The sequence below is a fragment of the Microtus oregoni genome, unplaced genomic scaffold (assembly GCF_018167655.1).
Source record: "Microtus oregoni isolate MIOR12 unplaced genomic scaffold, Mior012 000043F_ref0000047, whole genome shotgun sequence".
In the NCBI taxonomy this organism is placed as follows: Eukaryota; Metazoa; Chordata; class Mammalia; order Rodentia; family Cricetidae; genus Microtus; species Microtus oregoni.
In genome coordinates this window covers 9,183,266-9,301,027 of record NW_024543210.1, presented here as the reverse complement: position 1 = coordinate 9,301,027, position 117,762 = coordinate 9,183,266, and the positions used below count along the sequence as shown (strand labels likewise).

The 117,762-nt window shown below is 47.4% G+C and overlaps 5 protein-coding genes and 1 long non-coding RNA gene across 6 annotated transcripts; 4 read left to right on the top strand and 2 right to left on the bottom strand.

The window, feature by feature from the left end:
• Positions 1–5,500: 5,500 nt before the first annotated feature.
• Positions 5,501–22,488, bottom strand: Serpina12 (serpin family A member 12). Its single transcript, XM_041633494.1, has 5 exons — positions 22,381–22,488; positions 15,124–15,774; positions 12,551–12,821; positions 7,040–7,187; positions 5,501–5,692 (listed from the first exon to the last, which is right to left on the bottom strand). The coding sequence occupies exons 2-5, from the start codon at positions 15,755–15,757 to the stop codon at positions 5,501–5,503; spliced, it is 1,245 nt and encodes a 414-aa protein (XP_041489428.1). The 5' UTR covers positions 15,758–15,774; positions 22,381–22,488.
• A 23,196-nt stretch (positions 22,489–45,684) lies between these two features.
• On the bottom strand, positions 45,685–48,157 carry LOC121434487. The gene is made up of 3 exons (XR_005972432.1): positions 48,042–48,157; positions 46,735–47,028; positions 45,685–45,835 (listed from the first exon to the last, which is right to left on the bottom strand). It is a non-coding gene; the product is annotated as an uncharacterized LOC121434487 (long non-coding RNA).
• Positions 48,158–51,296: 3,139 nt separating this feature from the next.
• On the top strand, positions 51,297–59,084 carry Serpina4 (serpin family A member 4). Its single transcript, XM_041633332.1, has 5 exons — positions 51,297–51,431; positions 54,306–54,958; positions 56,033–56,309; positions 57,905–58,064; positions 58,674–59,084. Exons 2-5 carry the CDS (start codon positions 54,322–54,324, stop codon positions 58,869–58,871), a joined length of 1,272 nt encoding a protein of 423 aa, XP_041489266.1. The 5' UTR covers positions 51,297–51,431; positions 54,306–54,321; the 3' UTR covers positions 58,872–59,084.
• An 8,997-nt stretch (positions 59,085–68,081) lies between these two features.
• On the top strand, positions 68,082–72,208 carry Serpina5 (serpin family A member 5). Its single transcript, XM_041633417.1, has 5 exons — positions 68,082–68,106; positions 68,521–69,146; positions 70,094–70,364; positions 70,663–70,810; positions 71,908–72,208. The coding sequence occupies exons 2-5, from the start codon at positions 68,534–68,536 to the stop codon at positions 72,091–72,093; spliced, it is 1,218 nt and encodes a 405-aa protein (XP_041489351.1). The 5' UTR covers positions 68,082–68,106; positions 68,521–68,533; the 3' UTR covers positions 72,094–72,208.
• A 7,927-nt stretch (positions 72,209–80,135) lies between these two features.
• On the top strand, positions 80,136–93,190 carry LOC121434396 (serine protease inhibitor A3N-like). The gene is made up of 5 exons (XM_041633305.1): positions 80,136–80,219; positions 86,865–87,511; positions 89,886–90,159; positions 91,083–91,233; positions 92,091–93,190. The coding sequence occupies exons 2-5, from the start codon at positions 86,878–86,880 to the stop codon at positions 92,289–92,291; spliced, it is 1,260 nt and encodes a 419-aa protein (XP_041489239.1). The 5' UTR covers positions 80,136–80,219; positions 86,865–86,877; the 3' UTR covers positions 92,292–93,190.
• A 10,440-nt stretch (positions 93,191–103,630) lies between these two features.
• On the top strand, positions 103,631–111,926 carry LOC121434466 (serine protease inhibitor A3N-like). The gene is made up of 5 exons (XM_041633445.1): positions 103,631–103,732; positions 105,606–106,259; positions 108,801–109,074; positions 109,998–110,148; positions 111,008–111,926. Exons 2-5 carry the CDS (start codon positions 105,623–105,625, stop codon positions 111,206–111,208), a joined length of 1,263 nt encoding a protein of 420 aa, XP_041489379.1. The 5' UTR covers positions 103,631–103,732; positions 105,606–105,622; the 3' UTR covers positions 111,209–111,926.
• Positions 111,927–117,762: the final 5,836 nt, after the last annotated feature.

The window sequence follows — 117,762 nt, the reverse complement described above, 5'->3', positions numbered from 1 at the left end:
AGGGGTGGGGTACAGAGTATGTGGCCACCAATACCTGCTTGTGTAACTCTCTTCTCTATGAGAGAAATGCTGGCTGGGGGAATCTGTTAGCTAGAGACTGGAGGTCTCAGTGGAGTGCCGGTGGGCATCTGTGAGGGGGAGGGGCTGCTGCAGGGATTGAGACCTGAGCAGCAGCTGGACTCTAACATCACATTCTTACAGTCAGAGGACAACGTGTGAGAGTCCATTCTTCTTCTGCCCTGTGGATCTTGAGGATTGAACTTGGAGCCATCAGTTCTGATGCTAACTGCCTTTACCTGCTGAGTCATCTTGCCAGACCCAGTTTTATTTTTTAATATGAACAATTTTAAAGATAAAACTTATCCAAAAATACAGTTGGTTCAACTTAGGATGTTTTGAACTCTAAGAGGTGGCAAAAAAAAAATCTGTGAAATTCTGAACTTTGTTCTTTTTCTTAGACGCGTGGTCTGTGTCACGCCTCCCCATCACCTCTGCAATGAGAGGAAACAACCTCAAGCTACAGGGTGCTCTGACAATGAGATTTCATGTATTTTGAGCCTGGGATGGGTGGGCTCATTGGTATGGTACAAAGAATGCCTGGAACACAGAGGCAAGTTCAGCCATAAGTGTGCGTGTAGGTCAGAGTCGAATGAAAGCTGGGGAACCAGGTGTAAATGGAGCACACACGTCCTGGAGAACAAAAGTTGCCTTGGCTTTGCAACTTCTTGCAAAAGATGAGCGCCGGCGTGGTGACCAGCAAGGCAGGGAGCTCTCATTGGCCTGACTAGGACTTTAGGAGTTGCAGGGGATTAAGGCCAAGTGGTAATCTCCTCCCAGACTGTGCCTGGGCAGGCCCCCCACTTCTGGTTTCGCTGTGTCTGGTACCTTGCCATCTTGGTTGATAATAGATGCTCAGTTGGTGCCTGCTGATTCTGCGTATGCCTGGAAAAATGGCTGTTATAGCGACGGGGGCAGGGGGCAGTCTTCTGATGCCAGCCATGTGGCTGCACAAACAGAGAATGGGATCCAAGGCACAAGTCACATGGGGAGTGTCTGGAAAGAGCAGGGCAGAACACTGGAACTTCCCACTGGTGGCCCTCCCTGCCAACACATCAGCCTGCCATTCCTGGTGCATCCCATAAAAATGACCTCAGCCGGGGCAGGTGAAGTTATGGGCTGAGCTGGCACTGATAGGTAGCCAGAATCCTGGCCTGGTGCCTGCATTTGTGCCTGAAGAGATGCCCAAAACCGGTGCCAAGTCTTCATGCACCCCATGGAAGACATGCTGGATCACATCAAAGGGGACTCTCTCACTGGGATTCTGGTGTCAGGTGTGTGTGCAGGCATCACACCACTATGTGGGCAGCACCCAGGGTCAGCCATGAAACAGATGTTGCAACACGGGATCAGTTAGCTCTTTAGGTAATAGGCAACCTCTGCTGGATCAGGACCCCCTCTACCACCACCACACCATACACCACCAACACCTCCAGTCAGCTACGCTTGCCTGCTCAGTTAAATGTCTTCCTCATTGCATGCCTTGCTTATTTTCTGCCCCTCCAAATAGTTTAAAGCCTCCACAAGGGTGAAGATCTTTGCAGATTTTGTTAACTGGTATAACTCAGGTTCCTAGAAGAATACTTAATACAAGATGGACAGCTGGATGGTTGGGTCAGTGCAGAGATGATGACTAGGTAGATGACGGACAGACGGAGGAATGGATAAGTACGTGTATGGATGGATTGGTCAGTGGGCTGGGTGGGTGAATGGGCGGTTCAGTAGGATGGATAGGTTTGTGGGTGCAGGAATGGATAGGTGGATAGATGGGTCAAAAGATGGATAGATGGATGGATCAATGAGAAGAATAGGTAGATGGTTAGGTGGGTAGATGGATAAGTGAATGGATGGATGAATGGAAGATGGATAAATAGATGGCTCAGTAGTGTAGATAGGTGGATGGATGGGGATGGATGGATGGATGGATGGACAGATGGAAGGAAGGATGGATGGGTGGATGGATGGACGGACAGACGGATGGATGGGTGGGTGGATGGATGGGTGGGTGGGTGGATGGATGGATGGGTGGATAAATGGATGGATGGATGGATGGATGGATGGATGGATAGGTAGGTGGATAAATGGATGGATGGATGGGTGGATGGATGGATGGATGGACGGATGGGTCAGAGGATGAATGATTGGGTAGATGGGTAGATGTATGGTAAGAAAATGAGTGGATGGATGGATTGATGGACAAACGAAGAGAAAGGATGCTCACGAGACTTCCATTTTATCCTAACTTTGTGGTTTTCTAGCTGTGTGTTCTTGGGCAGCTTGTGTGGTTTTCTTAAGCTTGAGTTTCCTTATCAGCAACAACGGAATGGTTTTGCCATGGCGGTTGGTAAGTCTGAGGACCAATGAGCACACCCCTGTAGTGTAGGCTTCAAGAACTGACTAAGAGGTGTTGGTTCCATCAAAGTCAAACCCACGGATTCACTTGCTAGTTCTTTTACGAGGTCAGCCAGTGCACAACCAGGTGGGCTGGGAAACTCTTGAGAGGGAGGAGCTGGCTTTTCCTGGAAAGATGAGTCAGGCTCTGAAAGGCAGTGGAGCAAGCAGCACCCAGGCTGGGTGGGATGACTTGAGCAGGCACAGGAGGTACAGCTGCGGATGCTGCGCAGAAGCAGGAAGGCCACTTCAGAGAGGATGGACCTGCCATGCGTAGCGCAGGCCTTCCATCCCAGAGAACAGGGGAGACTGGGTGACCACCAGCTCTCTGCAAACGGGTGTCTGTGTGGCAGTCCCATCTCAACACCACGTACCGAGCACACACTGTGCAGCCTGTACTAGCCTGGCACTTAGATGCAGACATGTAGCCAGAGGGTCACCTTCAGGCACAAGTTTGATAGCATTGTTTCCCTCTCTGGAAACAAGGTCCCCATCTACTGGTTGCCTCTCATTGCCCAGCCCCCCCCGCCCCCCCCCTGCCTTACCTTGTTGCTCTAGCTACTTGGGTGTATTTTTCCTTCCTCACCCACGCAGGACCTTTGCACACGCTGCTCTGACACCCCAGTGGCTCCCTCTTCTCCCGCCCTCACTTCTTCCTTTTCAGAAAAAAAATTTAAACTCATGATTTTTATAGTGACGAGCAAACGAGGCTGTGAAGGCAAGAAATCATATTGAAAAATATTTACAATATTTAAGATAGGCAGTAATTACTTTTAAAAGTTAGACCTTATGTCCAGTTTCTGCTTGGAAGACTAACTGATATCTTGTCTCTTATTAACTATGCTGGAAAATTATTGTAGTTTAAATTTCTTTTCTTTGATTTTCAAAATGGTATTGGAGTACCCGGGGCCTCACACTTGCTGGGCAAGCACTAGCCCACTGAGCTACATACCAGCCCCATAATGGGAATTGGCAGCTATTGCTGTGGCGGTCTCCAAATGTCCTATCCCTGGGGAAGCCTTTCCGGGGTTCCCAAATAGGATCAGACTCTCCCGCCATGCTCTCTTCTGTACCCCAGTCAGCCTTTCTTACGGCTAGTGGGAACTGCCCACATGAACTGAAAATTAAGTGACAACATCTAGATATGAGTGTGGCTATTTTCCAAGACTGGACAGTAACGCTGTGTGGCCAGGAGCCAGGCCTATGTGCCTCAGCCATCAGCCCGCAGTGTGCAGCTCTGAGACACCTTAGGTAGCACTGATTGATTGCAGCTCACACGGAAGAAGGGGACACTCAGACCCACCAGGCCCTGCCGAGCGAGGAAGGGAGCGATTTCCTGGGAGAGAGGCTGTGTGGGTGGAACTGAGAAAGGGGACAAAAGCCCAGGAAGAGGAGATAATGAACTGGTCACTGTTGGGTGAGTAGGAGCTTTCGAGAATGAGAGGGACTCAAGAAAAAGGAGGAGGGCATTCCCACGGGGGTGTGGCGGTAGATATTGAGAGATCATCTCACCAGGAAACCTCTGGCCACTTCAGAGGCTGGAGGAGAAGACAGAAGACAGAAGATGGCAATCCCGGGTCTCACTGTAGAATTCCACAGGACTCTTCCGTCAACCTGGTCCCTGGAGGCACCTGTCATTTTTCCCCCCAGGACACGAACTGACCTTGGCTCCAGCCAGGCCACCCAAAGTCACAGGGGCTAAACTTCCAGGTCATTTTGTAGTGAAGTGCTCGTGGGGGCCTTAGCCTCTGGTCCGCTGGCTTCTCCCCACCCCTCACCCCCACCCAGAGGAGCTGCCGACTCTGTAACTTTCCGTTCATAGCCTTCAGTCTTCCTCAGATCTCTCCACAGGCCTGGCCTGTGAGGAGCCACAGGGTGCAGGGTGGAGGAGAGTGCTTGCTGGCCTCTCTTTGACTAGAGCAGAGATGTAAAAGAGCTGAGAACTTCCTACCACCAACTCCATGGCTTACGCTAGCACCACCTGAAGCTACCTCGCCTCTCCGAGCTTCATTTCCTCCACGGATTTGCTCTTTCTGGCTGCCTATTGGGCTTTAGTGACCAAAACAAGAAGGGCAAGTGTTCAGAAAATGGCTAGTCAAGAAGTGGCAATTGCTGCTTCATTGATTGTACCTAGCCAGTCTAAATGTCCCTCACCCAACACAGCAGTAGCAGACCATTATAGCCAGGAGAACAGGCTCTTTCTCTGTCCAACCTACCATTGGCTTAGCCCTTGGTGCCCCCTAGTGGCCACAAGCAGATCCCGCAGGGCAAGTTCAATAGTAGAATCTGCTTTTGGTCATAGCCCCAAGGAGCTCCAGACTCCTTCCTCTTGCACCTGAAAGATATCAGTCAACAAAGCTGGCGGTGATTCCCAGTTTCTCCCGAAGGCAATCTTCTCCTCATGCGGAACAAGGGGTGAGCTGCTTCCACTGTGCTCCCAGAGGCCTGTCTGGGTTGGCAACCCCACCTGGACACCCTGGGAGGAGGGTGATGTGGTACATATGCCAGAGTTCCAAGCCTGGGACTCGCAACAGAGAATGAACCTTGCTAGGGATTGGTACTGATTTTCTCAAAGTCTTACCAAGGAACAGTGCAATCCTCACTTCAAAAGGGTAAGTGAAGGCTCCCAGACATGTGGCTTCCCTAGTGACGCCTCTTTCTCAGGTGTGAGTCCAACATTCTCGCTCAGCTCAAACTCTATTTACTCTCTGTGGCCCCCACTTTCCAAAGAGTATCTACCTGACAGCTAGCGGATGTGTCTGGGGAGGTGGAGTTTATTAAATCACAGATGCTCCCTGTCTGCTGCGGTGACGGAGGTGGGGGTAGGGGTTAGCGTTTAGTCCAGCAATGTTGATGGCTAGGGAAGGGACTAAGGTGGACACAGAGTTCAAAGCCCTGAGAGCCAGAGAGGCTGCTGGTTCAGGTAGCAGTGGAACACTGTGATTCTGGAGGTTTGGGTTAGAATGCACTCATGGCCTCCTCCTGTCACACAGGTGAAATGTTTCCAACCCTAGGAGACGGGTGAGGTCTGAAGTCAACAGAGAATCCCCCTTTATTTTTCAGTAGGATCATTAATCCTTGCCAAGAAGATCATGGAAGGCAGGGACTTCTCATAAATCATCACCAGGAAGGGATGGTCAAGCTTGATCCTTTGTGGGGTCTCCATGGGCAGTGTCTGGGCTCCGGAGCCCGCAGCCCCTTCCATGCCCTTCTCGTCCATCTTCAGCTCAGCCTTGTGCACAGCCTGTGGAACCAAGAGATGGTCAGTAGCCGTCGAGCCTCTGGGGGCTATAGTGGGCAAACGTGGGAAGCCCAGAGAGGGAGCATAGTCAACTGGATGTTGTTGCCATGGAAGTGAGGGAAGGAGGGAGATGCAGTAGGGCTTGCTGCTTTCCTTGAATATCAGGAGCTCACCAACAGTGAGTGAGGAGGCAGAAATGGCTGTGAAATCATATCTCCACCTGTGTGATCCTACTCAGAGGGCAGGATTCTCCCACGATCCCCTGCCACAGCTCCCTCCTAGAATGACTTGCCCCCTCCCTTTACTACACTTAGCGTCCACCTATTCCGGGACCTGGACCTCCTACACTGGCCACACCCCTCCCTCAGATGGGCACTCCCCATAAGTAGAGATGTGGATGGGAAATATCCTCATAGGCTCATGTATTTGAACACTCGGTTCCCCAGTTGATGGCACTGCTTGGAGAAGTTCACCAAGTGTAACCTTGCTAGAGGAAGTAGGCCACTTGGGATGAATTTTGAGGGTTTAGAGTCTCACCCCACTTCCTGTTCTGATCCTGTACTTCCTGTATGTAGATGAAGTGTGGTGGACTAGCTTCTGCTCTGGCTGCCTGCTATCACACCTCCCCTCTTAAGGTCTGTTGCTCTGGAACCACAGACCATAATAAACTGCTCTGTTAGTTGCCTTTGGCCATGGGGCTTTATCACAGCAGCAGAAATGTTAGTAATACACCCCGTTTTCCTGTTTCTGACATCTTGCTCTTCTATGTCAATTTAAGCCCCAAAGTGGGTTGCTAATATATAAAATATCTAGTTAAATTTTCATTCATGACAAGCAATGGTTATGTTCAAGTATGAATATGCTACCATGCATTATTCTGGACATACTTATGCTACAAAACAGTTAAGCATCATCTCTGAAATTCAAATTTAACTGAGAGCCCTTATAGTGTGTCTGTTAAGTCTGAAGACCCCTTCTACATGGTAACCTTTTCCTGTCCTGGTAAGCAGATTGTGACCTTGCCGCAGACCATGGCCACTGCCTGTCTGTCTCAATGGTGCACTTTCCTTGATCTCAGAAGCCTGTGAAACCTTAGCGAGCAGGGCCAGGTCAGCCTCAAACTGGTTATGCGTCTAATAAATATCCCAGCACATGATCACTATGCAGAGCATTAAATCAACTTCCAGTATAGAATGCATGATTGCCTATTCTAGTTTTAGAGACTGGAATCAGAGACTGAGGGGTGGTTTGCCTGGGATCACAGGGCTGTCTTCCCTGAGGGTGGCTCTGGTCAAGGCTGCATGAAGACCCCTGTGTGGGAAGGGACAGTAGTGCAGCCAGGTGGCTTACCTCTCCCACTTTCAGGCTGCGATGAGATGAGATCCTTGTGAGGTCACCATGCTCCTCAAAGATTTTGCTGATGCCCAGGCGGGAGAGAACCTTCTTCATGTTGTATGTAGAAGAGATATGAAGCTTGGGCACCCACAAATCTACCACTCTGTGGGGTAGAGGAGGACAAGGGTGATCAGGAGGACTCTATGATCGTTCAGGGTAGGTTCCAGGAAAAGATGGTCAAGGAGACCTTTACCCTCTCAGCATTGAGGCTCACGGGTCTTTCTGTCCTTGGAATGAGAAAGGCTCCACTCTGGGACTGGACATCTCACACTCACTGACTACATCCTGCTTCCTGCCCAGCCTGCTCCTGCCCAAACACCCATCCACTGGAAAGATCCCCAGGCTCCTGCCCCATGCTCATGACCTCTCTGTAAGACACTTGCCAGCGCTGCAGCCTGAGTCAGTTTAGACCTCTACCTGTGGGTAGAGACAGCAAAGCCTAACATCTGGAGCCAGTCAGAGCTGAGTTCAAGTCCACTCTGCTTCTAGGGGCCCCATAACTGGGGCAAAAGATCTTGGTCTTCCGAGCCATGCACATGAGGAGGACTGCACCTGCCTTGGGCCCTTTCTCCACCTTTACTTCTGGTTTGTACAGAATCCCAGTGTCTGTAACCAGATACCGTTCATAGGCCTGATAATTCCCAAATCTGCCTTTCTGCTTACTTATTTGTTCAACAAATAGTGTTTAAGCACCTACTATATAAAGCCCTTGTCCTTGCCCTATGTTCCAGCAGGGAAGATGGAGAATGAAATCAACACTAAGGAAAGCATATTTTGGGCATTCACAAATACTGGTAGTGTGTAAAGAAGCAGTAAGTATGAAGGAAAAAGAAAACAGATCAACTTGTGGGAATCAAATAAGAGGGTTGGGTCAACCCTGAAATGGAATTGGGCCAGCTGAATTTTCTCCCTGAATCAGTAGGGAGCCATGGCAGAATTTGAGCAGAGTAGTCTTAAAATTTGAAAGGATGACTCTGCTGTTCTGCTTAGAATAAAACACTCTTGGTTTCTGATGCTGGGGACAGGCATGGTTGCCAGATAATAGACCAGAGCCTCAGAGATGGAGGGAAGAGGCCAAGTCTCAATGGGCTCCATCCAATGTGAGGCAATGGAGCTTCCTAAGGCATTCAGAAATAGTTGGGAGAAACTGGTCAAGCATCACCCAATGGGTCAAGTTTGAGTTAATGGAGGGTAGAGCTGCTTCAGAGACAGGTGGGCCTGAGCAGATGCAAGGAGGCTTTCTGAGGCTAAGATTCCCTGCAGATGTCCAGGGGCATTCAGGGTAAGTCATAAGGGAAAGGGCTCTGGCCATTGTGGGGAAGGGAATTGGGGCTGAGGATAAGAATCTTGTTCTGGTTGACAAAGTGTTAATGTGCCTGTGGCAGTCAGCAGGGGGTAAATCTAGATGGCAAAGAGCTTGAAGACTGAGCCCTGTGGCACTGTGCTCCTGCTCTAAAGTAGGGATGGGGGAGGGGGAGTCAGCCAAGGAGAGTGGCCAGCAGAGCTGTGTCACACCAGGGTGCCCTGGGAGGAGAGGGTATGGCTGGCTAGTGGGAAAAGAAACACCCAGGTGCTGACTCTGCAACATGTCCCCCCCTTAGTCACCCTGGTCCCTGAGGAGAGTGCAAAGGCTTGGTCAAGTGAGTCTGAGGAGGGGTAGGAGGCAGGGCATAGAGGTGAGTGCTTCAGGGCACTCATGGTAGAGGGAACTAAGGGCCTTGAGTAGTGAGCAGAGCCCCTGGGAAGGGTTAATAATATCAGGGGTTTCTCTCAGGCCAGCACAAGGGATAGGCCCACCAGCAAGTGGGTGAGGGGACAGATGACATATGCCTCACCTTTGCTGTGGAGAAGCCAAGACTGTGCGGTCAGTTAATCTAGCCCCCAGGAGGCTGACTGAATGGCAGGAAGTGTAATAGCATCCTTTTGGCCAATGATAATGAGGCCAAAGAAAGCACAGCTGGTGTCAGGAAGCAAAAGCAAAGCTATAGAATGATGTTCCTGAGTAGTGAAAGGACACAGCATCTGTGTACAGATACGGAGACTGTAAAACTATGGCAAGACTTCCGTGCTTGTCAGTGACAAGGCAGAAAACACAGGACAATCAATCCATGAACCAATAAAGAAACTGGGATATTTACATATGCACAGTGGAGGTATATATGCACAGTGGAGTCATATATGCACAGTGGGTGTATATATGCACAGTGGGGTCATATATGCACAGTGGAGGTATATATGCACAGTGGGTGTATATATGCACAGTGGGGTCATATATGCACAGTGGAGGTATATATGCACAGTGGGGTCATATATGCACAGTGGAGGCATATATGCACAGTGGAGGTATATATGCACAGTGGGGTTATATATGCACAGTGGGGTTATATATGCACAGTGGAGGTATATATGCACAGTGGGGTTATATATGCACAGTGGAGGTATATATGTACAGTGGACTATATTTGCACAGTGGGGTTATATATGCACAGTGGGGTTATATATGCACAGTGGGGTTACATATGCACAGTGGGGTTACATATGCACAGTGGGGTTATATATGCACAGTGGGGTTATATATGCACAGTGGGGTTACATATGCACAGTGGGGTTATATATGCACAGTGGAGGTATATATGCACAGTGGAGGTATATATGCACAGTGGAGGCATATATGCACAGTGGAGGTATATATGCACAGTGGGGTTATATATGCACAGTGGGGTTATATATGCACAGTGGAGGTATATATGCACAGTGGACTATATTTGCACAGTGGAGGTATATATGCACAGTGGACTATATATGCACAGTGGGGTTATATATGCACAGTGGAGGTATATATGCACAGTGGAGGTATATATGCACAGTGGAGGTATATATGCACAGTGGACTATATATGCACAGTGGAGGTATATATGCACAGTGGAGGTATATATGCACAGTGGAGGTATATATGCACAGTGGAGGTATATATGCACAGTGGACTATATATGCACAGTGGAGGTATATATGCACAGTGGACTATATATGCACAGTGGGGTTATATATGCACAGTGGAGGTATATATGCACAGTGGAGTCATATATGCACAGTGGAGGTATATATGCACAGTGGAGGTATATATGCACAGTGGACTATATATGCACAGTGGAGGTATATATGCACAGCTGCTATGCTGTGAGAATGAAAGCATCACATTTGCAAGAAAATGGTTGCGGCTGGACGTCATGTTAAGTGAAAGAAGCCAGACTCAGAAAGACCCATATCTAAACAAGTATGTGCTGCATGCCTGTCATCTCAGCACTCAGAAAGCAGAGGCAGAAGGAGTGGAAGTTCAAGGTCATCCTTGGATACATGGGCTAGCCTGGGTTACATGAGACCCTGCAGCAATGAACTAAAAAAGAAAAGGGAGGAAAAAATTCACATATTAAATGTTTGCTCTTGTATGTGGAATTTAGAGTTAAATATTATCATGTATATACATGTATGTGTATGCATATATTTGTGACATGGGAGAAGAAAACCAAAACGGACTGAGTTCAAGAGAACAGAAAAGGGAGTAAGAGAGAGTAGTAACAGGGGAAGGGAAAACAAAATATCAAGTTTTCTCTCAAATACAGAATCTAGACTTGCACACATATGCACACTCTTAATGCGTGTGTGACATGATACCAGAAAGGGTACTATTTGTGGAGAGAAGGAGGGGGCCAGTGCACACGTATGCATGTACACACAGATGCATGTATATATATGTATATATACACATAGATTTGTATGTATGTGTATATATACATATATATGTATATGCACACATATATGCATATATACACATATATATGAAAATACCATCATGAAACCCATTTTATTGCATTCAAAAATTAATTAAAAATTTTTACAATTAAAATATGGAGAAGCAATATTTTGGATCAAACTTAAAAAATAACTATCTCCAATATCATTCACTTTCTATATAGAATTTATGAATAAGAATTTTAAACTTGAAAAAAACATCGAACCTCAGGCTGCTGAAAATGGATGGTCTTAAATCCATTCATATAGTGAGGCAGGGAACTGAGGGCATGCACAGACTGTGAAGCTAAAGGATGGGAAGGGAGAGGACCCTTGACATTAACTGATGGGAAGGTGGCAAGCTCTTCACGCTAACTGATGGGAAGGTGGCAAGCTCTTCACGCTAACTGATGGGAAGGTAGTGGACCCTTGACGGTAACTGATAGAAAGGTAGTAGTGGACCCTACTAACTGGTAGGAAGGTAGTGGACCCTTGGCGCTAACTGATAGGAAGGTAGTGGACATTTGATGCTAACTGATAGGAAGGTAGTGGACCGTTAATGCTAACTGATGGGAAGGTAGTGGACCCTTGATGCTAACTGATGGGAAGGTAGTGGACCCTTGATGCTAACTGATGGGAAGGTAGTGGACCCTATGCTAACTGATGGACAGGTAGTGGACCTTTGGCTCTAACTGATGGGAAGGTAGCTATTTTAAAATCCCAGAAGCTTCTGCCTCTCAAAGAGGAAAACCTAAGCTTTTGCTCTGGAACTCTGGGCATCAGGCTTTAAACTATGTGAAGAATGACTCAGTGTGCAAGCCAGGCTGGAGGACTTGGTGCCTGAATTCCAAATATGTTCAACACTCTTTGAAATCAGGAGTGTTGGTGGGAGGGGTTAGGCATGCATGTGCTGAAGTGATCCTTTCTCTTAGAAAAGGGTGTAACCCTTCAGCCTCTTCTAGACCTTCCATGGTAGTAAGGAGCTTCAATGATCAGCCAGTCTCCTCCTCCTCCTCCTTTACCTTCTCCTCCATCTCCTCTTTATCCGCCTCCTTCTCCATTGCCCAATAAAGGAAGATGAAGATTTCTGGGTTTGACTCCCTGTCTGTACATCAAAATAACTTCATGACTACTTGCTAGTTCAAATGTGCTTGGAAAGTAGGGACGCTGGCTCATTGTGTGTGTCCTGGTGAAATAAAATGTTCCCTTTAGCAGATGTGGACAAGTCCACCACCCTGAAAAGAGATGGGAGTCTCTGATAGAAGAGACAGACATTACTGGTGGTGGCTACTCCAGGCCCCGAAGGGGCTGGGACATAGATGCATCTCTGCCGAGAGGGTCCCCTTGTCATCCCATGTGTCCATCCTTTGGGTAAGATCCCATCACTCCTCTTCCTGAGTTCAGCCTTGCAGCTGAACTTTAAACACCACGCCCTGTGTGAAAAGCTCCCTGACCGCCGCCCTCCAGCAAGACTCTTTCCCACACTCCCCCAGCTTCAGTGCATCAACCTCGAAGAGCCAGTGTCTCGCCAACTCCTGGATTTAGTCCCAGCCTCCTGCACATATTAAGAGAGCCCCAATGAGGGCCTGGCCATGCACTAAGGAAAGAAGAAACGAAGCGAGTGGGAGAGAAGAGTGGAAGAAGCAAGAATCTCTGTGGACCAGGCTCAGACTTTACCTTTTTGCAAGCAGGCTTTTCCATTTGGCAAAAATGTCTGCCTGCAAGCTCTTCTCTAGGATCTTCATTTTGCCATTGTCGGGAAGGACGAAAGTGGCCGTGATGTTTCCTCGGTAGGGTATTTCCAGGATGGTGCTGGAGAGCTGGCTGTCATAGGCTACATCGTACAAGCCCCTTCGGAACATCATGGGTACCTTCACAGTCTTGTCTTTGTCTACGAAGAACTCTTCCTTTTTGGTTTCTTTTGGATCGAATTCATACTGCCACCTGGCTTAGGATCGAGGACAGGCAAAATGGCACAAATGTACAGAAGGAAAGGAGAGGACCAGACCCAACTGATCCCTGGCCACCATCCCTGTGGGTTCAGAGGGAAGTGATGGGTTGTCAGGGACGGGTTCCTGAAGTCCTTCCACAAGCCTGGAAGACCTCTAGAGGATGGACACAGGCCAAGGGACCCAATTGAAAGAGCGTGGACTAAACTTACAGAGCTGTGAGGGGCACAGCACATTACTCTAAATCCAGGCACCCCTGAGGCTGAGACAGCCATAGTTTGTATCTCAACAGAGCCTGGATGGCAGTTCTGGGGTTATTTGGTTTCCTGAAAGTGAAAATGCTTAAGTCAGTGTTCTGAAGTTAGTCTTCTAGGGGTGTGGTGAGAAAGCCACCGGCCAGTGTGCTGTGGGGCTCTGCTGCAGATCTCTGCCTGCTCCCTTCCTCTGCATCTGTCTAGTTATGGTGTGTGCACGCACGTGTGTGTGCATGCGTGTGTTGGGGTGTATGTGTGCATGGGTGTGCATGTGCGTGTGCGTATGTGTGTGTGCATCCGTGTGTGTGTGAGTGCATGCGTGTGTGTGTGTGTGTGTGTGTGTGTGTATGTGTAGAGGTTTGAGGTTAAAGCTGTGCGTTCTCCTCTGTTGTTCTCTGAATTATTTTTCAGTCAAAACTTACTGATCCAGAAGTTCACTAATTGGCTAGACTGGCCAGAGAGCTCTTGTTTCTGTTTCCCTACTCCAGGGACTTAGGTTATAGATATGTAGCAACTTGCCTGGATTTTTTTATTATTTATTTATTGGTTTTTCAAAACAGGATTTCTCTGTAGCTTTGGAGCCTGTCCTGTGTTGTAACTAGCTCTTGTAGACCATGCTGGCCTTGAGCTCATAGAGATCCACCTGCCTCTGCCTCCCAAGTACTGGGATTAAAGGTGTGCGCTACCAATGCCTGGCCTGGATTTTAATATATATGCTGGGAACTGAACTCAGGCCCTCATACTTGCAAAACAGGGCGTTTCTGCACTGAAGTCATCTCCTCAAGATCCTTCTACTTTATCTAGCGTGCCATGACATTGCATATAAACTCACAGCTGTATCATTTCAAAACTGCTCTTCTCAGAGCTTGAGGGTCAGTTCCCTTGGTCCTAATCCAGGCTTCACAGTTCTGAAAGGATGACCTTGAACAGGTGCCTTGATCTCCCTAGACTTGAGTCCTTAGCAAGCAGAGCAAGGATATTGACAGGCAGGACAAAGGACTGCTTGGGGACTTGGCAGGACGAGGCAGCGGAGCTGCTGTGACACTGAGTGTTGGGTGGACACTCCTCCCCACGTTGCTGTTCCACTGCTGCCCCTAATGGTGACCTGGAGCTATCCCAAACTCTCCTTAGCCCTGTCTGGTTGGGGAAGACTGGCTTCAGGCGGCCATGGACGCTTCTCTTTCCCTCACTAGACATCCGTCTCCAGTGGAATGTGGGGGCCATATCTGGGACCAAGTTGCCGAGCCAAGCGATGGCCTTGCCTGGGCTGAGGAGTGTTAGCCTCTGATTTTCTTTTCTTTTGTCTTAATTTTTCTATGTTGTAAACCCTGTGTGTGTGTGTGTGTGTGTGTGTGTGTGTGTGTGTGTGTGTTATGTGAGCTCAGATATTGGAGAACATTCTTCCATCTTCTCTTCTCAGCCTTTCACTTACACTTAAGGAATCTCTGAAGATTGATAATGGGATGAGGGTATCAAACAAAATGGCCACAGCTACCACTGCCATCGCCACCACTGCCATCGCCACCACTGCCATCACTCTGTCCCTGCAGTGACTTCTCATTGTGGAGCAGAGTGAATAAATAGCTCTAGACCCTATAGAAGTGGGTTCCAGTTCTAAATGACTAGCTTTGGAACTTGGAGTAAATAATTTCTTTCTTTCTTTCTTTCTTTCTCTCTCTCTCTCTCTCTCTCTCTCTCTTTCTCTCTCTGTATCTGTCTGCCTCCAACTTTTACTTTTCTCTCTCATTTAAGAAGCAGAGACTTCAACTTATAAATCAAAACATGTGAGGACAACCAGTCACAATGAAAACATCACACACACACACACACACACACACACACGGAGTAATCTAGACAGCAAAGCTCGCTTCCCCATCATTTCCGCTCTGAATGGGTTATGTATGTTGGTGTTCACTTTAGGGTTAGAGCAGACAGAGTCCTGGCTTGTTACTGACACCGGGATGCAGACTCAGAGAGTGAGCAAAGAATGGGATCAAACTTCTAACCCGAGTCCCTCCACACACCCCTAATATCGGCCTGGCCTTACCTCGAAAGTAAATATAGTTTGCAAGAAGCATCACCGTGCCTGGGTCTATGCTTTTGACCAGGTTGTTGATGATGTTGTGGGTTTTCCTACTGATGTAGCTGTTGATTTCCCTCTGAGTAGAGTCCAAGTCCTGGAAGCTAGTGAGCACCATGTCTGCATCGTACACGGTCTTAGCCAGTCTCAGGAACCTCTTCTGGGGCTTCAGCTTCTGGTCCATAAACAGGGCATTGCCCAGGTCTATCTTTACGTCCTGTGTCTCTCTGTTGAGCTTGTAGAGGAGGTAGTGAAAACCCAAGTGCATGTCCTTTTCGGCCATCTCCTGTAAGTGGAAGCCCTCCCTGATTTCCTCCAGTGTGGAATTCTGGGCCCCTAGAGCCAGCATGGAGAAGGCAATAGACATGCTCAAGGGAGAGAAGAAGATGTTCTGTTGAGGGCTCTTGGCAGCCAGTTTCTGGAGTAGCTGGAAGCCAAATTCCATGTTGTGCGGACCAAGTTTTCGGGCATCTTTCTTGCCCCTCCACTCTTGGACCCTGACTGGAGACCCATAGGTATCTGGAGCATCTCTGTCCTGCAGGAGCCCTTTCACAGCAAGAAGACCTGCCAGAAACAGGCCCAGGCCCAGCATGAGGTTCATTGTCCTTGGAGATTATCCTGTTGGGCAATAGGGCTGAGGTTAACATGAGAAGACAACCCCATGGCTCCTGTCTTAGCCACCAGGAAGACCAGTGGGAGAAGACAGTGACTGTGGAGTGCTGAACACCATTGTGAGTGTTTTGAGAGTCTTGATATCTAATCTTTGTCATCTTCTCAGGGACTAGAAATTATTGTCCCCATGTCCTAAGTGAGAGACCTGATTATAGATCAGCATTCCCAATTAATTTTTTGTATTTATTTACTTATCGTTCTGAGTACACTTACACATATACACACATACACAGCTACACACATGGCACAACACATATTTGGCTATCAAAAGACAGTTTGCAGAAGCTGGTTCCCTCTTTCCATCATGCGGTCCTTGGGCTCAAAGCTAAGTTATCAGGCTTGATAAGCAGTGCTTTTACTGGCTAAGCCATCTTGCTAGCCCGCCACTCTTGCTTTTCAGCCCTTCTCTCTTATCTCTGTGTATGTGAATGTATACATGATGCACATGACCATGAACACAGGTGTGTATGTGTGTTTGTGTATGTGTGAGTGTGTGTGTGTGAGAGAGAGAGAGAGAGACAGAGACAGAGAGACAGAGAGGAGAGCAAGAGAGAGAATTCATGTGTCTGAGTGTAGGCACATGTATCCCATGGTAGATACGTGACAACCTTGGGTGTCAGTCCTTGCTCTCCATCAAGATCTCTTGTTGCTCACTGCTACCCAGGCTAAACTAGCTGGCCCAGGAGCTTCTGGGAATTCTCCCATCTCTGCCTGGCATTTTGCCATAGGAGCACTGAGATCAAAGATACTTGTTACTGTTTCTGTCTTTATGTGGGTGCTGAGGATTCAAATGCCAGTCCTCATGCTTGTATGGCAAGTGATTTGCCCATGAAGCCATCTTCCCAGCCCTTCCTTTATCTTAAGATAGCAATATCTCAGCATCCTTCAGGACACTCTACTCTCCACATGACAGTACCCTGGAGTGAAGACAACACTTCATCCTTTTGCTACAACTGGTTCGTGAGTAAGAATGGGAGTTGACTCAGGTCAGCCAGTGACTTTCCTAGGGGACACAGAGTCCCCTTAAAAGTGATTGGTTTAATGATATAGCCCAAATCCGAATCTGGCCATGCCTCCTACAGTTAGATGGAGAGAAGAGAGATAATGATGAAAAAGAAATAAGAGGCACATCTAATGACATCTTGAATCCCTGAATCAACCTTGTACGGATCTGCCTCCCCCCCCTTTTTTTTTTCAAACCAAGACAATAGGTTTCCATTTGGGGATTGGCTGGTTTGAGCTGGCTTTGGTTTTCTTGACTAACTCTCAGAAATCAAGCTCTCTGTAGATGACCCCAAGACCTGTAGGAAATGAGGGCCCTCTAAAGAAGAACCCAGGTTTTCAGCAAACCCTCCCTTTATCATTCCCAGGTAGGGTCAATGGGAACAAAAGCTAAGCCTGTCTGGCACTTGGGCTGCTTGTCATTTCAAGGCCCCTCAGCCCCTGCATCCCAGAGTGACGCTGTGAACTTTCAGGGACAATAACTCCACTCTCTGATTTACGTTCATCACTAATCCTATGGCTCTACTGAGCTGCCTCCATGGTGGTGTTCCAGAACATTTCTTTTCTCTGGTCAAGATTTCAATGATTTGGAGGCTATTCATATGTAAAGCAAAAGCAGGGCTCTGTGAATCTCTGACATGCCATGGTGTTTCTCCTTAATTCCTGATTTCCAGAGTGCAGGGCCGATGGGGAATGGGAAACCCATCAACAGTCAAGCCTATCCTGGTGGCGTGAGATGGGTCTCCAGACAGGAGCTGCAGGCAGGCCTCATCTGAGAGCTGTCTTAGAGAGAGCCTATGGGGAAGTGAGAGAACTGGGATAAGAGGAGGGGGCAGAAAAGGATGCCACCCAGCACTAGTCAGCCTTGGGCTGGTCCCAAAGCAGGATCTTAAAAGGTTCTGACCCTTTGGGTAGAATTAGGCAATGGGTGGCTGTGGTCTGTCCCCAGAATTTAGGATGTAGCTTACAACTTTCTGCCAAAATTGATTGGTTCCAGCAGAGATCTTTCTGGTGAGAAAGAGGAGTTGTGACCTTCACAGTGGCACTGGTCATCATCAGGGTTTGCTGCCACTAGGTCCTAGGACCTGGCACAGGTGTGGTCTTCCAAGTGACAGATGCTGCTGCATAGCACATGTACCCAGAGTTCCCCAGACCCCGGGTCTTCCTGTAGAGAAGGCATCAAGGATGTAGCCTTCATCATGGCAGAGAGGTTTGGGAGAGTTTGTGGCACAGTATTGGAAAATTCTAGAAAGCAATGCCTGATGTTTTGAATCTGGAATGTTCTCCTTGGGCTCATAATTTGAGTATCGTCCTCAGTTGGTGGTCCTGTTTGGGGAGGCTCTGTGTTTGGGGAGCTTTTGTAACCTTGAACTTGATGTTGCCACTAGTGGGTGAGTGGGTGAGCCTTCAAACCCAACTCTGCCCTATTATTCTCTTCTTTTTCTTCCTTCCTCCCTCCTTCCCTCCCTCCCTTCCTTGTTTTCTTTCTCTTCCTTCCTTTTTTCTTTCTCTCTCTCTCTCTCTCTCTCTCTCTCTCTCTCTCTTCTTTCTTTTTTGAGACAGGGTTTCTCTGTGTAGTCCTGACTGTCCTAGAACTCACTCTGTAGACCAAGCTGGCCTTGAACTCAGAGATCCACCTGCCCTCTGCCTCCCCAAGTGCTAAGATTAAAGGTGTGTGCCAACACACCCAGCTGCTCTCTGTTTTCTTATCCCACAAGATTGGAGGAACCTGAGGAACCTTCTCCTTGGGTTCCCGTGACCATGAACTCCCCTGTGCTTTCTCCTCCATGATGGACTGAAGCTGTGAACCAAAAATCAGTATTTTGTCATAGCAACAAAAAGCATCATAGCAACCAGAAACATGCGTCATAACAACAAGAAACATAACTGGTTCGTTATCCAACTACTCATTCTTGTCTTAGTTGCCTACTCCTCTCTGGAAGACTCCATGCACCCCAGGGACCAGGTTTTTGTCTGAGCCCTAAGGGAGTATCCGATGGAAGCAATCTCAACTCCCCTACTGTGATTGGCTTAGGAGATAGTAGACAGTCCCGAATCAATCAGGGCAAGTACAGAAAGGGTATCTGTACTGACCTGGGATCACAGTGGTCCACTGAGAGTGAATCTCAGAGCTGTTTGTTGCTATATTTTGGTGCTGTTCTGTTTTCTATGAGACCAAGTTTCTTCAAACACCTTGATCTCATAAGAATCCCATTTGGTAATGATTAAAAATAATTTGCTATTAGTGAGGGGCTGGGTAGAAATAGATTATGGGAGAGAAATTATAGAGTCCTTAAAGAGGCTTCAGAAATTTGAATTGAAATAAAAGAAAATAGGACTCATCCGGGTGGAGGTGCAAACACACCTTTAGTCCTAGCGCTCGGGAGACTAGATAGACTATCTCTGAGTTCAAGGTTAGTCTGGTCTATAGAACCAGAGTTCCAGGACTATAGAGTTCCAGGACAGCCAGGCCTACACAGAAAAACAAAAATAGAAAGAAAGAAAACAAAACAGAAAAAGGAGCTAGGACTGAGCTCAGGATTCATTCCATGGGCTGGGCTATTGACACGAGTGCCCAGGACAGCTACTCTCTGTCATTTCCCAGTGCTGAGAAATGGAAAAGTCAAGACATGTCACTCACACAGCCAACAGAAAGTTCTCAAGAGAGGTTCTGACAACCAACTTGGGAGCCAGGGCCACGGGCGAGCTGGCAGGAGCTGGGTGCGAGTCAGAGCAGGCAGGCCAGAGGCCTGAGCCAGCCCAAGAAGGCAGCAGCTGGCTACTTGTTCTGCCCCAGAAGCAACTCCCGCAGTTCCCGCTCTCAGTCAGGCTCTCTGTGGAGCTCCGCTGCCAAGCCCTGAAAGGCTCTCAACAGTGCCAGGTTCCAGCAGTGATGACAGGCAAGGGAATCCCACACCTGGATGAGGGGCCTCCCTCCCCTACCCATGAGACATCAGCGTCCTCCTGTGCTAAACAGTGCTGGTGTAGGGGCCATAATTTGGTCTCTTCCCCACTCGATGCTATTGCCCAACAGCAGCCCCACCCCTCAGGACACAACCACACACTGACCACACCTCCCACCTCTACAAGCCTGTGACACTGCCACTCTGATCCCCTTAGGCCTCCTGCCCTTCCCTGCCAAGCCTTGCCTTTGAAAAATAGCCCACACTAGTCCCAAGTTTGCCTTCTCTCTCCACAGGCTCTAAACTGACCCAAATTTGTCAGATGGGTGAGATGCCTAAGTAGGCTACTTTTTATTCTGGCAATTAAAATAGTAGGGCAACTGGTTATTTCCCAATAAATTCATGGGAACTCTTGAGTTGAGTAACAATTTGTTAGGTTGTAGGCTGGAATGTGTATGAGGTTCTCTCTGTGTCTGTGTTTATATGAATGGGTGTTTGTTACTCAAAATAAATCACAAATACAGAAATAAAAGCAAGAAAAAGAAGACAGACGCTGAAGCCTGTGGGACACACAGAGACAGGAAAAGCCAACTATGATATTTCGATTTGCTAATCATTCACATCCCACATTATTTGGGAAAACAGGTTTTTCTTCCTACTAATAAATTTACTTCCCACTGGTCCCCAGCCATGGAGGAAAAACCACTGGGACAAGTTATACCACTGGCTTCAAACCTGCATGTATCCCGTACTTGGTGGACGGTACTCAGGCTCGACCGTGGGCACCGTTTCTGCCTCCTCCCACACTGGCAAAGTCAAGAGGAAATGCAATGGCAGACATATTAATTTTTCCCTGATGATATACACCTTTAATCCTAACACTTGGAAAGCTGAGAGGCAAGGAATTATAAGTGTGAGGCCAGCCTGGGCTACGTTGGGAGACCTTATCAAGTGTGTGTGTTTACACATGTATGTGTATAAATGAATGTATAACCCCCCTTTTGGTATCCTGGTGGGCTCAGTTTCTGTGTCTAAAATGATATGGTGCTGCCTGCGACCTCCCCACATCCTCCTGCAGGCTTCACGTCATCTCACATTGCCGACAATTCCTACACAGTGCCTGCCCTCTGGGCATCGTTGTCACACCGGCTGGTTTCAGCAATGCAACAAGAGAGGAGGAAGGTTGCATATTCACTGCTGGAGTAAATACTGTCTGAGAACATTTGTTGTTCATGGTTGGTCAGATCTGCGGGCGTCGAGCCAACTGTGGTACTGATGGGTTTGCAAATGGCTCTCCTAGTTAACAGCCGATGGCTGGAGAAGCCGGTCAGGACCAGAACACATGGGCTACAGACTACCTACTCAGGGCAGGGTTTTGGAACAACTCACTTTGGAAGAGAGCCCCACACCCAGCCACCTCTCCTCTGACACTGTGTCATCCCTTTCCTGGAGGAAGCTAACTAGCGTGCTAGTCCTTCTCCAATCAGAGATACTAACTCATGTAACTACTTCTGGCAAGTTCTCACCCACGATATCTTGAGCTTTAAGCAACCACAGAGTTCCCTGCTTTGTGGAGACATTGCATGTTGGCTGCCTACACCAGTACCTCCTTTCCATGCCCAGAGGACCCTTTGAGGCCCCAGCTGTCCCTGAATCCTTCCTGGAATTTCTCAGTCTGCAGCACTTGGGTGTGTCCAGTGCCCTCCCCAGAGCTGAGAGACTCAAATGATCCTTCCCAAAGATGTACCGAAGTCCCCCAGAGAGGCCCAATAAAGCATCCTGGACACACTCTAGGGCCCACTGATACTGTTTTAAGATAAAATTGCCTGTAGGCATTAGTAATGAAATGATTATTTTTCAAAGCAAGTTTAGAGTTTAAATGGAAAGACTTTTTTCCAGCTGCCAGAGAGAAACCCCACAAGAGAACTCTCATGCCCACTGCAATGTGCTTAGTCCTTTCTGGAGAACAGAGCCTGGAATGATATCACTTATTAATTTGTCCTGTAGAATTTTGTTTTCACTCTTTTAAAGTGTAGTTGTTTTTGAGAACTGAATGTAACAATATCCAGTTGTAATTCCAACACTTAGGATGCCAAGGCAGGGGGTAGACAGTTCTAGGCTAGCCTGGGCTACATATTAAGACCGTGTGTGTGTGTGTGTGTGTGTGTGTGTGTGTGAGAGAGAGAGAGAGAGAGAGAGAGAGAGAGAGAGAGAGAGAGCGCTAAGCAAGGAGGAGTGTTTCATTTTCTCCAGGAACTTGGAGATTGATGGAAGCTCTTTCTGTCTCACTCAGCTGCCTTAGCTCCTTAGCTCAGGTCAAACAGAGCCACCAAGACTAACTGGAGCCAATCAGTGTAAGGAGGACTCTGGGTAGGAGGGCTGCCTTACCTCTGAAGATCTCACCCCACACTCCCACCCCGTTCTCTTCTAGAAAATTCACAGAAGTAGATAATCATGGAAATGAACCAGGTTTCCACTGCACCTGTCCAGCACTCCTCCAGGGCTGCTCTTACACACACTAGAAATCCTCTAGAACTTTCTTCTAATACACATGGGCTGGAGAGGACAATTCCCCTCAGCCTCTTACCCCTGGATCCTCATGAGGAGTAGACTATCTTTCCTATCTTTCCAGGAGTTGCATACTCACAGTGCATCCAAGCGTCATCCACAAGGCCAAAGGGACCTGCCTGATTTGCTTTATTGTTTATACCTCCAGGGCCCCCTGAAGAGGCAGAGTGTCACCAGTTGAAGGAGCTGGCCGAGGGTCAGTCGATGGGCTTCCAGGAGCAGTGGTCACACCACTTCCTCTGAAGGATCCTCCTCATCTCCTGAGCCTAGCCAGTGTGATATTGCAGACCACGCCCACTGGGCGGGAGCTACCTTAGCGCCGACCACTCATATCTTTTGCAACCTTTCAGTTTCTCAATCACTGTCTGGAGATTGGGAGAGTCAACAGGTAGATCCGCTTTTGCTATTGACATTGAAGAAATCAATCCCCAAATCACTGTAAAGGTTGAGAGCTATATGGTTAGGGGGTCATTCCTTGGCCTTTACTTTTTTATTTTTGCTATGTTTTATGTTAGTAGTCAGCTCTGATCCTTTGGAGGCATGGCCAGAGGATAGATGAACAGATAACCACATTCATTATCCCTACTGGGGTAACAGGAATCAAACACCTCAGTGACTGATCTTGACTGTCAACTTGATGGACCTTAGAATCACCGTGGAAATAAATCTGTGTAGGGTGTTTATATTAGATTAACTCAGGTGAGAAGATGCACCCTGAACGTGGGCAGTAGCCTTTAGTGAACTGGAGTCCTAGATTGGGTAAAAATGAAAATCGAGCTAAAACATTAGATTTTTTGCTCTTCTTTCTGCTTCTGTGTGCACAGCCACCTCCTGCTGCCATGACTTCACCATCATGGGCTGTACCCTAAAACTGTAAGGCAAAAGAAGCACTTCCTACCTAATGTTGCTTTTATTAGGCATCCTGCCACAGCCATGAGACACCTAAGATAAACACATGTGCCCACATCTGGAGTCACTCGAGAACATGGCTCCAGATGTTTCTTTGTCCCTCAGCACCAGAAAGATGCCCAAGCCACGCCTCCCCCAGAAAGCTAGGACTGCCTGGGAATACACATTGGAATCAGATGCAGCATGCAGCATTCAGTCTGGAAAGACTAAGGTCTCTGTTCACGCTGCAGATGTGTTGGATAGAGAACAGGCTTGGCCAGGGCTGGTGGTCCTGTCTTAGCAGGGGCTGCAGAGGTGGACACTGAGAGCTATTAAGGTGGCTGCTGACCCAGAATCTGCATCTATTTGTTGAAATTATGCCTGGGTTTTCTTCCCTCGTTTGCTTTTCTGCATTTCCCAGATCATATATTCCTTGGGAATTAAATTCTAAACGCTTAAGCAAAATGAAATTCTTCTGTTTTTCTCACTTCCACCAATTCATGTGGATGATGTCAGCACTTTCCCAAACAAACGGTCCTGGTTTGGAAAAGCAATGGGCCCAAGGGTTAATTTCTAGTTCTGCTAATGAGCTACCTGCCACATAGATCGGAATCATTCAGATTTTCCTTTCCCACAAAACTATGATTCAACTACTGTGACCCTGAAAGATGTGACTCTCGTCTTCAAGGTTCTGCTGAGCAGGTGGCAATCCAGGGAAGCATTCAGCTGTGAAATGGTGGGTTGTGACTCTCGTCATTGAGGCTGTGGGTACCAAGGACTGTGGGACTCTGCTCCCTCAGCACCAGAAAGATGCCCAAGCCACGCCTCCCCCAGAAAGCTAGGACTGCCCGGGAATATACGTTGGAATCAGATGCAGCATGCAGCATTCAGTCTGGAAAGACTAAGTCTCTGTTCATGCTGCAGATGTGTTGGATAGAGAACAGGCTTGGCCAGGGCTGGTGGTCCTGTCTTAGCAGGGGCTGCAGAGGTGGACACTGAGAGCTATTAAGGTGGCTGCTGACCCAGAATCTGCATCTATACTATGGCGTTGGGAGGAAAAACCCTGCCCACTAATGATAGGGTGAGGCCTGTGTGAGTCCCATGGCCACACCTGCCCACCTTCTCCAGACACTCTCTATGCTCCAGGCCAAACTCCCACAGGACACATGCAGGGAGAGTCTCAGGCGAGAAGGTCCACTGAGGTTACGGCTGTACTGAGGGTGACTAAAATCAGACAGTTCTCAGAGGCCTCAATAGATGAAAACCAACCTCTTCCATTAGGAGGATCCTCCACCATTAGAAGACCGTGGTCTGGACTCCAGGATGCCACCAACCACATATATAGTGTGGCTCAAGGGTTTGGACCCAATGCCAGTGTCCATAAGGCCTTAGAAAGATGCAAATGATTGTCCAGCTGGGGCATTACTGATGACTTAGACTCACAGGACTATCTTGTGCAGGGGTGAGGGGATTACAAAGAATTCTCAGTCTCTCCTCTCCTTCTTGGTTTTCCTAGGCAGACCCCCAAAGGATCGCAGAACATTTGACATTCTAGCCCTGAACTACAAATCTCTGATCTGATGAGAACATAGGAGAACACAGAAGCACAAAGCCGGCGTTGTAAGGACTGAGTAGAAGAAACTCTGAGAGGCTAAGGGGTAGAGCAGGCACCTGATCCCACTGGAGTGCTAAGCACTGCTTCAAAGATGGGGTGAATGGGGTGAGTGGAAGTTATCTGGGCAAAAACTTGGGGCCGGCAGAACTCATCAGAAATTTTGTACCCCTCAGCAAAGTAAGGGCAAGCTCTAATGATTACAAACATGAAACTACATCTTTGACCTTCTAGTTTCTTAGTTGCACACAGGGAGCACACTCTCTCTCTAAGAGCAAGCTCTACTTCTACCTCTGCAGCCCCCACCAGGGCGGAATTACCTGCTCTGATTGTAGCCCGACATATCTACAATACAGCCAGAGACGTCAGTCTTTTCTGGTCACATGCTACCCTTGGAGCTTTAGATGTGATTCTTCTCTTGACATACCACTGGAGATCTGGACTGAACAGCTTTGGGATGAAGCTGGGAATTCTCCCGAGGGCCATGATGCATATTTATGCAGGGTAGAGAATCTTTCCTCTCTGTAAGGAAGTTCTTCCTGGTGCCCCCAGAGCCATCTAGGGGGGGACATCATTAAAAACCCTGAGGCTGAGGAGATGGTAGAGTTGGTGAAGGGTTTGCTGTGTAAGCTTGGGGTCCTGAGTTTAAGCCCTAGAACTCATGGTTTGTTTGTTTGTTTTCTTAAGTTTGGGATAGCAGTGTGTGCTTTCAATCTAAAGTTGAGGACATAGAGATGGGCCAGTCACTGGAGCTTTCTGGGCTGGACAGCCTTGCCATTCAAGAGGTTCCATGCCAGTGAGAGACCCTGGCTCATAAAAACAAGGCATTTCAAGGAATGTGGTTTGGCTGGTGGATTTCTTGCCTGGCATATGTTAAGCCCTGGGTTCTGTCCTTGAGACTGGACAAGCTAAACATGCTGGTGGGCCTTATAATCTTAGCACATAGAAGTAGAGGTAGGAGGATCAGTCCTATGCCATCCTTGGATTCACAGGGAGTTGGAAGCCAACCTGGGCTACGTGAGACACTGTCCTTGAAACACAAAGTAGATGGCACAGCTGAGGCTGTCCTCTGACCTGCTTACATGTATGTGAACCTGAACACACACATACATACCCACCACACACACACACACACACACACACACACACACACACACTATTACAGCTGTAGATAGCTATAGAGCTGTTCAAGCCAAGACAGAAAAACACAGACATGACCACAAAAGGGGCTGGAGAACAGGAGACCAAACACAGGAGTCACCTGCTGCTCAGCTAAGTCACCATGTATCTTGGTGTGAGGAAGGATAGGTCTCTGGGAACTCAACATCCATGTGGACTAGAGTGATCATAGCCTTGGTCCACATATATACAGAAACCCAAGAAAGAATTTCCAGGCCTATCATTGGACCCTCACAAGACTGATGGCAACCAGTAGTGTCACCCAGCCCCCACAGTGTCAAGACACTCAAGTTTCTAGCAGAGAACATGGGGGACTGTACTTATGGTCTTGAGCTAAGCAAAGATTTCCAGATAGCACTAAATGAGTTCCTAAATGAAACTGTCTTACGTGAAGAATGTTGTTCAGGGATGGAGAAATGACTCCGTGAGAAGAGCTTGGTGTGTAAGTGTGAACATGTTCAGATTCCCAGCATCATGTGTGGGGCATGTGCCTATAATCCTGGTAATGAGATACAGGACAGGTGGGTCCTCAGAGTTCTGACCAGTCAGTCTAGTCAATCAGTGTGGATCCTCGGGGTTCTGGCCAGTCAGTCTAGCTAATCAGTGTGGACCACCAGTCAGTCTAGCCCATCAGTATGGATCCTCAGAGTTCTGGCCAGTCAGTCTAAACAAGCAGTGAGCTCCAGGTTTGATGAGATACCTGACACAAAACACACACAGACACAGACACAGACACACAGACACACAGACACACACATACACACACACACATACATTTGTGCACACACTTCACAAACACATACATGAACAACTCTGTTCAAAAACACCCTGAGAGAGATCAGAGGTGAGCCAGAGCAGAGAGAAGGCACTTACAATGCAGCCTATGATAAAGAACTCGTGCCTGATGTAAACAATAAGAAAAAGAACACTGGAAGCAGGCAAGGATTTGAATAACTACTGCAGAGTGGAAGCTAGACAATGACCAACAGGCAGCCAAGCCATTTATCAGAGAGATGCAAAATGAAACCACAGCGAAGTCCCATCACATGCAGAATGCAGAAGGATTGACCCAGCAGGGATGGGGCAAGGGAGACTCTCAGGTTGGGTGGCGACATCACTAGGGTTTGGAAAATTGCTCAGTAGAAGCCTTTCAAGCCAAGCTTTTGCTTCCCCTGTGACTTTTACACTGCACCCTAGGGCACAGGCTCAGTGCCAAGGTGGGTGAGGGTTTTATAGAAACACACAGCAGTCACCACAATTTCCACTTTCTTGGGTGACCCTCAGTCTTTGTGGGACACAGCACCACCCCCCCCCCAGTTGACACTTAAGATGAGCAGTCCTGGAGCCAGTGACCACTGTGACCCTGGGGTAGCTGGTTGGCACCAGAGATGGCAAACCACAGAAGAACAATTAAAACCAGCTGGGAACCATCAGGTCAGAGTCAACTTAGTGACAATGTCGCTTGATTCATGGATTTAGGATCCAACTGGGTAGGTGAGTCAGTTAATGACTTTAATCAAGTAATTAAAATGAATAAATGGTTTTGCAAAGAAAATTGAAATTTTAACAGAAACCTTCAGAGCTAGAGAGACGACTCAAGAATTAAGAGCATGCACTGCTCCTGCAGAGAACTCAAATGCAGTTTCCAACACCTATGTTGGTTAGCTCACAACCGCCCATCACTCCAGCTCTGGGGGTGGGGAGTGGGGTTCAGTGAGTCTTCTGGCCTTTGCAGGCACAGCCACTCGTGTGTGTGCACGTGACATGTGGACACACATACACACACACACAATTAAAAATAAATCTGTTTCAAAGAGCAATGTTCAATATCCTGAAGTTGTAGTAAAAATGTTGAAAATCTTTCTAAATAAGATGTTAGTAACTTAAAAAGGGGGCAAATATAACTTAAGTAGGAAGCAATCGGTATACAAGAACAAAATCTCATCAGGTCAGGGTTGTGGCTCAGAGGTAGAACAGTTCCTTAGAAGCTATGGGTGAGGAACGAGCCTATAGTTCAGTGGTGGTAGAGTACTTGCCAACATGTTGTGAGCCCCTGAGTCTGATCCCTAATTGTACCAAAAAAAAAAAAGTCACGTCTAGATGCATTTCAAAGAGATCTAGTTAAAAAGAGGAGGGGGATCTTTTTCTGATGTTAGAATGGCAACGAACCCCCCCAGGATGTGACCGCGGAGAAGGCAGGTGGACCATGCTTCTGTGATGTTTCCAGTGCATTGCAGTCAACATGCTTAACAGCGAGGAAGCAGCTGAAAGGGGGCTTGAGACAGAACGCTTGTGTTCTCAGCCACAGTCGGGCCTTGTGCATCAGCGAGAACCCCCAGAGTCCTTGCAGGCCGCTGGGAAGAGCAGCAAGCACTCTTGAAGGCTTGTGAGGGGCCACTCTGCACATTTTATGTCTTGCTCTCCCTTTGTCCTTCCCACTTCCATGGAACAAGGCAGTTTCCTGTGCTTTGTCAGGCATGCTTGCTGATGCGTGCATGCAGAACTCATGTTCTGGTTTCACCTTGAGTGTGGGTTCTGGGCAGTAGACCTGTTTTCCTATGAGAACACAGGTTTCCTGACTGAGTCTTCAGCAGACTCAGGACTGCTTCTGAAGCCCTTCTTGGCTCACAAACTCTGAAGGAGCATGAAGAGCAGCTGAGGCCACAGCATTTGGGGATCAGCTCTGACCTAGGTGACTCCTGCCCAGCCCGCAGGCATAGAGCTAGGCTTGGGCAGGGCACATGATCCATGACTCCATGATTGCCTAAGCCCTTGGTTCCCTCTCTTAAGGCAATCAGAGCAACCTACTGACAGACGGAGTGATAGATGACCACAATGACAGACCAACAGCCAGACAGACATGCATGTATGCACACACACATACATATACCTACCATGAGCCGCCCCCACCTCGCCGTTCTCCCTCTCCCTCAGTTCCTTTCTCAATTTCCCCACAGCCCACACTGTCCCCAGTTCTTAGCATTTTTCCTTCCTCTTCTTGGCCAGTGGCCTCTAGTTTCTAATAACTTCCTCAGAACTTGAAGCTTCTGCCCAACTTGCCGAGCATGCCCACGTTCCTCCCTCGCCTGGTCAGCCTGGCTGGGTGGCTCTATGGGTGTAACAAGGCTGAGAGTTCCTCAGTCTTCAGAGAAGTTCAGGCTAGCCTCCTCTCTTCCATCCACCAAGTAAGTGAATTCAGGTGTTCTGCAAAGCCGTTAAAGGGGCCTGGTATGCCGCGTCCAAGGGCTTGCTACTCTGAGCCTCACAGACAAAGGTGAGGATGTATTGTCCAGGAACCAACCCAGGTTCTGTGGTTCCATCCCTGTGATGTCTTTGAGCCAAATCATCCATCCTAGATTCCTTTCTGGGGACAGCAGTGGGTGTTTACACAGATGTTTGCTTCACCCTAGCCCCATGTCCCAGGGGCAGGCTGAGAGTCTGCAGCTTAGCCGGCCCCAGCCCCAAACTCTGGGATGTCATGAGCCTGAATTCTAGGACTCAGGCACTGAAGACCAGATGTGTCATGTGGCTGAGGAAGCTATCCATTGCTCTAGTTTGCCCATCTTTATAATGGGTAACAAGTAGCCCATGTCTTGGGAGACTTGATGTCAACCATTTTCACTTAGAATAATACAATCCAGTCCTGTGCTAACTGGCGCTCCAGTCAAGGTGAGATTCTAGGATAAGAGTATAAGAACAGAACTCTGTGGAAGAAAGGTTCAAACAGAAATTTAAAAAATTGCTACTTTAATGTTTCACTGTACTTAGAGAAAAGACCACCAGTTGAAGTTTGGCATTATGAATACACACATCTTTCACACACTTACACACACATCCTGGTGGCTGTGCAGCCTGGCAGAGGTTGCAGGCAGACACCACGTACCCTCTCTTCAGCAGGGGTCCATGATCCTATTTGGAGGCCCTTCCACTGTCTCCCTCTACTGACATCTCTTCCCCTTTCCTTCCACTGTGGCAGGATGAGAGCTGACATATGTACTGAAGATCAAATGTGCTGGTCCATTGGGTATGTGTAGGGCAGAGGGAAAGAACCCAAGGCCACCTCCTCTGGAATGCCACAGACTAAGGAAAGCACAGTCACTGTTGCTATGCCAGAGGTCCAGTCAGACCCCTCTGATATCCCAGGGAAGCGGTAACTTGGTAACTTAGGCCAGCAAAGAGGCCTTCTCAGAGGCTGCACCTGCCTGTATGAAGTATGATGCCTGCTGTACCCTGACTGCCTCAACAAGGCAACTGCTGAAGAAATGTCCTTGTTAGAGCCACAGAAAGTACAAGACTCCAGAGGCTTCAAGAAGCATTCCATGCATCTGCAAACTGGAATGAGAACAAGGCTGAGAGGAGCCAGCAGGAAGGAGAGCAGAGTCAGGCCCATGTCCCAGCAAAGAGAGTCTCAAGGTGCCCATGCCCTTTGGAAGTACAAGCAATGGGGTTAGGGCTTCTCCTCCCAGTCACTCAGGGGCCCTTCAGGATCCTCCTGTGACATGGAGGTGGCCAGCAGTCTCACAGTTGGAGCAGGTTGACTCCTATGTTGATCGTGCTGAGCCACCTCACCCAGGTACCACACCTCTCTAGTGTCTCATTGTGTCCATTTATTAAATGGGATATATGACTGAAGTGTCTTCCTTGTCCCCTCCAGCAAATAGTTAGCAATCCTGTCAAAGGCCATGGCCCATCTGAAGGACGCAAATTAAAAATAATTAGTAATAATCACAGTAATAGCAATAATAATTAATTGTGATAGTAATAACAAGATTGAGGGGGTGAGCTAGCTTTACTTACCCAAGTGACACACTTCGTCCTGTCCACATACTCCTGCAACTACTGTATGTGTGTCTGTTCAGTAGGCCTGGGAGGGACAACTGCATTCAAGCCAATCAATGGGATGCGTGCTGTGACTAGCAACAGCAAGAAGGCAAGCTGAGGTCTGTGTATAATGAGGTAGCACTGACTATCTTCTAGCTAGGTGACCCCGTCTGTCTTCTGGGCTACAGGGAAGGGGTGAAAGGAAAAGCTTGTCTCTGTGGACCTCTGACCATGGGAGGAAGCATCAGAGATACTCATCCTACAGGAATGTTCCATGAACTCCCTAAGGGACCATGAAACCAGCAACAGCACCTATCCATGGAGGAGGACTCTTGAGTAGGGTGTGGCGGCACACCCTGTAATCCCAGCCAGCACTCAGGGGGCAAAGGCAGGAAGATTGTGAATTCAAGGCTATCATGGGCTACAAAGAGAATGTGAGTCCAACATGGCAGACATATGTACATGCACACACACACACTTTATCAAAATATTCCACTACTCACCTTAAAAAAAAAAGGAAGAAAGAAAAGAACAAAAGAAGGAAAACCCTACACGCCATCATTCCATGGGTGGAGGAGGAAGACCTCATCCCTCCTCGTTTTCTCCTGCAGAGGCAACAGTGGCAGGCAGGAGCAAACCGAGCTGGCACTGAGAAGTAGGTCACCTCTGTCTGTGAAGCTGTGCCTGCAGATGTCCGTTTGCTGACTGCCTTGAGACTCTGAGAAAAAGTGGGGAAAGCTTTTGGAGAGACGCTATACTCCGTGAAAATTAACAATCAAATGACTTCCATCAGAAAAGAAACCAAAGATGGAAGGGATTTGAGGCATGGCAGAAAGACTTTGGTTTTAGGAAGAATACAGGAGAAAGGGAGGGGTGGAGCAGTGAGCTTTGTCTGGAGTGAGGAATGGCATAGCTCTGCCACTGCTCTGCCCCAGCTGCGTGTTCTTCTACTAGTGACTGCATCCCTCGGGACCTTGATTTCTTCTCCCAAGAAATGGGGGAAAGGCCACTATGAAGGTAGTGGCCATAAAAGGGATGGTGTGACCCACAACCACTTACCCACAGGCCACTCTGCTACTTGAGAACTTCACAGGGGTCTGAAAGACCGGGCAGCCACTTGTGTTTATTCCCATTAAGGATGAATTTTGATATTTTTTAATATTTGTTTTTTTTTTGGTTTTTTTTTTTTTTTTTTTTGGTTTTTTTGAGAGAGGGTTTCTCTGTGGTTTTGGAGCCTGTCCTGGAACTAGCTCTTGTAGACCAGGCTGGTTTCGAACTCACAGAGATCTGCCTGCCTCTGCCTCCCGAGTGCTGGGATTAAAGGCGTGCGCCACCACCGCCCGGCCCTTAATATCTGTTTTATTTTAATTTATGTATATGTCTGCCTGTCTGCATTGTGCAGGTGCCCTTGAAAGTCAGAAGCGGGGCAGGGGGGGAGCTGATACCCTGGAGCAGGAGTTACAGGTAGTTATGAGCTGCCCACTGAGGGTGCTAGGGACTGAACCCAGGTCTATTCCTCGGGAAAGAGTTCTTAACCACTGAGCCATCTCTCCAGCCCAGGATGAGCTTTTTATTGTTTTTTCGAGACAGGGTTTCTCTGTGGTTTTGGAGCCTGTCCTGGAACTAGCTCTTGTCTCTGCCTCCCAAGTGCTGGGATTAAAGGCGTGCGCCACCACCCGGCAGCTTTTTTAAAGAGAAAAGCAGCTGGATGTGGGATGCAAGAGTTTTTAATCCCAGCTTCAAGGACTCTGCTCCTAGCCTGATCTACATAGTGAATTCAAGGCCAGCCAGGGCTACTTAGTGAGACCCTGTCTCAAAAAACAAACAAACAAACAAACAAACAAAGGCAAAGAAGTACAAGTGGAGTCCAGGAAATAATAAGTGCTTATTGTTGAGTCAGTGAAATTCTTAGGTGCACAGGGTAGAGTTCATGTGGTACTAAGTGCTCAGTACGGAGAGCATAAAGGACTAGGTGTACCAGATGATTAGTGTGAAATGCCAAGTATACCAGGTACTTAGTGTGGAATGCCAGGTGTACCGGGTGCTTAGTGTGGAATGCCAGGTGTACCAGGTGCTTAGTGTAGAATGCCAGGTGTACCGGGTGCTTAGTGTAGAATGCCAGGTGTACCGGGTGCTTAGTGTGGAATGCCAGGTGTACTGGGGGCTCCATGTAGAGTCCACGAAGGACTATGTGCTCAGTGTGGACTCTGCGACACTGTGATTAAAGCCAGCATCTCCGGGCTGACAGAAGCGTTGGAAACTTGGGCCCAGAAAGGAGAAGTAAGAGCAGGTCCAAGTTCATGAGCAAGACGTGGAGACTTTTAACTGCAGCTTCAGCTCCCATGGAAGGAGGCGGCACTGATGGAGAGGGACCAGGCTGCTCTCAGACACAGATAGAAAGGGGAGTGTGTTGGCTTGCTGGGGCTAACTTTGGGAGTTCTCATTTTCTTCGAACAAGGTTTAACATGTTTTCTTGCACAGTGTTTAGGCTTTGAGGCAGCTGTGGATTCAACCCAGGCACTGTGGCTTGTGTCACAGAGTCACATAAGTGCCCCTGTCTGTGTGCTCTGGGACCAACGGAGAGGCAGAGAGACTATGGGTGCCTTAGCTGCTTAGAAAGAACAAGGGTGATGGAAAAACACAGGATAGCCCCAGCAGACAATGGGCCAAGTTCCCTCTCCTGCAAAAACACTTTAAACAACCAGCATGAGTGCATGAAGAACCAAGTCCATTCAGACAGCAAAGGGGCAGGCAACAGGAAGACGGAAGCCAATTTTTACACCTCATTTTTGCAACCCACCTGTAGTTATCCGAAGACTCCCGTGAAAGCGTGCCATTTCAGCTAGCATGACATCCAAGTCCCTGCAGAATAACCTAGGCCACTGTTGTACCCTCACATGAGAGGCGTCTCCACAACAACAATGCTACACGGTGACGGAAGGAAACTAGTCATGTTCTGCCCAGCTGTTGTGGAGGCAGGGTCTCAGCTAGCCCACCTTAGCTTAGTAACGACCAGGATGACCTCAACCTCTGAAGCCTAGAGTGCTGGAACTAGAGAATGCTGGGATTAGGGGCCTGGACTGAAGCACTTCACGGCCACTGAGTTGACTGCTTGTGTTTTTGTCGTGATCATTGCCACGTAGAATTTTAATGACCATTTCAGGACGATTCTGATGATGGAATCACTTGTTTGGGGCCGGCAACTCCAAAAGGCTGAAGTCCAAAAAGCTGTGTGTCTCCACACACGTGGCCATATCACCGCCCCACACCCTCCTCACCTCCCAGTCACGGCTACCCCCGCCCAGCACACTGTGCCAGTGCCTTCAGCATGCCGGACCTGGGAGGGAGCTACCACAGTCACATGGTTCGAGTTGGATGCCAGAGCAGGAGGTGGGTAGCCTTAGCCAGGCCCTGGCAACGGTGACTCACTCACATGCCAGTGACGGCTGAAAGGGAGGGAGAGGGGTGTTCGGAATCCCGGGGGAAAGAACAGACTGGCAAGGCTGGGTGGGCTTGGGTTTTTGGAAGTTAGCCCTAAAGGGCTTGATCTGGAAACTGGGGGCTGGGTGGGGTCCCTGATAGCTGAGTCTACACTGGTGTCTAGGTCTGGCGTCTCTAGGTAGGGCCGGATGGTCTCAGAGCCAGCCAGGATCTGCTCCCAGGATATAGGTATCCGGTGGTTGGTGAATAGTACAGGGTTGAGGAAGTCCTGAGTGTGGGGTGACAGCTGGTACCACAGAAAGACCAGTGGTTATGATATGAGGGTCTCTGTGATGGAGGGGTGTCCGGGGAAGGAATCCAGTCTGATAGGACACCAGGATACAGTGAGAAAGGTAGATGCTAGGTCCCATGACTGAGGAATCAGGCGGCCAGTGAATGGAAGTACCTACTGCTGGGGTCTAGCCTGCAACCATGTCACCACCCGTGTGAAAGTCAATTCTCCTCCATGGAGCACAGGCTGGGAACAGCAGTGTCCAGGGAGCCTCGGCTGTCGGAGAGGGCTGGGGAGGCTTCCCAGAGAAATCAGACAAGCAAAACCCTGTGGCGAGGGCTGAGCTTCCACATGGCCTTCCTTCAGACAGGTCTGCTAGAAGCGCCCACACATTCTCACCTGTACCCCTGAAGTTAATCTGCTCAGAGATCCCACTGACTCCATATTGCAGGTGGAGTGAGTTCAACCAAGGTGTCATGTGATCTCAGCCGCTCTAGAAATGGAAAAGAAGTCTCCATTTCTCTGTCGTTCTGCATCTATACCTGTGTTGCCGGCTCAGGTCCTTCCAAGGAGCTCAGCAGCTCAGCTCCCCAGGAAGCCATGCTCATTTCAAGGGTTCTCCCTGCTTCCCCATGGCAGAAATATCCCCTCCCTCCTTTCCAAGGCTGTTGCAGCCCATGTTCTGTATTGGGTTTGTGTCTGGTAATTTTGCATTTCTTGCCTCTTCCTTCCTAAACACCATGGGCAAGGCTCTATGTGCAACAGGGTGGGTCTTGTCTCCACTGCTCTCCCCTACAAAGCCCTTGTGCTCACTTTGGGGCTGCTGGGTGTTTGTTCTTTGTCTACTGTCACCTCAGAGGGGCTCAAATTTAGAAGGGACCAGTCCTCCTCAGTTTGACCTTTGCCCTCCTCATTTCTGAAGTGTTAGCTGTTTCGGCACTAGGGAATTTTTGTCCTTGGTCATGGACTGACGCCCTTCCATGGGCTCTGTGCCAGGGAAATGCCATGACATTTCAGACCAGGTCTGGAAAACAGCTCTGTTCTCAGCCAGCCAGCACAGCCCTCCCTGGAAAGTTACTACCTCCTAGGCCTCTGTCCCCAGTCTCTGAGATGCTGACGAACTTTCAACCAGAGCTGGGATTTGAAAATGAAAAGAGGTCAACTCAGTTAGAGGCAGTGGTGAGTCTGCAAATTACATGTGGAAATGGGAGGCTTCAGACAGGCCTCAAGTGGATGATACTTCTAGAATCTTCCATCTGCCCCAGCTAGCCAGTGGTCTTTGCCTGGGAAAACTGGCTTCCTGTACTTCCCCTCTCCCCAGCCTTCCGCCAGGGCAGGAAAGCCACAGTGTGACCCAAGGACAGTTCCAACAGGGTGAGAAAAGCCTCAGGGTGGGGGCTTGTGAGGATGTGAAAGGCTACAAACCCTGGCTGGGGTTCAGAGAGGCACACTGACAGTCGGCGGGCCCGGGCAGTACTGAGCTGGCATCTTCCTCCATCCTGGTGATTCAGAAACCTTTGGAAGGTTCCAAAGCTCTTCCACTGGCCCAGGGTGTGGAAAATCCCACAGGAGCCACGGGAAGCGCAGAGGTGCTCGGTTGGCTGGCAGGGACACTGCCTCACAGCAACCCGGTGTTGCCAACAGGCAAGGCAGGACACCCCACACCCGACCTCAGGGCAACCTCCACCTTCAAACCCAACCCAGGCTTCTCTGGGGGCCTGGACATGCCTAACGAAGGATTCCAGAGAGCAGGATCCCCGCTTGGCTACATGACCCACACCTGGAGGGGTCGCCTCCCCCCACCACCTCCCAAGGGACACATCCTACAGCACATTTAAATAGCCGGCTTGTAGTTTTATTGCGGGCCTCTTTTCCTCTGTTGCCTGCAGAGAATTAACTCCTCCTGCCTTACTGGCCGCCTCCACCAGCTTTGGTCCCCTCCCACACAGTCAATATCAGGCAGGAGGATGGCAAGGACTGTTTGATGAAGCTCTCAGGACTTCCCTGACTACCCAGAGAGCTTCCCAGGGGCCCTCCAGAGTCAGGCCAGGCTGAAAGGCTGCCTGGAGATGTGGGGATGGAGCCCTACAAGGGCATGTGAGGCTACTGTGGCTTCTGACAGGAAAAGCCCGGGCCCACCTGAATTCAGCTTGCTTCTAGGAAGTCTGTGGTGTTCTCAGCAGAGACAAGAGAATGCTGGTGAGAAATAGCTCTGCCATGGCATTTAATCAGGGAGGAAGAGAGGCTGAAAGCCTTGACCCGGAGTCAGTACATCTAGTTAGATGTTCCCCATCCACCTGGTACCCATGCCTGAAAATTCAGCCCTGTGCTTTTATCTCAGACAGCTCTGCAAAGTGACGATCAATGTTAGAAGTTAGGAGCTGGAAAGATGGTTTAGTGGGTAAAGAGCCTGCTGCATGGGTGTAAGAACCAGAGTTCAGATCCCAGCAAAAACTGGGTGTGGTGGCCACATCTTTAAGTCTGGCACTTGGATGGGGGCAGAGACATGAGAATTCCTGGAGCTACCAAGTAGCCAGTTGATGAACGTTCAGTGCAGGAAGAAATCCTGCATCAAAAGACCAGGTGGAGTCTGGGAGTGGAAGACACCAGCACCAAACTCCAGCTTCCTCACATATGTACAACCATCTACATTCATACTCTCATACACATGTGCACACACATACAACACACATGTACGTATATACTATACATATACATATACATACAGAGATAGAGAGAGAGAGAGCTTGGAAGTTATTCTTGTTTTTACTGATAATAGCAAAATGATACTTGCTTGTAACCTACGATTTTTGTGAGGATTTGTGGGAGTTTTGTTGTTGCTGTTGTCTTGTTTTTGTTTTTGCTTTTTGGTCTGTGTCCCTTGAATCTTACACAGAGAGGAACTTAAATAAATTTAAAAAACCCTGTTAGATAAATGAATGAGTGATTGTTATTGCCTTCAGGAAACTGTCCTGTTAGCCTATGAAAGAAAATCCAAATTTGTCCAAGAGCAAAAGTAATAAACATTGAAGTGGCCACGTCATCAGTAATGATTCTGTTTCTTTTGGCCACTCACTGACTCAGCCTCTTTTGTCTTTCTGCCCTGGAAGGTAGAATCCACGTTCTTCATCTCCAACATGCTCTGGAGGTTTGTAATATTTCTTTTCTACCAGGGAAATTATTTTCAGCCTCCTCTAGGGGGCAGTAAGAATGATAGAGGTGATGGTGGTGACTGCAATAGTAGAACTGGTTGGCGATGGTTATGACAGTGGCGATGGTAGTGATGGAGGAGATGGTGGTGGTAACGGATCATGACGATGATGGTGATGAAGGCAACAATGACGATGATAATGATAACTGACACATTGATAGTTATGGTAGTGAAAATGACAGTGAATGAGATGGCAATAGTGATAATGGCAGTGGTGGCAACCGTGGTATTTTAGATGGTGATTGTTATGGTGGTGATAACTGTAGTGATCAAGATACTAATGGTGATGGTAATGGCAACGATTGTAATGATGGTGATGGAGATGATTATAGTGATGGTGGTGATGATGAAGAGGGTGGTGATGATAGGGGTGATCGTGGCCATGATCGTGATTGTTAGAGTCATGATAGCAATTATGATGGAGGTGATGATGCTAATGGTGATAGTGATAATGGCAGTCAGAGTAGCTGTGGCTGTGCTGATAGGTGCTAGTAGTAATGATGATAACGACGATGATAGTGATATCAATAATGACGACAACCATGGTCTGATGGCTGTAGGAGAGACAATGACTGTGGGTTTGTGAAGGTGATAGTGGCGGTGACAATGTGAGGATGATGGTACTGATGGTGGAAACGATGACGGTGGCCATGCTAGCTGTGATGGTGAGGATGCTGGGGTAATGATATCAATCCTGATCATGGCATAGCAACCATGACGGTGGACACAGTGCCAACGCTTGTGATGATGGTGTTGATGTTCTCGACTAAAATATTTTCACCCAAATAATAATTTTATCTTAATATCACATGGTAGAAAGATCAAGAACTACATTATATACTCTCTCCACATTCTAAATTTTGAATGCTTTTTAATCTTTAGAGACTATCTTGACCTGTTCTTGGTCATCTATCCCTGAGTCATGACAAATGGCTGGTGTGTGTGCTGATGGTTGAGAGGGAGGCAGCCATGTGGGAACTCTTGCCTAGCTGCCACATAGCTCACCAAAGGTTCCAAGTCCCAAGTAGCCCTAGGTGACTTTCCCAGCTCCCATTTTTTTTAATAATTATTTTTATTGAGCTATATATTTTTCTCTGGTCCTCCCTTTCTCTCCCCTCTCCTTCTATTCTCTCCCATGGTCCCCATGCTCCCAATTTACTCAGGAGATCTTGTCTTTTTCTACTTCCCATGTAGATTAGATCCATGTATGTCTCTCTGAGGGTCCTCCTTGTTGTCTAGGTTCTCTGGGACTGTGGGTGGTAGGCCCAGCTTCCGTTTCTCATGGGCCACTCTTTGCCTGTGTTTGTGATCTCAGTGATGCCACCACTGTCCATTAGCCACTCCACCCAGATCCTTGACAGCCACCCTAATGCTCCCAGAACGGCCTAATGCCATCAACTTTCTGGGGCTGCCACACCTCCAAAGCCATTTCTGGGTGTTATTTTGACAAGGCCCTCACCAGGTCACTAATTACTGCAACACTTACCTAATGAGTAGTCCTTGCCCAGATCCAGCGTCTCTCCTATCTAAGCCATCTGTCAATGCCAAGCTCACCTGCCTCCCAAACTCCTCTCACCTGTCATGTGAGGCTGCAGGACCTCTGGAAAAAACACTGTGACTGGGGCTGTGGTAAATCCTCAACATCTCATCATTCTGGCAGGCAGAAGTGACCATCAGGTTGTTGCCAGACTGCGCTCCCTCTAAGTCTCTGGGGAGGCTCCTTGTCTTTGCCCAGCTGCTGCCAGTGGTTGGTTATTCCTCATCACTCTGACCCTGCCTTTGCCATCCTCTAGCTGGCTTCTTGGAGTTCAAGGTCTCCTTTCAGGAAGGACACCAGCCACGCTAGATTAGGGCCCACCTCACACTTCACGTTAATTTCCCTCTGCAAAGATCCTAATTCCAAATACGATGCCATCCTAAGATCCTGGGGTGTTGAGACTTCAATATCTCTTGTGGGAGGGGAACACATCTTGTCCCTAAGAGCTGCCCTGCCCTTCCCTTTTGCCTTAATCACATTCTAGTATCTATTCTTCCCAAGGAGTCGTCTCCTCTCCATCCCTATCTGTTGTGTAATCACTTAGAAAGGAAACATTCCCTGCTGGAGCGAGGAGGGGGCTCATAAGACTCAGGCAGTTAAAGAAGTAAGAGTCATGAGGTCCTTAGCCAAGGCAATGAAGGCAATAAATAATTGCTGGGTAGGGTAACTCTTTAGTGGAGCTACCTACAAGCTGTGCAGGAAGCTCCCAGGATGTGTCTTTCCTAAGCAATCACCTACGCTGGGGTGAACTTTGCAGTGATACAGTTGCCTTTGTGTTCCTCCAAACGATCCAGTTACCAAGCTAGACTTGAGTGTGGTGCAGGAGAATTGTCTGTATTCTGTCAATTACGTTTTAAGTAAATGCTGATTGGCTGGTAGCCAGGCAGGAAGTATAGGTGGGAAAAGCAGACAGGAAGCAGAGGTGGGGCAATGAGAACAGGAGTATTCTGGGAAGAAGGAAGCCCATTCCTCCCCAGTCCTGCCCAGACCACGGAAGAAGTCCCCACTGAGAAAGGTACTGAGCCATGTGGCTAGCATAGATAAGAATAATGCGTTAATGTAAGCTACAAGAGCTAATTCAAAGCCTGAACTAACGGGCCAATCAGTTTATATCTAATGTAGACTCTCTGTGTGATTTTCTCTTGGACTTGCCGGCTGTGGGAACTGGGCAGGACAGAAACCCCAACAAGCCAGCCCTCATGTTACATGGGTGGGATCATTTCTTTGGTCTGTTGCTAGTGCTGTGTCTGAGGTGAATGCCCATTTGTTCATATTTGCCCAGGAAAAGTCACACGACACTCTTCGACATCCTGATTGCTGGTGCTCAGCCTTCTTTGGTCTTACAGCATAGCCTAAGTCTACATGGAGCCCCAACAAAGCAATACAGAGCTGTTTATGGTTGAAAGGACATGCGGTGGTGGCGGGCGGGGAATGGAACCCATATGCATATACCAGCTATGGCTCATTCACTAACTGTTCTCTAAGGGAGTCAGGGTGTCAGACCCACTGTGGAGAAACACTGCCCCACAAACCCTTGACCAGCTACCAACTGAGATTCTCAGGCTCCCACCTCTGCTTCTCCAGGCTTCAACCCAAATGCCAGGGACTTTTCATGGTGACCTTGCAATAAACACTGATCCCTTCTGCAACCCTGTCCTGCTAGGTACTATCTTAGCGCTTGTTGCCTAGTAGCTGTTTGCTCTCTGTCTCCTGCACACACTAGCATCACCTCTTCAAGGACAGGTTTCTTATCTTCTGGGCCCTAAAATGGTACCGTGCAGGAGTGGATGCTCAATAAATATTTGTTGGAGAGATGGCTAGACATATCTTGCATTTAATAGGGGTACTGAGACATGATTGTGCAGTTCAGGGAGTAAGCTTGGATGACTGTTCTTTGGGTTTTGAGTAAATGAGTTTGCTGAGCACACAGCAAGTAGAAGTAAGATTGGGTGGGTGGTGGTCAGTAGGCTTTGACAGAGCCGGGACATAGAGGGAGCTATTCCTTGCTTCCAGGATTGGTCCCTGCCCCCAACACACACACACACACACACACACACACACAGAGAGAGAGAGAGAGAGAGAGAGAGAGAGAGAGAGAGAGAGATATGCTAGGAGAGAGCAGTGAAGAAGGAGTGGGGAGGGAAGATCTGGAAACTTTAAAAGTGAATTCCCAGGTCTGGAGCCCCACCCATAACCCCCAATGGGAGCAAATCTCCAAATTAAGTTGATTGTTTTATACTTTTTCTATCAGTGACCATTGCTTTAACAGGTTTCTGCTTCTCTCTCCCTCCATCTCTCTCTCCCTCTTTCCTTTTCTCCCTTCCTCTGTTTTTCTCCTGCCAGCTCCTAGGCAGGGTCTCCCAGACACTCTTCCACCTCACTTTCTTTCTCTTGTCTCCACTTCCATTCTTCTTTCCAAACTGTAAAACCACATGACCCCCATAAACTGGATAATATGAAACAGGTAGTAGGGAGAGAGAAGCAGCAGACAGGGAAACACAGATCAGTTGTTTATTTAAGGGGTGTGGCTCTCTGGAGTATATGGGAAGTACTGAGAGCCTTCCATCAGAGATGTGTGGAAATTCCCCAGGTAGGCCCATGATGACCCAACATGGGAACTTGTGCTGGCTCTGGTCAGACCTGGAGGTCCTGGAGGAGTACTAACTCAGCCAGAGAAAAATATGGGAGAACCATTTTCCCTAGGGTCTGGGGCTAGGAATCTTATCTAGGAATGAAGTAGTATTTTGTTCCTATTGTTCTTTGAGCCAGGGTTTTTGTTGTACCCAGGCTGGCCTAGAACCCTGTATTCTCCTGCCTTGGCTTCCAAGGGGTGAGGCTGGCCGTATGTGCTCCCATGGCCAGGTCTCATTATTGCTAAGGACTGTTGAAAATGTTAATTTTGTGTTCTTTGTACATTAAAAACACTCTTTTGATGTTTTAAATGAGCAAATTGACAAAAGTAAGTCAGGCTGTCATTTGATTGACAGCTGACAGACCCTTCCCATCCTGCAGCTGCTCTCATTGTGGATGGGTGGGGGGAGCTTCGCTTCTCCTCCCCGGTTTCTTAACAAAAAGTCTGTGATTGGCAGAAATGAGAAGCTTGGGGTTGGCACCACACATAAGTCAGGCTATGGTTGCTGAACTGGAAGCCATGCAGGAGTGATCTGCACCATTTTTCTGGCTATGTACACGGGCTGGTTTTCAACAGTGTAGGGTCAATCTGAGAGGCTCCTCGTCTGTGTACTAGTCCCCAGTGTTGCATAGCAGCACTGGGTCCCAGCAAAGGCTTCTCTACACACCTACTATCGTTGGATCGCAGTCTTCTTCACAGTTGGAAAAGACTGGGCTGCCACACGAAGAGCAAGGTCTTCTGAGGGATTTTAGCAACAGTGGGAAGACAGTTGGAGAGTCCACGAGAGCGGTGGAGGGCAGAAACTGTGCAGCTGATACCAAGAAACTATAACACTGTGTGGTGGTTTGAAAGAAGATGCCCCCCAAAGGGAATGGCACTCTTAGGAGGTGTAGCCTTGTTGGAGTAGATTTGGCTTTGCTGGAGGAAGTGTGTCACTGTGGAGGTGAGCTTTGAGACTCTTTTGCTCAAGTTTTGCTCAGTGTGACAGACTATTTCCTGCTGCCTACAAGATGAAGGACTCTCAGTTACCTCTTCAGCATGTCTGCCTGCATGCCGCCATGCTCCCCACCATAATGATAATGGACTGAACCTCTGGACTCTAAGCGGGCCACCCAAATTAAGTGTTTTCCCTTATAAGAGTTGCCATGGTCATGGTGTCTCATCACAGCAATAGAAGCCCAAACTAACACAAAAGGTGAAGTTGTAAGAGCCACCACGGGTTAGTTAAGGGCACAGAATTCTGACAGGCAAAACTCAGGGACCACAGGACTAGCTGACTGGGGAGGGGCTGCTAACACCCAAAGCCCAGAGAGCTAAGTCTCTGCCATGAGCGCCTCTTCTGTCTGAACACATAAGCAGCAAGTATGCGCCTGCAAATCCACAGCAACTCTTGTTGCCACATTTATCTCTAGAAAAGTTAAACCCAACGTCCATCTTTATCAGTGAAAAATGTAAGAGAGACAGTGACAGAGGGTGCCCGTAGCGTAGGCTGGCAATCCCTAAGGTTTCTCAATCAAAGAGAGCCAGGAAGCAAATCAAACCTCAGTGACGCTGGCCTTCAGTGACCAGCCGAGAGAAGCCTCCACCCTGACTCCCAGTTCTGCCACTACCATCCCAGCTAGCAGCCACAGAAGAGGTCTCAACATCAGTTCGAACTCCTGAACTCTGAAGTGGCTGGGCTTAGGAACCCTGGATGTGAGAGGAACCAGGCTTTCCTGTTCATTCCAGTGAGCAGCCAGAGTCCAAAGTAGCATTGGACCAGGTCTATGGGCTACTGAGAACACGATCGGGTTTGAGTTTGCTTTTGCTTTTCAGTCTCAGGTCTGCCAACAGCTCCCTCCCTCTCCTGATTGGTCCTATTTTATGTATAATTTGCATGTAATCATGTACACACACACACACACACACACACACACACACACACACACACACGAGTCAGTCCACCTGGGCCCCGCTGGCTCCATATAACAGGGTGTGCATATGGTTTTCTCTAGTCTGGCTCCTTCTAGACCGAGGCTGGGGTCCAACCATCTAGCCAACTGCTAGGGCTCTTCAGAAGAGGGAGACTGAAGATGCAGGGCCAGAGTCATCACATCTCTTTGCCCCCTGGAGGAGAAAACGAAGGGAGATTGCTCCAGCCCTCCAGACCCCACCAATATAGCAAGAGCTGCCGGGGATGGGAGGTCCATTGTCCCTGCTACTCTCACCAGTGACCCATTCTGTATGGAACTGCTCTGTCAGAGACTGCTCTCAGCAGGTATTCAGAAGACCAATCAAGAGTTTCAGAGTGAAAACATTTGCCCACAAGTATTTTGTTTTTGTTGGTTTGTTTGTTTTTGGCTGACATGCTTGCACACCCTGTTGCCACCCAGGGCTTCAGTTTCCACTTGTCCATTACAATTTCCACTCTCCTATTTACAGTGTTTCTGAGTTATAGATCAGAAGTTCCCTGCTGTGCTGAGTTGTCTCGGGCATCTGAACATGCTTTCCAGTAGGTGGCGCTGTTTAGTGAGAGTTGGTGGGATAGCCTTGCACAAAGTTCATACTGAGGGCTGAGAGAACAAAAATTGCAGAGATCCCATTCCAGTTCTCTCTCTTTGCTTCATGCTGTGGTTGAAGATGTGACCTATTAGTTTCCTGTTTCCGTTGCCACACCTGCTATCCCACCTCCCTGGGATGATGAACTACTAACTCTCTGGATCTCTAAGCCAACATCAACCCCTTCTTCTGTAAGTTTTCTTGGTCATGGTGCTTTCTCAGAACAACAGAAAATTAACAGATACACTATCGTTGGTTTTTCCTCCATTATCTGTCCACTGCATTCTTAGAGGTGGGGGCAGAATAACACCCAAAATTTAGAACTGACCATACGCCAGGGACTGTGATATGGTCACAAAATTCTGGTTCACACTTTATGGTTCACAAGTGAATCCTGGTTATTTAAAATTTAGGACTCCCCCCCCCCGACACACACACACACACACATATGCATGCACACATGCATGTCTCTTTCCTCAGGAAATACCTCCCACGGTGCTGCATACAGACATTAGCACCCTCTCCTCAAAGCTGAGCAACCCACAGCCTGGAGAGGATGCTGGGATACAGCCAAGCAGAGTGTGGCAGAAACTCAAGTCAGAATACAGCAGTGTAGCTTCAGAGGACACAGACCGGGAAGTGCTTCCTCCACAGGGTTCTTTCTTGTTAACACTATAACATGTGCCAGAGGATTAAACTGGCACACTGTAGTCAGACAGTCCAGGACAGGAAAGAGATGAGGTAGGGGTATATTGTGAAGTTACAAAAATAGGACCCCAGAAAAGGGGCAACCTGGTTTAGACCCTTGGCTAGGTGTGGGGTAAAGTGGGGTAGTCACAGAGTCTGGGGCAAATATATTTCTGTCGACTCTTTCACCATCTCTGGGAGTGAAGATGGTGGAATTGATGACCCTGGGCAGTACTGGGGAGGTGAATGTGTTACTGTCACCCAAGCAGTAACTTGAGCAGCAGTCCATGCTACCCCATTCCTTCCTTGGGAAAGTGGGGCTGGGATTCAGAGCCCAGGCTCTGGGGTGGGAAGCAGCTCACACTCCTCCAGGGTCACCACCTGTCAGCTGAGTGTCCCCACCACCCTCCTTCATCTCTTCCTTTGTCTATAAGAAGCAATCCCTGGTCCCAGCCTTTGAGGTCCATTATTTGATTTTGACAAGACTAGAAACTGTGCCAAAGAGAATGGGAGGGGGGGGCATTAGCTTGAGACATAGAACTAGCAATATCATTGATATATGTGCTTATTTATTTATTTATTTTAATTGTTTGCAGGTTTCATGGATTTACATAATGAATTGCAGTCTTTTTCACACCCCATTCCCTCTTCTTTCCTTTCTCTCTCTGGATAGACCTATTCTCAATGGGTCTCTCCTCCGTACTTCCATGTCTTTTTCTGTGTGGAGAGATTTGTGACATATTTAAGATTTTATAATATGACCAATTCTAAGAGTGCTGTCAGCTACATCTGAGCCCTTGATACGTGTGAGAACCTTTATGGATATAAAGCCCACAAAGATTGCATGCATCCTGGCACCTCAGGTGAGAGGCGAAGGGAGTGGAGAGAGAGGTCGCACACCTTTGGAACAGGCACGTGGACATTGGCCCTGCTTTGTTCTATCTGTCTGCTTTCAGATTCCTGTTTCTCTTTCAGCCCAGACCATCGCTCTGCCTTGCTTTTCTCAACCAACCCTGTGACCACCACACAGTAGGACTGCAGTGAGAGGCAGCCTGTGGCAGGAGGCTAAGCTGGGCTCCCCATCTGCAGTCACACTATGTGGCCATCACAGAAACAGCACACAGTAAAGCTGCCCTTTGTGTCCTCAGTTTGCCTACCTGTGTACAGAGATTTCCCAGCCCTAGCTAAGCCGACTTTTGAGCTGGATCATTTTTACCATAAGCGATAACTATCCTTTGTGTAACACGAAGGCCTGTTAGTTGGGGTTTTTGTCCCGTCTGGTTCCCCAGCCATTTAGTCCCAGAGAAAATCACACAGAGAGTCTGCATCAGCTTATAAATTGATTGGCCCATTATCTTAGGCTTTGTATTAGCTTTTATAACTTATATTAGCCCATTATTTTAGTATATGTTTTTTAACGGGGCAGATTACATTTTGCTTCTTCGGTGGTCTGGGCAGGACTGTGGGGGAATGGGCTTCCTCCTTTTTAGCATTTTTCTGTTCTTGTTGCCCCGCCTCTACTTTTTGTTTGGTTAACCCGCCTATACTTTCTGCCTGGCCAATCAGCGTTTATTTGAAACATGATTGACAAAATAAAGACAATTCTCCCATACTACCTCCATTCCAGGGTTTTCAACAGCTTCACCCGTGTCTCCTTATGAGATAGATGCCTGTTAGGTCTCTCCTCAGCTGTAGAAGCCAAAAAAGTCCCCAGGTGACAAAAGTCACCTTGAATGCTGCTTGCCTGTGGCTCTGAGGCCCCACTCAGCCCATGGCTGCTTCCTGAGATTTTGAGATTAAGTCAGGAAAGGCAGGGCTTCTGCAGAGACCCCAGAAGCGCACTGCTGCCATCTGCTGGACTCTGGTGGTCTGCAATCCCTCTCATGCAAATTGGTATCTGGAGGATGGCCCTGAAAATGGATTGAAATATAAGAATGTGAGGTTCGTGTGCACGCTCAGTACAAGAGTCAAGTCAGGGAAGAATGCAGGCTTGGGAGCTGGTGTGACCCTGCTTGGAGAGGTGTGGGTTTCCTTACTCATGGTGATCTCAGTGAAGAGAGGCAGGATGACTCTCAGGGACACGACATCCATTCCCACAGGAATAGTGAGAATGAGGGTTTTTTTTTTTTTAATTTAACTTTATTTTTTTTAATTTATTTATTTATTAAGGATTTCTGCCTCCTCCCCGCAACCGCCTCCCATTTCCCTCCCCCTCCCCCGATCAAGTTCCCCTCCCTCATCCGCTTGAAGAGCAATCAGGGTTCCCTGACCTGTGGGAAGCCCAAGGACCGCCCACCTCTATCCAGGTCTCACAAGGTGAGCATCCAAACTGCCCAGGCTCCTGAGACAATGGGGATGTTCTATCGGGAACTCACCAAGGCCAGCTGGCCTAGGTCTGAAAAAGCATGGGATAGATTCGGACTGGCTGAGCATAGCGGACAATGAGGAATACTGAGAACTCGAGAATGAGGGTTTTTACCACGGTCTCTGGGACAGACGCTCAGAAGCAACTGGCGCTGCTGTGCCTTGTAGCTTGCTGATGTGCCCTCTGTGTACTCAGCCCTCCCCTTCCCCACCCTGGGGTCTCCCATGTGGCTGTTGGATGTATCCCTGAGTGTGTCTTGAATTTAGATAGGGTAAGTCCAGCAGCTTTCTTCCCCCCTTTGTGAATAGCCGCTTTGATCCTCTCTGATTTTACCTGAATTCCCCCCATCCCTACAGAGTACAGATCTGAGAGAGAAGAACTTCATGTTCTCTTAGCCAAACCCATTCATACCGGTGCTGTCTTGAAATTTGGGGCCCGTGATTAGGAACTGGAATGGTTAAATTTTTAAAAATCTGAATTTCTGACTTCCTTTGAAGAACGGGGGTTGCTTCTGGAGTCATCTTTGGGTGATACACTACAGCGGAATATCATCCATACCTTCCAGCCAGAGTGGAGTCCCACGGCCAGGAGAACGTGGTTTCCAGGAGAGCAATGGAGCCTTTGTCTGCTCAGCATGCAGGGTCAGTAGCACCTGCTGTGTGCGGGTGACCGCTAAGAACTGATGTAAGAGCCTGGCCCCAGGCCTCCCCACCTCCTCTGACATCATTTGTCCACGTGTGCTGTTGAATGACGCTCATCTGCCAGGTGAACTTGCAGTGTGTTCTAAACAAATAAACAAGCAGCAAGGGACAGGCACACCGAAAGCTTTTCTGTCCAATCCAGCGGTATCATATCCATACTTCCCATAAAGATTTGTTGCCACTTGGCCTCCTGAGAACACAGCCTTGGCACTTGCCATATTCTGGGCAGTGACGACTTGAGATCAGACTCCCCAGGAAGCAGACAAGGAGGTTTTCTACAAGCTCCTGTGATCGCCTTATTGCCATTGTAACGACCTAGTTCTGTGATGTTCTGGGGACTCTTTCTTTGAGGAGATGTAAAGTAGCCATAGGCATGGACAGTTTCCCCACAGCTGCACAGATGGGATGCAGCCTTCAGCTGCCTTTCAATGGCTATGCACTCTAACACTGTGGGGACCAGGAAGCCCCATGCAGCAAGAGTAGACACCTATAACTGACTGGAAGTACAGATAGAGTGACTAGCATCTCAAGAGAGGCTCCGATGACCTTCCCACTGTTTCCTTCTAGGAGAGAATGTCATGTCAACAGGCCTGATCTTGAGGGTCTCTTTCCGGTTGTCGAAAGATGCTTTCAGGGAGGGACAGAGAGAAAGGGAGAGAGGGAGGGTGACAGAGATAGAGAGATGCATGGCAAATGTGCCTTTGAACCCCCCACCTCCTGACACCTTCCCATGAGTCTTCTGAGCCAGGCTCTCGGGTTTGGAGGCTGTGGAGCATCTACCTTTCCACTGCGAGGATTCCTATTCAAGTCTCTCTCTTCCAATGAGTCTTGCTGGAGAAGTCCACTCTCCAGGCTGCCTTGTGCTGGGACTGGTCTGACAAGATCTGTGAGGGTATCTGGTGACTCCATCCTGCTTGGCTGAGAATTTTTTTTTTTTTTTTGCCTTCCACAAAGGTTGTTGCAGTCCCTGCTGCTGCCCATGGAGCCAAAAAGCCTGCTGTATGAGCCACACTGCTGCAGTCCCTGCTGCCTTTTGAGCCACGCTGTCATTCTTTGGGTTGTTTGTTTGCCTTTTAAACCTAATGTGTTCAAAGCACCTTCAGGCACATCTGACCCTGCCACCTCTGGCACCCCATTATTCCAGATGACATGGAATGCCCAGCTTATCTGTTCCCTGACTTCCCACTCATAGACCCGTGGCAGGCTGGAAACCGGCGTTCTCCTGGCTCATCCTGGAATGTTTCTCTCCAGTGTTTCCTCCCTGCAGTGTGAGGAAGAGGGTCTACAGCTGTTTTGTTCCCAGAGGGTTTCCGTGACAACAGGAACTGTGGCTGAACTGTGGCTTCTAGTGGAACTGTGGCTGTGTCTTCTCTCATCTCTTTAGCCTCCCTCAGAAGTCTGATCTAGTTGCCTAGCTACTGAATTTCCGTGTGTCCCAGCTGCACTCTCCCTTCAGCGTGGAGCACCAGCTATGCTTGTCTATAGGGGAGAAGAGCCACATGAGGCCACTACTCCAAGACCGGAGCCACAGAACTCTCATTGCCATCCCATCCCTCTGCTCTTCTTGTGTTTGGCAGTTCATTCCTTTCTGGAATGTTCCACGCCCTTCCTCAGGACCTACTCCAGAGCCCGAGATCTGATTCCAGGGCCGTGTGCCTGCATAGCATGGGGCAGGGGTCGATTTCAGGACAGCGCTCGCTCAACTTGCTGTTGAGCAGAACTTCCCGCCCCTCGACACTGAGAATTTTCAGGTGCCAAAATGCAAGCTGTTGCACAGGGCTTCTCTTCTTTGACTCTGCAGGGAAGGCTTGGCTTGGAGAGGATGGGCCCTTTGTGGTGTGGCCAGGGCTCTCTCCTCTCTGTTTCCAGACTTGGCAACTTCTATTTCTGTCTGTGGGAAGAGGTGTCTGGTGAGATGTGGCTCTGGCATTGTCAGAAGAGCAAAGGGGCTCATGAGAGGGCTCAGTATGTAGAGGTGCTTGCTGTGCAAGCCTGGAGACCCTGAAGTTTGATCCCTGAAACCCTCATAAAGGTGGAGAGATAACTGACTCCATGGTGTTGTTCTCTGTCCCCCCCAACAAATAAATCAATCAATCAATCAATGAATCAATTTAAAACTAAGAAGGGCAGAGGGCCAGGTGAACTTCCCATACCTCAAATCTCCCTTTTCACTCCAAGTCCCAGGACAAGTTTTAGGTTCACCTGAGGTTGTAAGAGTCACCCCACAGCCAAGGTTGAGTTGAACTGATCCCCAAGTGTTTACTATGAGCTGATTGGCCAGTTATCAGACCCAGATTGGGAGCTCCTTCATGGCCCATTGCCCCTCCAAACCCCCATCTCTGTCCTAACATGCCAGGGGCAGGCGTCAGAAGCCAAAGGGCAGCCAGTGGATGCTCACAGTGGGGACATACTGTGTGTCCTACGAGAGAGAAGTGACAGGTGCCAGAAAAGACATGGCTACAATCTTGGAGCAAGTGGTGGGGCCTGACTGGTGTCTGGGTACCCCTGGTGTCTGAACAGAAAAGCCCTTCTTGGGGGAGTGGAGAGGTGAGCGATGGGAATACCCCAGTGGGACGCACTTCTTGCCTTGTCCTGGTGCTCACGTGCTCGACCCTAGCTGGTCCAGACCTGCAGTTGACCTATGACCTACCACCCCCTTTACTGCTAATCTCATCTCCATACTAGATGTGCTAGCCTTGGGGTCCCAAGTGTGACATCTCAGGGGTTCCAGTCTCAGAAATTACATTCTAGAGCTGAAACGCTGAGGCACTGGGCAGTCTCCCACCCTCATTTGACGGCATCTGGCCCGTGAGAACTAGCTCTCTCTGCAGCGACAGTGCCACCATTCCTCACAGTGACACTTGACTCCTGAGGACACCAGTGTTTGCTGCGCTTGTTCTAGTATGATCTTTATTTTGGGGCAGGAGTCAGCCAACTGAAGCCCAGAAAAGGTTAAGTTTACATTCACAAAGCACATTCTCTCTTGGTCTTTCCTAGGAAAACCCATGACACAAATACAAAGAAGCAAACCATCCGAGAGTGCCCTGGGAGGGTAGAAGGGTGTTGTCCTGGGGGAGGCTGGCTCACTTCCTGTGAGGAGTCTGTGTTGTACCCATGGTCCTCTTCGTTAATCATTAGCAGATCTGGAGACAGCAAGTGGGGAGCAGAAGGTTTTATTTTCCCAAGTGCCACAAGCCACTCTGCAGCTCAGAGAGCCACCCAGAGCCACTCCAGGACGGACTGTGTCGTGAGTAACCCAGGGATAAGGGGAACAATGTCAAAAGAGGGCAGCTTGACATCCTGGTTTGCCCAAGACCAGAAGCTCTTTCTAGGTCATGGGACCTCAGAGCTAAAGCCAGGGACGTCTGGGGCCAACTGGACAGCTGGTCACCTTCCCTACCTGTTAGAAATGCTGAGACTAGATACAAACCCTGGTGTACCTGTGTTCAGTGCCCCTGCTCCTCTGCTAGGCCACTGGCATTTGAGCCCCTAAAATTTCCACATAGCTACCCCAGGGCGACATCAGCCAAATCTTGTTCTTCCGAAACTCCCAGGGCAGGTGATGTTGACATACCAGAGGGCATTCTGGGTAATTCACTTAAAGCCACAGAACAGTACATGATTCTGGGGCTGGGCTTAAGAAACTTTGTAAGGAAGGGAGAGTCTAGGAAGCTAAATGTGTTGTTGGATCCTCCTTCCCACGACAAAAGCCAGGCAGGGAGAGCTAAGGCTGTGGTTGTGTCCAAGGTCAGCAAAGTACAGTTTCAAGATTCAAATGTGGCCCACTCTGCAAACAAAGAAACAAAGATGCAGAATGCCAATACGAAAACTCTAGTTTGGAAATAGAAGTTAAAAATAAATGTAAGAATTATCATTGAACCATGTCGTTGAATGTGGTGACTCAAGCCTGTATTCCCTGTTACTCAGGAGATTGAAACCGGACACCATCTTCAACGCCTTCTAGTGTTAGAGAGTGAGTTAGTTCAAGCCTACCCTGGGCATCTTAGTGAGATGCTCTCTCAAGGCAAAAAGCAGGAATCCGGGTGGGTCTTTCACTGTACCTGCCACCCCGTGTTCTCACACTGCACTAAAAAACTGTACCAAGGAGGGCGGGCTTGGGAGATGGCTCAGTCAAGAGCACTCACTGCTCTGGCCTAGGACCTGGGTTCCATTCCCAGCACGCACATCAGACAGTTTGCCTATAACTCTAGTTCTGGGTGATCCAGTCCCCTTTGGTCTCATATGTGCACATATGCTCACGTAGGCACACACACACACACACAAATAAAAATAAACAAATCTTTTCTTAAAGTTGAAAAAAAATGACTGGGGACACTAGAGTTAAAACTCAATGGTATGACATTTCCTAGGATGCACAAGGCCCAGAGACCAATTTCTAGTATTAGAAAAAAGAAGAAAAATAGATAATGTTTTGTGACACCCTAAGGTTAATTTGAATTCAAGACTACAGAGTCCGTGCATAGAGTGTTGTCAAAAGTGCTTGCCTTGCCCACAGTTGCTTCCCAGTGTCCAGGGAGGAGTGAATCATGGCCGAAGAGACTGGCTTGCAAGGCCATGGATGATACTATCTAGTTCTTTGTGGGAAGTTTCTCAACCCTAGTCTGAGGGAGAGACAGGAAGACAAGAGCAAGGATCCTTTTGTGTAGGGTATTGGGGTCCAAAGAGAAACTGAGGCTATGCCATGGGAAGTGGGGGGAGGGCATAGAAGGCCAGAGACATGAGCAGGGTGGTCATGGGTGGCCAAGAACCTAGCAGTAGCAGGACCATTGGATGGAACAAGGATAGATTCAGTGTGGGAAAACTGAATAGCCTGTCTTGGTCAGGTCAAGACCATTTTAAGAAGGGAATCGGTCTCACCATTGTAATGGTAGGCCAAGTCCTTCATTGACATCGCTTTTCTCTTCCAGATGGGGTAATGGGAGGGAGATAGCCCTTCCTGTTCCCACCTTGGAAAAACACAAGGAAGTTAAGGAGAGTGGTCTGCAGACCGGTCAGCACAGGGAGGGGGCAATGGTGGTGTTCACACCTTCTTCATCCTCATCCTTTCCCTGGATGACTCACAAAGGCACAGGGAAAGAACAGAAAGGAGGGAACAGTGCCTGGGAGAGGAAGTCCAGCTCTGCCTGGACCTATGCAAGTCAGGTTTGGACCCTTCCTTTCCTCCTGAATCTAGGCAAGCTCACAGTGGTGGCAAATAAAATGAGACAGGGGTATCGGCGTGTGCTTTGCAAATCTAAAGCTATGCAATCACACGCATTCGCGGAGGGTGCTGGCGTTCTCTGCCATCCTCTGACAGAGCTGAGCATGAGCCTCTATCCCGAGTGTGTGCAAAGTCAATAAACACAGAGAAATAGGCCAACAGAGGGGCTTTATTAGGAAATAGCAGGAGTAGTGGGGCTAACTCCAGAACACACTGGAGACATTTGGGCATCTTCTTATTGGAAAGACATGTCGTTACATGTAGAAGGGATCACATGTCGCATGTTCAAAGATGCCTCACAGGAGAATGTTTGGATTTATTTATTTATTTATTTATTTATTTATTTATTAAAGATTTCTGCCTCCTCCCCACCACTGCCTCCCATTTCCCTCCCCGTCCCCCAATCAAGTCCCCCTCCTTCATCAGCCCGAAGAGCAATCAGGGTTCCTTGCCCTGTGGGAAGTCCAAGGACCATCCACCTCCATCCAGGTCTAGTAAGGTGAGCCTCCAAACTGCCTAGGCTCCCACAAAGCCAGTATGTGCAGTAGGATCAAAACTCAGTGCCATTGTTCTTGACTTCTCAGCAGTCCTCATTCAGAATTTAGCTCTAGTGTGAGGTTAATTCTAGGTCAGTAGAAGAAGGGTTGGACAGCTCCAACTAGCTTGAACCAGTCCCTTGATGGTTTCCTAAGGGATCTCACTTGAAGTGATCAAACAAATACAGCAATTTAAATAGATATTTACATTTACATGACTGTCTCCCCACAACTAGCCTTGCAAACTCTCAACCTAGTGAATGAATCCCCCCACCCCTGGGGCCCTGCCTGCTGCTGTCAGCTCAGCAGGGGTCCTGTCTGTTGCTAGAATGTCCCTGGGGGTGGGGTGTCATTTTCTCTGCAGACCCAAGAGATCCAGTATGCATCGCACCCTCTGCCTGCTCCTTCTGGCTGGATACCTGCTGCTTTCTCATGGCCAGCCAGCCCAAGAGTCCAACAACACATCTAACCAGACCTATACAGAGTCCTCACAGTTGAACATCTCCAGCTCCCAGATCATTGCCCCTGGCAATGCCGACTTTGCCTTCCGTCTCTACCACCTGGTGGCTGCCCAAAACTCTGAGAAGAACATCTTCTTCTCCCCACTCAGCATCTCCATTGCCTTGGCCATGCTGTCCACAGGGGCTGGTGGGGACACCCAGACCCAGATCCTTGAAGGCCTGGGCTTCAACCTCACCGAGCTGTCACAGCCTGAAATCCATGAGGGCTTCAGGCTCATGCAGGGCATGATTAGTCGTCCATCTCCTGAGATGGACATCTCTGTAGGCAACGCGCTGATCCTTAGCCAGGACCTGCAGCCTCTTCCTGAGTTTGTCAGCACCACGGAAGCCTCCTATAACAGCAAAGTCTTACTTGGTAACTTCATAGACATGAAGGCTACAATCCAGCTCATCAACAACTATGTCAAGGAGAAAACCCGTGGAAAGATCAAGGATTTGATCAAAGACCTGAGCCCCAACGCAAGGATGGTTCTGGTGAATTATATCTTCTTCCGAGGTGAGCTCAACAAGGTGCCAGCCCACTGCTGAGCATATGCTCCTGAAGGGAGGTGGGCGAGGGTGGGTTGCAACCCCCAGGCAACTCTAGCTCTTTCCACGGCCTCTCTTCTTCTGAAGACCTCCAGAGCTCAATGGAGCTCAGTCTACTTTGCAAGCTCAGCATTTTTATGTTTATTCTCGAGGGACGAGTACATGCCACAGCACACATGTGGAGGTCAGAGGACAACTCTTGGGAGTTGGTTCTCTCCTTTCATCGTGTGTTTCCTGAAGGTCACACTCAGGTCATGAGACTTGGTGGAGGCACCGCTGTGTCAACCGTCATCTCCGGGGCTCCAAATCTCAGCGTGTAACTGGCTCTGACTCAGGATCCACAGGGAACAAAATGTAAACATTCCGAGACAATAAGCCAGGCAGATTAGTCTCCACACCTGTGGGTCACATGTGGCATGCTCACAGACCACTGACCACTCAAAAGTAGCGCTCTCTTAGAGATTCGTTTTGCTGGTTTTTTTTTTCTGTTGTTATTCTTTGTTTAGTTGTATGTCTGTGTGTGGGTAATGGGCGTGTAAGTATAGGAGTTGACCAAAGTCGGAGGTATCAGATCTCCTGGAGCCGGAGTTGCATCTGGCTGTGAGCCACCACGTAGGTGTTGGGAATCAAACCCCAGCCCTTCAGAAAAGCAACCGGTTCTCTTCACTGCTGTGCCATCTCCTTAGTCTAATGGTTCCTAATGCTGCGACCCTTTAATAAGGTTCCTCATGTGGTGACCCCCAAACCTAAAATTAGTTTTGCTGCTGCTTCATAACTGTAATTTTGGTACGCCTATGAATCACCAGGCAAATGTTTTTAGACATAGAGGTTTGTCAAGGGGTTCGTGGCTGAGGCTAAGAGCGACTCTTTGATTATTCTCAATTGAATCAAACTGAGGATTGACATCAATAATTCTTCCCAGATGGCTTGAATTGGGCACAGTAACAGCAAGGCAGGGTCTTCAGTGGCTATACCCTGGTTCTGAGCTCAGGTAGCGCTCCTTGAAGGAAGATTGGCTTCTCTGTCTCCCTTACGCCCTCAGGTCTGTGGAAGAAACCTTTCCCTTCCCATAAAGTCACTGTGAGTAACTTCTACGTGGATGAGAAGACGGTCGTTCGGGTCCCCATGATGCTGCAAGATGACAAGGAACACTGGTTTCTGGAAGACAGACGTGTGCCCTGCACGGTTCTGCGGATGGAATACCAAGGCGATGACGCCACAGCATTTTTCATCCTTCCTCAGAAGGGCAAGATGGAGGAGGTGGAGCACATGCTGTCCCCAGGCATGCTGGCAAGGTGGAACCACTTGCTTCAGAATAGGTAAACAGGATGTCACAGGCTGTTCAATCTACATGATACCTGCAAATGGTGAAACTCGGTGACCAGAAACTGCAGTGAGTGCTGCCCTGTGAAGGCATTGGCCCTGGCTGCGAGACTCCCCTTGAAGCTTCTTAGACAGTGACCTCTCCCATGGTGGCTAGTACAGGTTCCCAGTCTCAGTGGAGAAAACCACTCTAGAGTTAGGCGCCTTGAGTTCTTCTGTTGCACAGGCCTTGGGTAGATTGGCTTTCCCTTTGAGGGTCAATCCTTGTACAGTGACTATGGAAACTGCCTGGGCTGATGTAGAAGGGTTAAGAAAATTCTACCCACCCACCAGATTCCATGCACAAAGAGAATGAGCAAGAAGAGGGAGGAAGGAAGAGGAACTTCCCATGCCCCTTTCAGGGGCTTTTACAGAAAGGTTTCACTGCAGTTCCCCCAAACTCTGCATTTCAAACTCCTAGGCATTTGATGAGATTTTGCTAGACCTGGGTTTCCAGGGCCCATTCACCGGGCATGCTCACAGAGGTGCTTCTGGTGGCTAAACTTGGGTGAAACAAAGGTGATCCTTCTTCTGAGGAGGTCTCAGACCAGCTGGGCCCCCAGCTGCTTCAAGCAAGGCAGCTGCTCCTCACTGTGAAGCCCTGGGAAGAAGTGTTTCTAGTTGTACAGAAGAAAAGACTAGTCAGAAGCCTCATTCAGGCAGGGGTTTACATCAGCTGAGACAGGGAATCAACCAATAGAAATCAGCCAGTCCAGAGCAGAAGTGACCCACCTCTGAAGAGGCAAAGGCAGGCTGCCACAGTAAGGGGCTGGTATCTGTCTCTCAGGGTACCTGTACCCCGCTACAATACAGCCTCTAGGAAAGGTGACTCAGGAACGCTAAGAGGAATCAGTCTTCCCTGAGGAAAAGCCCCTTAATTGGTTGTCCAATACCAAGTGGTCAGCCCTGAAATCACATCCATATAAGAATCTCTAAGTGGAGGAACTAGAGAAAGGGGAAAGGAAGGATGAAATAGTGTAATTATATTTCAGCAAAAAATCCATTCCTCTAGATAGCTAAGTAGACATCTGTGGCCTGTAGCAGTATAGGCACCTAGCTAAGGTGTTGCCTGACTCACGGGTGCTTTTGAAAGCCAAACTCAAGTGGAGCAGGGTCATTTTCCTCTGAAGAAGGTTCACATCAACAAGGGCCCAGTTGCTTCAGGAATCTAATGTTTTGAACTGGAGAGGTGGCTCAGACAATGGAGAACCTGAGTCTGAATTGAAGAACTCATAGTTTTAAAAAAAAGGCCAGGCATGAGGGCAGGTGCCTGTCATCCAGGAGACAGGTGGGTTCCTGCGGTTTGCGCACTAGTCAGCCTACTTGTTCCAAGATGATGAAAACCCTGTTCCCAGTGACCTGAAGTTTGTCCTCTGCCACACATGTGCACCTGTACCACACACACACACACACACACACACACACACACACACACACGAGAGAGAGAGAGAGAGAGAGAGAGAGAGAGAGAGAAGATTGAGAGAGAGAGAGAGAGAGAGAGAGAGAGAGAGAGAGAGAGAATCTAATATGCCTCCTCTTCGTGCCCCTTCAGGAACTTTTACAGAAAGCTTACACTGCACTTCCCCAAATTCTCCATTGCAAATTCCTACTCATTAGAAGAGATTTTGCCCTACCTGGGTTTCCAGGACCTGTTCACCCAGCGCGCTGACTTCTCGCGTATCAACGAAAAGGAGAAATTGCAGCTATCCAAAGTAAGTAATAAAGCATCATCGTCCCTATAGACCTCTGTGGGGGACTTCTAACTCTGAGAAAGTGCTGGGCAATAGAAATCCTCCCTGCTACTCCATGGTCTCTGGGAGCCTGAGCATGCTTAGTCTTCCATAGGTATGAGCATTTACACAGACAGGGGCGCACCAGTTGCTGGTCACAGTCTCCGTGTGAAGATGAGATGACAATGGGCCAGCCCATGTCCTCAGATGCTGCTGGGTCAGGCCAGGGGTCTGGCAGTTGGGTGTGTCAGAGCAACAGAGAGTGAAAGATACACTATAGGAACAGCAAAAGGAGGAGGCTGAAGCCTGTAGCCATGTGTTTTTAAGGAAGAGCCAGCGATCCCTGATTAATGTGGGGGGGGGGTAGACATATTAATGGGTACACCCTAGGAGAGGAGTCTGAATTTCTGCCTTGCTCCTTACCTTGGGATGTTGCCTGACTGTTGATTTTATTATCCCTATCCCTAAAGTGATGCCACTGACCTCCTAGGAGGTGACATGCATACAAAGGCACAGCGAGGGGCTCGGGAGTGACATCTATTACTACTGTGCATTGAGAAGAGGCGGTGAAGCCTGTAATTTCTCTCTTAGGTTTTCCACAAGGCCACCCTGGATGTGAATGAAGTTGGCACGGAGGCTGCAGCAGCCACTGGTACCTCTGCCATGCTTTTCTCTGCCAAGCACAAGAAACATGTCCTTGTATTCAACCGGCCATTCTTCGCAGTGATATATTCCACCAGCACCAAGAATATCCTCTTCATGGGGAAGGTGTTCAACCCCACAGCATAGCTGTCCCAGGACTAGCTGGTCTGCCACCAGCAAGAGGATGTGGCTTGGGAGGGCTGGGGATGAACATCCATCCATAACTGAGGGCAGGGAAGGGTCCCGCCCCCCAAAGAGGAGCCAATGGTACAAGAAAGGGCAGGGCAAGATGAGCTAGAAAGAGAGAGAGGCCCTCCTGGGGGTGGGGCTCAGACTCATTAAACCAAATGACAGCCCTGAGACCCTGGTGTGTGTGTGTGGCACCTCACACGTCGCAGACACAGACATAGCCTTTGCCTGTCCCTCCAGGCCTTACCCTTAGCAAACCTGGCCCCAGACATGGAATAGGAGGTGCTTAAGTCGCATATGGCTGCCCAGGCATGTAGAGAAGAGAAGTAGCTGACTGGGTGCAGTTAGTGTTTCCTTTCCAGAAGAGGGACTGAGAACGTTTTGGTTGGGAGACTCCCAACAGAAGCAGCCTGAGCCGCTTAGACCCTGGCCTAGTGTTCTTGTTACCTTTGCTTCTTGGTGACAATGCCTCTCAGAAGCAGCTTGATTTAATCCTTGTAGAAAGGATTTAGATTGGTTTGCTGTTTCAGAGGGCTCTGTCCACAATGGTAGAGAAAGCCTGGCAACAACCTCAGTTCGTGGTGATGGTGGGGTGATGGAGGAGGTTGCTCATATCATGGTGGACCAGAAAACAGACAAAGTTCTGAGGCCAGAACCAAGGGTTGGAGCCAATTTTCAAAAGCCCACCCCCCGGAGATCCTCTTCAACAGACAAGTTGGATAAGTTAACCCCCAACTGTTAGACATCCCACAGCCTCATAAAACAGTGCCGCCAGCTGGGAAATGTGTTCAAAATCATAGCCCATGGAGACGCTTCCAATTCCTACCACAATATACAGTGAGGAAGGCTCAGAGGGGTATGCCGCCTGTGCCTGAGATATTGCTAGTGCCACTCCCAGCATAGACAGCTGTGGCCAGCAGCATGCTACGGGAACATGAAACCAGAGCCAGGAGAAGCATTGTTAATGTTTTGACCCTGCTGCTGATTTCAAGAGAATCCCTTCCCTCTTGGAGAGGTTCAGTTTCTCCGGGAGAGTAATGTATTATACCCCTCTGCCCTTGACCTAGCTCAGATCATTTCAGAAGTAGTGAAAGCTCTTCAAGAAGGGTCGCTTCTAGAATGTGGGTGAACAAACTACCCGTGGAGGAGACAGGCTGGCAGGAACTGGTTCTGTTTGCAGCAAACCTCTGATTTCCATCAGATGCCTTCTCTAGGCCACACCCTGGGGGCTCACAGGGACTAGGGTGACTAGCACCAGGCTGAGATCCAACATGGCCTCTCTGACGTCAACATGGATTCCCAGGACACTGAGAGCTGAGAACAGTGCAGCCAAGAGGGAGCCTCAGCCAAGAGGGGGCCTTACCCATTCTTCTCTAGATCCAGATCACTCCCTGCTTTTATGTCCAGGGTGAGAACTCCCATAATGCTTTGACTCCAGCTGCTTATATTTCATCTACAAGCTAGGTGGCTCATTTTACTCCCATTGCATGGTCAGTGTCACAAATTGTGGTTTTGGCTTTGCTTCTCTGGACCTCAGTACCCTCACTGATGAGATGGGACATGTTTAGGCAGCTGCCTCTGCCTCATGGAATCACACTTCCTATGTGTGGGAAACTTTAAATTGGGGCTATGCATCCACCAGCCCTGTTACTCTTTCCATGAGTCCCACATCCCAGATACCCAGTGCTGCTCCTGTCACCTCTGAGCTTCAGTTTGTCCCCACCCAGGTCAACTCCCCTTATACATCCCAGGTAAGTCTCTTTTGGACATACTTGCTATTCAGACATGAACACAGCGTCCCAGTACAGGGGTGGGTCTGAACCTGAGGACATTTTCTTGGCCCTTCTCTTCCTAATACCAATTCTTTTCCTGACTGCGCTTCCAGAAGGTTCTAGATACGCAGCTCCACACCTCTCCCCTTTCTCTCTGTAGGTCAAACTGAGGAAGAACCTCTCCTCACAGCTTGTTCAGGGTGGAAATTGGGGCTATGGCCAAATCAAGGCATTTTTCCAGACTTCAAGATTAGGAGGCCACTGACCACACCTACTCTGAGGGACTTCATGGTGTCCAGAGCACCTAGAGATGGCTCTGAAAATTTAGCCCATGGCTGGAGAACAGGACCCAGGGTCCCCGACCCTTGTCTGTAGCATACAAGAAGCACCGTACTACAAAGACAGAGTGGTCATTGGTGGCCCAGGAGAGCAAGTTGTAGAGCTCCTTCCAGCTAACACCCATTCAAAACTCAGGGTACACCAGGGATTGCAAAGCCACAAATCCAGTAATAGGCCGGCTTCCAGCAAACCAAGACAAAGAGCAAGGAATAACCCTTCAGCTCACAATATAAAATGTTGCTAAAGGAAGTGGCAAGGGCAGGACCAAGGTGGCTGTTTCCCACTCAGGCCTCCAAAGCACAGTTTCGGATAGGACCCAAGTCAGCCTCAGGAGAACACTGACGAAGAAGGGTCCCAAAGGGGGCCATTGCTGACAGTTCTGGGGCTCACTACCCCTCTTCCAGGTTACACCCGCAATCATATAAGTGCGTAGGACTCAAGAGGCCCTGCAGATCACAGAATTGCTCAGCTGAGCTCAGGACAAGTTGGCGTCTGGTTTTCAACAACCCTGTAGGAGCTAAAGTTAGACCTGGGCTGGCTGATGCCCCTTTTCACCCCATATACACAGGCGGGCGAATGAGTAGAAGAAGGCTAGCTCGGGGCAGTCTAGGTTTCCTTATGGCAGCAAGCCTGCCAGAGTGATGTGTGAATGTGTGAGATGCTGGTGTGATGAAGGGGAGAAGATGAAGGTGCCTCACCCTCAAGTCAAGGAGATTGGTTGCTGGTCCTGATCCTGATGCTGATGCTGGTCCCGATGCTGATGCTGGTCCTGATGCTGATGCTGTGCTCGTTTCTTTCTCACTCTAAAACAGTCAGTGGCTCCCTATTGGATATACGTTCAAAGTCCTCTGTTAACAGTCAAGGCTTCTCTGGTCTGAGGCTAGCTGCCTCTCCGGTACTGTGTGTCATGTGATTTTAACCACAGGTCGTTTTCATTCCCCACTTCTACGAGCTTCTCATCTCCAAACCTCTCTCTTAAGGCACTTATCTGAGAGCCCATACACTACCAAGGTTGTTCATAGCCCTCCTCAAGCCAGACTGGCCTCGTGTCATTGCTAGCCTGAGCATCACTTTTGTCCCTAACTTACTCTAGTGCCTACCAGGTGGGACATCTTTGAGACAGGACCTTGTTATTCCCAAATTTCCAAAGCTCCCCTGGCCTTAGGCAATCTGTATAGCACAAGCCCAGCCAGAAAAATGAATGAATGGATGAATGAATGGATGGATGGATGGATGGATGAAAAGGCAATGGCTGGAAGTTTACTGAGTTATGTTTGTATCACCTTTGGCCCAGGATCAGACAAATATCGAGTTCAGTTGCTCAGGTTTTCTTTGTTTTGAAACACTGAAAAAGAAAGTTAACTAAATAAAAAACTCTATGCAGGATATTCTAGCCAGCTACTGTATCTTGTTACATTCGGGAGGCCCAAAACCTGAGTTCTGGCTGTGGTGATGTATACTTATAATGGCAGCACTAGGAAGGCAGAGACAGGTGGATCACTGGGACTTGCTGATCAGCCAGCCTAGCTTACTTAGTGAGCTCCTAGCCAATGGGAGACCCTGTCTCAAAAAAGCAGAATAAATGGCTTCTGAACCATGTTCTCTGCCACACACACACACACACACACACACACACACACACACACGGAAGGGTGGAGGTAGCAGCCATGTTGTATTAGAGAATCTCCCTGGTCCAGCATGACCTTGTTTTAACTAACTACATCTTCAGCAAGGATCCTATTAGTATCCTTGAGGTTACTGATGCCCTTGGGGTTGATACATCAACATTTGACATAGAAGAGGGAAGAATTCAGTCTTGGAGTCATGGAGAGGGACAGGGAAGCATTCGGAAGGCACTCAGGGCCTTTCTGCACTGATATCTATGAGGATAATTTTCTCTTAGTCATACCATAATGACGTTTGGATCAACCAGCTCCACCAGCTCCACCTTGTTCAAGCAATGACAAGCCCCCTGCATAGGGACCTTGGAAATGTCGTAAGGCATGAGCCAGCACTCTGCACCATGTTGGAAACAGTCAGTGAGTAAACCCTGACCTTAAGAGGAAAAAAAAGACAATTCCACAAGGCCCCCAGAAGTCCTAGGTGCACCTTTGTTAGGAACCAAGAGGGACACTGAGGTCCTGATCTGATGCCTGACCTGGAATATTTTCTTCTACCTCCTGGGTCTCGGTTGGGTTCTTAGGATATACGAGATGGACACAATGACCCCTCTGTCTCTGACATTACCAGATGTTCTCATTGGAGCCATTATCAGACTTGTGGGTTTGTTATCTGGCAAGCACATAGGCCTGAGGGAAGTGGTTCAAAGACCTTTTCCCCCGAGTCCATGGGAAACTGGCTTCAGAAAAGGAAGGAGTTGAGCCTGGAAAAGGAACCCCCGGGGTTCTGCTATGTCCTGTTCCATGCCTCTGCAATGTCAGTCTCCATCAGCCTGGCACGCTTGCCTTCTGGAGGGCCCCCAAAGCCTGGCAATGGTGATGGAAATGGATTTGGAAAGCAGAGACAGGCAACCCAACGCGAACCTGCATCCTAAGCCGTATTGCCTGCAGCTGGCCTGTTATCTGGAAGCCTTCTAAGACAAGACAGTGCAGGCTGGGGCAGTGACTTGGACCAGCAGGTCGTTCTTCAGGGACAGGGTTCAGAAGACAGAAGACAGAGAAGATAAGGTAGTTTGGGATCAGGAGGTCTCACACAAGCTCTGTCCTATGCCAAACAAACTTCTTAAGAAGTACAGTATCTTAGCCGGGCAGTGGTGGCACAAGCCTTTAATCCCAGCACTTGGGAGGCAGAGGCAAGTGGATCTCTGTGAGTTTGAGGCCAGCCTGGTCTACAAGAACTAGTTCTAGGACAGGCATCAAAGCTACAGAGAAACCTTGTCTCAAAAAAAAAAAAAAAGAAAGAAAAAAAGAAAAGAAAAGAAAAAGAAAAAAGAAGCGCAGTATCTTACATGCTATTTCCAGCAGAAACTATCATAAGGTGGGGCTAAGTCAGAGGGGAGCTAATCAAACAGTGTTGCATAAGGGGAACACAGGATATCTCAAGAACATTAAGACTAAGCACACAGCAGTCTTGAAATTGATAACTCCAGTTTCTTCAGGAGAAAAAGCCAAGTCCCGGGAACTGAAACCTTAATTCTTTTGAGGCCCAGGCCTCAACCCCAGACTGGCCTTGACAAGTTCCCTGCTGAGCAAAAACACAGAACTAGATTTCTTTTGTCCTTTCACTGGGGCCTCTGAGCATCTTTATCTTGTCCATACACTTGAATCTTTAGGGCATGTGGTCCTGGTTGTTGATGTGAGGGAAGGAATCCCAAGACTCCTGGAAGGGGAAGAGAGAGAGAGAGAGAGAGAGAGAGAGAGAGAGAGAGAGAGAGAGAGGCAGAGAGAGAGACAGAGAGAGAATATTAGCATTACCATTGTTTGTAATCTGTACTGAAAGTCTCTTTGTGGAAAAGGCAGTAGACCCACACCTTTGAGTGACAGCAAAAGCCTGGGGACCCCAAAATGTTTCTGGGTAAAAAGCATTAACAGTTTTCCTCTGTCCAGAGGTCTGGCTCTACAGATCAGACAGAGATGCTTTCAACAACGAGAAGCACTTTTAAGTCTGTACTTATAAAACAACCAAGGGAAATTTAAATTTGATTAATGTTAAAACTGAACTTTTGAAGGCTTAAAGCATTTCCTTAGATCTTACAGCTTGCATGTGCACACCTTGCCACACATTCATAGACCTCACAACTTAAGTTTTCACATCCCAGACCTTTATACCTTGCATTTATGTGCCTGAAATTACCTCTTAGACTCCTACAACTTACAAACTTCAAACCTCTTCTTCCCATCCAGCCAGGAGACATAGGTGGTTGATTACCGAGAGCTGTTTTTACCAAGCAAGTTCCTTTAAGTAAGGGAAGAGTTAAACTTGCTTTGTGAGTTTATCATTGTTCTAGAGTGAATTCTGCAGGGAGGTAATTGTGTCTACCTTTCTCAGCAGGAGACCTAGCAGCTCTAGCAGGGGTAAAGAAAAGAAACAAGGCCAAATTTTAAGTATATTTGATTTTAAATAAACTTTACTTGCTTTTAATTACATATTTTAGCAATAACCATGAAGACATACACAGGAGGTTAAATAAACCTTGTTCCTGTAATGAATCATGTTTGTACTCAGCATGACTGTGAACACAGCTCTGAGCACACTAAAGAACTTGGTAATTTATAAGGTGTCTGAACATGAACTTATGTGTCTTGATTTTTTTTTTTTTGATTTTCGAGACACATTCACAGAAAGTTAGTAGCATTTATAAGATTGGGATTTTACAGCTTTGTCCATGTTAAGTTTGAGCTTTAAAGATTTGAGTTGAAGATTTTATTGAGGATTCTATAGCATCAAAATAAAATTTTAAGCCATAAATACAGTTCATTGAGGGACTGGGAACTTTATTTCTCTTTGTCCTTTCATAGTTCACCTTGAAGAACACCACAGCCTCTTGTATGACTCAGTTAATCCAAATTGCTAAAGCTTAACCAAACTGGCAAAGATAAAGAGAACACATCTCTTCAAGTCAGTGTACTAACCTGGGTAGACCTTAGGAATTTATAAACCTTATTTATCAGACATACCTTACTTATTAAGTATGTGTTGTTCCTTATCTAAAATTTTCTAGAAGCCTGGCGTTGAGCAATTAGCAAGGACATGCGTAGTTAGACATACATCTCTAAGTCAGTTTCTGTTAACCTGAGCACACCTTTATAACCTTAGGAATTTGTCATTATGCAAAACTCCATCCCTATCAAAAATAGTTTGTAGACCTGCTGCTGCTTCCTTAGTCTGAGAAGAAGATGCAGTGGTGAGCTGAGTACTCAAGAGGCCTAGGTTTCATGAGTGCTGACTTATTTGGTCTATACCATGCGGTCTTTTTAACCAAGATGATGGTTAAGTTACATGGCATGTACTCTATTTTTTTGAAGGGGGGGATAGGGTTTCTCTGTTTAGCTTTGGAGCCTGACCTGGAACTTGCTCTATAGACCAGGCTGGTTTCAAACTCACAGAGATCCACTGCCTCTGCCTCCCGAGTACTGGGATTAAAGGCGTGCGCCAATACCACCCTGGTGTACTCTTTTTTTAAAACCTTAGTAAAGATGGCTTCCAGCTACGTTGTTGCTTTCATCCTGATGACTTCATCAGCCAAGATGACCATGAACCACATGGTTGCTATTTAAAAACATCTGTTTTCCTAAGCAAGAATTGAGCCACGTAATATGCAGTAACAAATCAAGATGACCTATGTATAGATTTTTAAAGGATCAACCTTCAGTTACAGATTTCACAGATTTTTAACCATACTCAATAAACTTAAAAATTCTGAGATAAAATTTACATAATACTTTTAAGAGAATTTTTTTTTTTAGAGTAGAGAGCAAAGAAATCATAAAGATGAAATATTTTCAAGAGTGGAAAGCAGAAAAAGCTTAGAGATAGAAGACTTTGGAAAGGGTAGAGCAAAGAAAGCTTAGAAGAGATTTGGGATCCTTTGCTTATGCAGTAGCAGAAGCTGTCACCCAACGAGAGAGCTTGAACTCGAGTGCACCATTCTCCCATCAGTGAGCTTTTTGACCAGGGGTATGGAGTTAAAATTGTATCAATTTTACACTGTGAATCTAAGGAAATCTAATAAAAATTTACAGCACGGATCTGTCCATATGGAACTCAAGTGGCCCTTGTGAGCAATATTTTGTCTTTCAACTTTTACCTACATATTCCTGTGTCTTTAAACTTACAAAACCTTATTTTAAGGTCCCAAGGGCAGGTCTTTTTGAATGAAAGTAAAGATTTTTAAGAGCACTTTAGCATATTATAGGAACTAGAATACAGAAGCAAACAAAGCATTTAAAGGAAAAAAAATGTTTGTCTTCCTTAGCGTTTCAATCGCTGTGGAGACACCATGACCACAGCAACTCCTGCAAAGAAACATTTAATTGTGTGGCTTACAGTCTCAGAGCTTCAGTCTATCATTATCATGGCAGGACATGGCAGCATGCAGACAGACATGGTGCTGAAGAAGGAGCTGAGAGTTCTACATCTTGATCCTCAGGCAACAGGAACTGTAACACTTGAAGAAGCTTGAGCACAGAAGACCACATAGCCCACCCCCACAGTGACACCATTCCTCTAATAAGACCACATCTACTCTAATAAGACCACACCCACTCCAACAAGACCACACCCACTCCAACAAGGCCACACCAACTCCAACAAGGCCACAACTACTATAACAAGGCCACACCTTTTAATAATGCCACTTCCTTTGGGGGCTGTTTTCTTTCAAACCACCACAAGGATCTTAAGAATTTTGCTATCTCATCTTTTACTGTTGATGCTTTCTACTTTTTTCTTCAGGCAATCTCTCTGGCCTGGCTTTAAAAAAAATATCTATGTATTATGGCCATACTTACTCTTTTTCTCATATTCAGGTGTTCCTGTTTAGTCACTACTTTACCTGGACCAGCAGGTCATTCTTTGGTGACAGGGTCCTGAGAGAGAGGACCAGGAGATCAGAAGAAAGAGAATAGAAGATAAAGTTTATTATTAAAGGATCAAGAGGTCTTTCTGTCTATGTCCTCCATCAAGCAAACTTCTTATAAGGTACAGTATCTTTTAAACTATTTCCGGGAAAGAAATGGGACAGAGTCAGCAGAAACTGTTATAGGATAGGGCTAAGTCAGAGGGGAGGTAACCAAACAATGTTGTACAAGGGGAACACAAGGTATCTCAAGAACATTATAGACTGAGCACACAGCAACCTTGGGACTGATAACTCCAGTCTCTTCAGGGGAAAAAGCCAAGTCCCTGGGACAGACCAGCGCTGCCAAGTCTACTCCTTTTGTCCTTTTATCAGGATGTCTGAGAAAGCCTTAGATCAGCCCAGATCTCAATAGGGCGGAGTTGGGATGGGGTGGGGGCACGGCCTCTGTGGTCAGTGACAATTGCAGGCTGTGAGTTAGTCTGCCCTCTGTCCTCTCCTAAGCCAGGTGGACTGCCACCGTGACATTCAACCACATTAAAGAGTAAGTACAGCTGCTGCTCTGGGACCTGGTGGGCTTGGGGAGGTGGGCAGACCCTAGGCATGCCTGTCCAAGCTGTAGTCAAGGACTCCTATGGATGAGGCTTAATACAAACATCTGAAACTTACTTAAAACACTATGAGAAAATTTTTGGTGATTTTTTTCTTTTGTAACGCCATTGCACTATTGGTTTACAAGTCTGTCTTGAGCCATTGCCTGCATTGTTGTATTGTCCGACCTTTCTACAGCTCTGAGTACCACTACTTCTCTTTGCAGTCCCATGGCCTCAGCCTCCTAAGTTATCTCTTGGAGGACGTGGAGACATCCTTTAAGGATGTCAGCCTACTCAAGGAGTCTCTCCCACTTTGACCCATGACTTTTCCCTGCCTGAGAACATTTTCCTATTCTTCCATTCAGAACCACTGCCACAATGAGGATCTTCTCCTTTCTATGCTTGCTGCTCTTCAGCCTTGGGGTGACCTCCCGCTACCACTCCCGTTCCCTGGAGAAGAAGAAGGTCAAGGGGTCCTCTGTGAGTGCTAGGGTAACTCCCAGAAGCAAGGACTTTGCCTTCAGCCTCTACAGGGCCTTGGCTTCTGAAGCCCCTGATCAGAATGTCTTCTTCTCCCCCATGAGCGTGTCCATGAGCTTGGCCATGCTGTCTATGGGGACTGGATCCCACAGTAAGACACAGATCATGGAGGGCCTGGGCCTCAGCCTGCAGCAAAGCCAAGAGGCCGAGCTCCACAAGGGCTTCCAACATCTGCTGCAGAGGTTCAGTCAGCTTAGTGATGGCCTCCAGTTGAGCCTGGGCAGTGCTCTTTTTACAGATCCAGCAATACATATTCGGGACAACTTCTTGAATGCCATGAAGACCCTGTACATGGCGGATACTTTCTCTACCAACTTCGGGAACCCTGAAGTGGCTAAGAAGCAGATTAACAACTATGTGGCCAAGCAGACCAAGGGCAAGATTGTAGACTTGATCAAGGAACTCCATAGCACCCATGTCATGGTGCTGATAAATTACATCTTCTTCAAAGGTAAGCCTCAGGCTCAGACTTTCACTTCTTCTCTTTCCTGTTTTATCTCTCACGGTAGCATTCTGTCCCCCTCAAAAGAACAATTCATCCACATGCCAGCTGGATAGAAGGGAAGCAGCCACAGACAAGACAGACGGTGATTTACCAGATAGCGCCTGGCCCTTGTCATGTCATCATGATGAAACAATAACAATGCTGACACCAAACCCACTAGAACCAGGAATACAGATCTGATCAGGGTTAAAAGGGCAGGGAACGGGAAACCAGGGATTCTGAAGGCAAGTGCCTTAGTTACTTTTCTATTGCTATCATAAGACACTATGACCAAGACAACTTATAAAAGAAAATACTCAAGTGGGGCTTGCTTATACTTTCAGGGAGTGTGTCTATGATCCATTATGGCAAGGCATGGTAGCAGGCAGGCAGGCATGATTCTGGAGCAGTAGCTGAGAACTTACATGCCAACCACAAGACAAACCCGATGTACAAAGAGAAACCCTGAGCCTCGTGTGGGCTTTTAAAGCCTCAAAGCCCACACTCCATGTCGTACTTCCTCTAGTAAAACCACACATCCTAATCCCCAAGCAGTCCCACTAACATTTGAGCCTGTGGGAACCATTTTCCCCAACCCACATGTCAAGGGTTTGGCAATACAGGAGAGGAAGCCATGAGGATACTACAGCTCATTCATCTGTTGGTAGTTGGTAATTTGCTGAATAGATTAACTAACAAGGTGTTATGAATAATACTAATAAACAGGCGTGTGAAAGGTTCAGGCTGCCCCAGTCATGAGGGGATTTGGCTTTTGAGGCTCATAGATGTGGCTGCTGAGGCTCCTGAGGCTACTCTGCAGAGACACTCTTTGGACTGTCTCCACTGGTCAGGCACAGCCAAGGGTGTCTCATTTCTACCCAGTGCTTTTGCTCCTACCCCATGTTCACCTTTAGCCAAGTGGGAGACGGCCTTCAGCGACAAAAACACCTACAAGGAAGATTTCCATGTGACCCCCAAGCAGACCATACAAGTGCTCATGATGAACCGTGAAGACGAGTACCACTACCTCGTGGACCAGGATATTTCCTGCACCGTGGTGATGCTCCCTTACCAAGGCAATGCCACCGCTCTGTTCGTTCTCCCCAACGAAGGCAAGATGCAGCAGGTAGAGAACGGCCTGAATGAGGGAGCCCTGAAGAACTGGCTGAAGACAGCTACAAAGAGGTACTTTCTAAGTCACGCTGGGGTCACATCCCTCCACCCATGCCTGGGAAGACACATGACCCAGGACAACACAAGGATGGGAAGTGATGGTTGGGCATCTCAGGCAGGAAGCTGTCTCCAAACTGAAAGTCTTCCTGTGAAGTCCTCAGCCCAGGACCTGGCCCAGCTTGAGGGATAAAACTTGGAAAAGTGGGACACTCCAGCAGAGATGAAGGTTCCATTAGGTCTAGGGCCACAGAGGGAGGGTGCTAAGGACATCTCAGCATCTCATGCTAAGAATGCCCTTTACTCTCTCTAGGCGGTTAGGCCTTTACCTCCCCAAGTTCTCCATTGAGGGTACCTACCATCTGGAGAAAATCCTACCCAAGATGGGCATCAAGGATGTCTTCACCTCCCATGCTGATCTGTCTGGCATCACTGACCATGCCAAGGTCAACTTGTCTGAGGTGAGTCTGGACATTCCTGAACACCTGCTTTAGAAATTATCACACCATTCCACCTCGTTTCACCCGATGCCAACACACCCCAAATCCCATCCCACCCATCCCATTCTGTCCCACTGCACCTGTTCCCAACACACCCACCCTACCCCATTCCACCCTATCCCATCTCATCCCATCCCATCCCACCCCACCACATCCCATCCCATCCCATCCCACTCCGCCCCACTCCATCCATCCCCACCCCACTCCATCCCACCCCACCCACTCCACCACATCCCATCCCACTCCGCCCCACTCCATCCATCCCACCCCACCCCATCCCATCCAATCCCACTCAATCCCATTCCATCCAATTACCTTGTTCTGCCCCATTCTATCACTGATCCTCTTCGATGCCGTCCCACCCAATTCCATTCGGTCTCACCTCAACTCATTCCTTTCTATCCCATTATGATTCCTTCACACTAGAGATTCAAAGAATTTCCTTTGTGCCTTGTTCTTACAATGAAAGCCCATATTTGCCACATGGTCTTGGAGGAATATGTGTCTGTTTGAATGCTGTTTTGTCAATCTCTGTGTGTGTTTGCATGCATGTGTGTGCGCGCACACACACACGCATCCATCCCAGACAAAGCTGTCTTTATTGAACAGCACAGAAAGCATCATACGGGGAAGGAATGGGATACTTTACAGAAATCTTCTCAGAGTTGTATAAGGGATTAAGTCGCTGACTCCAATTGACCCAGACATCAAACAGAACTACAGACATCATTGTTTATAATTTTGTTTTAGAAGATTACTTTCAACTTCCGTATCTACTGTTTTCAGCAAATGACACACAGTATTGTCTAGATCGGGGACAATGGAAGAGTATGTAATTTAAGACTGCATGGGGAATCCAAGGCAAGTAAGGTTGTTTGTGGCACCATTCACTCAAAAGCAGGTTAAACCAACAGGCTGAGTACACAGTAGGATGGCAGGCTTCCGTGACCTCTGAATGTATTATTAACTCTGGCTGTGAGGTCCCAGTTCCTTAGAAATACAAGCAGTATTTTTATCACGATGCATCACCACAACCCAGCCCTACTGTCTGCCCGCAGATGATGCACAAATCCTTGGTGGAGGTAGACGAGTCAGGAACTGTAGCGGCTGCTGCCACAGGAGAGGTCTTCATGTTCAGATCTGCTCGGCCGAGGACTCTGCAGATGAAATTCAACAGACCTTTTCTGTTTGCCATCGTGGAAAACATGGATCTCTTGTTCCTTGGCAAAGTGGTCCGGCCCTGAGCTGGGACTCTTTCCGAAACCCACAGGCTGACCCAGAGGAAGCCATGAGGATACTACAGCCCATTCATCTGTTGGTAGTTGGTAATTTGCTCAATAGATTAACTAACAAGGTGTTATGAATAATACTAATAAACTAATGGCGGCTTCTCTGATCACACTTGTAAGGTATGGGTTCTTGCTCTCATTTTTCATCAGTGATTGGCACTGAGCCTAAAGAGGCCAGCTGCTTTCTCCACCACCATATTTGTGTCACAGTCATACCCAGTGCCTAGGCCATTTGTGCTCAGTCTATCACTATAAAGCTTTGTGAGAGACTGATCACTATAGGTGATGGTCACTAGAAAGCACATTTTTAAGCCTGGTCTCCCACCTGTCAGCCCCAATTATCAGTTCATTGTGCTTTAGGAATGGGAATGACGATGCCCCTCTCTGGACCTTTGTTTCTCTATGCATCCAATGAAGGATTAGAGCAAGAAGTCCATCCACTGACACGTAGAAATCATTCCACAGGCCAGTCAGGATTGATATAAGAACTCAGCTTAGCAGCAAACTTGAGTATGAGGGTAGAAGTGTCTCGCCACGGACAAAAGTATCAACTGGCAAACCTGACTGGGCTGGGATGACAGAGGCCTGTCGCAAACCGTAGAACATGGATTAGAGACCAACTTGCTGATTTTCACCTTGGCAATAGCAACAAAACATTTCGCAAAGACTGGGTCTCATTGTCCTTTTGGAGACAGCCCTGAGGAGAGCGACACTTGCTATGTGATGCCATTATTCTGGTTTGGCTGACAGAGAAAGGAAGGCTTGTTGAGGCCGAGGCGGCTTGCCCAGTCACACGGCTTGCACACGGTACAGCCGAGATGAATGAGAGACGGGTGAGTTTCTCATCGCCGAGACCACACAAGAAGCAGCTTAAGAGTCTCTTTAGGCCCTGGTTTGATGGGATAGTTCACCATGGCGAGGAAGGCATGGGGCAGGGGAGGGCTCAGCTGTGGCAGCAAGAGAGTGAGGCTGCTTTCTCGCGCCTGAGTGGATGTGCAGGTCTGAGACAGAAAGGAAGGCTGGGCTATAAACCCCACCGCCCATTCCTCAGCTAGCCACTGTTCCATCTACGTCCCATCTCCCAGAGTTTCCCACAACCCCCAAAACAGCATTGCCAGTGTTCAGATACACGAAGGGAACATTTTTCACCTAAACCGTAACAGATGGGGAGTGTAGCCCCACAGCTACCCTCAACCCTGTGTTCTGCTGAGGAGGGAGAATGGAGACAGGGTAACAGGTGTGTCTGAATCTCAGCACCCTGGGTTGACTCCTGTCCTCTGGCCAAAGAGGGAATTTGGCACATCAAAAAGCAAATGAGTAAATGAATGATTGAGCAAAATTGCCACCAAACCTCAAGCTGTCCCCAGGGCAGAGTACTTTGCCCACCCCAACGTGAATATTACTGTTATGGTTCCATGGGGCTGTGCTCACAGCTCCGATTCCTGGATTGTATTGAAGATGGGTGTCCACTGGAAATAACAAAGTGTGTTTTAGTCAGGGTTTCATAAAAGAACACAAATGAGTGTGTGTGTGTGTGTGTGTGTGTGAATGTGCATGCATACGTGTGTGTATGCATGTGTGTGTATGTGCACGCATGCGTGCATATGCTCACACATGTGTTTGTGCGCGTGGGTGCATGTGTGATTTATAAGAGGCTTACAGGATGCAGTTTAGGCAGTCCAACAATGGCTGTCTTACATTGGAGAGGCTGAGAACCTGACAGCCCATGCCGAGGCTGCCTGTCTCAGTGGTTCCATTTGAGAATTGCAGGCCCCCAGGACCGCTGGAGAGCAGCTGATCGGCAGTCTGCACTGGAATCCTCAAGAAGCTGGTTTTGATACGGGCAAAGGAACGCCATAGCTACAGGACAGATGCCTTTGCTGATGAGAGCAAGGGAAAGCAGGCAGAAAGCAAACTTTCCTTCTTCCTTGTCCTTTTATCTGGGTTGCCACTAGAAGGTGTGGCCTAGATTTAAGGTGGGTCTTCTTGCTTGAGACAATCTCATGGAGTCATTATAGTTGTGGACAGCAGTTGGGTTTTAGTTGATTCCAAATGCTGTCAAGTTGGCAACCAAGGTTAGCTATCACACAAGGTCAGCACCTTTAAAAAAATATTTATTTCACTTTTATTCATCTGTGTGTGTGTGTGTGTGTGTGTGTGTGTGTGTGTGTGTGTGTTTGCAGGTGCCGGTGAGATCCCTGGGAGTTGGTGTTTCAGAAAGGTGTGAGCCTCCCATTGTGATTTCTAGGAATTAGCCCCAGAGTTTGACTGCCCCCTAGAGTACTTACCAAGGACTGCTCTGTCAGTCTGCTGTGGGAACTTTTCATTTGCAATCGCTTTCCTTCCTCAGGACCCTACAACAAGGTCTGTCCCTGTCTCTGGTTTACCTTAAGAACTAGCTGGTGACAGCAAAGGCCTAGACTCTGACGCCTGGCACATAGTGGCTATGACCAGATCCAGACATCTCAGCAGTGACTATGCTAATGCAGTGACCGTCCACAATCAGGCCTTACTGTGGGGTCAACCCACCCCCTCATGCCTTTCCCTTGTATAATGTCTAGTGATTCGTGGCAAATTGTGTCTCTTCCTGTTTACCTAGTCCATCGGAGGTCAGAGAGGAGTCCTGTCTAAGGGTCATGTATGAGACCAAGGTCCAGTGCTTCCAAAAGTTTACTGAACAAGCAGACAGAAAGCAAACACTGCGTGTGCCGAGAAGTGGTGGAGCAGTGCCTGGAGCCTCTGTTGCACATCATACGTGACTGTTGTCTTAGAACTTACTGGAAGCTATTGGATTCAGCTGCCACGTGATTCAGGGATGTAGAGACTAACAGTTCAGGGAGTTCAAAGGTTTTGCCAGAGAACAGCATGGAGCTGGCCTTGATGTAGGAGTGGAGCTCCATAGACAGCAAATTTGGGACAGGTAGAGGACTTGCTGACAGAGGGACCAGCTGGAGGGAAGCATGAGACAGACAAGATGTGGTGAAAGAGAAAGTACCGACACAGGCCATGAAGGAAAACAGGGGGAAAGGAAGTCGCTGTCCTGGCTGTTCGGGAACAAGGGCCTTGGACACATGGCCGTGATTTTTCCTAATGTCTCTCAAAACTGACATTATATTGTGACAATCGTTCATACCACACCCTGAATGTCCCTCTTCCTGTCCTTCATTCCCACCCACACATAAACTGAGACCTCCACTTGATCCTTTCGGGGACACTCACACTTTCCTCTCTAAGGCTCCACCAGTGCCTCACCCACTGGAGAAGGGCTGTTGTGTGGGGCTTCTGGGCTTCTGCACACATAGCAGCTGTTCCCCCAAGACACTCATTCTTAGCCTCCTGGGACAACCATGACACCTACACATGCACCCACAGACACTTGGACATGTAGGCTCTCCCATCCACACACCTGCATGGACACAAATTCTAAATAAATAAATAAAAATATAAATACATTTTCCTGGCTCAAGACAAGGAATCGGGATGTTGATGGCAAGGCAATAAAGCTCTCCCTTGAGATTTGTACATACACATGGTATACACATCACACTTCAAAGGTAGAGCTATGTAGCATGGCTGAGGCTCTGAGGAAAGGTTAGGCCCATGTGGCAGCCCTTTCTTATAGTTTTCTCAGGAAGTAGAGTGGCAAAGAGATTTGAAAGTTTCCTTTTTTCATTTCATTCTAGGGTAAGCAAGGAGTAGTGAGTTAAAATAATAATGTTGGGGATAGATACACATCTCTTGTGGAAGACCATTATTGGGGATTGATAGTGTAGGAAAGGCCAGAATCTATAGAAATGAATTATTTTAGTTCTGGAAATCAAATGACATTAAATTCCAGAATAGTCACAGTTCAACCAAAATAGAGGAGTTTTAGGATGGTGTGGCCCAAGCTAACGATTTCCGGGGATAGAAAGTGGGAACTACCTGGAGTTTTGTATAGCATATACTCATGGAAAGATGGACAGAAGGCCCCTCTATCAAAAGTTCAGAACAAAACTCCAGTCGTAAGAGACCTCTGAAGCACACAAGAGCTGCAAGACCCAGGCAGTAAGTGGGCCATAATGACCATCACTGAGGTGGTAGCAGGCAAACCCTTCACGACTAATGTCAGAGCACTGCAGTGACTTCAAAGATTCACAACCGATACCCCCAGCACAGCAGGTGACTACCCTGGGCTGCCACAGAGCAGGGGTACAGCTCCAGGGCTGGAGTCAGGTGACCTCGACAGTTGGCTTTTCGGCTCTGAGGTCATTGTGTTGTTTCAGTCAGGCTGCGTATAGGTCAACAAGGACCAAAGTGTATTGGTGAAGAGATGGACACCATCCAGCTGGTCTGGTTCAGACCTGGTTTGGCTCAGGATCAACTGGCATGGGGCTTTGGGAACCTTCGCAGAAGACAGGCATCAGTGAGCCCACCTCTGAAGTTGCTGGTACGAAGACAATAGGGGTTTAGGCAGGAAGAACAGAGCAACCATGGTAGCCGATGAGTCCTGAAAGAAGGATAGAGAGGCAGCTACCACCTAGGGGGGAATCTGGTACCACACAGTGTGGAGTGAGCCTGCATGCTGTCTTCTGACCACTCTGCTCTTACTCTTTTCCTTGGCCCTAAGGACTAAGAGGGAGACTGGTTTCTTCTCACTCATCTGCTGATGCGGAATGAATTGTCCCCAAATGCACATCTGGAAACAATAAACATGGAATACCCCACAGTGTCAGGCATCCATGAGGAGCCAGGCTGGCTGGTTAGTCCTCAGGGTCTCTCGCGAGTCACACTGTTGCCTGAAGACTTCTCACGTGCTGGAGGTTCCATGTCTAAGGTCACTCTCATGACCATTTTCTTTTCCTGAATGCTGGGGACTGAACCCAAGGTCTTGTGCTTGCTGGGCAATCCCCTACCACTGAGCTAACCCCAGCCCTTTCAAGGTTTTGATGGGAAATCTCTCTGGGCTTACTCAAAGGGCTGAGCTGAGCCCCCACCAACACCACCAAGCTGGCTTGCCAAGAACTTCTAAGGAGGAAGAGAAAGAGAGGAAGGGAGAGAGGGAAAAAGAGAAGAGGAGGAGGAGGGAGAGAAGAGAGGACAGGAGATGAGGAGAAGAAAAAGGAAGATAGGTGAGACTTGGGAAAGATCTGGACAGCTGAGGCTGTCTACTCCCATAATCCCAGCACTAGAGAGGCTGAGTAGAGAGGCTGAGGCAGGGAAACCAGGAGAGTGTTCATAGGTGTGTGGATTAATATCAGGATCTTTGATTTGCTTCCATTGCTCCACCTGTCTGTTTTTATGACAATACCAAGCTGTTTTCATTACTGTAGCTCTGTAATAGACCTTAAACTCAGGGATGGTGGTGCCTCCAGAAGTTCCTTTTTTGTATAATATGGTTTTGGCTATCCTGAGTTTTTTGTTTTTTCCATACGAAGTTGAGCATTGTTCTTTCGAGATCTGTGAAGAATTATATCAGGATTTTGATGGGGACTGCATTGAATCTGTAGATTGCTGTTAGTAAGACTGTGATTTTTACTATGCTAATCCAAGAGCACGAGAGATCTTTCCATTTTCTAATAGCCTTCTTCAATTTCTTTCTTCGAAGACTTAAGATTTTAGTCATATAGATCTTTCACTTCTTAGAGTTACCCCAAGATAGTTGATGTTGTTTGTGGCTTTTGTAAAGGGTGATGTTTCTCTGAGTTCTTTGTCAGCCAGTTTATCATCTGTATATAGGAGGGCTACTGATTTCGTTGAGTTAATCTTGTAACTTCCCACATTATTGAAGGTGTTTATCAGCTGTAGGTGTTTCCTGGTGAAATTTTATGGGTCACTTATGTAAACTATCATATCATCTGCAAGTAGCAAGAGTTTGACTTCTTCCCTTCCAATTTGTATCCTTTTATCTCCTTTTGTTCTTACTGCTCTAACTAGAACTTTGAGTACTATACTGAACAGATATGAAGAAAGTGGGCAGCCTCTATTTCAGTCTTTAAGTCTTGAACCATTGCCTTTACCTGCTTGATTACTTTTTTTTTTGTTTTCTTTAAGGGATTTATTTGTTTCTTCCATTTTTTGTTTGTCTTTTCCTCCATTACATTAAGGGGGTTTTTCATTTTCTCTTTTAAGGACCTCAATCATCTTCATAGAGTTATATTTAAGGTTATTTTCTTCTGCTACATCTGCATTGGGGTGCTTAGTTCTTGCTGTTGTAGAGCCATTAGTTACTGGAGGTGCTGTCTTATTCTTTATGTTGTTGAGTGTTTCCTCACACGGTTGTCTACCCATCTCTTCCTCCAATCAATACAGGGGTAGCCAGTGCTTTAGGGGGTCTTTCTTTCTCCAGTTGGTGTAGTTGGGGGTATGTTTGGCTCCATTGATTGCTCCTTTATGTGCAGGTAGAGAAAAGCCTCCAGTGCTTGCTCTTCTAGGTGCAGGTGCTTCTGTGACTCGTAGGTCATTAATGTGACTGGGTATCACATGCAGAGAATAGTACCAGAAGCTGGCTGGGACACAGGTAATCTTTTCCAGAAGAACTTTTCACTATAGTTTCTGGAAATGGCTTCTGCCACTCACACTTCTACTCCTCCCCAGCAGGGCCTCCCAGTCACACCTCACTGCTCATGCCTCCACTAGAGGGGACACCAGGCCACACCGCTGCTGCTCCAGTGTTTTTCCCTGGTTTGAGCACAAAATAGAAGCAAGGAGACAGTAAAAGTAAAAATTATCAAATTAGACTGCTTCAGAAATAGAGAGATTTATTAGGGACCAAATGTTCAAGTCTTTCTCTTGGGGAGCAATGTGAAGAAGCAAAATATCAGAAAAGAAAGCAACTTTTATAGAACAGCAGGGTAGGAAACTTTGAGCTGATTCAGACTATCTGGATTGGGGGGAACTAGGTACCCATGCTGAGATAGCTGACATTTGTGGGAAGTTTAGGATGACCCCTGGGAAGCATAAATTTGCCATAGGTAATCTCTGATAAACAGAGACCTGCCTTTAGGACTCTGTTTGTCCAGGCAAAAACCTTCATGTTAGGACCAGCCCCTTCATTTGGGAAACTTCATCTTTGGATCTAACTCTGGTGCCTGAGTCTCTATCAACACTGTTGACCCATAACACACACTTGTCATCCTCAAGAGACTAAGACTAAGTTATAATCCTCAAGAAATAAATATCCTGAAGCCATTCTGAATGTGAATGACCTGAGAGCACAGACTTAGGCTACCCAAATTCCATGTCTCAGTGTGGAAGCAGACTCATGAAAACGTTATAGTGTAACTACACAAAGAAAGTGACAAGTCAAAGCAAGTTTGAGATGCGGGGGTGGGAACCTCAGAGAGGTGGCTGCATCAAGATGGGGAGCTTCTCTGCTGGCTGAAGATGTTATCTGCTGGCATTCTTAGTGTTTGTAAGATGTCTATATGTTAATAGAATCTATTGTCATGGGGTTGAGTTCTGATGTGGAGGGAGACAAACAGGCTGTTCCAGAGAGGCAGCACTCAGCCCATGAGAAGGTAACTAGCATCTGGTCCTGCAATGTTCCAATCTCTTCCCAGTACTAAAATTAATATCATCCAGCCAGGCTCTGCAGACACAGAATTCTTTCAGGGATTTCCTTTCACTTCAAGACAAGGCAGCTTTCCTTCAGATGTCTGATGTCAAAGAGGGCTGAGCGAGTGTCTCTTGAGAATACGTCCATTGTTGCCAGACAGGACGGTTACACAGATGGAACAGAGTCGGTCTTTTTTTTTTTTAACCTCTGTTTACTCCCCATCTCCACACTGAACTTTGAACCATTGCAGAAAAAGAAGCTGTGACCTTGAAATCCAGCTAGAGCTGCCTTATTGATTGACACACAGTGATAGATGTTTTCTGCTAGCAAGAGTTTCTAAATTCATGTTAACAGAAATCATCCTGCCTGCCAGCTTCCGGTCAGATCACAGAGCACACTTTGTACGTGCCAGCATTTCCTAAGAGGTGGGAGGTGTTCCTGGTGGGGATAAATAGACCTGAGTGTGCATCAGAGAACGGCACCCCAGGAGAGAAGCAACCCCAAACACTGGACTCCTCTGTCACAGACACTGGCAGCTCTGCAGGTAATACCCATAATTTCTTCTCTCTGGGGACAGTGGAAGGTGCTTTTACAGAACTGCAGTACTGGCAGTGACCCGGGGTCTTGTTTGGAAGAGGGGTGAGGAGTTTTCCTGGGGTACTGGGTTGGAGGCAGGGGACATTTCTTTTTTTTTTTTAATTTACTTATTTATTAAGGATTTCTGCCTCCTCCCCGCCACCGCCTCCCATTTCCCTCCCCCTCCCCCGATCAAGTCCCCCTCCCTCATCAGCTCAAAGAGCAATCAGGGTTCCCTGACCTGTGGGAAGTCCAAGGACCGCCCACCTCCATCCAGGTCTAGTAAGGTGAGCATCCAAACTGCCTAGGCTCCCCCAAAGCCAGTATGTGCAATAGGATCAAAAACCCATTGCCATTGTTCTTGAGTTCTCAGTAGTCCTCATTGTCTGCTATGTTCAGCAAGTCCGGTTTTATCCCATGCTTTTTCAGACCCAGGCCAGCTGGCCTTGGTGAGTTCCCGATAGAACATCCCCATTGTCTCAGTGTGTGGGTGCACCCCTCACAGTCCTGAGTTCCTTGCTCGTGCTCCCTCTCCTTCTGCTCCTGATTTGGACCTTGAGATTTCTGTCCAGTGCTCCAATGTGGGTCTCTGTCTCTGTCTCCTTTCATCGCCTGATGAAGGTTAATATTCAGGAGGATGCCTATATGTTTGTCTTTGGATTCACCTTCTTATTTAGCTTCTCTAGGATCACAAATTATAAGCTCAATTTCCTTTATTTATGGCTAGAAACCAAATATGAGTGAGTACATTCCATGTTCCTCTTTTTGGGTCTGGCTTACCTCACTCAGGATAGTGTTTTCTATTTCTATCCATTTGTATGCAAAATTCAAGAAGTCCTTGTTTTTTACTGCTGAGTAATACTCTAATATGTATATATTCCATGCTTTCTTCATCCATTATTCCATTGAAGGGCATCTAGGTTGTTTCCAGGTTCTGGCTATTACAAACAATGCTGCTATGAACATAGTTGAGCATATACTTTTGTTGTATGATAGGGCCTCTCTTGGGTATATTCCCAGGAGTGGTATTGCTGTGTCCAGGGGTAGGTTGATCCCGAATTTCCTGAGAAACCGCCACACTGCTTTCCAGAGTGGTAGCACAAGTTTGCATTCCCACCAGCAATGGATGAGTGTACCCCTTTCTCCACAACCTCTCCAGAAAAGGCTATCATTGGTGTTTTTTATTTTAGCCATTCTTACAGGTGTAAGATGGTATCTTAAAGTTGTCTTGATTTGCATTTCCCTGATTGCTAAGGAAGTTGAGCATGACCTTAAGTGTATTTTGGCCATTTGAAGTTCTTCTGTTGAGAATTCTCTGTTCAGCTCAGTGCCCCATTTTATAATTGGGTTGATTAGCCTTTTACGGTCTAGTTTCTTGAGTTCTTTTTTTTTTTAATTTATTTATTTATTAAGGATTTCTGCCTCGTCCCCACAACCGCTTCCCATTTCCCTCCCCCTCCCCCGATCAAGTCCCCCCCCCTCATCTGCTCGAAGAGCAATCAGGGTTCCCTGACCTGTGGGAAGCCCAAGGACTGCCCACCTCTATCCAGGTCTCGTAAGGTGAGCATTCAAACTGCCTAGGCTCCCACAAAGCCAGTACGTGCAGTAGGATCAAAAACCCACTGCAATTGTTCTTGAATTCTCAGTATTCCTCATTGTCCGCTATGTTCAGCTAGTCCGGATTTATTCCATGCTTTTTCAGACCTAGGCCAGCTGGCCTTGGTGAGATCCCAATAGAACATCCCCATTGTCTTAGTGTGTGGGTGCACCCCTCATGGTCCTGAATTCCTTGCTCGTGCTCCGTCTCCTTCTGCTCCTGATTTGGACCTTGAGATTTCTGTCCGGTGCTCCCGTGTGGGTCTCTGTCTCTGTCTCCTTTCATCGCCTGATGAAGGTTAATATTCCTGAGGATGCCTATGTGTTTGTCTTTGGATTCACCTTATTTAGCTTCTCTAGGAACATGAATTATAGGCTCAATGTCCTTTATTTATGGCTAGAAACCAAATATGAGTGAGTACATCCCATGTTCCTCTTTTTGGGTCTGGCTTACCTCACTCAGGATAGTGTTTTCTATTTCCATCCATTTGTATGCAAAATTCAAGAAGTCCTTGTTTTTTACTGCTGAGTAATACTCTAATATGTATATATTCCATACTTTCTTCATCCATTCTTCCGTTGAAGGGCATCTAGGTTGTTTCCAGGTTCTGGCTATTACAAACAATGCTGCCATGAACATAGTTGAGCATATACTTTTGTTGTATGATAGGGCCTCTCTTGGGTATATTCCCAAGAGTGGTATTGCTGGATCCAGGGGTAGGTTGATCCCGAATTTCCTGAGAAACCGCCACACTGCTTTCCAGAGTGGTAGCACAAGTTTGCATTCCCACCAGCAATGGATGAGTGTACCCCTTTCTCCACAACCTCTCCAGAAAAGGCTATCATTGGTGTTTTTTATTTTAGCCATTCTTACAGGTGTAAGATGGTATCTTAAAGTTGTCTTGATTTGCATTTCCCTGATTGCTAAGGAAGTTGAGCATGACCTTAAGTGTATTTTGGCCATTTGAAGTTCTTCTGTTGAGAATTCTCTGTTCAGCTCAGTGCCCCATTTTATAATTGGGTTGATTAGCCTTTTACGGTCTAGTTTCTTGAGTTCTTTATATATATTGGAGATCAGACCTTTGTCAGTTGCGGGGTTGGTGAAGATCTTCTCGCAGTAAGTGGGTTGCCTTTTTGTCTTAGTGATAGTGTCCTTTGCTTTACAGAAGCTTCTCAGTCTCAGGAGGTCCCATTTATTCAATGAGGCCCTTAATGTCAGTGCTTCTGGGGTTATACGTAGGAAGTGGTCACCTGTGCCCATGTGTTGTAGAGTACTTCCGACTTTCTCTTCTATCAGGTTCAGTGTGTTTGGACTGATATTGAGGTCTTTAATCCATTTGGTCTTAAGTTTTGTGCATGGTGACAGATATGGATCTATTTTCATTCTTCTACAGATTGACATCCAGTTTTGCCAGCACAATTTGTTGAAGATGCTCTCTTTTTTCCATTGTATACTTTTAGCTCCTTTATCGAAAATCAGGTGTTCATAGGTTTGTGGGTTAAAGTCAGGGTCTTCGATTCCATTGGTCGACTTCTCTGTTTTTATGCCAATACCAAGCTGTTTTCAATACTGTAGCTCTGTAATAGAGTTTGAAGTCAGGGACAACCCTTTATTGTATAAGATTGTTTTGGCTATCCTGGGTTTTTTGTTTTTCCATATAAAGTTGATTATTGTCTTCTCCAGATCTGTGAAGAATTTTGATGGGATTTTGATGGGGATTGCATTGAATCTATAGATTGCTTTTGGTAGAATTGCCATTTTTACTATGTTGATCCTCCCAATCCAAGAGCAAGGGAGGTCCTTCCATTTCCTGGTGTCCTCTTCAATTTCTTTCTTCAAAGACTTAAAGTTCTTGTCAAATAGATCTTTCACATCCTTGGTCAGAGTTACCCCAAGATATTTTATGCTATTTGTGGCTATCATGAAAGGTGATGCTTCTCTGATTTCCCTCTCTACTTCCTTATCCTTAGTGTATAGGAAGGCAACTGATTTTTTGGAGTTGATCTTGTATCCTGCCACATTACTAAAGGTGTTTATCAGCTGTAGGAGTTCTTTGGTAGAGTTTTTGGGGTTGCTTATGTATACTATCATATCATCTGCAAATAATGAAAGCTTAACTTCTTCCTTTTCAATACGAATCTCCTTGATTCCCTTATGTTGTCTTATTGCTATTGCTAGAACTTCAAGCACTATATTGAAGAGGTATGGAGAGAGTGGCCATCCTTGTCGTGTTCCTGATTTTAGTGGGATGGCTTTGAGTTTTTCTCCGTTTAATTTAATGTTAGCTGTCGGCTTGCTGTAAATAGCCTTTATTATATTTAGGTATGACCCTTGTATCCCTAATTTCTCCAAGATTTTTATCATAAAGGGGTGTTGAATTTTGTTGAATGCTTTTTCAGCATCTAATGAAATGATCATATGGTTTTTTTCTATCAGTTTATTTATATGGTAGATTACATTGATAGATTTGCATATGTTGAACCAGCCCTGCATCTCTGGGATGAAGCCTACTTGGTCATAATGGATAATTTTTCTAATGTGTTCTTGGATTCGGTTTGCCAGTATTTTATTGAGAATTTTTGCGTCGATATTCATGAGTGAGATAGACCTGTAATTCTCTTTCTTGGTTGGGTCTTTGTGTGGTTTTGGTATCAGGGTAACTGTAGCTTCATAAAAGGAATTTGGCAATGACTCTTCTGTTTCTATATTGTGAAATACATTAAGGAGTATATGTATTAGTTCTTCTTGGAAGTTCTGGTAGAATTCTGCATTGAAACCATCTGGTCCTGAGCTTTTTTTGGAAGGGAGATTTTTGATAACAGTTTCTAATTCTTCGTGAGTAACAGGTCTATTTAGATCATTCACCTGGTCTTGGTTTAGCTTTGGTATATGGTACTTATTTAAAAAAATGTCCATTTCTTTTGTATTTTCCAGTTTTGTGGCATATAGGCTTTTGTAGTAAGGTCTAATGATTCTCTGAATTTCCTCTGTGTCTGTGGTTATTTCCCCCTTTTCATTTCTGATCTTATTTATTTGCGTGTTCTCTCTCTATCCTTTAATTAGTTTGGATAGGGGTTTGTCGATCTTGCTGATTTTCTCCAAGAACCAACTTTTTGTTTCATTGATTTTTTGGACTGTTTTCTGTGTTTCTATTTTGTTGATTTCCACCCTCAGTTTTATTATTTCCAGTCTTCTACTTCTCCTGGGCGCGTCTGCTTCTTTTTTTTTTTCTAGAGCTTTCAGGTGTGTTGTTAAGTCGGCAGGGGACATTTCTCGGTGCACATAAATCTTATCGGTCTAAGTCTTCCTGTCTATGGAAGATGCGGGTGTCATGGGCTCTGCTCCTGGAGACTGAATGGAGCCTGTTCCTTCCCACCCTCCACAGGGAGAAAGTATTGAGACCTTATCTAGACTAGGTGCTGCTGTCATAGCTGTGAGGAGACAGGAATGCTGCAGAGTACCCCTGTGGGAGGTGACATCTCTGCTATGCTTGTAGCTGACAGGACACCTTGGTATCGGGAACCCCAATTCCCTAGAAGCACTCATGGCCAAGAAGAGGGGCTCCACCCTTTCATAGCCAGGAAAAGAAGACAACAGCTTAGCCACCCAGCCAAGTCTCCTGCACAAACAGACTAGCCTGTTTTCTGTGGAAATAATTTTGAGGTAAAATACATTTGAATGCTTTTTCAAAGAAATGGATGCATCAGTCTGACAGGAAACACAGGGTAGAGGCAGCTGAAGACCCTGACCCCTCTGCAATCATGTGACAGCTTTGGAGACATGTAGCTCAGCTCCAATACCTCCCTCCCCTGCTGTCTCCATTCTCCTCTTAGGTTCTTCTAGTCTTCTCTCCCCTCCACCTTCCCCTTGGCTCCCTCATCTGACCCCTCCCTCCTGCACCTCTTCTCCTTCCCCCTATTCACTCCACTTTCTCACTCCTGCTTCATTTCCCCATCTTGTCTTCTCTCCTTGCTATCCGTCTTCGCCATCATCCCTTTCCTCTCATGTCTCTAGTTCTCTTCTGAACTCACCTATAGACGGGACAGAGGCTAAATTTGGGCACCAATGTTTACCATGATCACAAGCTTTCAAATGTGGTCTTTTAGGATGCTAGCTGCTCCTACTCCACGGGTGTGTGGAGGAGATGGCCCTCAAAACATTCCCTACAAATGCTCCCAATTACCATAATAAGCCTGACACTTTCACTAATAGCAAGTCCTGGGCGACTCACCAGGCTGCCCAGAGATGTCCACCCATTTGTTTGGTAACACACAGCCATCTTGACAGTTGAAATGAAATATGGTCCAGGGGTCAGAGACTGGGAAGACATTCCTTTTTCTACCTTCTAGGAGGCCTTCCAAGCTGAGACACAAACCACCATGTGGAATTCTGGCAGGGCTGAAAGAACCAAATCCTATTAGTCCTAATGTCTGTTCTCAAGGGTGGCCAGGCATTAGCACTGCAACAGATATCTGCCTGACTTCCTCTCAATTAGCCCACCCCATGCCCTGAAACATGAATCAGATGTAGCCCAGGACAGTGAAACGTCACGACATATCATCTGGAGGTTGGGGTGTGCCATTTGCTAGTGATATAATTCAAGGATCCCTCACTAAGACCTGACTAGAAATTGGTGCTGTGGGATGGGGCACAAGTGCAGATTAAGAGTATTCATTGATTTCTTATGAGTCCTTATGAAAAGGAGAATCTAAGATTACACAAGGCTTTTGCCCATCCCCAGGTTCTTGTCTTCCTTCCTTTGTGACCCTGGCTTGTCCCTTTGTCTTTATGGATCCTGACTCTCTATGAGGAAATTGACTACTACAGCATTGCTTTATCCAGTGGTGACAGGGTGCATGGGATCTGGTGTTGCCATTTGAGTGGCCAGAGCATCTCATGTGGACAGCCCCAAAGGCAGAAAGAAGCAGCAGAACAGGGATATAATTCAGGCCAGGAAGGAGGAGTAGGAGATGATACCACCAGGACCTCCCAGACTCAAAAGATCATTCTTTTCAGCAGGAGAAGAGAGATGATGGCCATCATTGTAGCTCTTGTACTTTTGATTGCTGGGTTCTGCCCTGCTGTTCTCTGCCAACCAGATGGTACAATAGGAACCACAGTCCAAGAAGAAAAAAATAATGGGGCAAGAGTGGACAGTCTAGCACTGGCCTCAATCAATACTGACTTCGCCTTCAGCGTCTACAAGGAGCTGGCTTTGGAGAATCCAGATAAAAACATTGTCTTCTCCCCACTCAGCATCTCAGCTGCCTTGGCAGTCCTGTCCCTGGGAGCAAGCAACAACACTCTACAAGAGATTCTAGAAGGTCTCAAGTTCAATCTCACAGAGACCCCTGAGGCAGACATCCACCGGGGATTTGGGCAGCTCCTCCACATGCTCAGCCAGCCAAATGACCAGGTACAGATCAATATAGGCAGCACCATGTTTGTTGAAAAGCGCCTGCAGATCCTGGCAGAGTTCAAGGAGAAGGCAAGGGCGCTGTACCAGGCTGAGGCCTCAAGTGTCGACTTCCAGCAGCCTCATGAAGTCAAAAACCTCATCAATGACTATGTGAGGAAACAGACCCATGGGAAGATCAAGGACCTGATCTCAGGCCTGGATAAGAATGCATTAATGGTGCTGGTGAATTACATCTACTTTAAAGGTGAGGATGGGCCCTGTTTTATGGGGGTTGGAGAGGGTGTTGGCTGTGTACCTTGTGTTCATACACTGAGCACTGGAAATGAGAGGCTCATGGCCTTGGAGACCTGGGTGCCTAACTTCTGATTACTAACATGCATTACTTCCTATCTGACTGTGCAGAAGTCATGTCTTCTCTCTGTAGACTAGATATCTTGGTCAATATTCTATTGCTGTGAAGAGACACCATAACCACGGCTGCTCTTATAAAGGAAAACATTTAATGGGGTGGTGGGCTCACTTACAGGTCAGAGGTTCAGTCCATTATCATCATGATGGGGCATGTCAGTGTGCAGCAGACATGGTGCTGGAGTGGTACCTGAGAGGCCCTCATCTTGTAAACAACAGGAAGTGGTCAGAGACACTGGGTGGTATCTTGAGCATTTATGAGACCTCAGAGCCTACCTCCACAGTGACATGCTTCCTCCAACAAGACCAAACTTACTCTAACAAAGCCACAGCTCCTAATAATTCCACTCCCCCTGAGCTTATGGGAGCCAATTGCATTCAATCTACACAGGAGTCCCTCACTCAACCCACTCTGCCATGTCTAATACTCTCCTATACAGTCCATCTGCTAGGGAACCTCATCCCTAGGAGGATCCAGGTCCTTCCTGACCTAAGAAGCCTGGGAACACCAATCTTAAAGGGAAAGTAGTGTGGTTCACAATTGTTATGGGGAGTTTCTCTGCTGGGCCTCTCTCCTGAGCCTTTTCTGTAAGGCTGGACCTGGTCATGGGAAAGCAAGGACTGAGGAGAGCCATTAGTGAGAGCGAGGTGTCAGCCAGGGAGTGGTCTGTGTTTAGTGTCTGACTGCTTCTTGGAATTTTAGTTTGTAAAATTAGGAACCCAGGCAGCCTGCAGGGTCACAGTACTAAAGATACACTCCTGGGACAGGGGGATAAGAAAGTTGGGAGACTAGGCTGAAATTGCTGCAGGTAACGGTTGGTAGGGAGACACCCAGCGGCCAAATCTGCAAAACTCTGTGATAGACCAAGGAGTGGGGCAATGGTCCACACAATGATGCCAGGTAAAAAGCTCCATGAGACTAGAGCTGTGATAGATTTGGGACTCTGAACTTTGGATAGTCTAGGGCAGGTGGAGTGCTGCCTCTGGGACAATAGACAGAAAACCAATTGACCATGGACAGAGGAGGACAGGGGGACAGAGGACAAAGTCCAGGATGGCTCCAGAGCAGCTGTGCTCTGAAAAGAAGGGAAGCAGAGAGATGGCCTGAAGGATGGGACCGCAGGATGTGTCTCCCTCTGCTGGACACAGGACCCAAGCTCCAAGGCTGCTAGGCTGTGAGGTGAGGATGTATGTTTATGGGCTGGATCCTGATTCCAAGTGATTGTCAAAGTACCAAGGCCCCCTCTCCACCCAGGTTGTATTGCAGATAGTCACATGTACTTGGGATGTAGTGGAAGTGTGAATAGGATATTTTTGATTCATGGACAAGAACGTAGCCAACGTGGGAGAAGAGGACTCATTACCCATATCTTAGTCAACCAATTATGGGATCCTGGTCATCCAACTCAGGGAAGTTGCAAATCTCATGAGTTTCAATCTAAATCTACTGTTGACTTCGGGCATTGACTTCTATTAAAGTGGACCAATAATCATAAAAACCCAGAGACAGATTTTGGGGTTCAAGCTGAAGATCAGAAAAGAAAAGCAGCCAACTGCTAGAGAGTTCTTATCTCCATGACATTTTAGACTCAACGAGAGCAAGTTCCTATCTATTTCGCTTTATATCCCTTTCTAATGCTGGTATTAAAGGCAAGCACCCCCCGCCCCCCAGACTGTATTGCATTAGCCACACAAGTTATTGTGTGGCTGCTGGGATTAAAGATGTGTGCCACCACTGCCTGACCTATATGGCTAGCTTTGTACTCTGATCTTCAGGTAAGCTTTATTAATTAAAACACAAACATTGACAAACATCACAGAGTGAGAGAATAGAGTCTCTTTTGTCTTCTAGACATGGGTCCCCTGAGGAAGAAGGTTTCCCCAACTCTCCCAGGCCCCAGTCTCAGCACCTTCACTTTAAGTCTGGTACACACCCCAGCCTCAGATCCCCAGCTGTTTTTCAGCTCCCTCAAGTAGGGAAGCTTTGGTTTGAGTTCCCTTTCCAAGCCTGCGGATCACTTCTCACTCACAGTTCTGCATCTGCCAATGTTTTTTTTTTTTTTCTGACCTAGATTATGTAACCAGGAGGGAACTCGGTGTTGTGGGGGATGGATTGTGGAAGACTGTCAAGACTGGGGAATGGGGCGGAAACAGGGTGGAGGTGGGGTCTCTCTGCTGCTTTACAAGCTGATGACCTACTCCACATTTAGGGAAATGGAGGATGCCCTTTTACCCCCAGCGAACACGTGAGTCTAACTTCTATTTGGACAACAAGAGGACAGTGAAGGTGCCCATGATGCACGATGTGTTTCTGATCACACCCTACTTCCGGGATGAGGATCTGTCCTGCACTGTGGTGGAGCTGAAGTACACAGGCAATGCCAGCGCCCTGTTCATCCTCCCTGACCAAGGCAAGATGCAGCAGGTGGAAGCCAGCCTGCAGCCAGAGACCCTGAGAAAGTGGAGGGACTCTCTGAGGCCCAGGTGCGTGTCCTCTGCAACCAGAGCTGGCCTGGGTCCCTATCCTACTGTCAGCCTGAGGCCAGTGTCCCTGTACCTCAGAACCTCACTAGCACCCAGTGTAATGGGTTGAGAGTCCGCAGAGACCGGCAGATTGGGAGTGGCTTTACCTCTGCTTACTCTGTAGTGTGGGGACTGCGTTTTCTGTCATTTTTGTTGTTCACAAGATGACATCAGCTAGAGCAGGAACTGAGGATTCCTTTGTCTCCCAGGCTGTAATTACACGGAATCCTGCATGGGTGTGGGAGGGCAGAGGGAGTGAGGGTGAGAGGAGATCAGCTCTGAGAATCAGCTCTGCCCTGTGCAGCCATCGCATCCCCTCATCACTCATTCATTCACCAGTGTGCAATGATGACTTGAAGACCTACTATGTGCTGTGTTCTAATTAAATCCAGAGAGTATATCAGAGGCTAAAGCACAAAATTTCTTACCTTTGTGGGCTCATCGTGCCACTTAGGAAGAGAGATTAGGGAGACAGAAATGAAACCAATATTATTTGACTTGTTAAAAGATAATGAGTTGTGAGATTGAGAAGAGGAAGGTCTAAGGCTAAAAACCAGCTGAATTCAGGTGGGGTGTGCAGTTGCAAACAGGTGGATCATGAGATGGAGTCTGAGTCCACACAACAAGGGAAGGACTGCATTTGTGGGAGCAAAGCGTTTCTGGAAAGGACACACCTGGTACCATGCCTTGTTGCCCCTCCAGCACTGTTAGGTAATTAAGGCCTCAGGAAAAGCAAATGATGTGAAGGAGGCACTAATGGAAAGATTACATCTTCCCAGTGAGAGGGCGGGTGCAGATCTGCCCAGCTACAGTGTGCTTTGAAAGGTTTCAAAAGGTTGAAACATATAGTTACATGACTCTTACATTTCTCTTTCCATTCTCAGGGAAATCAATGAGCTCTCCCTGCCCAAGTTCTCCATCTCCACTGCCTACAGCCTGGAGAGATCCCTTCCTCAGCTGGGCATCAGGGAAGTCTTCTCCACACAGGCTGACCTGTCTGGAATCACAGGGGCCAAGGACCTCAGCGTCTCTCAGGTAAGCCAAGACACACTGGGTTGTTTTCACTGGTGAATGTGGGTGGTGAGGGCAGGTGTGTGGGAGATGGCAAAGTGTGAGAAAGCCTGCATTTCTGAGATTCCCTCATCCAGGGAGAGCTGGGTTACAGCCTAGATACATATACTCCTGCTGGATACCATGCAGCCAATTCTCCTCTATCCTGTGAACATAACCTCACCCAGGAGCCTTGGTGGGAAGGAGCCTGCACCTGGTCTTTGGCCCTCAATCACACTAACCAGCAATGTTTTGTGGATGCCTCCCACAATCCACTTCGCTCACAGCCACGCCAGCAGTTCTTGTCTAGCACACAGAACTGGAGCAGTAAAGGAAATAACAACTGATGTATGCAGTTGAGATGAAAAACTTAAGAATAGGAGAGGCGGTGCCTTAGGACCGCACGTTACATTCCCAGATGCACAGCATGGCAATGCCTGGTGTTCTGTGCAGTGCCCACTTAAGCCCGGGCTCTAATCTGTACCCGCAGATCATGGCAGTCTAGGAAAGAGAAGTCATGCCCTGTTCATTACTGTTGTATTCCCAAGGAGGCACACTGGCCGCTCCCGGTTGTTTTCCCGGAAGGGGCCTGTGGAGTATGGACTGTTTTTGGCTCCACCCATCCTCAGTGTGTAGTGAGTTTGAGATCAGCAGAGATTCTCAGAGACAGAGCAGACCTAGAGTGTGCCTTGTCTCACACCCTGAGCAGAGATTGGTTGACACCAGGGGCAGAGCTCATGATAGGCACAAGTTCACAAGCAGCTGAGGCCAGCAGTGGATGCTCCAGGAATCTCCTCTGCTGCCCTCCCTGGTCTCCAGTGAGTGATGTCTTTCTCCTACAGGTGGTCCACAAGGCTGTGCTGGACGTGACTGAGACAGGCACAGAAGCAGCGGCTGCCACGGGAATGATATTGATGGGATCGGCTCTAATTTTGGATCCTCTGGAAGTGCATTTTGACAGGCCGTTCCTGATGATTATCTCTGACACAAATACTCAGACTTCACTCTTTATGGCCAAAATTACAAATCCCAAGGGAAACTAGAACTTCCCAAGTGGTGAGGCTTCCTCTTGGGAGCCAGGGATTGAGCCTGTATGTGGGTCTCTCTGTGCATTTTGGCCACCATGCTCTGATTGGCTGTGGTGTGCCTGGACTGGACAGTGGCAGTGACTATCTGTATGACTCGACCGTGCACAGGGTCCTGTGGACAGACAGTGTCAGGTTCCCGTCCTCTTGGCAGCACTAGCTCTGCTCCTGAGCCTGAACTCTGTCTTTGTGGCCCCTCCCTCCTGCCTCTTCTCTATGTGCCTCTGCCCAAAGCTCGGTCCCTGGCAGGTAGACTCAGTTCATAACTAGGCTCCTGGTTATGTCTGCCTTCATGTTCCTCAGCCTTCATGGGACTATGCACACTTAGAGGTCAACCATGTTGACCTCACGCCCAGGATTTAGAAGGAAACCAACCACCCTGAGTCAATTTCCAACGTCTGCGACCACTTGGTGTTCAGTTCCTGCCTCTCCCTTTTCCTCTTTCAGGCTCTGCCAACCCCTGTCCCTTGCAGGGTGTCCTGGTCCTGCCCACATCCTGCATTGTGTTGGAGCACTTGCTCCTGCAGCTTCCTGAAGCTGGTTGGTCCGACCAGCTCCTTTTCTCCTAGTACAGCTGTTAGTATTTAGGCATCTGTACCAGCCTGACCTTGGGGTACACATCCTCAGCCACTAAGAGTGCCTCCTGTGTAGTCGTTTCCTTTTAAAATGGTCCTGCCCTCCTTCCCCTCCCGTGTGTGTGTGTGTGTGTGTGTGTGTGTTTCTTTCTCTCTGTGTGTGATTCTCTGCTCCTCTTTTCTATTCTACTGCTCCTGTCTCCAGAGGCTGGTCTTCCCCTCACCTGCCCCGTTTTTCCATCCCCAATCACTTCTCCCCCAATAAATCCCCCACACACCTGAGCTGTGCCACATGGTGCCTTTCTTTTGCACACTGCTTTTTAAAATTACAACATTTTAAAGTGGTATTGGCGCAAATGTCCAGAGCCTTACAGCAGTAACACAGCACATGATGTAGCGACATATGGCTGTAGGCTGGCTAGGCCCTTGCCTGAGACCTGACAGGTGCATCTTGCTGCGTGACATGAGGCAGGCTGGTTTAATGCCTGAACGTTAATAATCCCACATTTCGCTTATTACAAAAAAAAATGGGGAAATGAAAGGACTTCTCAAGACTACATCTAGCTGACCCAGGGCATGGGAATCTTAGGGGAACCTGAGAAAGTTGGGGAGCTCGCCACAACCTGGAGTAGCTGGCTGTGTCACAGCTCTCCATTCTCTGGGGAACCATCCAGTGTCTCTTGGACCTGACCAGACGCTGTTTGAGGTGGATCCAAATCGACTTCCGGGAACACCTGGGCATGTTTGAGAGACTCTGTGCCTCCAGCCCTGTGGCTAATGGTTGATGGTCCTGTAACAACACCTACACCTAACTGGTTTGATTAGAGAGAGGAAACTGATGAAGTACAGTGTGATTAGTAGAAACAGGAGAACACAAAGCAGCCTAGGGGAGGGAGAGGGGTCTACTGAAGTAGCTAAGGTTGTTCCCCTACCCCAACAATAGGGAGACAAGAAGGAGAGGTGGATCACCAAAAGTCCCTCAGGACTGATGGCATCCCGTGTCTAAGAAAAAGAAGATGGACCATCCTGATACTGTGATATCTACTCACGGGATTATATCTTTGTTGGCTTGTTTCCCATGAGTGAGGCAGAAAGATCCAATGACTTTTTAAGCAAGGATCAAAGATAATGGCTCAAGCCATTTAGTTTCTTGTCTGAAAAACAAAACCAAACAAAATGAAAAACAAAAAATCAGGGCACTGAACACAAAAAAAGGAGATGGGTCTGAAGGACAAGACACAAAGGCTGGAGGCTGAAGGACCTGTGTCTGAGGAACGAAGGCACAAGCTTCTTAGTTAAGGTGGAGAGCTGGGGACGCTAGGCCCAAAGGATATGAAGTCCAAGGGACAAAAAAGTTTCACTTGTAGGAAATTGTTGGAGGTGATTGTTGGTGAAACGGACCAGCTGTAGCCTTGAAGGCGGTGACTGGAGGCTCCTCTGTTTCCATGAGCACCAGAAGGAGGCTGGACACACAACACTCACTCCCACAGGATTAGGGAAGCTTTATGATGACCTAAAGGAGGACATCTCACTCATCTTAGCCGATGCTGTGCAGAGTAGTCCAGAATACAGGTAGTTGGAGAGTGGGCTGTCATCTGGGTCATTCTGGTTCCCTGTGTGCCTCAGACCACGTGTGTGTGGGGGCACTGCCAGAAGAGCCTGACAGAGTCATGGCACCAATTTGCAGTTTAGTGGTGGCTGAGCACAGACCACAATATACAACAAACTCACATGGGAGTTTATCGATCAGGGTAGAGTGAAATAGAAAGTCGTGCTGGTCTACCGGGAAAGGGAAGTGAGGCAAAAGAGAATGCGAGACAGGTGAAGCTCACCTTTAAAGGGGGCTTGGAGCATGCGCACAGAGAGCCTTACAGCAGTCATGACACAGTGACCTTCGACCATAGCCTGGCTAGGCTTTTACCTGAATACTGACAAGCACATGTGCGTTCATGGCACTCAGGGGATAGCTAGGCATTTGCCTAAATACTGAGAGGTGTTTCATGCCAGGTGTCAGGGGTGGACCAGCATAATACCGGAATGCTAACAGCACCTACTTAGGGCAGAGAAACGTTTTCTGCTTACCATCCTCACACAACAGATAGAAGCCTCCACCTTTTTAACCCAAAAAGCAGGGCAGGAATCAAATTATCAATGATCCTAAGTGCACAGGAAATGGCCAGGCAGTGTTGGCAGGGGTGTGGCCTCCAGTGACAACAAGGTAGTAGGGATTATCACTCACACTCTGTGACATGTGTAGAAGCCCTCTGGCCTACATGTTATCATCAACTCCTTTTATGGATGAGGAAACTGAGGCCCAGAGAAGCTTAGTCATCTTTCCCATATAATATGAGGAATGATTCAGTTAGTTCTCTTTATAAATTTAATTCTCTTATTTTGGGAATATTTGTTGTTAATCTTTCCCAAAATTTACTTCAAGGTTTTTGTCAGGGTTCACTTTCTGCCTATAATTTTTAATTTTTTTTTTATGGAATGGTACTACAATTTCTGCTGGGTCTTTCCTGCTAATTGCTGAAGTCTCAATATTCCTTTTAGAATTAACTCAAAGACCTTTTCTACATAAGTCTTTTTTTTTTACTCAATTTATGTGGTAAAAAGGTCCATTCTAAGATAATATCTCTCCCCTGCATTGAAATTCCTGTAGAGGAATGCTTGGTGATTCATATGAACACAATACAGTTAAGCTTCAGATCCTCATGATTCACATGTACAATGTGTAAATTCTCTTCAGTCAAAGCCAATTCTCTTTCAGTTTTAGCTGATAATTTCCTGGGACTATTTGAGTCCTTGTCACCATCTAAGGTTTTGTTTAAATTAGTCACAATTCATCAGGTTTTATCCCAATAGTGGACCATAGATTGGAAATGTCTGCTAACAGTCTTTGAAAATCTTTAAAAGTCTGCAACTGATCTTTCCTAATTTGTACCTTTTGGGGCCTAATTTTATGTAAACCTATTTTTATAACCTATATAATTAATAGAATCTCCTCTTTGTATTTTTTTAGGAGAAATTTGTGATTCCCCAACAAGGCAATTTTTTCTTTACTTCTTCAAACATTTTTTCTAAAGTATCTACATTTGAATCAGATAGTAAAATGTTGTTCATGTAATGGTAGACTATAGATTGTGGAAATTACTTATGTATTATTTACAATGGCTGCTGTATAAAATATTGGCACAGGGTGGGGATATTTATCATTCCCTGTAGGAGTAACTTTCAATGGTATGTCTTAGCAGTCTGAGAATTATTATAAATAGGCACTGTGAAGGCAAATTTTTCTGTCTTTTTCTTGTAAAGGTATAGTTAATAAATGAACTTTTAAATCAATACCTATAAGAGGCCATTCTTTTTTAATTAATTAATTTATTTATTAAAGATTTCTCTCTCTTCCCCACCAACGCCTCCCATTTCCCTCCCTCTCCCCCAATCCAGTCCTCCTCCCTCGTCAGCCAAAGAGCAATCAGGGTTCCCTGCCCTGTGGGAAGTCCAAGGACCACCCACATCCATCCAGGTCTAGTAAGGTGAGCATCCAAACTTCCTAGGCTCCCTTAAAAGCCAGTACGTGCAGTAGGATCAAAAACCCATTGCCATTGTTCTTGAGTTCTCCGTAGACCTCATTGTCCACTGTGTTCAGCAAGTCCAGTTTATCCCGGGCTTTTTCAGACCCAGGCCAGCTGGCCTTGGTGAGTTCCCAGTAGAACATCCCCATTGTCTCAGTGTGTGGGTGCACCCCTCGCAGTCCTGAGTTCCTTGCTCGTGCTCTCTCTCCTTCTGCTCCTGATTTGGACCTTGAGATTTCTGTCCAGTGCTCCAATGTGGGTCTCTGTCTCTGTCTCCTTTCATCGCCTGATGAAGGTTAATATTCAGGAGGATGCCTATATGTTTTTCTTTGGGTTCTCCTAGTTTAGCTTCTCAAGGATCACTAATTATAGGCTCAATTTCCTTTATTTATGGCTAGAAACCAAATATGAGTGAGTACATCCCATGTTCCTCTTTTTGGGTCTGGCTTATAAGAGGCCATTCTTTAGGCAATAGACAAGGCAAAGGAAATCCAGACTGAGGAGAGTCCATTGACAGAATAAACTTTTCAACTGTTCTTAAATATGTTACTATTCCACTGAGGGAAGAAAAGGTTTGGACTGAGTCACAGCTTCAGAAGTTCAGGCCAGGACCTACTGACATCTTTACTTTGGGCCTGAGGTAAGCCAAGGTTTGTGCAAGAAAGACACTGTCAAGAGGATGAGGGCTGGTCCGGTGGGTAAAGTGCTGGTCTCACATGCATGGGGACCTGAGTTTTATTCCCTGACAGAGAAGAAAATTCCAGATCTGGGGAGCTGGAGACAGGTGGATTTCTGGGACTCCCTGATGAGCCAATCTACATCATTCAGTGACTTCCAGACATACAAAGAGGCCATATTTTAAAAATAAGGTGGATTAGGAATGACAGGTGAGGTTGAACGCTGACTTTCATTTGGATGTCCACACATGGGTGCACACATATACATTCACAAACATAGAGAACCGTAAATGTTCAAGAAGAAAGAGAAGTGGCTTGGGAAGCTTGCTTAATGGTTGAATGCTGGCTTGGATTATATTTGCGAAGTTTAGGATTTCCAGTACTGTGACATTGAGAAGACAAGTCCCAAGATAGGGGGAAATGGCTGCAGTTCAGCCTCTGTATCTAGAGTTCTGATGAACTCAAACAGTTGGATAACAAAAGCCATCCTTCACACCACCAGGAAGGCAGTATGTTTCTTCAGCTGTTACATTAGTGTGTCCTCACAGCTGGGCTGGGTGAGGGTCAGTGAGGACCAAAGCTGTGTTGATTGAGAGGATGGACACCATTCAGCTTGTTGGATGACTCTCCTGGCTTGGTTCAGCATTAACTGGTGACCCTGGGATGCTGCAGAGTTGGCAGTCAACAACAGAGCCCAGCTCGGCAGGTTTTGGTGAGGATGCAGCAGGGTCTTAGGCATGAGGGGTGGAGCAACATGGGGCCATCGTGGTCTCCATGGGGCGAGAGAAAGAAGGGCAGGAAGGTGGGCTCCTACCTAGGAAAGAATCCACTGTAAGACATTGCTGTGGTGTTAAATGATCCACACAAGGCAGTTTCAGCGACAATGCTATTAAGCCAATTAATGGTTTAAGTACTTTTATTAATGATCAGACAAAGAGCGAGCTTATGTCTTCGAAAAGTCTATAGGTGCTAAAGCACAAGAGCACAACATATTTAAAGACAGATACCACAAAGATCATAACTTATATTCATTTAAATGCAGATCAGATTTATTTGAAATGTTCTTTCCTGGCAGAGCAGAGTGATTATCTCAATCATAACATGACAGTTAATGTTGACTTAAACTACTTTATTTATTATGATTTCCTTTACTTACTCTGGTTGACTCTTCTGCACCATGGACAAGTCCATGGAAATCTCAAATACATGGAAGGCAGATGTAATTGCTGGGGGCAACAGAGATGACTGAGCCAACACAAGACGGAGACTAAGGACTTACCTTAGTCATTTCAGGGTGAACCTGCATGTTGTCTTGTGACATGTCTGTCCTTACTCTCTCCCTTGATGCTAACAACTCTTATAAGAGGGAGTCTGGTCTTCTCACTCATTGGCTGATGCAGAATTGTCCCCAAATGCTAAGCTTGAAACAATAAACATGGAATATCCCACAATGTCAGGCACCCATGAGGAGTCAGGCTGGGTGGTTTGTCCTCAGGGATTCTCAGGAGTCACACTGTTGACTGAAGATTTAACAAGTGCTGGAGGTTCTATGTCCAAATTTAATCCATGACCATTTTCTTTTTCTGAATGCTAGGAACTGAACTCAGGGTTTTATGCTTGCTGTGCAAGGCCCCTACCACTGAGCTAAATCCAACCATCTCAAGGGTTTTGATGGGAAATCTCTCTGGGCCTTCTCAAAGGGCTGAGCTGAGCCCCGCAAGAACACCATCAGTCTTTTTTGCCAAGAACTTCTAAGGGGTAAGAGAACGAGGAAAGATGAGAAGAAAAAAAGAGAAAAAGAGGAGAAGGGAGAGAAAGAGAAAGTAGAGGAGAGGAGAGGAGAGGAGTGAGAAGAAAAAAGAAGAGACGAGAGGTTGACTTGGGAAAGAACTGTCACAGCTGATATTCACTTAATTGATGTTACCTTACGTGATAAACACACTGAAGAAAAAAAACACGAAATACTGTACACATTCTTAACAAAAGATGACAGAAACATGTCAATTATAATTCTTCTTTCTGCAACTAGTCACTTGGCCTTACATGATATTTATAGCTACCTTCCTCTACTGTTCTTGCTGGATTTTCTCCACTCTCAGCAGGTCTTTTTTTCGTGAAGAACAACTCATACCTTCATTCTTGAAGAGTCTATGCCCTTCTGTGGTCATCCTGACTGGATTAGGCCATTGTCGTTTTCCATAGACTTTAATCACAGAACAAGGTTGTACAGAGAGATGCCCTGAAGGATCTCTTGCACACCAGGCATAAACTTTCTTACCTCCACTGTGGAGAGCAATGCAATTTTCCCTTGGTAATCTGGATCAATCACCCCTCCTAACACTGTTATTTCATTCGCTGTCTATTGTTTAGGGGCATCAGAAGGCCTTTGTGGCCAGGCAGAAATCTTAGCTTCCAGGTAAGTGGAATGGTCTTTGTATCTCCTGGCAGGAGCTATCCCTCCTCTTAAACCATAACTTCAAGGTCAAAGAAACAAAAAGCAAAAATTTTCCTAGAGAGTCACTATGAGTGATATTGATAGGAGCTATTCTATTTTTAACACCCCAATTCTGGGACCTGTATGTCCTGGATTTTGGAGAAATTCTGCAATGTATTGGATGCTGATTCAAAGCATATACCCCTTCTGAAGAACCCTAGACAAGCTCACCAGGCTGCTGCCACTTGATTGGCACTGTAACTGTGTCTCCAAAAGGTCATTCCATGTTTCTACCAGGTCCTCTGCTTCAGGATGGTAGGTAACATGGTAATACCAGTGAATTCCATGATCATGGGTCCACTGATATACTTTGATGGCTGTGAATGATTTCCTTAATCAGAAGCCATACTGTGTGGAATACGATGACGGCTGATAAGGCATTCGGTAAATGCACAGATGATGGTTTTGGCAGAAGCATTACATGCAGAAATGCAAATGCATAACCAGAATAAGTATCCACTCCTGTGAGAGCAAAGCATTGTCCTTTCCATGGAGGAAATTGTCCAATGTAATCGACCTGCCTCCAGATTGCTGACTTGTCACACTGGGGAACGGTGCCAGATCTGCTGCTCGGTGTTGGTCTCTTCTGCTGGCAGATCTGGCACTCAACAGCAGATGTAGGCAGATCGGCCTTGTTGAGCCCATGGATGCCACCATGATGACTTTGTTGGTGAATCCACCAGCAATGACAGGGATGACTGGAGAAAGAAGTCAACTGTTGACAAAATGGGTCATCCTAACTTCTTGATTATTGAACTCAGCTGAAATCAGCTTCTGATTAGTGTTTACATGGGACAGATGGATATTCACATACTTCACCCCTTTGGAGAGAACAACCCACATACTTTCTTCCCTAAATGTCTTTCTCACCAATTTTCCAATCATGCCCTTTGAAGCCATTCTATTGGCAATAGCCTATGAAACAGTGAACAATCTCACATCAGAGGTGATGAGGAAAGAGCGGGTGAGGTAGAACAGGGCTAAGAAGATGGAGCAATTGAGAGGATGCTGGTGGGAAGGGTTAGGTTGAGTAAATGTCCATGGAGGGGCCACATACTCTCTGCCAACATTGAAAGGAGAGGGAGCCAAAAGTTCAAGGTTCTGATCAGTCGTAGGAGGAGGCTTGGCCTCTGCCAGGAGAATCCATTGAGTATGGCAAAGAGCTCAGAGGGAGAGCAAAGAATTGAGGCAAAAGAAATCCTTAACATATGGGATTTCAGACAAGTTACCCATGCATTGGCAGAATATATAGAGATCAGTGAGAATCTGGTAATAAAGTAAGTCATTTATTGACCATTGAGAATGACTGTCGAGTTTATATTCCCCCCAGAGCATATTACAGTAAAAAAAAAAATAAGGTGGTGGGGCTTAATTAGATCTCTGAGTATGAGATGAAAAGAGGCTTAAGGATAAGAGCAAGCAGGGTTGGAGAGTTCAGTTGGGAATGGAAAAAGCCCATGGTTGTGCCAGTGAGAGAGACAGAGAGAGCCGATTGAAAGACAACCTAGAAAAGGCAGCAGTGGAGAACTTTAGAGTGAGGAGGAAGTAGGAGAGACTTAGAGAAGAGCCCTGAGGAATGCCAGCAGGTGGGGTTGAAGAGTCCAGTTTGGACTGGGAAGAGCCTTTGACTGAGCAAGTGCATAAGAGAGAGGAAGGGGAAGAGAGACAGCCTTGAAAAGACTACAGTAAAGAGGTTCAGCATGAGGAGCCTTAGAGAGTAGCCTGGAGATATCTCACTAGCAGGAGGATTCCAATTGCATAGGAACAAAGGCACAGGGAGGGCTGCAGTCAGTGATGGAGGGACAGAGGCTCTATCTGAGCATGTCCACAAAGAGAAAGAGACTGCTCAGAAAGATGACCTGAATCACAGTGGACAGACATTCTTCTCCAGAGGTAGGGTTGCCCAGGAGTGCATACGGGAGCTGCCTGATAAACAAAGGGATTATGGATCAACAGGGTCCAGTAGTAGAAAAATAGGGAAAGACATCAGACTGCAGGGACACACACGGAGGAGGCAGCTCCAAAATGACACTTCAACAAGTAATGGTGGACAGACAGGTGGGCACAGGTGAGAATGTGGATATACTGGATAGGGTTTCTATTTCTGTGGTGGAACTTCAGGACCAATAATAAAGCTGGGAAGAAAAGGGTTCCTTTGGCATCCTGTGGCACAACAATGCCCATCATTGACGAAAGTCAGGACAGGAACTTGAACAGTTAACAACAGCCCTGAAGACTGAACAGATGCAGAGGTCATGGAGTGGTGCTGTTCACCGGCTTGTCCACATGACTCGCTCAGCCTGATCACTTTTAGAACCCAGGACAACCAGTCCAGAGATGGCACCACCGACAATGGGCTGGGGACTCCCACACCAATCACTATTTAAGTAAATGCTCTACATGCTGGACTACTGCCCCCAACTATTAGGGATATTTTCTCAGTTGAGATTCCCTCCTCTAAGACGACGATGGTTTGTGTCAAGTTGTCATAAACTTAGACAACACAGTAGGGGAGAGAAATAGCTGGAAAGGCAGAGTCTAAAATTTGGAGTTGAATAAGGTAGGGAGTGAAGAGAAGCAAGGGATCCACATCCAGGAAGGCCAGAAACAAGAGCCTCACTTCAGTTAGGGTGGAGGATTCCTTCCAAAGGTGCCTAATGTTTTCTCCCTGGTTTCAGCAACAAATGGAAGCCAGGAAGCAGTAAAATCCTCAAACTACACAACTCTGTGGACAGAAAGAAAGATTTATTGGGAATCATACTCTCAAGTCTTTCACTTTCTCAGGGGGCAGAGAAGAGGAGCAAAATGTCAATAAGGAGAGCAGATGTTAAAGGACAGCAGGGACGGGATCTCTGAGAGATTCACCCCGACTGGATTAAAGGAAAACAAGTTGCTCTTGCTGAGATAGCAGATGGTTGTGCAAACGTTAGGTTGGCTCCTGGGAACAGAAAAGCACCATGGGTGATTTGCTTTTCGGGCACACAGATCTGCCTTTAGGCCTCTGTTTATCCAAGCAAAATCCTTGTTAGGTAGGACCAGCATCTTCATCTGGAAGACTTCATCTTTGGCCCTAATCCCTGCCTGCTGAGTCTCTATTCACACTGTTGACACATCACACACACTGGTCATCCTCAAGGGACTAAGAAATACTTTATGCTGGAGCTATTCTGAATGAGAATGACCTGAGAGCACAGACTTAGGCTACCCAAATTCCAAGTCTCAGTGTGGAAGCAGACTCATGAAAACGTTATAGCGTAACTACACAAAGAAAGTCACAAGTCAAAGCAAGTTTGAGATGCAGGGGTGGAAACCTCGGAGAGGCAAGTGAATCAGTATGGGGAACTTATTTGCAGGCTAAAGATACTATCTGCTGGCATTCTTAGCTTTTGGATTGAAGCTTATTGTCTATAAACTAATAGAATCTATTGTCATGGGGTTTAGTGCATATACACAGGAGGCAAACAGGCTGTTCCAGAGAGGCAGCACTCAGCCCAGGAGAAGGTAATTAGTCTCTGGCCCTGCAATGTTCCCATCTCTCCCCAGTATTGAAATTCAGATCAGCCTGCCAGGCTCTGCAGACACAGAATCCTTTCAGGGGTTCCCCTTCAGTGCCAGACAAGGCAGCTTCCCTTCAGAAGTCTGACGCCAAAGAGGGCAGAGCGAGTCTCTATTGAGAATATTCCCATTGCTGCCAGAAGGGACGGTTACACAAATGCAGATTGGATTTGTCTTTTTGCCTTTGACTACTCACCAGCTGCAAACTGAACTTTGAAGCATTGCAGAAAAAGAAGCTATACGACCTTGAAATCCAGCTGCAGCTGCCTTATTGATTGGAACACAGTGACAGGTGTTTCTGCTATCTAGAGTCTCTAAATTTATGTTAATAGAATCATCCTGCCTGCCAACTTCTGGTCAGGTCACAAAGTGCAACTTGTACGTGCCAGCATTTGCTAAGAGGTGGGAGGTTCCCTGGTGGGGATAAATAGACCTGAGTGTGCATCAGAGACCAGCACCCCAGGAGGGAAGCAACCCTAAACACTGGACTCCCCTGTCACAGACACTGGCAGCTCTGCAGGTAATGCCCCATGATTCCTTCTCTCTGGGGACAGTGGAAGGAGCTTTTCCAGGACTGCAGTGCTGGCAGTGACCAGGGGTCTTGTTTGGAGGATGGGGGTGAGGAGTTTTCCTAGGGCACTGGGTTGGAGTCAGGGGACACTTCTGGGTGCCTATAAATCTTCTTATCTGTCTAAGTCTTCCTATCTTTGGAAGATGCAGGTGTCATGGCCTCTGCTCCTGGAGACTGAATGGAGCCTGCTCCTTCCCACCCTCCACAGGGAGAAAGTATTGAGACCTTATCTAGACTAGGTCCTGCTGTCATAGCTGTGGGGAGACAGGAATGCTGCAGAGTCCCCCTGGGAGCAGTGGCAGCCCTACAATGCTTGTAGCTGACAGGGGATGCCTTGGTATCAGAAACCCCAATTCCCCAGGAAAACTCATGGCTAAGGAGAATAGCTCCTACCTCTCATAACCAGGAAAAAAAGACAACAGTTTAGCCACACTGCCAAATCTCGTGCAGAAACAGACTAGCAGGTTTTCTGTGGAAATAATTTTGAGGTGAAATATAGTTGAATGATTTTTCAAAGAAATGAATGCATCAGCCTAACTGGAAACACAGGGTAGAGGCAGCTGAAGACCCTGACCCATCTGCAGTCATGTGACAGCCCTGGGGACATGTGGCTCAGCTCCAACACCTCCCTCTCCTCCTTCCTACATTCCCCTCCTATGTTCTTCTAGTCTTCTCTCCCATCCATCTCTCCCTTGGCTCCCTCATCTGACCCCTCCCTCCTGAACCTCTTCTCCTGCTCCCTCTTCACTCCACTTTCTCACTCCTACTTCGTCTCCCCATCTTGTCTTCTCCCCTCCCTATCCGTCTTTGCCATCATCCCTTTCCTCTAGAGTCTGTAGTTCTCTTCTGAACTCACCTATAGAGGAGACAGAGGCTAAAGTTGGGCACCAATGTTTACCATGATCACAAGCTTTCAAATGTGGTCTTTTAGGATCCTTGCCGCTCCTACTCCTCGGGTGCCTGGAGGACATGGCCCTTGAGCATTGGCTGCAAATATTCCCAATTCCCACAATAAGCCTGACACTTTCACTGAGCCACTCACCAGGCTGCCCAGAGATGTCCACCCATTTGCTTGATAAAACATAGCCATCCTAACAGTAGAAATTAAATATGGTTCAGGAGTCAGACAATGGGAAGCCATTTTTTTTCTTCTTCCTAGGAGGTCTTCCAAGCTGAGACACAAACCACCATGTGGCATCCAGGCCCTTCTAATGCCCATTCTCAAGGGAGCCATGACTCTGGTATTGCACTGACTGTCTACAAGGTTTCCACCCATTTATCCCACCCATGCCCAGAAATTGACCCAGATACAGCCCAGGGTGATGAGATGTCATAGACATATCATCAGGAAGTTTGGTTGGGGTGGCCCATTTGCTATTTCTAACTCAAGGATCCCTCACCGGGTCCTGACTCGATGTTGATGATTCCAAGTAGGACACAGTTGAAAATTAAGAGTATTTCTTGTTTCTAATGAGTCCTTATAACAAGGAAGAAAATGAAAAAAGAAAGTACGATTGCACAAGGCTTTTGCCCATCCCCAGTTTCTTCTTTTCCTTCCTTTGTGACCCTGGCGTGTCCATTCGTCTCTATGGATCCTGACTCTCTATGAGGAAATTGACTACTACAGCATTACTTTACCCAGGGGTAACAGCATGCATGGGATCTGGTGCTGCCATTTGAGTGGCCAGAGTGTCTCCTAAGGAGGGCCCCAAAGATAGAAAGGGGCAGCAGAGCAGGGACATAATGCAGGCCAGGCAGGTGGACTAGGAAATGATCAGGACACCACCTGGCCCTCCCAGACTCAAAAGATCTTTCTTTTCAGCCCTGAGAAGAGAGACGATGGCCATCCTTGTAGCTCTTGTACTTTTGATTGCTGGGTTCTGCCCTGCTGTTCTCTGCCAACCAGATGGAACATTGGGAAGTGACACCGAACTTCAGGAAGACAAAAGCAACATGAGTAAAGTGGACATTCTAACACTGGCCTCCATCAACACCGACTTCGCCTTCAGCCTCTACAAGGAGCTGGCTTTGGAGAATCGAGATAAAAACATCGTCTTCTCCCCACTCAGCATCTCAGCTGCCTTGGCAGTCCTGTCCCTGGGAGCAAGCAACAACACTCTACAAGAGATTCTAGAAGGTCTCAAGTTCAATCTCACAGAGACCCCTGAGGCAGACATCCACCGGGGATTTGGGCAGCTCCTCCACATGCTCAGCCAGCCAAATGACCAGGTACAGATCAATATAGGCAGCACCATGTTTGTTGAAAAGCGCCTGCAGATTCTGGCAGAGTTCAAGGAGAAGGCAAGGGCGCTGTACCAGGCTGAGGCCTCAAGTGTCGACTTCCAGCAGCCTCATGAAGTCAAAAACCTCATCAATGACTATGTGAGGAAACAGACCCATGGGAAGATCAAGGACCTGATCTCAGGCCTGGATAAGAATGCATTAATGGTGCTGGTGAATTACATCTACTTTAAAGGTGAGGATGGGCCCTGTTTTATGGGGGTTGGAGAGGGTGTTGGCTGTGTACCTTGTGTTCATACACTGAGCACTGGAAATGAGAGGCTCATGGCCTTGGAGACCTGGGTGCCTAACTTCTGATTACTAACATGCATTACTTCCTATCTGACTGTGCAGAAGTCATGTCTTCTCTCTGTAGACTAGATATCTTGGTCAATATTCTATTGCTGTGAAGAGACACCATAACCACGGCTGCTCTTATAAAGGAAAACATTTAATGGGGTGGTGGGCTCACTTACAGGTCAGAGGTTCAGTCCATTATCATCATGATGGGGCATGTCAGTGTGCAGCAGACATGGTGCTGGAGTGGTACCTGAGAGGCCCTCATCTTGTAAACAACAGGAAGTGGTCAGAGACACTGGGTGGTATCTTGAGCATTTATGAGACCTCAGAGCCTACCTCCACAGTGACATGCTTCCTCCAACAAGACCAAACTTACTCTAACAAAGCCACAGCTCCTAATAATTCCACTCCCCCTGAGCTTATGGGAGCCAATTGCATTCAATCTACACAGGAGTCCCTCACTCAACCCACTCCGCCATGTCTAATACTCTCCTATACAGTCCATCTGCTAGGGAACCTCATCCCTAGGAGGATCCAGGTCCTTCCTGACCTAAGAAGCCTGGGAACACCAATCTTAAAGGGAAAGTAGTGTGGTTCACAATTGTTATGGGGAGTTTCTCTGCTGGGCCTCTCCCTTAAGCCTTTTCTGTAAGGCTGGACCTGGTCATGGGAAAGCAAGGACTGAGGAGAAGCCATTAGTGAGAGGGAGGTGTCAAAAGCCAGTGGTGTGTGTTTAGTGTCTGACTGCTTCTTGGAATTTTAGTTTGTAAAATTAGGAACCCAGGCAGCCTGCAGGGTCACAGTACTAAAGATACACTCCTGGGACAGGGGGATAAGAAAGTTGGGAGACTAGGCTGGAATTGCTGCAGGTAACGGTTGGTAGGGAGACATCCAGAGGCCACACCTGCAAAACTCTGTGATAGACCAAGGAGTGGGGCAATGGTCCACACAATGATGCCAGGTAAGCCGGGCGGTGGTGGCGCACGCCTTAATCCCAGCACTTGGGAGGCAGCGGCAGCTGGATCTCTGTGAGTTCGAGGCCAGCCTGGTCTACAAGAGCTAGTTCCAGGACAGGAACCAAAAGCTACGGAGAAACCCTGTCTCGAAAAATCAAAAAAAAAAAAATGATGCCAGGTAAAAAGCTCCATGAGACTAGAGCTGGGATGGATTTGGGACTCTGAACTTTGGATAGTCTAGGGCAGGTAGAGTGCTGCCTCTGGGACTATAGACAGAAAACCAAGTGACCATGGACAGAGGAGGACAGGAGGACAGAGGACAAAGTCCAGGATGGCTCCAGAGCAGCTGTGCTCTGAAAAGAAGGGAAGCAGAGAGATGGCCTGAAGGATGGGACCGCAGGATGTGTCTCCCTCTGCTGGACACAGGACCCAAGCTCCAAGGCTGCTTGGCTGTGAGGTGAGGATGTACATTTATGGGCTGGATCCTGATCCCAAGTGATTGTCAAAGTACCAAGGCCCCCTCTCCACCCAGGTTGTATTGCAGATAGTCACATGTACTTGGGATGTAGTGGAAGTGTGAATAGGATATTTTTGATTCATGGACAAGAACATAGCCAACGTGGGAGAAGAGGACTCATTACCCATATCTTAGTCAACCAATTATGGGATCCTGGTCATCCAACTCAGGGAAGTTGCAAATCTCATGAGTTTCAATCTAAACCTACTGTTGACTGGGCATTGACTTCTATTAAAGTGGACCAATAATCATAAAAACCCAGAGACAGATTTTGGGGTTCAAGCTGAAGATCAGAAAAGAAAAGCAGCCAACTGCTAGAGAGTTCTTATCTCCATGACATTTTAGACTCAACGAGAGCAAGTTCCTATCTCATTTCGCTTTATATCCCTTTCTAATGCTGGTATTAAAGGCAAGCACCCCCCCCCCACAGACTGTATTGCATTAGCCACACAAGTTATTGTGTGGCTGGTGGGATTAAAGACGTGTGCTACCACTGCCTGACCTATATGGCTAGCTTTGTACTCTGATCTTCAGGTAAGCTTTATTTATTAAAACACAAACATTGACAAACATCACAGAGTGAGAGAATAGAGTCTCTTTTGTCTTCTAGACATGGGTCCCCTGAGGAAGAAGGTTTCCCCAACTCTCCCAGGCCCCAGTCTCAGCACCTTCACTTTAAGTCTGGTACACACCCCAGCCTCAGATCCCCAGCTGTTTTTCAGCTCCCTCAAGTAGGGAAGCTTTGGTTTGAGTTCCCTTTCCAAGCCTGCGGATCACTTCTCACTCACAGTTCTGCATCTGCCAATGTTTTCTTTTTCTGACCTAGATTATGTAACCAGGAGGGAATTCGGTGTTGTGGCAGATGGATTGTGGAAGACTGTCAAGACTGGGGAATGGGGCAGAAACAGGGTGGAGGTGGGCTCTCTCTGCTCCTTTACAAGCTGATGACCTACTCCACATTTAGGGAAATGGAGGATGCCCTTTTACCCTCAGCGAACACGTGAGTCTAACTTCTATTTGGACAACAAGAGGACAGTGAAGGTGCCCATGATGCACGATGTGTTTCTGACCACACCCTACTTCCGGGATGAGGATCTGTCCTGCACTGTGGTGGAGCTGAAGTACAGAGGCAATGCCAGCGCCCTGTTCATCCTTCCTGACCAAGGCAAGATGCAGCAGGTGGAAGCCAGCCTGCAGCCAGAGACCCTGAGAAAGTGGAGGGATTCTCTGAGGCACAGGTATGTGTCCTCTGGAACCAGAGCTGGCCTGGGTCCCTATCCTACTGTCAGCCTGAGGCCAGTGTCCCTGTACCTCAGAACCTCACTAGCACCCAGTGTAATGGGTGGAGTGTCCGCAGGGACTGGCAGAATGGGAGTGGATTTACCTCTGCTGACTCTGTAGTGTAGGGACTGCGTTTTCTGTCATTTTTGTTGTTCACAAGATGACATCAGCTAGAGCAGGAACTGAGGATTCCTTTGTCTCCCAGGCTGTAATTACACGGAATCCTGCACGGGTGTGGGAGGGCAGAGGGAGTGAGGGTGAGAGGAGATCAGCTCTGAGAATCAGCTCTGCCCTGTGCAGCCATCGCATCCCCTCATCACTCATTCATTCACCAGTGTGCAATGATGACTTGAAGACCTACTATGTGCTGTGTTCTAATTAAACCCAGAGAGTATATCAGAGGCTAAAGCACAAAATTTCTTACCTTTGTGGGCTCATCGTGCAACTTAGGAAGAGAGATTAGGGAGACAGAAATGAAACCAATATTATTTGACTTGTTAAAAGATATTGAGTTGTGAGATTGAGAAGAGGAAGGTCTAAGGCTAAAAACCAGCTGAATTCAGGTGGGGTGTGCAGTTGTAAAGAGGTGGATCATGAAATGGAGTCTGAGTCCACACCACAAGGGAAGGACTGCATTTGTGGGAGCAAAGCGTTTCTGGAAAGGATATAGCTGGTACCATGCCCCGTTGCCTCTCCAGCACTGATGGGTAATGAAGGCCACAGGAAAAGCAAATGATGTGAAGGAGGCACTAATGGAAAGATTACATCTCCCCAGTGAGAGGGTGGGTGCAGATCTGCCCAGCTACAGTGTGCTTTGAAAGGTTTCGAAAGTTTCAAACATATAGTTACGTGACTCTTACATTTCTCTTTCCATTCTCAGGAAAATTGATGAGCTCTCCCTGCCCAAGTTCTCCATCTCCACTGCCTACAGCCTGGAGAGATCCCTTCCTCAGCTGGGCATCAGGGAACTCTTCTCCACACAGGCTGACCTTTCTGGGATCACAGGGGCCAAGGACCTCAGCGTCTCTCAGGTAAGCCAAGACACACTGGGTTGTTTTCACTGGTGAATGTGGGTGGTGAGGGCAGGTGTGCGGGAGATGGCAAAGTGTGAGAAATCCTGCATTTCTGAGATTCCCTCATCCAGGGAAAGCTGGGTTACAGCCTAGATACATATACTCCTGCTGGATACCATACAGCCAAATCTCCTCTATCCTGTGAACATAACCTCACCCAGGAGCCTTGGTGGGAAGGAGCCTGTGCTTGGCCTTTGGCCCTCAATCACACCAACCAGCACTGTGGTGTGGATGCCTCCCACAATCCACTTCGCTCACAGCCACCCCAGCAGTTCTTGTCTAGCACACAGAACTGGAGCAGTAAAGGAAATAACAACTGATGTATGCAGTTGAGATGAAAAACTTAAGAATAGGAGAGGTGGTGCCTTAGGACCACACGTTACATTCCCAGATGCACAGCATGGCAATGCCTGGTGTTCTGTGCAGTGCCCACTTAAGCCCCGGACTCTAATCTGTACCCGCAGATCATGGCAGTCTAGGAAAGAGAAGTCATGCCCTGTTCATTACTGTTGTATTCCCAAGGAGGCACACTGGCTGCTCCCTGTGGTTGTCCTGAGAAGGGGCCTGTGGAGTATGGACTGGTGTTGGCTCCACCCATCCTCAGTGTGTAGTGGGTTTGAGATCAGCAGAGATTCTCAGAGACTGAGCAGATCTAGATTGTGCCTCATTTCACACCCTGAGCAGAGATTGGTTGACATCAGGGGCAGAGCTCACGATAGGAACAAGTTCATGAGCAGCTGAGGCCAGCAGTGGATGCTCCAGGAATCTCCTCTGCTGCCCTCCCTGGTCTCCAGTGAGTGATGTCTTTCTCCTACAGGTGGTCCACAAGGCTGTGCTGGACGTGACTGAGACAGGCACAGAAGCAGCCGCTGCCACGGGAATGATGATGATGGGATCGGCTCTAATTTTGGATCCTCTGGAAGTGCATTTTGACAGGCCGTTCCTGATGATTATCTCTGACACAAATACTCAGACTTCACTCTTTATGGCCAAAATTACAAATCCCAAGGGAAACTAGAACTTCCCAAGTGGTGAGGCTTCTTCCTGGGAGCCAGGGATTGAGCCTGTATGTTGGTCTCTATGTGCATCTTGGCCTCCATGCTCTGAGTGGCTGTGGTGTGCCTGGATTGGACAGTGTCAGTGACTAACTGTATGACTCACACATGCACAGGGTCCTGTGGACAGTCAGTGTCAGGTTCCCATCCTCTTGGCAGCACTAGCTTATGTTCCTGAGACTGAAATCTGACTCCGTGGCCCCTCCCTGCTGCCTCTCCTATATGTGCCTCTGCCCAAAGCCTGGGCCCTGGCAGGAAGGCTCAGCCCCTACCTGCGCTATTGTTATATCTGCTTTCAGCCTTCACAGGCTTCATGGGATTATTCAAGATTTAGGCCCTTTTTGTGAACTTCAGGCCCAGGACTGAAAAGTGAACCTGCTGCCTTCTCTGTGTTTCCAGCATCTGGGACCAGTGTGTGCCCAGTTCCTGCCTCAAACTTTTCCTTCAGGGGCTCCTGGGCCTGCCCACATCTGGCACTGTTGTGGAGAACCTATTCCTGCTTCTCCATGGAGTCAATTGGTCAGCTTAGCTCCTTTCTGCTACTCTACCTACTTGGGACCTAGGAGCCTTTTCCTAGGTTCCCCATTGGCCAACATTACACAATAGGTGGACACCTCCCCTTCCTTACCCAAAATACAGGGCTTTCACTAATGCAATAAACGTATAACTCACATAACTGCACAGAAGGTGGCCAGGTTGTGTTCACTCAGTTCCGGTTGGCAGAGGAGTGGCTCTAGTCACAACAGTATACTAGAAAATGTCACTTACAGTCTCTGACTTTTGTGATGGATCACTAACCTACATGTTATTATCAGTTTCTTTTATGGAAGAGGAAACTGAGGAACAGAGCTTAGTCATTTTCCCATGATGTCACAGCTAGAAATTGTGACTGGTGGATGTTATTCCAAGTCTCCTCATGCCTGAGGAACTGTCTTCCTCAAACCAGGGTTCTGTGCCTGAGGCATCACTATGGTAGCGAGCAGGTGGAACATTGTAGTAATAAGGGCAGCGGGGCTGCGTCCCCAACACCCCGGCCGCCTGCCCGGCTAGCTTATGCCCCGAAATAATTACACGGACACTGTATTCTTTTAAACACTGCTTGGCCCCTTAGTTTCAGCCTTTTAACCCATTTCTATTAATCTATGTAGCACCACAAGGTGCGCTTACCAGGGAGATTCTAGCCTACGTCTGTCTGGAGTGGAAGAATCATGGCGACTCCCTGACTCAGCTTCTTTCTCCCAGCATTCCGTTCTGTTTACTCTGCCTTCCTAAGGGTTGGCCTATCAAATGGGTCTAGGCAGTTTCTTTATTAATAAGAAATCACTCCCACATCAGAACATAAAACAAGCTCTGGATGCTTCACAGAGAGTACACAAATGTGACCTCTGTGCTGAGGTCAGAGGAAGATGAGATGGTGGTCAGATGACAAAAAAAAAGTGCTTTTAACAGGGCACCCTGCAATGTGGGCATTTCTAAGAATGCTGGGTGTTTAGCAAAAGAAGAAAGTCAACAGATGGCAAAGAGCCTGGTCCTATGAGGGTCCTCAATGACTCAGAACTACAGGGAGCTGTGGAAGGTGAATCACTGTCCTGTTCTGGGACCCTCATAGCTCCTTCTGGCTATGAGATAGCAAGCTGCTCTGGGAAGATGTAGGGTTGTCACTGAGGACAGTTACAGGAACCCCTCAAGAGGAGAGTGGGTGTCAGCTCAGTGATGAGCTGGTTTTGTGCCTAGACAGAGGATAAGAGGAGACCAAGGTGCATTTGAGTTGGGGTGCTCGGTGTCCCTGGAGACTATGTGATCCCTGAAACACTGCTGGAGGCCTGCACAGAGAAGGAAAGTTGTTCAGTCAATTAGAGACATTCTTGACTCTCAAGGTTCATAAGAACACACATTGAGCAGGTGGACATGGGGTTTCAGAGAATTACAGCCTTGGGGCATCACACACAGAATTTCTTTTCCAAGTGAGCACTGAGGTACCAACCCAGGAGGAGCATGGAGTGATAAGAAGGGTCCCATGAATTGAAAGCAGCGATGTACCAACAATTCCTCTATGTGCAACAGTCAACTAAGGCCCTGAGGTGGCCTCCGCATGCACTCCATGCGCACTGGCATGCCTCAGCTGTATACCTCCATCCTTCCTGGCTTCAGCCCAGGTATCTAAGGAGCCTGGTGCTGAGTACATCTCATGTTGCCCATGAGCTGGGTCCTGAACTTGTGAGAGAAATATGAGTCCAGCTCTTAAGTGAGTCTCAAACACAGATACCAGGGTTACACTCTTGGCCATTCTATGAGGGTTCTTCTAGGACTTCACAAACAAAAGATGAACCCCTTGCATGGACAGCCTGTGCAATTAAGATAGCAGACTATGGATGGGGAAGAGGCATGTTTACAGCAGTGATCTTAGATACCTGTGCTCCAAATTAAAGCCAGGATAAAGTGTTAAGGGTGACCCACCCGATGCCAGGGTTCCCAAGGGACCTGCACTGTGAACTTCCTGATTTGCAAATCAGCCCAACACCAGAGCCTTCAGAGAGGATGCTGAGCTGCCATCCAGCTGGCTGCCTCCATGTGTTTTCTGTTGTTACTGAGGACCACTGAGCAGACAGTATATAGAGTGGGTGTCAGTTAGCCTTTTATCACTGGGACAGCACATCTGAGGAAACCCACTGAGGGAAGCAAAGGTTTGGATTGAATCACAGCTCTAGAGAGTTCAGGCCAGGGTCTGGTGGATTCTTTACTTTGAGCCTGAGGCAAGTCAAGCTTTATGCATCAAAAACACTATCAAGAGGATTAGGGCTTGGGACATGGCTAGGTGGATAAATTGTTGTTCCCACTCCAGGCATAAAACAGAGTTTTATAAACTGAAACCAAAGAAAAAAGCCTAGAGTGGTCACATGAACTCGTGGTCACAGTTATGGGAAGGCAGGGACAGATGGATCCCTGGGACTCAATGGTTAGTCAACATAGGCAATTCAACGACCTCTAAACCTATTGATGACCTTATCCCAAAAGCATGGTGGGTGAGGAATGCCAGTTGATGATGACCTCTGACCTTCGTATGAATGTGAACATGGATGTGCACATTCTCATTCACAAACACAAATAACCACATCAGATAAGTGTTCAAGGAGAGAGAGAAGTGAGTTTGGGAGGTAGCTTAATGGTGGAATGCTGGCTTCAATTATGTATGTGATGTTTAGGGTTCCCTGTACTGTGATAGTGTGGAGATAATCCCCAGGAAGAAAGGGAAAGTATACAGCTCAACATCTGTACCTAGAATTCTGATGAACTTAACCATTTGGATGACAATGTCATCCTCCACACCAGCAGGAAGGCTGTACCTTTCTTCAGCTGTTACATTAGTGTGTCCTCACAGCTGGGCTGGGTGTGGGTCAGCAGGGTCCAAAGCTGTGGTGTTGAAGAGGATGGGCACCATCCAGCCGGTCAAGATCACACTTCTGGCTTGGCTCAGCATTAACTAGTGATGTGGGATGCTCCTCTGTATGTTGTGAATATTTTTTATTAATAATGGTTAATAAAGAAGGTGATTTGGTCTACGGCAGGGCAGAATATACTTATGCAGGAAATGCAAGCAGAGATAGAGATGAAGATGAGAGAGACACCAGCTCCTGATGGAGGAATAAGATGCCAGAGCATTACCAGTAAGCCATGGGCACATGGCAATATGCAGATTCTTCCAAATGGATGAATTTATATGTAGAGCTAGTCAGTAAGATGCCTGAGCCGTCAGCCAACAGTTTGTAATGAATATTAAGCCTCAAGTGGTTACATGGGAACTGGCATGCTGGAGAGGAACCTCCATTGACAAATTAGTTTCTGGTCTTGGGATCCTGCACTGTAGGCAGTCAGCAAAGGGGCACAATGGGCAGGTGGTGGTAAGGATGCAACAGGGCCTTGGTGTGAAAGAAAGAGCAAGCATGGTGGCTGTGGTAATCTCTGTAGAGTGAGGGAAAGAAGGGCAGGAAGGTGGGCTCCTGCCTAGGGAAGAATCCACTGTGAGACACTAGCGTGGTGTTGAAATGATTCATATAAAATGGTAATTGACAACAATGCTACTGAGTCAATTAATGGTTTAAGTAATTTTATTACTGATCAGAACAAGAGTGAACTCATGATTTCTAAAAGTCTGTAGGTGCCCAAACTCAGGGGCACAGCAAGCTTGCATAAAGACAAAGACCAAAGACACCTAATTTGTATAGAAATTAGATGAAGGTCAGATTAATTTGAAATGTTCCTTCCTTACAGAGCATAATAACTATTTCAATCATACCATGACAAATAATTTTCTTATAGCTTTTATTTCTTGTGATTTCCTTTATTTACTCTGGTTGATGCATCTGTACCATGGGCATGCCCATGGAAATCTCAAATACATGAGAAGTCAGATCTGTCTTTTATAGGGGAACACAGGGCGCTAAGAACTGTGTGAGCAAACACAAGATGGAGACAGATCATGAGGACTTACCTTAGTCATTTCAATGTGAGCCTGCATGCTGTCTTCTGACCTGTCTGCCCTTACTCTTAGTCCTAGTACTCAAAGGGAGACTGCTCTTTTCTGACATCTACAAATACAGAATAAATTGTTTCCAAATGCACAGCGTGAAACATAAACATGAAATATCCACAGTGTCAGGGACCCATGAGGAGCCAGGCTGGGGGGTTCTTCCTCTGGGGAACTCATGAGTTCCACTGTTGGATGAAGATTTGACACATGCTCAAGGTTCCATGTCCAAGTTTACTCTCATGACTATTTTCTTGTTCCCTTGGAGCTATAAACTGATCCCAGAGTCTTGTGCTTGCTGAGAAGCCCCTACCACTGAGTTAACACCCAGGTCTCTCATGGCTTTTGATGGGAAATCTCTTTGGACCTACTCAAAGTGCGGCTCATACTTAACTTCTGAGAGGGGATAAAGAGAGAAAGAGACAGAAAAGAGGAGAAGCAGAAGAGAAAGAAGGAGGGGTAAGTAGGAAAGAAGATGGAAAAGGAAGGGGATAGGGAAGGAGAGAGGTCAGGTCGAAAGGGTTTGGAGGGACCTGGGAAAGAACTGGCACAGCCTAGGCTGTACACAGCTGTCATCTCAGCACTAGCGCGGCTGAGACAGGGAGGGCAGGAGTGAGGACAGCCTGGGTATGTTCCTTCTTTTCCTTGTTGCTGGGTCTTATACCCGAATAAAGCAGTTTGAATGGAGAAGGGTTAGTCTCTGCTCTTGAGTTCTTGGCAGGACAGCCAGGGTGGCCAGCCAAGATTCAATCTAAGCCTCCAAGGGAGATCAGCACATCCCATCTAAAGACCCAGGAAATCTTCGTCAAACTCAGCCAGTTAAATCCCTCTAGCTCATAGTTTTAATGAAAAGTTAACCACTGGTCTCCCAAAGCAGCATCAGCAACAGGAGGGCAAGAAGTCAAAGCCCTGAGCACTGGAGATCATTTCACATTTTAACCATAGCCCTTCCCTACACAGCAAGAGCCTATATCCTAAAACAATACTGAACAAAACCAGTGTGGAGGAGAGGAAGGTGAATCTGCCTTTCATAACTCAAGCCTGAGTCACCTCCCTGTTTGCAGCCCACATCCCATCCATGAGAGAACAGTGATAACTGATGCTCTCACAGAAAAGCCACCACTGCAGTGGAGTCCTCTGGGCTCGTTGATGAAAACCTCATGATTGTGCTGAGTGGAACGTTGGCCTTATAGAACTACATTATCCCGGCTTGTGACTTAGTCCCCATAAGCACTGATTCATCACTGAACATCTGAAACAAATAGACAATTAATTTTCCATTGTTAGGGTTCTCCAGAGGAGTAAAAGTTATTTCAGAAATATAAGAACAGAAAAAGGATTCATTAGAATGGCTTAAAAGCTGTGGTCCAATTAGTACAAAAATGACTGTCTACCAATGGAAGGTCCCAGGATGCCGTAGTCATTCAGTCCACAGGTCTGGATGTCTCACCTGATCTTCAGTATATGACGGGAACCCTGAAGAAGTCGTCTCTAATGACAGTGAAGGAATGGACTGATAGGGAGTGTGAGATCAAACAGGCAAAGAGAGCTAGCTTCCTTCTTCCATGTCCTTCATATAGGATGTCAGCAGAAGGTGTGGCCCAGATCAAAGGTGCATCTGTCCATTTCAAAAGTTCCACACCAATGTCCTCTCCCTATTTAAAACTATTATTTAAGAAATGGTTCTTGACAGATGTAGCCTGATGCTTAATTTTTATTTAATTCCAAATGGAATCAAGTTGATAATCAATAGTAGCCATTCCAAGTCCACCCCTTGTCACCTCGACAGATATTCTGTTTCCTTGATGCATACTTAACTTCTTATTGAAGGCCATACTCAGGTTTTAGATATGGCGTATGTGGCTTAACTATCCCATGTACAATTGAAAATACAGTATATTTTTAACATCAAAATCACACCTAGCATGATATGACTATCCTTGATCTGACCAGAAATGCATACTTAATTTTATAATAGGTAGTGATGTCCCT

What these genes read in the sequence shown, in the direction of transcription:
- LOC121434396 (XM_041633305.1), top strand. Translation starts at nt 86,878, where the DNA reads ATGATGGCCATCATTGTAGCTCTTGTACTTTTGATTGCTGGGTTCTGC. An exon ending in GAATTACATCTACTTTAAAG is followed by an intron (nt 87,512 to 89,885) that starts GTGAGGATGGGC and finishes CTCCACATTTAG; the next exon opens with GGAAATGGAGGATGCCCTTT. An exon ending in AGGGACTCTCTGAGGCCCAG is followed by an intron (nt 90,160 to 91,082) that starts GTGCGTGTCCTC and finishes TTCCATTCTCAG; the next exon opens with GGAAATCAATGAGCTCTCCC.
- LOC121434466 (XM_041633445.1), top strand. Translation starts at nt 105,623, where the DNA reads ATGGCCATCCTTGTAGCTCTTGTACTTTTGATTGCTGGGTTCTGCCCT. An exon ending in GAATTACATCTACTTTAAAG is followed by an intron (nt 106,260 to 108,800) that starts GTGAGGATGGGC and finishes CTCCACATTTAG; the next exon opens with GGAAATGGAGGATGCCCTTT. An exon ending in AGGACCTCAGCGTCTCTCAG is followed by an intron (nt 110,149 to 111,007) that starts GTAAGCCAAGAC and finishes TTTCTCCTACAG; the next exon opens with GTGGTCCACAAGGCTGTGCT.
- Serpina12 (XM_041633494.1), bottom strand. Translation starts at nt 15,757, where the DNA reads ATGAACCTCATGCTGGGCCTGGGCCTGTTTCTGGCAGGTCTTCTTGCT. An exon ending in AAACTATATTTACTTTCGAG is followed by an intron (nt 12,822 to 15,123) that starts GTAAGGCCAGGC and finishes CTCGATCCTAAG; the next exon opens with CCAGGTGGCAGTATGAATTC. An exon ending in GCAGCCTGAAAGTGGGAGAG is followed by an intron (nt 5,693 to 7,039) that starts GTAAGCCACCTG and finishes TTGGTTCCACAG; the next exon opens with GCTGTGCACAAGGCTGAGCT.
- Serpina5 (XM_041633417.1), top strand. Translation starts at nt 68,534, where the DNA reads ATGAGGATCTTCTCCTTTCTATGCTTGCTGCTCTTCAGCCTTGGGGTG. An exon ending in CTGAAGACAGCTACAAAGAG is followed by an intron (nt 70,365 to 70,662) that starts GTACTTTCTAAG and finishes TACTCTCTCTAG; the next exon opens with GCGGTTAGGCCTTTACCTCC. An exon ending in CCAAGGTCAACTTGTCTGAG is followed by an intron (nt 70,811 to 71,907) that starts GTGAGTCTGGAC and finishes GTCTGCCCGCAG; the next exon opens with ATGATGCACAAATCCTTGGT.
- Serpina4 (XM_041633332.1), top strand. Translation starts at nt 54,322, where the DNA reads ATGCATCGCACCCTCTGCCTGCTCCTTCTGGCTGGATACCTGCTGCTT. An exon ending in AACCACTTGCTTCAGAATAG is followed by an intron (nt 56,310 to 57,904) that starts GTAAACAGGATG and finishes GTGCCCCTTCAG; the next exon opens with GAACTTTTACAGAAAGCTTA. An exon ending in AGAAATTGCAGCTATCCAAA is followed by an intron (nt 58,065 to 58,673) that starts GTAAGTAATAAA and finishes TTTCTCTCTTAG; the next exon opens with GTTTTCCACAAGGCCACCCT.